The sequence below is a fragment of the Osmerus eperlanus genome, chromosome 12 (assembly GCF_963692335.1).
Source record: "Osmerus eperlanus chromosome 12, fOsmEpe2.1, whole genome shotgun sequence".
Classification (NCBI taxonomy): Eukaryota; Metazoa; Chordata; class Actinopteri; order Osmeriformes; family Osmeridae; genus Osmerus; species Osmerus eperlanus.
The window spans coordinates 183,277-318,738 of record NC_085029.1 but is presented as its reverse complement, the minus strand read 5'-3'; the positions used below and the strand labels follow the sequence as shown (position 1 = coordinate 318,738).

The window sequence follows — 135,462 nt, the reverse complement described above, 5'->3', positions numbered from 1 at the left end:
TTAACCCACCTCCTCCCTCCACCCTGACAGCAGACGACTTCTACTCCTTCTTTGAGAAAAAAGTCGCCGACATTAGCAGTCGGTTCCCTAAACCCACCTTTCCTACCCTCTCACCCTCCATGACTGACCCAACTAAATGTCTAAACTCTTTTTCTCCCCTGTCTGAGGCAGAGATCTCTGACCTCATTCTCTCTCATCGCCCCACCTCCTGTCCCCTTGATCCTATCCCCTCCCCTCTCTTTCAAACCATCTCCCCCTCCATCATAACTTTTCTTCTCCATGTCCTAAACTCCTCTCTTACCTCTGGCACCTTCCCCTCTGCCTTGAAACAGGCTAGAGTTACCCCTCTACTCAAAAAACCCTCCCTTAACCCCGCCGTCCTCCAGAACTACAGACCGGTATCACTGTTACCCTTCCTTTCAAAAACAATTGAACGTGCTGTATCTAACCAACTGTCTAACTTTCTCTCTCAGAACAACCTGCTTGACCCCAACCAATCGGGCTTCAAGACTGGCCACTCCACAGAGACTGCCCTCCTTTCAGTCACCACTGCCCTCCAGTCTGCCAGAGCGGCTTCCAGGTCATCTGTCATCATTCTGCTGGACCTTTCTGCAGCGTTTGATACGGTTAACCACCAGATCCTGCTCGCCAGACTTTCTGAGATGGGCATCACTGGCACTGCACTCCAGTGGATCTCATCCTACCTGTCGGGAAGATCCTACCAGGTTTCCTGGGGAGGCAAACTGTCAGGCCCTCGCCAGCTCTCCACTGGTGTCCCACAGGGCTCCGTCCTTGGACCCCTCCTCTTCTCTCTGTACACCACCTCACTTGGACCAATCATCACCTCCCATGGCTTCTCCTACCACTGCTACGCTGACGACACGCAGCTGTACCCGTCGTTCCCCCCCGACCGATCCGGGGATCTCAGCTAGGATTGAGGCCTGCCTCACAGACATCTCCGCCTGGATGACCGAGCACCACCTCCAGCTGAACCTCGCCAAAACAGAACTTCTCATCATCCCGGCTAAACCCTCCATCTCCCACGATCTCTCAATCACCCTGGGATCTGCGACGGTGACCCCTTCATCCTCTGCCAGGAACCTTGGGGTTACCATGGACGAGGAGCTCTCCCTCACGGCCCACATTGCTGCAGTCTCCCGGTCGTGTAGATTCACCCTCTACAACATCCGGAAGATCAGGAGATACCTGTCTGAGCACTCCACCCAGCTGCTAGTCCAAGCACTTGTCCTCTCCAAGTTGGACTATTGCAACTCGCTGCTCTCCCAGCATGTGCAACCGGCCCGCCTGGTCTACAATCTACCCAGACGCTCCCATGTTACCCCGCTCCTCATCTCTCTCCACTGGCTACCTATCATGGCCCGTATCAGATTCAAGACCCTGGTATTGACCTTCCGAGCAGTGAACGGGACTGCACCCGTCTACATCAAGTCTCTCCTGCAGCCTTACACCCCCACCCGTCACCTACGGTCTTCTTCAGACAACCGCCTGGTGGTCCCACCACTCAAGACCGCCCGGTCCCAACACAAGCTCTTCTCCTGTCTGGCTCCCCAGTGGTGGAATCAACTCCCCACCTCCATCAGAGACACTGACTGTCTCTCCACCTTCAAGAAAAGGCTCAAGACGCACTTGTTCCGGGAGTACAACGGTACTTAGGAATGGTTCGCTTGACCCGATGTTAGTTTCCTCAAGGATCACAATGACTCTTGCTCAGAGACTTGTTGCTCTTGTGGTTAGTGGTAACTGATTTAAAATTGTTTGTACTCGCTGTGATATATTGTTTTTATTATTGTTGCTTGTTTTGTTTTGTTTTTCCACAGGTACACTTGCACTTATAGCAGTTCATGTTGTTTAATTGTAACTTGTTTAACTACATGCTCTTATGGTTCTTCCCTTTGGCACTTACTTTGGTTGTTCACAATGTGTGCTTCATGTTTTGGCTACTCGCAATGTTTTGTGGCTATCTCGTTGTTATGATCAGTGACCTATGCTCTTTGTAAAGTTCTCTCTTGGAAGTCGCTTTGGATAAAAGCGTCTGCTAAATGAATAAATGTAAATGTAGCAGATGTAGCCTACCATTGAGTGCGTTTACTCGGCTTTCTTAGTAGGATTCAATGTGTTGATGGAATGAAACATACAGCAGTAGGGCCGATACAGGAAGACACGGCGACACTTTGTTGCAGAAGGATGATGGTGCAAGTTTTGTCCGTGGAGCATACAACGATTAATAAAAAAGAATCATGTAGACGCGTTTATTGAGTAATCGCATAACTAATTACACATGTAAACGGAGTAATCGTATTATTGGCATAAACCGACAATTGCTAGTAATCGGGTTTCTCACGCCTGGGACACACTGGCTGCGAAGCGCCCGGACGCGCCGCACAGCGCCACGATCGGCTACGACTGAGCAAAAGCTGTTCACACCAGACGCGCATTTATCCGCGCCGGTCACCAAGCCTTTCAGCTACTCTGAGCTTTCCTTTACGCTGACATGGTACATAAACATGGCATTGGCTATATCCCAGCATTGATCCTTGCTGACATACAACAACTCCCTGTGCTTTTCAACTTCGAGAATTCATTTGATGCTGATTTTAGAAATCGACTTGGGGGTTCTCTCTCGGTAGGCTATGTCTGCGTGTGTGTTGTGTGCAACGCGTGACAACTCGTTTCTCTCAAACAAACAAAACAACTACGGGCATGCTAGCTCAACGGATCAATCCGTTTATTTTCATTTGTTTTCATCAGGGTAAACACATGTAAAGGACGTTCGTTACCAACATTGTGTAATTATAAAGTCTACAACTTTACAAATGTTCACCGTAGTCTACAATTAATGGAGTAAAATCTTAATAATAACATGTTTTTTTATTCAAATATATCAACTAATATGGTGTATTTCATCATCCTGCAGCCGATTTCGCAAGCGTCTCGCGAAAAAATTCGACCAGCTGCCGAAGCGATCGCGGCGCTTCGCAGCCAGTGTGGTCGGTCCCATTTGATAACATGGGCACCGAAAGAAAAAAGGAGGCGCTTCCAGGCACGTCGCAGCAGATCACAGCCGATCGCAGGCAGTGTGTCCCAGGCGTCATGGTCAAGTAAACGCACCAATCACCTGTGTGAGAGACTGAGTGGTGCGTGTCTGTCATTGCCAGGGTGATGGTGTAGCTATGATTGCTAACGCGCTGAGGGCAGAGAATACCAGAAATGTAGCTAGAATCCACTAGTGATGGGCATTCCGGCTCTTTTTCGTGAGCCGCCTCGTATGGCTCAGCTCACTAAAAAGAGCCGGCTCTTTTGGCTCCCGAACGGCTCTTTAACCCTTGTGTTATCTTCGGGTCGTTCTGACCCATCAGTCATTGTGACCCACCGTCGTATTGCGACAACTTTACCGCATACAAAAACAAAGTGAAGCATTTTCTTTTAACCGTTGGGCTGTCTCAGACCCCCCACATTGCGAAGGTTAAAAGAAAATTATTTTTATTTGTTTTTGTATTGGGTAAAATTGGGTAAACACAACGATGGTTCGTTATGAACCTTTGGGTCATGTGACCCGAAGGCAGCACGAGGGTTAAAAAATACATGTTTTAACTATGAATTTGACTATGTTAGGTGTGAAAACAATTTGAACTAGAGAGGGTACAATTTCTTGGGAAATTGTAGGGTGTGCTTGCTTGCGTCGGTTGCACAGGGGTCCGTTTTTTAATGACATTTTTACAACTGATATTTCTGTATATTTTATCTAAAAATGCATAGGGCCTACTTATTATTTATAAAGATTACATAGATTTAAAAGCATCTTTTTTTTGCTGCTCATTTACAACTCAAAATACGAGTTAAGTGTAGAATGAAATATGATGTCTTCTCATTTCCCCTGCAAGAGGCAGCCTCATAGCTGAATCAACGAATACATTTGGCAGACCGGTGTAAAAATTGACCTAATCTCTATGACTTAACCCTCGTGCTGCCTTCGGGTCACATGACCCAAAGGTTCATAACGAACCATCGTTGTGTTTACCCAATTTTACCCAATACAAAAACAAATTAAAATAATTTTCTTTTAACCTTTGCAACGTGGGGGGTCTGAGACAGCCTAGCTGTTAAAAGAAAATGCTTCACTTTGTCTTTGTATGCGGTAAATCTGTCGCAATACGACGGTGGGTCACAATGACTGATGGGTCAGAATGACCCGAAGATAACACAAGGGTTAAACGTCCTTTTAAGTTTTCCCTTCTCATGATATTTTCAGGCATTTAGCCTACTCATATTGCATTCATTCATGAATAAAGAACCCCCTTTGAAGATTATTCTACGACGTTACCGGCAGTAGAAGATGGAATCGCGATTCAAACATTACCATCTGCTAACTGAAAAAATGCCCTCAAAAACGTAAATAAGCTTGACATTTATTTAGTGGAAAATCGCTCATTCATAAAAAGCTCACTGGTAGCGATCATTGTCAGTAACAACGCAAAATGCGATATAGCCCTGTGTGGAGAAGCTGCCCCGGTAAATTCTACTACGGTACAGTACTAGACTACTGTGTTCGTCTTGGTAGCGATTGCGTTGGTTGAATTCGATTTAACGTTCCGTTGTAAGGTTTAGGCTGAAATTAATTATTTTCATGAACAGATTGACAAAGTTTAGGCTGTGGCAATGAAGTTCAGGTTAGTGGTCAGAGACTTTTGATTTAAGTAAGGGGAGTGCAGAACATGTTCTGTCGCCGTTTGATTTCCTAAACAGCTGTGTACTGTAGATGTTTTTGTAGTGTGTCTCGCGTAGGCTACAGCGTTGCAGTGAGCAACACTGGTTTGAAACCACAGGTAATGGTAATTTCACCAACAAATCGTTTACTAATGTCAGAATAAATCCTACAACGAAAATATATATGTGAGGAATGTTTATTTTAACGATTGAAAACAGATAACGCTACATCATAGACTACTGTAGTATGTGTTGCCCGGGCAACACAGGCTAATGTCATGATGCTAATACGTCAGTGAAATAGTAGACTACTGTTTCCGAAAGTAGATGTACTTCCTTAATAATATCAGCTTATACTGTACATTACACATCACAATTGTGTGTCATATCACAAAGTAATAAATAGTTATCACCCTGGCCTCTTTGCTTGTGGCGTTTCTGCAGCTGCCTTCCAGTAAAGCTAGTTAGCCTAGCTATCTCCCAAGTTAACAGATGCGAAACGAATGTTCTGCCAAAGGTAGTCACGCGTGTTTTCGTGACGTAGTGACGTTAGTAACGTCAGTGACTGTGGCTAGCAAATTAGCCACCGTTAGCTTCACTTTTCGCCACAAAAACTTAATTTCCACTTAAACCATACAACGGAACGTAAATTCCAATAGAAGCAACTCAATCGCTACCAAGACGAAACTTTTGACACCTACGTTGTCTATGTAGGCCAAATATTGACTGAGTTTTAGGGGGGCAAAAAGAAATAAAAATAATAATAATAATAATATATATGTGAGAGAACAAAGGTTGTGCTCTCGCCGAAGGCTTGAGCACACCCAATTAAATTATTAAATGAAATCATACTTGACCGTAACCACATATCTTTAAAAATGCATTGATTTGTCATGGCTCTCCTCCGAGTTTTGACTACTCTCTGACTGTGTGTGAGTTGGCTCGGCCCTCCCTCATGCAGGATTGACAGGAACAGAATGTGAGGATGATCGTGTGCGCCTTTAAGCCTACAAGTATTTTTTGTTGTTCTTCGAATTAGTCAATTATTTTAAATACAATTAAAATTCATTATTTCATAATCATTTAGTTTTTATAGGCTGTATTAATCTATTAAAAATAGAGTCGGCTCTTCAGATATGCGAGCCAGCTCCCGACGTTCACCTTCAAGAGCCGGCTCTTAGAGCCGGATCGTTCGCGAACGACCCATCACTAGAATCCACAACTCAAACAAGTTAACCTAGAAGCAAAACTGTACGTCCAATCCAAAAAATAAGGATATTTTCCGAGACCCAAGACTCTGCCGAAACCAGAGATATTCTTTATATGTCTGTGCAGTCAGAAATACGACTCTACCTGCAGTTTCAAAAACGTGTTCCTTCTGCTTTCCTGGTGCGTGTTTGTTTGGTTGCCAGGGCGATGGAGCAGCTGTGATCGCTAACGAGCTGGGCAGAGAGAATAACTAATGTAGCTAGAATACACACCTCAAACAAGTTAACCTAGACGCAAAACTATAAGTCCAATCCCAAAAATACGGATATTTTCCGAGACCCAAGACTCTGCCGAAACCAGAGATGTCCTTTATATGTCTGTGCGGTCAGAAATACGACTCTACCGGCAGTTTCGAAATCGTCTTCCTTCTTGCTTTCTGTGACGGATTTTACCCACCTCTCCATTGAAGTTAGTGAGAGAAATTGAAAGGCTGCTCTCGCTTCAAGGCTCATAGCTGAAAATCTGTAAATGTGAGCTCTTTAGTAGTTACATTGGCTGAAAGAGGACAACTTTTCCTACATTTTAATGTATAACTTGTTTCTGTAAGTTAAACTATATGAAAGTTAGAGGAATTTGTTTGACAATTTAGTTGAATATAAGAAAAAGAGCAGGCAGCAGAGTGTGCCACTCTGCTTGCTGCTCATTCATAAAAATCAAGAAGGAGGCTGAATCATTTGGGAATAGCTGAATGTCTTGTGAACATTTTAAAGGTTGAATGGTGTCTCTAGCTGAAAGTATGCTGAAGTAGTTACATTTGAAAGAGGAGGAAGCTTTTTAATGATTTGAAAGGATTTACCATTACTTTTAATGGGAGAATAATTTGCACAAAAACCTTATTATTTTAAAAAGTATAAAAGTGAGAAATACCAAAAGTCATAGCCAACATCTCCTGAAGGAGCTGAACGTTTTGAGACAAAAATTGTAGGAATTAGTGAAAGTATGCAGGACTAGTTAACCCTTTCACACGTAGGTTCTAAATTCCTTGACTGGTCCCCCAGAGTGAGTTTTTTATGCGCGTGAGTTTGGATCAATCTCAACGTTCCAGAAATTGATTATGACGCATTAAAATCGAATTGCTATACAATTTAAGTATTTATCGGTTCGCATTTTCCATTGACCTAGTTTGCACCCCGTATTAGTGACGAATACTCCATTCATTGGTTGTTTTGTTTATCCACCTTCTCATTACGTATTTCTTCCGCTTCAGGGGACTGGCGGAAACCTTCAAAGTAGATATTTTGGCTATTATTCTGGTGACTGAAGTATTTGTATAACTCAAATTATACCACCCATATAGTTTGCACGATACTGAGATGAAAGCATGAACTGTTGTATTTCACGAGGTGATGTTTTTGCCAAACTAGCTAGCTCGTAGTGTAGTAAAGAGTCAATCAACAAGTTAGCAGTTGCTAATTTACTAGGCTATGTTACGTTGTTTGTGTGGTCGGATTATAACGAATACAAAATAATTTGGATACATCCAGTCAGTCTAATTTGATTTCTATTCATCGTTTTGTTTTCTCTAGCTGGCTTCCATCTCGTAAACCTTCTGAGTTGGCAACGCAGCCAGTGTTCACAAAATAAGTTACTGGATGGAAGCCAGCTAAACGAAAACAAAACGATACATTACAATCCTAGTAATACGCTAGACTGACTAGATGCACTTGCATTACTTTGTTATAATCCTACTACACAAACTACGTAACATAGCCAAGTAAATTAGCAGCAACTGTTGATCGTCAACCAAATTGAGCTATACTGTAGGCGAGACTGGAACATGACTCCCAGACACCTCGGCGAAAGGCGATCAAGCAAGCTCATGCTGCTTGGATACCTTCAAACCTATTTGGTTGGCTTCAATTTATCTGGGAAACTTTTCTGGTGAGTAGATTATTTATACCCACAAAATATACACATACCTGTGGCATGATATTGAGACGAAAGCATGACCTGTGGTTGTTTTCCACTATCTGATGTTTTTGCTAGCTAGCTCGTAGTAAAGGGTATTATTCAGGTAACTAGCGATTACTAACTTGCCATGTTTAGTCCAATTAAAGCAAACACAATAATTCAGACATCCATTCTATATTGATGGCTATGTTTTGTGATCTCTTGCTACCATCTACTGTCATTAATTTCCGTGTTGATAGAAAATGTATTCCTCATTTATTGTCAGGCCACAGTTCAAGCAAAAATGAGAGGCAAGTGTAATTTGTTTGGAAAATCTGGGCTAGGGCTAGTTGATGGACGACATGTAGAATAAACCAGACTTTATGCTTATTCAATCTAACAACCTATTGAAATGACAAGACGGCAATGTATGACTGTAATGTTTCATACTGTAATGAAACGCACCACTTGTCATACCACTTGATTGCCTGCTGTTGACCGTTTTCTATATCTTGAACATCTCCCTATAATTTTACAGGTGAATGTTGGCCCGCACAGGCCCCGTTCCAAGAAACAGAACATGACAGCACTGCTGTACAAATTGTCCACGTATAGTACATGGCCTTCTCTCAGGTGTCGAGCAAGTACGGTCAGCACAAAGTGACCATTCCTTGCTGAACATCAACGAGACCGTCAAACACCTAATTCCTTGATGTACCAGCAGCATGTTTATTTTTTTGCAAAGGCTGAAAGCCCATCTCCCATCCCACACCCTCACCACATTGCATAGAGGGACTGTAGAGAGCATCCCAAGGAGCTGCATCACGGCCTGCAGAGGACAGTGAGGACAGCTGAGAAGATAGTCAGGATCTCTCTGCCCTCCCTCACAAACATCTATACCAAATGCTGCATCCCCAAACCCACACGCATTGTGGACAAACCCATGCACCCCACACGCTCCTGTACATCATCAAACTCAATATTTTTGCATATTGCTGCTACCTCAATAACTGATGTCCATGTATTATGGTATTAGTATGTTATGTTTACATTCAGTTTCCCTTGCACTAGCTTACTTGTTTACATTCACAGTATCCCCACTTCTTGGTGTTTTGAGGCATTTGTCACAAATTTCATCTTGTCTTATTGGACCAATTTTATTGACCTAATTCCACACAGTTGTTGTAGTTGTCTAGGTTATGTCTAGGTCCTGGAAGAACGTTGTTTTGTTTCATTGTGTACTGTAAGTATATGATGACAATAAATACCAGTTGACTTGTCATGACAACAGATCCAGAAATCCCAAGCCCTTCATGATCCTGGATGTCCATAGTGGATCCTGTGTAAAGGATCATGTCCTAAACATAGCCAGTACATCACACAACTCAAACATGCTGTACCTTTTTGCCGATATGTTGACGGAAGCTTTGCCTACCCGTACACAGTGTCAAGGTTTTAAATCATTTTGATGTGATATTTTTTATAGCTGTGTGCTAATGATATTCATTGATATGTAACGTGACAATGACGAGATTGTACCCTTTCCTGGACATGTAATTAGCTACCTGAAATGAGTAAAAGGATACGTGTTAAAAATTAAGAAACATGTTGGTGTGGGATTTTTAACTTATTAAAATATTTATTAAAATAACTTAGTACTGTCATTACTGTTCCGATTTTTAAATATTCACACAGGTGAATCCACAGTGAATTGATATGATATATTATCGTAGTGTAGCTTTCGAGAAGCTAACTTGGCTAATGACGATAATGTAGGCTGCCATGTTTTTTGTTTTGATCAGTACTCTGCATTGTGGGTGTCAAATGGTCAACGAGATGACCTACTCTTCTCACGAGAAAATACTGAGGTGTACGGGGTCAAGGGGTACATCATCAAGGGTCATATTTGTTGCCGGAAGACAAAAAAATCAAAGATGGCCTCTAGTAGCTCAAAACGAGACGAAAGACAGACGAATGTCAGATGTTTTAGATGCATATTTGTGAACGTATATCTATTATTTCGATCTCTGGTTGGTTGTACAATAGTAAAATCTGTTGAAAGCGATAGCCAAGTCAAGGAAAACGGATAATATTATGGTTTACTAGGTGGCGTGAGTAAAGCGTGAGTTATTTTTGGTTAGCTGTTAGCTAACATTAGCTAAACTAAATTGTTTGAACGTTTTCTTATGGATAATAAAGGTAAACTTTCTCAAAATATACAGTAAATTGAGATTCATGTTTATAACATACGCGTAGGCTAATGCTGAAGAGTGTATTGTTACGTAATAAGCCAAACTGGACATTCTAAAGGACGCGTTCCAACACACCGGTGTGTTGGTACGCTCCAGGGACCAGCCAGGACTCAACACACCGGTGTGTTCGTACGCGTCAAAGGGTTAAAGGCCAAAAAACCTACGGAAGAACTAAGAAGTTGGAACTAGAAAATGCATTTCCTGCAGAAAATGCGTTGGAATCCTGAAATCTGAAATTATTTTTTTTTAATTGCAGAAAATACAGAAATTAGAAAATACCCGCAAGCTGATATGAATTTAAAAAATGTGTGAGTCACACAAAAGAGGCAGCGTGGAAACTGAACTGCATCATCTAACAATGCTAAGAGCTGAAATACAATGCGGGAGAAGCTGAAAGCTGAACTGTTAAACAGAAGAAGAAGTAGGCCTAGGCTAGCTAGTCATAAAAAGAATATTATAGTCTTAACAGCTGAAATTTTAGTTGGGATAGTAATAGCAGTAGCAGATGTAGCCTATCATTGAGTGTGTTTACTCTGCTTTTTTAGTAGGATTCAATGTGTTGATTGAATGAAACATACAGCAGTAGGGCCGATACAGGAAGACACGGCGACACTTTGTTGCAGAAGGATGTTGGTGCAAGTTTTGTCCGTGGAGCATACAACGATTAATAAAAAGAATCATGTAGACGCGTTTATTGAGTAATCGCATAACTAATTACACATGTAAACGGAGTAATCGTATTATTGGCATAAATCGTCAATTGCTAGTAATCGGGTTTCTCATGGTCAAGTAAACGCACTTAGTGGCGTAGTAGAATAAAACAGTTCCATTAGCAATAGTAGTAAAAGAGATATTAGCAGCACTTTGCAGAGTCACCTGTTGTAAATTGTATCAGGTTGAAATACTATCAAACTCTGTCTTGTGACTCCACTAATCAGCTAATACCAATCACCTGTGTGAGAGACTGAGTGGTGCGTGTCTGTCGTTGCCACGGTGATGGCGCAGCTATGATTGCTAACGCGCTGAGGGCAGAGAATAACAGAAATGTAGCTTGAATCCACACCTCAAACAAGTTAACCTAGACGCAAAACTATACGTCTAATCCAAAAAATAAGGATATTTTCCGAGACCCAAGACTCTGCCGAAACCAGAGATGTCCTTTATATTTCTGTGCGGTCAGAAATACGACTCTACCGGCAGTTTCTAAATCATGTTCTTTTTGCTTTCTCTGACGATTTTGTCACCAGATTTGCATTGGTCTCTATCATCTGTTGGATTCAACAGACAACTGTCTACGACCAGCACAAAATTAGCTATCTATTGATCCAAAAACGAAGCATGAAGAGCGAAAATTGTGGCAAAGCAGGCAAACTAGAAGTATTTTTTTCAACAACATCCGAAGCTCCCCTCCACTCTAAGCGTTTCAGTCTGCACTCTAGGCTTTCACATACACACCCATGTAAATCTCAGAAACGGTTTGAAAAACTCATGAAACATAATCAGTGATTATGAATAAGTGATTATGAATAAGTTGATTAGATATCAAAAAGCTGATTTTTTTTTTTTTATAGTTTAGGGTTTTGTCAACATTTTAAAGTTTAAATGGTGGCTGTAGCTGAAGGATTGAGGAAGAAGAAGGATTTGAAAGTTGAAGAAGTTTAAGACGATTGAGAGGATTTGAAAAAAAACTCAATTGGAAAACCATGTAAAAAATATTCTGAATTCTGATTTATATTAATTACATGTAGTCATTTAGCAGTCAGAGCATTCAAGCATAAGAGGTACAAAGCTGAAAAGATATAGCAGTCATAGCCTGAAACTGCTGAATTTTTTGATAGCTGAACAGTTTTAATAGCTGAAGATTTGAAGGCGCTGAAAGGTGTCGCGGAAGAAATAGAATAATAATAAGATGTTGAATAAAGATTCAAAGAACAATACTTGCTGAAGCAGCATTCCAACAATAAAGAGAAACAGGAAAACAATAGTGAGAATGCTTAACAGCATTCTCACAATAAGTATGCAGAATAACAATAGTGTTTTTGCTTGCAGCAAACACACTATACATTCATTGGTCTTTTATGTACTCAAAAAGTCAACATTTAAATGTATTTACATTTACTTAACATTATTTTACATCATAATCTTCGAACATTCCAGTTCCAGTATGATGTGAAGAGGGTCAATATTGGTCTAAATACAAAATCCCAGGGTGATCCTAGCCTCAGCTGAAAAAAACGAATTGAATTTTAGGAAATTACCTTTTCTAGGTGGCGCTGTTGATCCCCTGTAGGGGCTAGGGTTATGAAATGAAAGACACTGTTTATCTAACCCCAGTTATTAACTGTACCAAGCCAGGACTATGTGCCATGAAAGGAACCCTAACCCTAAATACCCTAATTAGGGTTACTAAATAGGGCTTTAAAGGTGACCCTGACAAGGGTTCAAAGGTCAATATATCAGATAAGGGTTGACAGGAATGTGTCAAACTTACATAAATTAACCTACACGTTAAGACCTTTCCAAAAATGGGTTTTATTTCATTGTACGACAAAGTCTTTTTAAAATCCAAATCTGCCATTGCAGATGAGGTTTCTTTCCAAGTAGGCTATAGATTCCAAGACCATTCATCATTTAAATAGACTACATCAGTGGTCAAAGTCAAATTATGTTTTGGTGGCACATAGTCCTGGTTTAGCACAAACAATATCAGGGTACAGACCCACTTGTGCATTTGTTTATCCCCAAACTTAAATTATGATAATTTGCTCTGCATAAGACATGGTCTAAACAGACCCCGCTATCAAATTAGGGTTAGGGGTTTGTTGTCCATGGTGGTAGCCTACATGTTCATGGTTCATAATAGATTATAATATAATGGAGGTGTTGAAGAGGTGATCAATATTAGCATTAAAATCCCTTGTTGGCAATGGAGTAGTATTCTAAAGTAGATGGGACGCATCGAGGGATTAGCCTACCCATGAGACTAGGTGTATTCGACTTCATGCAGCGCCAGCGGCACCGACAGCCGGCTGCAGCTGGCTGACTTGAAGCAGTGAATGCCATTGGCGCCGGCGCTGCATGAAGTCGAAACTTTTGTTTAGGCCTACTTAGATCATGGTTAAGGTGATCAGACGTCCGGATTTCGGTCGGACAGCGGTTTTCCAACCCTTTGTCCAGACCGCTGTTGCGTGTCCTCCTTTTCGCCCTATTGTCCTCCTTTTGACTCTTCCTGCCCACCGTCGCAATTTACCCCTCGTGACGGCTTTCAGATGCCAAAAAGAATAGAAAGACCTAATTCAAACCTACGTGGAGTTCAGTTTGAGTGGAGTTCACTTTGCCACTAAGAGCAGCAAAGATCGATATCATGCCTTCTGTAAGCTCTGTCGCATTGATATAGACGGGAGGAGTAGGGGGAAAGGGGCTTTAGAGCGGCATGCCTGCGCTATATCCTACGCAACGGCACAAGGATAATGGTTCTGCCGGGCAATCTTCCTTAACATAATTCTTTGTTTCGAACACTCCTTTTTGGACCCAAGTGTCCTCCTTGGGTCATGCTTCTGGTCACCCTAATCATGGTGGAGCCTATGGCAAGATTAGTTGGTTATAGCTGTTTTAAAGAATGACAGTTAGCTATCATTAGCTTTCAGCTAGATCAGGGACCCGTTGGGAGGATCCCTATTTGCGTGCAGTTTATAGGCAAATAATAATTGCTGTTTGTTATTTGAAGGTGTTTGAGGTGAAAAAAAAGTAGGCCTATAAAAAAGTATTTGGAAGCTTCTTGATCGGGAATTTCCGTAAAATCCGAGTCCGGATGATGACGTGTAATCGATATAAAGCGTTGATGACGTTCTGCGTGTTATTTAGAGGCATTTTCTGTTGATAGAAAGAATGGGAGGAATTCGCGTATAAACTGCACGAAAAACTGTGTCTCAATTTTCACATATTTCGCGTGCCATATATGTAAGCTTGTATAATTTCAGAAGGAATCATTTATATAGCTGAAATATTATTTGATCCCCTGCTAATTGTGTACGTTTGCCTACTGACAAAGAAATGACCAGTCTGTAATTTTAACTGTAAGTTTATTTGAACAGAGATAGTTCTGCTAAGGGGACAGTCCATCCACATTGTCTGCTACCACCGCCCCTCATCTTTTAACAGCTTACATCTGAGGAGAACAGAGAGTAGGACAGAGATAGAGGGAGAAAGAGAGAGCGTTTGAGTGATTGTGGTTTATTAAGTTATTTTTCTGAAGCTAAATCATGCAGGACAGTGGATCCCCGCATTAAATAATACCTTCTTCAGCCTCGTCCTCCTCACTCTCTTCATCGCTGCCCATCCTGTCACATTCCTCTTCCTCTCCCACATCGCCAAGGAGAAAGGCCTGTTGACCTACAGCTGCCTTGTAGTACTGGAGAACCAGCTGCAATTTTCCCTCCGCTTCTGACAGTCTTAGTTGCAGTAGACAACGTAGTCCATTATTTTCCTCCCCTAACAATTTAAGGGGAGTCAGGTGGCTGAGCGGTTAGAGAATCGGGCCAATAATCAGAAGGTCACTGGTTCGATTCCCAGCCGTGCAAAATGACGTTGTGTCCTTGGGCAAGGCACTTCACCCTACTTGCCTCGGGGGGAATGTCCCTGTACTTACTGTAAGTCGCTCTGGATAAGAGCGTCTGCTAAATGACTAAATGTCAATTTAAAATGTAGCAAGACAATATGCAGAACCTCATTAAAGTGTCTCAATGTATGTCAAATCTGCAGATTTTTTCCCCTAAACTTATATTGCTCAGTATTACCCTCTTCTGCAATCTTTGTACTGAGGACAGTGGACAGGTTTTTCATCCAGGTGCAGTGTTGGGCCATCTCACAGATCAGGATGGTCCTCTCCTCTTGCAGGCGTGTGGTCAGCATATGTTGATCATGCATCCTCTTTTTCAAAGCAAATAAGTACTGTACATCTGTTGTTTTGTAATTTTTGTAGACTGTAGAGATACAAATAAAAAGTTGATACCTTTAGGGACACTTCTAAAAAGACACATACCATTGCAAAGCACCCCCCATGGCCATAGCAGTGACTCTGCACTCGATCCAGCCAGCGACCCCTCTAACACAGCCACATTGATGTTGACATCTTCAGGTACCATGCCATTGTATTTTGAGACCTGCTCAAAAAGCCGCCTTTTATCCTCTGCCAACCTAGAGCGTAGGCGATGACGAAGCTTGTTGCTGTCTGTAAAAAATCAGAAGAGTTCCAACTGGTGTTATGAAATGATCTGTAATGTAATTTGATTATGTTCTTCATAATTCATAGATTTGTATATCTTAATCTAAGTCTTTTTAAAGAAAAGAATGCCCCCATACCATTCTGACGGTAGAGGCTTTGTTTTCGTGCATGCACACTCATATGAAGCCCCTCAATGGACTGCTGCAGAGCCCGAAGATCAGGGTTTGTGGTACTGGTTTTCTCTACAAAAAAATAAGTATGTAATGAAAAAGCATTCGGTGTATGTTGTCTATTATCAAATCAAATTTATTTGTATAGCCCTTTTTACACGCAAGCATGTCACAGAGGGCTTCACATACGCCCATAGAACTGCCCCTAAACCAACCTAAACCCTCAAGGAAGACAAGGAAAAACTCCCAGAAAAAATTGAAGAAACCTTGGGAGGAGCAATTCAGAGAGGGATCCCCTCCTCCAGAGACGGTTGGTGAGAGAGAGGAGCAGAACACAGGCTAAACATAGTCATACAGTGTCGATGGGTTTTGAAACACCAAAATCCATTGTTCAACTTTATAGAAGTAGGACAAGACCGGAAGACTCGCGACCAGGTCCAGCGTTGGCCGACCGACGACCAGGCAGGTGCTGACAACTCAAACCCCCCACACCACAAGGGATGTGTGTGGGGGGGGGGGACAGAGAGAGGAGAGCAGGGATTAGAGAATGCCAGGAGCAGCTAACAGTTACAGTCATAATAGAATGAGATCCCCACCGGTCAAGTGTGGACTGGTGCAGCAATTTAACAGAGCAAAAAAGGGGTATTTGATGCAGCCCCACACACCAAGACAGCGACAGCCCCCCTCGGCTGGAACATGAAATCTGTTCCAGGGGAAGAGAACTCTAAAATAAGTTATACTTATAGAATAAGGATGGAAACAACCCGTCCCCCGTTGCCTCCAACTAGTAACATACTTACCTTTAACAGTCGTAGAATTGACTAAACAATAACGTTTTTAACCTAATTTTAAATGTCGAAACAGTATCAGACTCCTTAATTGAGACAGGTAATTTGTTCCAGAGAAGAGGTGCTCTATATGAGAACGCCCTACCTCCAGCTGTTTTTTTCTTAATTTTGGAAACCACCAGATAGCCTGCATCTTGAGATCTAAGTGTCTTTGCGGGGCAATAGGGTGCAAGGAGACCGGAGAGGTACAGTGGTGCCAATCCATGCAGAGATTTGTAGGTTAGTAGTAGAACTTTGAAGTCAGCTCTGGCTTGGATAGTGAGCCAGTGTAGAGAGACAAGAGTAGATGTTATGTGATCAAACTTTCTTGTTCTGGTCAATAGTCTATCAGCAGCATTTTGCACCCGCTGTAAATTTTTTAGGTGGGTAATTGGGAGGCCAGAGAACAATACATTGCAATAGTCCAATCGGGACGTAACAAATGCATGTATTAGTTTTTCAGCATCATCCTTTGAGAGAAATGTTCGTATTTTGGCAATATTACGTAGAATATTACGTATCACAGTAGTAATTTTGAATGTTGTGTACTTTAATGTATAGTTAAGCTTGAACAGTCAGTAACAAAGTGTAGTGCTGCTGCCTACAACACAGATTATGTCACGGCCACAGCCGTGCCCCCGTTTTTGGTTTTGCCCTGTCCTAGTGTTTCCCTGTCATTGTTTTCACCTGTGTCTCGTTCTCGTCATTGTGTCTACCTGTGTGTCGTTTGGTTCTGTGTATTTAGGTTTCTGTTTTGTGTCCAGTCTTTGTCTTGTCCTTACTACCTGTCCGTTTGAGTACCCTAGCTGTTTTCCCGTTTTTGACAATAAACCCTCTGTTCATCGCAATGCCTCGCAACTCCCTTGCATTTGGGTCCTACCCCACCTCACACCCTGACAGATTATGCCTAAAAAAGGGCTCACGGGAGGGGTGCCATCCTTACCGCTAACTGTCCAATCCTGAACAGCAACCCACTTCAGTGCCAACTGGTCGGAGCAATGTAGCTCCGCCTTGAGCTCTGACATTTTTGCTGCCTCAACCACAGCCCTTTGACAAGTCTGTTTTATAATAATAATTATTAAATATTACTATTCAACTGTGGGATTTCTTTGGAACCACCATATAGATTTCCCTACAGAAGTGGACGCACACACAAAATACAATAAGACAGCTAACATGACTACCTTCACATATCTTGTGGAGAGGGCCTGGTGAAGTTTCACCCTTGTACCTGTTCCACACTATAGCATGGACTGTCAGCATGTCCACACGTGCTTTTGTAAGTAAAAGGATGTGGTTATGTGGCAAATTTAAGAGCAATCTAAGAAGAGAACAGATACTTAATTAGTTGTAAAAGTAGCCAACCTGATTTGGACATGTACTTGGTTGTCAGGGCACAACGGGAGAGGAAACTGTTGACTTGCCCAACTTCTTCACCGGCGGTTGTGCCTGCTCCGCTCTGGTTCCTTCCACTCCATTTGATCTGATAGGGGTAACAATGACAATGTTGGGGAACTAAATACTATGAACATTTATATTTTGGTTGAATGTTCTCAATCTACTTCCTTTATAATGTAACATAGCAAAATGTTAACAGATACATACCTCACATTTTGTGGCATGGGCTCTAGCATGCATGATGCTGAGGAAGGGCTTCATATCAAGGAGCCCCTGGAGAGATGACACAACACCAGCCACCTTCTCTAGGTAGGGCCAGTATTTGCAGGCAACGTCCATTGCAAAGAACCTGATGTTTTCGGTGGCATGTAGCTCTTTCTGTAGATACAGTGGGTATGCAAATATCTCCCCCCTGTACATGCTGAGGCCTTTCAGCAAATATCCGTGGCGACACACAGCCACCTCAACCCCTTCCTCATCCAGCTTGTTGGGCCTCCTGGAAGTCTCCCTTGCGGCTGTCCACTGTGAGGCACCACACGTGCCCCTCACTTGTGTCTGTGAAGACAATTCATAAACAAATACATTCAATAACAATGAAATCTAAAACTTTGTATTAGCTTAACACTTGTGTGTGGTAAAAACATTTTACAGCACTGTGGATGAGGTCAACAAAACTTGCCACCTCGCTGTCCTTCGCAAGGAACAGCCCATCAAAAAGTGCAGCTTCATCAGAGCTAGAGAAAAAACAATAATGTAAATTGCGTAAACCATTTGAGTTGTAATTGAAATGTATTTTAATTAGATACCAAACTCACCTTCCTGATTGCCGAAAGTGGTAAAGCTTGTGGTTACCATCCACTGACACAGCAACTGTTTGTGGTGTGCAGGCTGGACAGGTGAATGGGGTCACACAGCAGAGCTGCTCTTTCTGAAAGGAACAGTAATCAAACTCCAGAAAGCTCTGCTGCAGTGCATCCCCGTTGATTTGACCGATACTGAAATATAATAAATAAATAAAATTACAGCAATTCATAACAAGAGAATACAAAAAACATACATAAAATGGCTGATATGCTTTTCTCTTTTACACTTACTCTTCCAGCACGCTGTGTGCGATGTTCAAGCTATTTTGTGAAGGCCTGCCTGGACAAGCCTGGAGAGATCCCCTTCAGCTCCTGGAATGAACTTAGGAGGTCAAGAGAGTATAGGGTCTGTGAAAGTGTTGTAGCTGGCCAATAACCACTTTTGATCAGGTCCCTGACTTCTGGGGTCCACTTTTGCATGCAGATATTAGTATCAGTAGTATTAGTAGAAAAATTAGTATATAATGTCAACAATCTATACTTTGTGTACATACACTAACTAAATAATGTTAAATTAGGGGAATTTCTTGCTTTACCATTCATGGTAATGAGGATTACTGCTTTTCCATCCAACACAGTGATGTTGGCGACCTCACAGGAACATAATTTAGGAGCACACACTGTGGGTAAAATGCAAGCTGCAAAAAAATATGTTATAAACACGTATATTCAACTAATTATGCAGACGGAACACAGAAACATACTGTACCAGGACAAGTGAAGTTCACATTTGCTCTTCAACTGATAATCAAAAATAACCAATTCAAAATCTTAGTATTATAACAGGGTAAAAGAAGCGTACCTTGCTCTTGGGTGGTGTACTGCCCAGCTTCACCAATAGCTAGATAGGTGGATGGAGGAATGGCTCTGAAGAATCCATCTACCACACTGTCTCTGTTGTGGCTATGTAGCCTATTTCACCTACCTCTTAAAAAAGAACACAGCAAGTTATTCTATTAACATGTTTTTATCGCTTAAAAATTTGAACAAAACCTTAAAGGTGACATGACATAAAAACTTCACTTTAGGAGGTTATTTAACATTAATATGAGTTCCCCTAGCCTGCCTTTGGTCCCCCAGTGGCTAGAATTTTCGATCGGTGTAAACCAAGCCCTGGGTGTTCTTCTCCGCCTTTCAGGAAATGAAAGCTCAATTGCTTTGTTTGAAAATCTCCTCTTTGTGACGTAACAAAGAGGACGGTTACCTCCCCTCTCTGCTTTGCCCGCCCAGAGAATCTGGCCTGCACATAAGAAACTGAGCTACGACCGTGCAAGTGTTTTTATCCTCGAGAGACATGGCTTGCAAACGAACGAAGCATTACATTTGCTCAGTTTGGATGTACAAAGGAAAACAAAAATCTTTTTACAGTTCCTTCATCTGAGCCTCTGAAGACCCAGTATCTTAATTTTATTTTCTCTGGAAATGCGCCTACACAACTTCTGTTGTAGGCGCATTTGTTTTGTATGTCTGCGCCAAACACTTCAGCCACGACTGTTTCCTCAACTTGAGCTAATACAAAACTGGCCTTGCTGAAATTAAATTCTGGATCAGTACTAACTCTCCTTCGTCCAGCTACTAACCTCGGACAAGTAAGTTAACTAACACTATATCATTTTGTAGCTTTACTGTATATGGTTACCTAGCTTGCTACCCTTAGAATGTGGATGTAACATTAGCTCTGCTGCTAACAGCTGAGTTACTGTCACTAATGGAAAGGTAGATAGCATCAAGTATGTGTGTGAATACACATGCTGTAACGTGAGTGTTGTACACTTCTTTGTTATTTGGATAACCGTTCTGCTGTTGGTGTTATGGCGTGCGCGATATCCGCCTTTCCCCTCATTTAAATGACTGAGTGTGTACCTCTGCAAACCAGGGTTATCAGATGAGAATGGGCAAATTCGAGGCATCTTACAGCAACAGGGCTACAGCCATTGCGATACATCCATTGTAAACATTAGCGCATGGTGCCGCCCCTCCGCTCCTCATTAGCATTTAAAGCTACAGACACCAAAACAGCGCGTTCTGAGGAAAGCTCCTTGTGGGACTGCTAGTAGTTGTTATGTATTATGTTCCTCGCTGACATCCGTAGTACAACACCCGCATTGCATCAGGGGAAATGTATGTATACTGTGTTGTATGCGAGTGAAGTGAAGAGACAATGAATCCAACTCTGACTCTACCTGGTCTTATTACGATTACCACAACAGAACAACTGGCGACGAGAATGGCGGATGCATGCGTGTTTGTGGGGCTAGGAAGACGTGTTTAGCGCTTGGAAAACTGGAATCGACCGGGATACTAACTTTTCGTGGATACCGTTGCTGGCAAGCTACCGAACCGAGTCTACAAGAGGAGCGGTAAAGGAAGGAATTGTGAGTGCAGCGACTGCGGGGATACGTGACTGTAAAAGAGACCAGTGCATTCTGCTTAAACCTGTATTGGAGAAAGTGAAAGTTTGAAGACATGGCGGGGATAATCGGGAGCATTGGTGCTTTTGATGAACTGGTTGAACCATGGGCCGCGTACACTGAACGTTTTGGATACTTTGTAGCTGCAAATAGCATTGGCGAGGAGAAGACAGTACCCACGTTTCATCTGTTGCGCTCTTTGATACAGCCGGATAAACCCGGTGTCAAGACGTATGATGTGATTGTGCAAACATTGGCAAGGCACTTCTCGCCACAACCATTGACCATAGCGGAACGTTTCCGTTTCCATAAGAGGAATCAGGAGGAGGGGGAGTCCGTGAATATGTTTGTTGCTACCATGAAAAGGCTAGCTGAGCATTGTGAATTTAAAGAGTCACTAAGCAAAGTAATAAGAGACAGACTGGTGTGTGGTCTCAGGAGTGAAGCCATACAGAAGAGATTGCTTACGGAAAAGGCATTGACACTAGACAGAGCCGTGGAAATAAGCGTGTCCATGGAGATGGCAGCTAAAGAGGCCCATCAGCTGAGTTCAAGTACCACACTGCATAAGATTGCAAGTGACACTTATGAAAAGCACATCAAATGCTACAGGTGTGATAAGATGGGACATGTAGCATCTGAATGCTGGAGCAAGGACCTAGATTGTAGGAAGTGCGGGAAGAAGGGTCACATCGAACGTGCTTGCCAGAGTAGAAGGGTCACCAACAGTAAAAGAGAGCCTCAGCCACCAAAACGTGTTTGGAAGAAGAAAGGGGTGTATAATGTGGGTTACCAGAATGACTGGAGATAGTAGCAGCTCAGATGATCGGAGAGTTCACATACTGACCATTAAGGGAGGGTCACAGGGGTACTCTGTTACTCCATTATTGGAATGGCAACCCACTCCCATGGAGATTGACACTGGGGCAGCAGTGACATTAAGTACCGGAAGTCTGAACTGCACTCAAATGCTGATGGTCTCTCCAGACTGCCATTGCCTGACACTCATGTCATGTCTGAGCAAGCAGACATCTTCTACTTCCAGCAGGTAGACGGGACACCAATCACCTGTACACAGGTGAGACGTCAGAGCAGAAATGACCCTGTGCTCTCTAAGATGATTGATGTCGTGGTGAGTGGAAGGAAAGTGGAGAGTTTAACTGAAACCGTATCTCTCAAGGATGACGGAACTCTCGGTCCAAGCAGGATGTCTGTTATGGGGGCAGAGGGTAATCATTCCACCAAAGCTGAGGGAAGCGCTGCTACAACAGTTACATTCAGGGCACTGTGGAATGGTTCGCATGAAAGAACTCGCGAGGAGCTACTTCTGGTGGCCAGGACTCGATGGTCATATTGAAGACAGGGTGAAGTCTTGTGGATCATGTCAGAGCATCCGCAACACACCACCGTTGGCCCCTCTGCACCCATGGGACTGGCCTGAGGAAGCATGGCAACGGATACATATCGATTTTGCTGGGCCATTTGAAGAGAGGATGTTGCTGGTAGCTATTGATGCACATAGTAAGTGGCCAGAAGTTGCAATTATGAGATCAACCACAGCCCAGAAAACGATTGAGAAGCTGGCGGAAATGTTCAGTCGTTTTGGTTTTCGTGCCAGAGTTTGGTCCGCATTGCCGGTAGTAAGTAGAACTTATTCCCAGTGAGGGTTGGACTCCGCCAGGGCTGCCCTTTGTCACCGATTCTGTTCATAACTTATATGGACAGAATTTCTAGGCACAGCCAGGGCGTTGAGGGGGTCCGGTTTGGCCAGTTGAGGTGGCTCGGGCATCTGATAAGGATGCCTCCTGGACGCCTCCCTGGTGAGGTGTTCTGGGCATGTCCCACTGGGAAGAGGCCCCGGGGAAGACCCAGGACACGCTGGAGGGACTATGTCTCTCGGCTGGCCTGGGAACGCCTCGGGGTCCCCCAGGAAGAGCTGGTGGAAGTGGCCGGGGAGAGGGAAGTCTGGGCCTCCCTGCTTAGGTTGCTGCCCCTGCGACCCGACCCCCGGATAAGTGGAAGATGATGGATGGATGGATCATTTTTTCATTTCATTCAATCATTTTTGTTATTTACAGTACCAACTGTTTACATTTGCATTTTGCACCGTATTTCTAACTGTAATATGCAATCACTTTCCACTGCACTTTTACACTTTTTTCGGATAGCTTCTGTCCATACTTTATTGCACTACACTGTATATCCTGCACTTGCTGCTATTGCACTTCTGGTTAGACCTAAACTGCATTTCGTTGCCTTGTACCTGTACTTGTGTAATGACAATAAAGTTGAATCATCATCATCATCATTTTTCCTGATTTTTGCTAAGTTTGAAACCAACCAGAAATGGCTAAACTAGCACCCCATTTATTTGCTTACGTCAAGAAAAGTTGCCTGGAAACGTGCTCGCGGATACGAGCTGGGGACGAGCACAAAAGGGAACATCAGCAAATCGCTGATTTACCTGAGCTGAATGAGAACAAGGAGAAAGGACTTGATAATCTACAGTTGCCTGCCTGTGTTTCTACGTATTCTTATTATTGGGTGTGCTTTGCCTTCGGCAAGGGCACAACCTTTGTTCTCTATCATATATATTTATTTATTGTTTATTTTCCCACCCCTATTCGACATTCGTCTCACATTCAGAAGACGCTACTTTGCAGCGTCGAGTTAGGGACCGGGTGAAAATTACCCATACAATTTTGAAAAATGATGACTTTTATAATGATTTTATGACTATAAAACCTCAAACAGCAGAGTATTCCAACAATGTCTGGTATACTTTCACCACCTTTACTTTTTCAATAATGTTTTTAAAAGAATGATAGAAAATCGCTAATCTCTGAAAATAGCATGAAATCTTCACTAAACTCAATATCTTTTTCAAACTTGTGTCAATAAATCTCAAATATACACCAGATTATTCTAATAATGTCTGGACTACTTCCACACCCTTTACTTTTTCAATAATGTTTTTTTTTAATTATAGAAAATCGCAATTAATTGCTAATCTCTGAAAATAGCATGAAATCCTCGCTAATCTCAATATCTTTTTCAAATTTATTTCAAAAAATCTCAAATACACATCATATTATTCTAATAATGTCTGGCCTACTTCCACACCCTTTACTTTTTCAATAAGATATGTTTATATATATCTATGGTTCTCTCTATATTAGATATTCTCTGGAAGCAGTAATACATCACTAAAATCTGATTACAAACAGAAATTAAGACAAGCTCAATTGAAAAGTATTCATCCTGTAGGGAGCGGTAACGCACCTCATTTACGTTGGTTGCATTCCAGAAGAAGACTCGCGGAAGTCTGACCAAGTAACCCACGTTTTCAACAACAAACTGATAGGCCTACATTAAATCCTACAATGAATGAATGCTCTCCCTAAATTGAGTGTTCTTTTTCAACTTGCAATCTGCTCAACCAGAAATAACGAGTTTTATTATCGACTAAGTGTGCTTCTTATCAGCCATGACAAGAGAAGGGCGGCGAACAAGTGAGGTAAACGTTTTATAACTCTCTTCCATGTTATTTGGCCATTGCTGACGTGACGTTGAACGATTGTATCGTGACCAAATAGCCTAACATACCTACGTGTCGTTTGTCTGTTTCTTTTCTTTCCAGTCTACGGTGGCTTGATTTGCCACTTTGACATTGCAATCACGTTGCTGTCCCATTGCCAGTTCGATGGCACTTAGCTTTTCAGTTGAGATACATAAACTGCTATACTGGTCCCGTTTACAATGTCAGAAGCTTTAGACCACCAAAAGCGCTTTCAGACCGCTGTCGACGTTATTCATAATTTGCCGAAACATGGTAAGTAGGGGAGTCGGGTTGTTTGTAAACACTTTGTAAGCTGAGCTACATCCACCCTTTACTTCAATGTAAATTGTATTTTAATGATTAACTATTGTGACTCAGTTTCAGTTGTTGTTTATGAAAAGTAAACTAGTCAAATCAGAGAAGATAGCTTCTATGAGCAATTTTAAACTAGCAAAACATTCTATGCACATCACATATGATGTGCATAGAACACAGTCTTAGTTATGGTAAGTTTATCCTTAGCCTGGTTATGGCCATATCTCAAGTCTTTGGTCTTAGGCGAGTCTCAAGTTAATTTTGACAAACCTTTTCTGTCTGCTGTGGGAACCCTTTATAAACCCTGTATTAAGACAATTCCTATAATTTAACTAGCCTAAGTGTATTGTTCATTATTCCAATGGCACATTTTAAGTAACTTTAACCAAATTATATATATTTTCCAATTTATATAAACAACTAACTTGAATAACTCAATTTTATATAAAGAATAATACTTAAACCACAGACTGACTGACTTCTCTGTAATCCCTGTGACGACTGATTTGCGGTAGATGTAGTGCAGGAGCCAATGAACGCACAAATTGAAAATCTATTTTTTCATTATCATCTGACAGAATGCACAATGAAAACAGTAAACAACGTAGACTGATAGGCTAGGCTACTCACTGTCAGAGAAAAATATTCTTTCAGTACAAAATGTAATTGTTCACAAAAGTAGTGATAGAGCATCAAGAGGTTGCAGGTTCAAATCTCACCCTGTATTCCAGGGGTCTCCAATCCTGGTCCTCGAGGGCCGCTGTCCTGTATGTTTTATATGTTTCTCTGCTCCAGCACACCTGATTCAAATGAATGGTCATTACCCGGCTTCCACAGAGCTTGATAACAACCCATTAATTTGAAACAGGTGTGCTGGAGCAGGGAAACATCTAAAACATGCAGGACAGCAGCCCTCGCGGACCAGGATTAGAGAACCCTGCTGTATTGTATGTCGCTTTGGATAAAAGCATTTGCTAAATGGGTACATTACAACTATTACATTGTAAAGTATAAATGGGCTCAGTTAGTCAGTGAGTGTTATTAAAACTGGGTTACTAACTCTCACAGGTTCCTATCGGCCCTCCTATAAGGTGATGCTTAATTTCTACAGCCTCTACAAGCAGGCCATGTGTGGCCCCTGTAACATACCCCGGCCAGGCTTCTGGGACCCAGTGGGGCGCTACAAATGGTGCGTTTGCATATGTGTTTTTTGAAAGGCACTGTGATGAAGAAAAAAGTTATTCACTAGAATGCAGTGCGTCACACTGCATTTCATTTGAGTTCTGGATTTATAAAGTATTATTTATCTGCAGATTGGAAGAGATAACCAGACGTCTGACAAAAAATGACAACACAGCAGACTTAGGTTTCAATCTTGTCTCCCTCTGCTCTCAAGGCCAGAGAACGGTGTAGTAAATAGGGAGAAATAAAGATAACATACAGCCAAAAGCTGTTTGTTATTATAGGCATGCGGATGCTACATCATAGAACATCAGAACACATGAATGATAAGACATAACATATGAACAGATGATAAGGTAATAGTTTATCTACTAATTGTGGTTAACATAAGCACAAAGGATATCCCATTTCTTCCACAACTGCCACAGTGAGTTAGGGTTTGAATGTGTATTTGGTGCATGGACCACTGCATATTTGTTGATGAAAACATGTTGGCTGACACTGCATCCACAGGGATGTTTGGAACCGGTTAGGAGAGATGAAGAGTGAAAAGGCCATGGCTGAGTATGTGGAAGAGATGAAGAAAGTAGCTCAACAGGTAAAGTATGCCTTGGTCATCGTTACTAATGAAGTATGTATGCGTACGACCTGTGTATCAACTGCAGGCACACAGTCCTATATCTCCCCTCCTTAGGTTATTGATACCATCCCTATGAATGAAAAGACGGCATCACTGTTTCACCATTTTGAGCCTCTATACGTTGTTATCCATGACATGCCCAGACCACCAGTGTCACTGCTGAGTATGATTGAAGGTCAGTGAGCTGTGATGTGTCTGTATTTTTGCCTATAAGTAAATGTAATTGTTTAGACATCAAGGACACTTATCAGTCAGCTATTCAAACAGAAGCTGGGGATGGCAAGAGCTCTAAAGAGAACCCCAGCTTCCAGGGTCCAGATGTGGACCAGGAGACCTGTCAGACACCAGAGGTCACCTCCACCAGTCAGCCCCAGGGTGCGTCACACTGCACCTATCTGTCAATCTGGCATCTACAGTATAATACAACAAATGGATAAAGCACGTCCATGTGAACTCCTTAAGCTAATTTCCAATCAATAGATAGAAACAAAATTGTGATATTCCTTTTCGGTTTGTTGTTTTGTACTTCTAGATATATTGCAGTATGAGGGGGTGGTGTTGACCAGTGACTCGGAGAGTGAGATCTTCTGTGACTCTGTGGAGCTGCTTGACAATGTAAAGGTGAATTGTGCTAATATCTCTACTAGTACAGTCGTGGCCATAAGTTTTGGCAATGACAAATGTTGTATTTTGCAAAGTTTGCAGGTTCAGTATTTGAGGAAAATGTTTTCACATGTTTCTATATAATACTGGAATACAATAAGGCACATTTCATATTTTTTAAAGCTTTTTTGGGGTGACATTTTTTTATATACCGTATTTCTTCGAATAAACGCTGCCTTAGAATAAACACCGCCCTCGAATGAACACCGCCCTCGAATAAACACCGCACCAAAAATGAACGTTGTGTAATAAACGCCGCCCTCGAATAAACGCAGCACCAAAACATTCTGAAAACGGTTATTTAATTGGTTAAATTCAACCCGAGTATTTATTACACATGTACATAACTCTGCACAGCTTTCTGTTTGAAAGCTAACATGTATGAACGTTTAGGCATGCTGCTTCAGATTTCTACGCAATGTAGAACACTTTTATTTGAGACCGTTGTATTACCAACGCACACCTAATTGATAGTCAATGAGAAAGGGAGTTGCCGCACTCATAGACAAACAAAGAATAGACAAGGGGGTCAGCGGTAGTAGCCTAAATGTAACCTGCGTTTTTAGCTGCAGGATTCATTTGTCACAATGCCAGCAACGAAGTTGTCTATGGCTGCACTGCATCTACAATTCACGAAATCTCTCTTGCTAATTAAACGCCGCCCTCGAATAAACGCCGCACCAAAAATGAACGTTATTTAATTAACGCTGCAGCGTTTATTCAAAGAAATACGGTATGCAAATAGTCCCCTCTTTTACAGCAGTCAATCTGCTCTTAAAATCCAATCAGAATGATAGTGATTTCACCTGGCTAGAACTAGTTCACACTTTCCTCTGTGCTGATGATATGACATACTGAAATTATGTTAGCAGTCATTTTATGCCAAGGCCAAGCAAGCTTTGCAAACACAAAATGTATGTCGCTCCCAATACTTTTGGTCACAGCTGTACACTACCGTCACTCCTCATAATTCACAACTATCTTCATTTCAAATTTTTAACGATTCAACAACCATATCGCTTTCTTGAGCAAAACATTTACACCGGTAACAGGGTTAACGTTAGGGTACCATAACAGGTACATACTTTGTTTGAGGTCTTGTGTTTATTGTGTTTGCATTTTTATAAACAGGTTGACATCCCCAAATCAAATGGTCTTTACAGTGGCCATCCCTCTTCAGGGCCGTCCTCAGTCGGAGAACATCAGGAGTCGGCTGTTCCCCAGGCTACTCAGATGGGGGCGGGGAAAGGTGGAGAAGGAGCGGAGGATAGAAAGGCTCCGCCCATCAGGAGAAGTCGAGCTGCTGGAAGGAATGGAATGCAACATGGATGGAGAGAACGTAAGTTGAAAAGACACGGTTATATAATACTGTTTTTATTTTGTTAGCAAGTATGTATTTTTTAGGTGCACTTGAGGACCTACATCTAACATCTCTACGACTTGTAAGAGACCATCATTATTTGCATTATTTACAGGTTTGTGTACAGGTACAATGTGCATGGATGCTATATGTGGACTCGCATACCTGCCCTGTCTTTCTAGGTGGTGTTACCCCAGGCGGCCCAAGGCAGGTAGGCGCAGGGGGGGCAGAGTTTGGGGGCGGAGCTGGCAGAGGGGGAGGAGACGGGTCAGAGGGAGGAGCTGAGAGGCTGCAGGACGTTCTACTGCAGCAGCAGATTGTGCTAGCCCTGCAGAGGCTCAGGGAGGATATGAGGAGCGTCATGGACAGACTGGAGGTGGTGGAGAGACTGGCTGCAGCACATGTATGTTCATTACCCCCCCCCCCCCCCCCCCCCCAAGGTCTATAAAGTAGCCCACAACATTGCTACAGGACAGCTATGGTTAACATTGCAGATCATTTACATGTTTCTTAACCATTTGGTTATGTTTCTCTTTGTATCAATGTAATGTTCTCTGAAACAGTTTGAGAATACTGATTGGAGACCATGCATACAGCACAATGCAGCCCCCATCTCAGAGTCAGAGGTAAGACTATTAAGGGCGCTAACTAAACCATGTATCTGTAAAGAATGAAAAAAAATCATAGATGGTCCTCTTTTTTTTGCCAAACAAATAATTTAGTTTTTCCTCAGGGTGAGAATTGGTGGCCATTTGACGTGTCAGTTCGAACGCTAATCCTATTGTTGCTGTGGCCTGTCGTGGCTCAGGGCTTGGTGTTTCTCCTGAGGAGAGGGCAAAGAAAACACCACATCCCGATGTGACAGAAGCTTCAGAGTTCTGTCTTAATGCATGCACTGTTTGGTTGGACATCATTACACAGCGACCACCTTTCATTTTGAGCACGCAGAGATTTGTTCATATTTCATGTTATGTTGACATTATCAACTCATCAGATGCACAAATCTAATGCGGGGTACACACTAAAATATTTTCACTCTTAACAATCCTCACACCATGGAAAAATCTGATAAGATAAATTTGTAGATAATCGGGACCTTACCTAGGATTGTCGGAAGGGGGAAATCGGCCCAAAATCAGCCCGATTATCTTGTGGTGTGTACTCGGCATTACACAATGTGGTAAATCAATGGACTAAACTATGTGGCCTTAATTAAGACCTTAAGTGTGGAAATTCTGATTGAGCTGTATGTGAATGCGTAGACTTACAATTTGTAAGGGCAACACCTTATATGTTGAAAAATAACTTTTCAAAGCTATTGTTGTATGAACAACTTCTGTGAAATACTTCTGCTTGATCTCAATAAAAACCATGGTGGTCACAAAAGCCAGAATGGCCAATTGGTCATCATCAACAAAAAGCAAGCAACAGGTAAACAATTTGGACGTACTTTAGTGATTCAAATGTTTTAGGAGACATTCCTGACAATATATAAAAGAATTATATGAAGAACAAGTTAATTTCAAAAGAAATAATTTAATATATTATGTAGAATATACAGTATACACAGGTTAACTTGACAAGGCTTTGTACAACTGTTACAAAGTTGGTAGACACACAGTCACCCACATACATGTAGTCCATGCACAAGAGCACAGACAAACTATTAAAGAGACAATGGAATAGGCTTGTAGGACAGATGTTGGCAGTAATACAGGCTGATTCACCACCATCTTGGTTTCAGACAAACATAATTTCCTGTACTGATACATAGAAACTAACAAAGCAGAAAGAATAACCGGTAAAACTTTAAGGTTTTGGATATGAGGAAGTTAGGCTAATTTCAAGCCACCCTTTTTTAACTGTTCCCATGAAAATACTATGCCTGTAAAACTAATATCAACCAGAATCACTCTTAGCAAGTGTTAACTCATACACAAAACACTGTATGCTTGGTTCCCTTTATCTTGTCTGTCTTTCCACTTGTAATGTAATGATGATTGGACATGCTACAATGGCCACAACTGTAAAAAGTAAATATTGGCATGACTTTATTGAGCTGCCACAGATACTTTGTTCCTGTCATGGGGGGCCAGAGAGTGGTATTCCCAATATCTGGGTTGACCAAACACATTACACAGACAGGTACAATAGGCTTTGTTCAATGCTTCTTTGAATAATGTGTTTGATATGTACACCATAGGTAGCATGCAATTAATTCAAGGAAACTTTGGCATTATGAACACTGAGGAGTGAAAGAATGCATGTTTTAAACACCTAACAGATCACTATTCCTGTTTCACAGCTTTGAAAGAGTTTAGTAAAGAGATATGGTAAATGGAAGAGCTAGTCTATGGAAATTACCTTAGTTTTAGCTAAGAAGTGAACCTGTGCAGGAATAGTTTGTTTCCTTACATGTTCTAAAATGATGTATCCCTTTAAGTAAACACTTTTATCTGCTTGTCTTTTCTGTCAGGCCTACCGTCAATAATTTTACCAAAGGCTAGTATAGAGAATGTCAACCAGATTTTTGCTCTTATACGTATAAGCTCCAAAGCAGTTCAGGATGTGTCTGACAATGACACTAATTCAGTTTGCCTTTGGTTTGGGAAAAAGTGAATGCTGTACTTACACTTTCCAGTGCATGTGGGTAAGGGCTAGTGCTTTTGACTTTTAAACTACCACTGTGTGACGGCGCCATGCCTTCCTCTTATGAGCCTCTAAGGTTGTTTTCCGTAGTACTATGGTGGAAGGATAGAGGGGATCCTGATCTGTCCGTCCAGCTGAAGAGTGGGAGAGAGAGGGAGGCCCTATCGTCAAGAGAGGGCCAGGAGCCAAGGCTGACAGTGTGCTGTCGGGAACTGTAACTGGGTGGACTGTGGCCCGCTGAGAAGCCTCCACTGGGCTGCCGTGCTGACACTGCTCTTTCACTGGTGATCTTAGTAACTCAACCCTTTCTCCTCTTCTACTTTTTAATCCATCCTCATCCTTGCCAAGTTCCATCTCTAAATTCATGGACACAGCCCTCACTCTTATTCCTCTTTTTTTCCTATAACGCACTGGCAGTGTCTGGTCCCACTGGGTCTGCGGTGCTCTTTGAAGACTTGAAGCTTGGCTGAGGCTAGGCAGTCTGAGATGGGAGAGCCAGGAGGGGAAAACTGAGCATGCTTTGGCCAGGCTTGGGACATTTAAGAGGGGCAGGGCAGTGAGCTCCTCTTGGGGCCTCATTTGTGTGGTGCTGGTGATGATGTTGGGGGACTGACAGTGTGAGTATAGGAAGCTATTAGGACAAGGCTGGGGTATTTTAGTGGATAACCCCCCTTCATCCCGACGCACAATATTTCTTGCAGGTCTTTCTTTCTCTCTTTCCACTGTCACCCCACTTCCCCTAAACAGGGATTGTTTCTCCTCTATCCTCTTTTTACCCTTATTCACTTCTGTTTCCCCATTATTTTCTATTCTAGGACGGTTCAGTCCTTCAGACACATGCTCTTGCTCTTGGTCCTTTCCCTTCTTTTCTTCCTCTCCCCCATAGTTGCTTGCTTTGATTGGCTCGTGCTCAGAGTCCTCACCAGAGCTGCTTCCCAATTGATGGGTACTGGGACATTTCTTGCGTTTCCGGGTGGCTGTAAAGATGAGTGATGGAAGGAAGTCTCTGGCACTCAGGTCCTTCTTGATGTCCAATGAGACCTTAAACACAGATCCCAGATCAGACATGGTTGATTGCAGGATAGTCTGTGAGCTGAAGATCAGTCAATGATCATCATCCAGACAAAATAGTTCCATCAATCACCAATCTAACACCATCAACTCCAAATAAAGATCTGGGTAGTAATAGTGCTTACCTTTGATTTAACTGAATCGCTGGTGGTGGAAACTGCATTAGAGTCAAAAAAGAGAAGTTTACAAGGACATGGTGATCATTAGCAAATGAAATGGAGGTAGCATTTTATTTGGGAGGTCAAAGAGGCCACAAGTTATGTACTTGCTGATATCCAACCACTCAACAGTACTATAAGATACTGTTTGAGGATAATACTTGAGGATGTTAGAAGCCAGAAAAGGAATAGAATAATAGAGAAGTGAGAACACAGACAGGAAAACACACACATGTAACTTGAGGTAGTCATGCTCCTACCGAAGAAATTGATCCACAGGTTCAGCTACAGTAGGATAGGTGTGCAAGAAGGTCCAGAAAAAGAGTAATTGGGAAACAATAAGTTTACACAGGCAGAAATGAAACGGTGGGAGTGGAAAAAGTACAGATGTGCAGTACTTTAGCATGTGCAGTAGTCCTTAATGTTATCATTATCATGTGCAGTAGTCCTTAATGTTATCATTATCATGTGCAGTAGTCCTTAATGTTATCATTAGCATGTGCAGTAGTCCTTAATGTTATCATTATCATGTGCAGTATCCCCTGGGTTCTCTGGGTCCACACTCACCTGAGGTTTCCCCAAGCACACCTGTCCTACCGATGTTGGAAAGTAAGTGGTCAATATTTGGAACAGGCAGCATGTCTCTCTTATCCACTGGGGCCTACACACACATACATGCAAGTGCAAACACAGACAAAATAGAGAGAATGAGATTAAATATTTGTGAATATCAAGACCCAGTGTCATGTACAGTCTCACTTTTGTAGTCCAGAAACTACTGCTGGTTCATTATTGTTGTATAGTTGCCTTGTGCGATTCTACTGGGGTTAAGGCAGGGTTGTTGACATAAAGCCCTACTGGGGTTAAGGCAGGGTTGTTGCTAGACATAAAGCTCTACTGGGGTTTAGGCAGGGTTGTTGACATAAAGCCCTACTGGGGTTAAGGCAGGGTTGTTGCTAGACATAAAGCTCTACTGGGGTTTAGGCAGGGTTGTTGCTAGACATAAAGCTCTACTTGGGTTAAGGCAGGGTTGTTGCTAGACATAAAGCTCTACTGGGGTTTAGGCAGGGTTGTTGCTAGACATAAAGCTCTACTTGGGTTAAGGCAGGGTTGTTGCTAGAATAACGCTCTACTGGGGTTAAGGCAGGGTTGTTGACATAAAGCTCGACTGGGGCACAGGCCCCTCATTACTCATATCACCTTTTTTTTCTTCCAAGCTTGCTGCATACAAGAAGTGTGCAACACAATGCACAATACAAACTTTCCTTGCTTAACCCACTATGTGTACAGTTCAGGGATATAAGTTTGATAGCCTTTTTAGGGACATCAAAAGTTAATGTGAGACCATTTATTTCGCAATACTTTGAGCACAAATAAAAATGTTGGAGCTTCATGTAATATGTTTTGGTTTGATGTTATTATGTTTGAGTCAAAATAAGATGATCGGTAGGCCCATTATTTAGAAACTTTCTTTAGTTTCGTAATCTTTTTTTTTTTTAGCCTGCCTCAATTCTGACGTGCTTGCCGACACCTGTACTTCTTTGTGCCACTGCAGTTATTATAGCAACCACAGAAAAGTGCACGGACATGGAATGCTGCTGGCACGCATCAGTTTGTGTTTTCAGTTAAACTGCATTGATTTTACAAGCGTTGATGGGGATACTGCTTTCCTTTTTCCAGGATTATCAATGTTATATGAATGCATTGACAAATAAAGTAAATTGTAAAACTCAAACTTGAGATTTTACTGGGGCACGGCAGATATATACTGGGCATTGTGCCCGAGTAAAAAGGGTCTAGCGACGCCGCTGGGTTAGGATCAGTGTCAGGGTCAGGTTTACTGTCTACCTTCTCATCTCTATCCAGTGCTCCAGCATTGAAGAACCAGTCATGCTAGACAAAAAAAGAGAAATAGTTACAAAATTTGATTATTTCAAGTCCAAAGCGTCTGAAGTAAGTTAGGAGCTTGAGTTCTTACATGTAAGATGAGTGTCTCAATGATCTTGTACCGGTCTGGCATGTGGGTGACCATGTCAGTCATGTTATCTTCTGATGTTCTAACCAGAGTGGGACCAAACACTAGAGCCAGATTTCTAGGCTCCATCTAGGATAGACCGAGACAAAATGAGGAATTGGGTGGTGTGGAAATGGAGAAGAATGAAATAGTGTGCATAAGATGAGCTTTGCACAGGGTTATTTTACAATTATGACATTGCAGTCAGGAATGACAGGGAAGTGGCATACCTTATTTTTGTCAGAATAATCAGCTACTGTTTTCAGATGGCCAACCAAAAACCTGAGGGTGTGGTGATAGTGCCTTGGTAGATCATGGATCTGACAGAAAGATGGATTGGAGAAGAAGATAGACGAGGAAGATGTAGAATTACATGGGGAATCATGGCACTTAGTACATGTGCACATGGTAATAATGAAGTTAAATGGGGGTAAAATAGATATAGAATACAATAATTATACATTTAATGTATAATTAAATGTATTTATAAAATATCAAATGAATTAAAAAAATTATATATATATTTTATAACTTGTTTTACCTACCAGTTTCCTCATGGTCTTAAGTCTGTCCTCTGCATCTTCTAGCCGATTGGCATCGATGAAGTTACTGTATTTGGCTGATTTCAAAAACATGCACAAACATGATATGCAGACAAACAAACATATTCAATTAAAACATGAATACAGATACACATAAAACACAGTTTTTGAAGGGTGAAGGGATTCTCAGTGGAGGGGGGTTTCATTCTTGTTATGAGCTTACCATCTGTGAACAAGGGTTCTGGAAGTTTCCTGAAGAAGGACTTCAGCAGGCTACTTATGACATTTAAGTCCTGCCATCTCTGTGGATGAAAGAAATTAGATGTTGTTGTCTCAGAGTGTCTAAGCCTAAAACATATCAACCCAATGGTTTATTATTGATTTTGTGAAGAAAGCTGGTATGAATTTGTAAAAGGCTATTTATAGATGTATGTTTTACTTTATCTGGCACACATTCACACTTGTCTAAACATAACCAGACCTCTTCGGTGGTGATGATCTCCATCCCCTTATTGAGTTGCTCCTGAAGGCTGGACACCATGGCATTGTTGCCTGGTACCCTGTAGATGCCAGTGTACTCTAAACCCATGGTTTCCACCATACCACAGCACATCTCCACTATCAAAGGGACAAACTAAAGACAAACAGCAAGCCAAGTGTTGTCAGTTCATTGTTGTTTGTTGGTCTCCCTTCATGTGAGTGTTCTCTCATGTTCCTGATTTTGCTAAAATAATTACTATAGTTTTGATCCTGCCTGTCTGCTTTTCCTTGTGTTTGAGTCCATATGCTTACCTCATCGTGGCAATGGGAAACATTTAAGTCTTAACTAACAATGAGTAAAAGCTTTAAACATTAGTAAACATGAATTGCATTGTCAGTAAGTGTTAATAAAACAATAGTCACACATACATTAAGCATTAATGCAGGGGTGGAAGTAACGAATTACAACTACTCACATTACTGTAATTAAGTAGTTTTTTCGGGGGGTACTTGTACTTTTATGAGTAGATTATTAAGTCTGTAATTGTATATTTGTACTTAAGTATAAATTAATCCAAGTAATCTACTTTTCTACTTTTAAAATCACAATTCTTTACTGAGTAGCCTATAGCCTACAATTTGAATTAATATTCAAACATTTGACCGGCATCTCAGTAGCCAATAAAGATAACTGATCGCAAATGAACCAATTAAAACCCTGATATTTGGACAGAAAAAAAGGTCCCTGCTGCAGCAAGTTTTAGAGAGAGTTTATCATAATAATCGCACAGTTAATTTATGGACAGAACTGAAGGTTTGGAGAAGCAAACCAACCACATGATGGAGATTAATGACAGCCACCATGAAAATGACAAAGAAATACCGGCTGACGAGTGCCCATGGCCGCACCTGGTGGAGTTGTTCACGTAGGCTACAGAGGGAGGAAAGGTGACGGCATGCTAATGCAATGCAAACTTTGTTTGCCATTTGCGGGGATTTCGGTTTACAAGAATTCAACCTCTAATCTCAAAAAACCTTGAATCACCATTAATTAGGGTTTCTCCGGTAGGAGGGAATCTATTGTTTTTGTTAGTATTCTTATTATTTTTCCTCTTCTCCGCTAAATGGCTCAATAGCTCAAAAGGTCCTTGACCCGATTTTTTCAAATTTGGCCCAATGATACACCAGGTCACTCACTACTCCCAGACCGCTAATGGCCCATGTACGCCCATAGGTGGCGCTATAAGCCACGCCCAAAGTCTACGTGATTTCCCCAGCGCCCCATTATTCCAAAATGCCTGAAAATTGGCATGCCTTATTTCTCATGGGGAACAAAAAAGCCTCAAGAACCCATTGGGTCCGCCATGATAGATTTAGCTGTACTGTCCAAATTTGGTACAACCTTCAAAACCCTTCTCCTCATGAACCATAGATCCAATCGACTTGAAAATTGTTGCAGATTTGTAGAATACATGTCTTTCTATAGGGTGAAATTGAATAAGGAATGCAATACAAAATGGCTGAAAGAAGTGTATTTATGTAAATGTTCACATTGCCACAATATCTTTTTGTTAATAAATCAAAGACCGGAAGAGTCGGAAGTGGAAAGATGGCGCGGTCCAGTTTCGTACTCTCGCTTGCCTCACTGCGCCACTGAGCACTTTTCATAGAAATGAATGGGGACGCCATCTTGGAAGACAAAAGTTGCTTCCTCTAGTTATATTAACTCTATGCTTGTCCCGCACGTCCCATATTGAAAATGCTGTGCGATACAGCGCAAAGCGGGACAGGTGGTCACCCTACTTGACACACGCGCGAGCTTGGCGAGACGCACACACATCCTTTCTGGAAATTGTGTGCTGACCAAGCCCCCACGCTCTGTTTTTAGCTCCTGTTTCATTTCGCTTCCAATCGCAGCTCGCCGTTACGAATATTAAAAAAAATTTCGGCGGCCATGTTGTTTTCAACTGGAATCGCCTGATAGTGTTGGAGGCAGCCACGTTCGGTAAGTCCTGTTTTTACACATTTTAAGCTAGAATCAATGATTGGTTTCGTGAAAGTGTAACAGACGTGGTCTTGCAAGCTCCGTCAGAGGTATCGGGCAAATCGTCCCGCACTGGGTTCGAACTTACCACCTCTGGCTTCCCAAGCGCCACCACTACCAACTACGCCAACGAAAAGCTAGCTATTCGTTGATGCGGGTGGCCGGTTACATACCTGAGGAGTGAGTTTCACCGATACACATCGGCTACATTCACCCCTCAAACTCACTCCGGCCGGTTAGCTGATGCTAACCTAGCGATCCGGGTCACGGCACCAGTGTAACAGACGTGGTCTTGCAAGCTCCGTCAGAGGTATCGGGCAAATCGTCCCGCACTGGGTTCGAACTTACCACCTCTGGCTTCCCAAGCGCCACCACTACCAACTACGCCAACGAAAAGCTAGCTATTCGTTGATGCGGGTGGCCTGTTACATACCTGAGGAGTGAGTTTCACCGATACACATCGGCTACAAAAGTACACTACTCTTGAATTATGGTGAAGGTTTTAGCACTTTTAGACCTTTAGATCGTGAGTCTGAAGTGACGGAAAACCGAACTCGAAAAGTAGCTACTGTAGCTCTAGCTTTTTTCCTCTGTGTTTTTAATTAGTGAGTCATTTTGCATCTTGGCGAATTGTTCATCAAAAAGGTCCAGGAGGGCAGCCTTTAGGAGAAAAAGCAATTCCCCACAGACCTTTCGGCTCAGAATTTTGATTTGGGGCGTGAACGTTTTTGTAATAAGCCCATGCGCCAGGGAGACCGCATAGGCTTAGGCGGCAGCCATGTTTTGGTGGCGTCATGTTCATAAGTTCACCATTTTACAGTTAGGTCTACATGAAAAAGGTCGAGGAGGGCAGCCTTTAGGAGATGTGGGAATTGTGCTTTTAGCCAGATGCTCCGATTATTTTTGTGATTTGTGGACTTGCAATTGGAGTGATACTGCGTCCTGGGAGTACATTGTTTTGACGTTAGCCTCAGAGTCAGGCTCGGCTCGCCCACTGGCAGTGTGTAAACAATTTTGTATTTCACTCAATTCTACTCCAAAAACGTCAGGGAGGACGGCTTTTTGTAGACAAGGGCCTGCTAAATATAGCCAGTATATCTGATTTTTCAAGGCGAGCCTGTTTCATTCGTCATATGCCCTGAGAAAGCGACCTACGTTAGCCAGGCTAGTTTCGCCAATTTACATTTATGCATTTAGCAGACGCTTTTATCCAAAGCGACTTCCAAGAGAGAGCTTTACAAAATAGCATAGGTCACTGATCATAACAACGAGATAGCCCCAAACATTGCGAGCAGCCAAAACATGAAGCATACATTGTGGAAAACCAAATAAGTGCCAAAGGGAAGAACCATAAGAGCATGCAGTTAAACAAGTTACAATTGAACAACATGAAACTCCCCACAAGAGTGTACCTGTAGAAAAAACAATCAACAGTATTTCACAGCGAGTACAAGAATTTGAAACCGTTACAACTAACCAACAAGAGCAACAAGTCTCTCAATACGAGTCATTGTGATCCTGGAGGTAAGTCAGGCTATTTAAAGGTCTCTGAGTCTGACAGTCAGAATCACTGTTTACAGGCAAAGGTCGAGCTGGGGCCCGTTCTCCGTACGTCGCTAACTCAGTTAGCTGGATTTGATTGTTGACGATTTGTCATTATCTTGGATTGTTCGGTTCTCGAAGCTCATCCTGGACTTGCTGTCATAGCAACAGGTCCGTAAATTTAAACCTGCTCGGTAGCAGGTTTATTTTATGTAAACACGATTAGATTGAGGCTTTACAAGCAGAGGTGATACAGGAAGTCTGTCACAGACATGTCTTGTCCGTTTTTAGTACAGGAACCTGTTGCAGAAGGTGCAAGAATAATTGCCAGAATTTAACATGAAACCGAATTAATTGCTCATTGCGTGAGGCTCCTTAAGCACAGCGCGATATGCTAGCCTATACTTTTTGAGAGGATAGCCTATCGTTTTTTTGTGAGGGTATCATTTACATAATACATTTGTTGAAACCACATCATATGACATTAAAGATGATAAATGAAAATATGAAAGTATGAAAAAAAAAAAACTTTTAGACCAACGTATAACTCAATCCAGCTATACTAATCATAAACAACAAGTGTGTTCGAAGAACCGAATTAGCCAGATCATGATAAGCAAGATGATGTCATCTTGGATGTGTCATTTGATCTCGGATGTAATAAGCGACGTACGGAGAACGGGCCCCAGGTCTTTGTCAGATGTGTATATATTGACCAGTTTAGAGCTAAATACTCTTGCCAGAGCCTGGAATAGAACCCGTGTTTTGAGTGACTTTGCATGGGTCTCCATCAGGTCAACACATTTGGATTCAAGTTCAAGTAATGCCACTGCATTTCACTGTCAAAACTGTAGTTTATGTCAAGTGTAGATGGATGTAATTGAACTGACATGGATCCTTTCTTCACTTTACAGGTCTGGAGGGTCATGCAGAGGCCTGCTCAACAGAGTTCAATAGAGGATGCTGAGAGCAACAACAGATAATGCTGAGAGGATCACAGACCCCTTGCTGGACTATCCCTCTCTAGCTGGACAGCTTCATTCAGCTTGCCTGCCTGCCTGCCTGCCTGCCTGCCTGCCCTGCCCTGCCCTGCCCTGCCTGCCTGCCTCCCTGCCTCCCTTGATGAAAAAGGACAAACCAGCATTTTTTACTTTGATGAAAGTCTAAATGTTTAATCCTTTCCATGTCCCAGTATGCCAAGCTGCTGACTTTGAGTGTCTTAAGTGATGAAACCAGTTCAAGTGATAGACTTTTGACCTGAATCCAATGATTATTCATTTGAATAAAAACCACTCAAGAGAAGTACTGCTTCTTGGATGATTTGTGCTCCACATCAGTACATCTCACACATTTGCCTTTGTTTCCATGGGATTCATGGAATTGTTAGTTTCTGCTCCACCATTTCCACCATAGTGTAATAATAAATATAATTTAGGACAGCAATTACATTTTTGTGTTATCCTTTCGCATTACACACATTTAGTCAATGTTCTTAAACTCAACCGATTATTGTCATTTTACCATACTGTTCATATTGAACAGACATCAGTGTTTACTTGGAAAGATTACTGTATATTTCCACTTTTGATTTGTATTTCCATCGTAAATTTGGTCTTCAATTTCATTTGGAAGTGGTATTAAAAGGTCTTACATTTAACTTGTTTATACCTGTAGACACCCTGTGAAGCCCCCACCCCCCACTCCAGAGACAGTTGGTGACAGAGAGGTGCAGACATTAAGTTAAACATGCCTTAAGAGTCGAGTAACAAATAGAGACTAAATGTGTAAATGGATGTTGAAACTCAGTTCTCTGAGTTGGTGCATGTCAGTTTAGGCAAAGGTAGCCTTTTAAACCTCTAGGTTTAAAACAAATTCAGATTTGATTGGAATTCTCTCTTTTATACATTTATAGTTGGATTTGACATTTAACAGACATTTAATTCATTTAGCAAGTTGTTTAACTCAAACAACCATAACACAGTACATATGGTATACAAAGCTGCAGTCATATTTGGCGAAATTGTTAGCTTGGATGTTATCTTTACATATAGATGGGGTCTTGATGATGATGCGCACGCAGCTTCAAGGCAGAAAGACGCGTTCCATTTCACTTTTACTGTACCTACACCTTTAATGTTCCCGCCATCCCCCCCTTTCTGAATAAAGTTCGACTGATCTGATTTGTTGATTTCTGTTGCTACGAAAACCAGTTTAGCCGAGCTAACTAACAATGTTTTTAGCTAGCTTGCATTACCATTCAATTGCTAACAAAACATTAGTAAAAGTAGCTTGCTAATAGGGCAGAATCTTATTAATGCAGGAGACTCAGAGACCTTAGCGCGTCACTAGCATATCGTCATATCACGCAGTCGGAGCACAGCTAGATAATCAGCTGTCAGCACTCTTGACAAGGCCGGATTAACCATTAGGGCAACTGGGCACTTGCCCAGGGGCACATGACATCTAAGGGGCCCTGGACAATGTCAACTAAAATGTTAACGTCACTGTGTCCAATCCCGACCGCTGTAAACTACTATTGTCCAAACCCGAACGGGGTTTGGACAATAGCACTCAGTTTCCGGTCTTTTTGCCAGCATTTTCTTTTGCTATCGCCAGCAAAGTGTAATTAGTATTATTTTAGGCATACCAAACAATCTACGTGTAAAATTTCATGAACATATATGGACGTTTTAAAGAATATATTGTGCTTATTAAAGTTATGCATTGTGCTTATTAAAGTTATGAACTTAGAAGTGTGCTCAGGCTCAAACATTGGGTCTCACACTGGGTGTGGGAAGCAGGCTGTTCTTTGTGTCTCTATCTCTTCATTTTCAGAAACAACCTTGAAACCGGGTGGAGACGGCACCCGAGCAGGTGGGACGCGTAGGCAAGAACAACTCCCTGATGCACGAGAGAACAAGCTCAACCCTTTTTTGATACTTGTTTTTCAATTGCACTGTATAAATATATGCTGGGGAGGGACAGATAGCGAGTTGGACTTCGTGAACCAGCCCAAAACTCTGTTGCGGGTAGGGAAACGTAGACAACCCCAGAGCTCTGTACTTGTTGATTTCCAACTGCTGCATTAAAGCTGATATTATCGGACCTCTGCGACTCCAGACCACTCTTTCTAGAACACAGATTTGTGTCATTGAATTACCATCATTACATATTGGAATAGACACATAGAAAAATAATCCTTCAACTGGTGACCCCGACGCTGAAAAGAGGGAGTCCAGAGGGTTCCGGCCCGACCGACGGATCGGGGGAGAGACCCATACACCGGTGCGAGGAGACAGACGTAATCGTCAGAGGCCTCAACATAAAAAAAGGTAAGCAGACACCTGTTAATTCAAAGTACTGCTATTCGAAACTGAGAACCAAATTTAGACGATTACTATGTTTCATCGTACCTAGTCAAACCAACAGTGGTGGGAAATCAACCGTTTTGGTGTTTTGTCCTTGTCCAAGGGGAGGTTCGAGTCCTTTCCAGGGGTTAGAGTCCCTAAACTCGTTGTCCTTGTCTAAGGGGAGGTTCGAGTCCTTTCCAGGGGTTAGAGTCCCTAAACTCGTTGTCCTTGTCTAAGGGGAGGTTCGAGTCCTTTCCAGGGGTTAGAGTCCCTAAACTCGTTGTCCTTGTCTAAGGGGAGGTTTGAGTCCTTTCCAGGGGTTAGAGTCCCTAAACTCGTTGTCCTTGTCCAAGGGGAGGTTCGAGTCCTTTCCAGGGGTTAGAGTCCCTAAACTCGTTGTCCTTGTCCAAGGGGAGGTTAGAGTCCTTTCCAGGGGTTAGAGTCCCTAAACTCGTTGTCCTTGTCCAAGGGGAGGTTAGAGTCCTTTCCAGGGGTTAGAGTCCCTAAACTCGTTGTCCTTGTCCAAGGGGAGGTTCGAGTCCTTTCCAGGGGTTAGAGTCCCTAAACTCGTTGTCTTTGTCTTTTTCACTGTCTATTTGTGTGGAGTCAGATTGAGTTTAATAAAAATAGAGAGGAGTGTGGTGTGTCTTTTCTTTGTCCTCTCCGGTACAAGAGGGTTACAGAATTGAATTGATGTGAAAAAGTAATATTTGTGTGGAGTCGGGTTGAGTTGAACGGTATTTTAAACAGATCTGTCGTTCTTTAGAAAAAAATAAAAAAATAAAAAAATATCCACTAGGTGTCCTCCAAGGACCATAATTGCCTTCAGTGTAAAATCTAAGAAATTGTCAAATTGTGAGATCACTCACTTTTATCAATCTCGTGCTTTTTTCTTTGACCAAGAAGTTACAGAAATCCTGAGGAGAGTTGGAGAAAGGTGGGGGCTAAAAGAGTCCTGTTACTTGAGATCTTACAAAGGTGATCCCAGAGGGTATAGTTCTGCATAATTATGTGAGTATTAATGCTGATAGATGTGTTCGTTTAGATGAATCCCAAGTTTGGTGGTTAACAAATGCGTGATCAACATTTGTTATAATTCCTAGCCAAACAGGGAGGGTTTTTTTTTTTTGAAGCCTTTCCGACCAGAACTTGGATTTATGGGCGGAAAATCTGTGATGTGTGAGGGTATTCAGTAAAAATGCAGAAATTGAACCCCTGGTTTATAAATTGGTTCTAATACAATTGGAAGAGTTATACTAGAGCAAACCAGCTGTGTTGGTCAAAGAATGGTTTGAGGAAATGTATGTGAAAAATTATGAGGAAGCAATTGGAAAGGTATATGGGATAACATTTTAAGTCAAAATAGTAAAATCTAGGGTTTTTAAGAGTTTTGATAAAGGTATTAGATATAATTTGGTTAAAAATGAGAAAGAGAACATAACTAAATGTACTTTTATTAGGAGTTTAATTGTAATTTGGTTTTAAGTTTTATTTGAGAGTTTTATCAGAGCCTGGCATACTGTTTGGGATAAACAGTTAGGCTGTGATAATGTTGTATTGATAAATGGTATTAGTGCATGAAGAGGATTATTATAACATTCAGTTCTGAAATAATTTGGGAAGACTCATCAAGTCTGATAAATTGTGGTTATGATGGTTTGAGCTAATTGGCTCGTTTTGAACTGCAGCAAAACGAGTTATGAAGTTCTACCTATCTGACCTTTATAGAAAATATATTTGGGAAAAATGTTTGGTTAATAGCTACATTAAGAACATTATTTGGTCTATATTTCATTTAAGACGCATACAGATTCTGGTTTGGCATAATGAAAATTGCTTTTATCATATCTTTGATAAAAAGAGGTGTGATTTGGTAAAATAGATAATCTAAAACAATATTGGTCTTAAACTTAACTGTTTTAAAAGACAGAAAAGGTTTTTTGGAGTGAAATAAATTAGACTAACAGTTGATTTTCTAAAGAAGGGAACAAAGAAACAGATTGTCATTTCTAGGCATGACTAATAGGAGTTGAATATGGGGGCTCGTTTTTTAGATGCTGTTACATGTGTTTGCTCAACAATAAGAAAACTGAAGGGAAAATACTGCCTGGTAATTATAGATACAGTATGTTTACTATGTGAACTGAAGTCTTTCCCAGTCCTATACCAGGTGCATAACACCATTTGAATTGATTTATTGGAGATCATATGTAATACCACAACTTAAACCTTTCACATAGCATGATGAAGAGGCGAATCAAATGGTTAACCAATTTTATAAAAAAATGCTAACTAGAAAAGAGATGTCTTCTGCTAAATTCTGTTCCAGGTGAAGCAGTAAACCAAAGAGTGGAGGAGTCAAACGAGGAGATTGGGTATTGATTAAAGTTATCAATGAAAGGAGGGATCTTATGAGAACTTTAAAATATCCTGTCTAATTTCTGGTTTTTCTATTTGTTTCGAATTTAGTTTATTTTATTGCAATTCTAAAAGCTTGGCTAAAGTTGTATGTATGTGGTGAAGGGGGCCTGTGAGCATGTCCAGGTCTGCCGTGGATACATGGATGTCGAATGTCCACTCTGGAGTGACGGTGGGTTTTCCCCTATAACATCATTAGGGTTTTCCCACTGTGTCCAGTGTGTCCACACCACTTGGCCATAACGCTGCATAGTCTCATCATTATTGTTGATTTGTATGTCAACATTGTGTAATCGGTAATGGGATATTTTTTTAATTTGGGTTTGTTGTCACACCTTACTGTTTGCATCTCATTTGACTCAGTTACTGCTTGATCATGGGAGATAAGGTGATGCTGGGACTGTAACTCTTTTCTGCTTCAGGAAGAGTCAGACCGGCGGGTCTGACTACCTAACCCCTGTTCTAAGGCCCCATTCCCCTGGAGACCCTGTCCCCCCCCTTCTCACTGGATGATCTACCCCTTCCCCTTGGAGACCCTGCCCCATCTGCCCCTATGCCCCATCAGACCTAGGAGTGGTCTGCCCCCCCCCTTCCCCTTGAAGACCCTGTCCCACCTGCCCCAATACATCATCAGGTGTTCGGGGAAGCCTGTTGTACATTTATGGACAGGACCATTCAAGGTCATCGAGAGAACCTTGCACGCCCTAAGGGTGCTGGGGAAATGAAGTACGTGGTACCACTGCAGCATGTGTTGTGCTGCTCCAGAATCCAGTCGTACGTTGCAGGAGTTGGTGGAGAAGGGCCAGTGAACCGTTTGCTATTGCTACGAATGTGAGAGTCCAGAAAAGAGGGTTACGACAAGGCCAAGAGTGATACTGCTTGACCACACTAGAATTGTACTGGACTAAGAAGGTTTCCGCTATTTTACTTAAGAGTGTGCTATATCAACATGATTGTTGCTGTATCCCATGTATCAGGTCCCTGTGTAACAGGATCATTGTCTCGGCTGAGGAGAACCCGACGAAGGGGTTCCAAATGCCGTTGCTGGGGCTGGCTGACCAGGACGAGGAGGCGGTGGTTGGTCCGGGCTATGTTGATTGATCTCTGGTGTTTTCAGAGATCAAAAGAGGGATTAAAGAATATATTGTGCTTATTAAAGTTATGCATTGTGCTTATTAAAGTTATGAACTTAGAAGTGTGCTCAGGCTCAAACATTGGGTCTCACACTGGGTGTGGGAAGCAGGCTGTTCTTTGTGTCTCTATCTCTTCATTTTCAGAAACAACCTTGAAACCGGGTGGAGACGGCACCCGAGCAGGTGGGACGCGTAGGCAAGAACAACTCCCTGATGCACGAGAGAACAAGCTCAACCCTTTTTTGATACTTGTTTTTCAATTGCACTGTATACATATATGCTGGGGATGGACAGATAGCGAGTTGGACTTCGTGAACCAGCCCAAAACTCTGTTGCGGGTAGGGAAACGTAGACAACCCCAGAGCTCTGTACTTGTTGATTTCCAACTGCTGCATTAAAGCTGATATTATCGGACCTCTGCGACTCCAGACCACTCTTTCTAGAACACAGATTTGTGTCATTGAATTACCATCATTACATATTGGAATAGACACATAGAAAAAGAATCCTTCAGTTTACATGTCTAAATAATATAGGACAGTTACTTTGGCCGAAAGACCACTCGGCGACACTCGGGCGACGCTTGGGCGACGATCTTTACTCTGACAAGTGTGTCTTTGTTGTCATCGTACTGCTACTATGGGTTAGCATATGAGTGTATTTCAATGCTAGCTTAACACTACTTTGTCTTGCCAATGAAAATACACGATCATGTGTGACGTGATCTGTAGTCGAGGGGAGGAAGGGATGGGGGCTAGCAAACTTTGAGAAGAGTTCAACAAAACATCCAGCAGGTGGTGGTATACAGTCAAATTGAGATATTATCGCAGTTTGGAGATGTTGAAGCGTGATATCTTATTGTGGAGGACATAACTACGTCCCTGGATATGTTGACAGCATTGATGGTCAGTTTGGTGACCCTGGATCAAGTTAATATCCCCAGAAAAACAGCAGCGGCCAGTGTTTAGAAGTGCGGTCGGGTTTGGACAAGGGTAGCGCACGGCTAATTTACCGGCGCCAGCGTCTTTTGACCGACTCTAGTAAAGGCTAAGCTAACTCTAAATTTTTAAACAATATTTAGCTCGAAAGGTAAGAAGTTAAAGCTTAACGTGAAATCAGTAAATCAGCTGAAAACGTGATACGATTATTTTTATCAATATTTGAAGTGGCATTTTCTCAGAATGTTAGCTAAAAACCGGTCGGGATTGGACACAGTGACGCTATATCACGTTATGAACGCAGTCCTAACTTTCCTTAATGTGAGTACTTTATTGCAACTCGTTCGATCAAAATATTATGTTAAATCACGTCAAAACAGTGTTTGTGTAGTCTTGTAGCCAGTGCCGCCGCTCCCATAACGCGTACTACGCTCTGTGCGTAGGGCACCAACTCCTGAGGGGGCACCAGAAATTAGCCAACTGAAAAATCATCATAGTTATAATACTTATAATGCCGATATTATTTTAGTATATAAATATTAGGCACGTATATTACAAAACAGGCAGAACAAGAGATATAGCCTATTTAAATGCTCAAAAAAAGTTACGATGGTGCCCCCCCCAAAAAACTTCCCAAGCTCGCTGTGGGTGCCCTTCCCTATCTCAGTGGCCTGACGAACTTTGACAGTAGGCTAGGTCAACTTTTCTAAAATGGGCTTAAAAAGATAACAGGAGTCAGGGGAAGAAAAAAAGAAAGAAAGAGACTGCGAGATGGTGCCCGTGCATCACTTTCAGGTAAGCCCATGTTTAATCATTGTTAAATACGGGAAATGTGCTGCTAATTTTATGGTTAGCCTATGCATAAACCTCAAACTAGCTGACGTTATTGCTAATGTTAGCACACTCAAATATGTTTTAACTTAGGTGCAAGCTAAATTGAGATGTTACTGTTAAACATTATCTATGCATTTTACAAGTAACTGACGCCAGCTTTTTTAAAGCCAGTTTTTAAATGAGTAATAAAGGTGGAGAGCTCCTTGGCTAAACCAGGCTAAGAAACGCAAGGTACGTAGGGCGGAAAAATTAAGAGACAAAAATACATCACCTTCTCTAGACAAGATTTTACCAATTGAAGAACGGCTTGTAAAATGTTTATTTTACATAAAGCTCAAAAAACTATTTTGCGCTCAAATAAATGCCCCAAAAATTCGCTCGCACGCATTGCGCGCTCGCATTAATTTTTGAAATCGTAACTAGCATCACATCAAACACAGGGGGGGGCCTTGAGCCTTGTTGCCCAGGGCACAGAAAATTGTTAATCCGGCCCTGACTCTTGAGTACCCAGCATGCAGTGCGGCATGTCAAAAAACGCAAAGACTTGTGGAAAATAGTTCGGTTACAACGGCCATGCGAGGGATTTCAGTTGTTGTCTTCGTTCAGTTAGATGTTTGTAATGTTATTGTTTGTTAGTTAATATAATCTTGTTGGTCACCCTGAGTGTGCATGTCGTGTAGTTTAATGGGAACAGAGAGTCGGCCGTTATATCATCAGAGGCTACACTCGGAAGGAGCTGGACATGGGCTGTGCCCCAGTCAATTGCCTATGAGGCTATTCTGGAGACCTTCACAAGAAGAAAGTGAATATCTGTGGTTTTCAAGCCATCTTTGAGAAAGTTTGAAAACTCTGTTGTGGTTGATGTGTATTGATTGTGGGAGGTAATTTTTGGACTATATCAAAACCTCATGCGGCTGCTGCAGCATTTCTGCTTTGGCATGACCTGCGCTTGGAGAGAGGGAAACAGCATGGATGGGGATAGCGTACGGGCAGATGTGTCTTTATATAGGGTGAAATGGAATGAGAAATGCAATACAAAATGTCTGAAAGGGGTGTATTTATGTACGTGTCCACATTGCCTCAATATCTTTGTGTCAATAAATCAAATATAATTTTGACTGATGGTTTTTCAAACCTTATTGGCTTCAAGGTGACATCATTCTGATGTACCATGCGCAATTTTATGCAATTTTACCTTTAAATGTCAACCGTTTCTTAACCTTTGTCTCAAAGCTGACCAAAGCTCATACTCTGCTCTTTCTACTCATACAATCTCAACAGTTGGTGTGTAGCAGAGAGGATAGAGAGACTTGTGACCAGATGCTCATGAGTTCAAATCCCCATTCAGCCTATTGTTGTTGGCCAAACATGAAGTAGTTTTGCTCTCTTGTTGTCCAACTCTCCATCTTCAACAGTGTACATGTTTATAATATTTTGCCATTTTGCGGAGGAACCCGCATCGCTGCTTGCAGCTATATTTAATAAGGATGTTTTTGCTGTTGTTGAAAGTAACTATTTTCTCTATGGATCTCTGTTTGTATTAAAAAAAAAAAATTAAACTTATTTTATTATATTATATTCTTTAAATATCACCAGCTAAAAAGTAACTAGTACTCTTTTCAGAAGAGTAGTTTGTACTTATACATACTTTAACACCTGTACTTTTACTTGTAATTTATCTGAGCAATGTAACAATACTTAAGTAACCATTTTCAGTATTCTTTCCACCACTGCATTAATATATATGCATGTAAATATTTTGTTAATCATTTACTTATACTTAGTTATGGTATGTAAATACTCGACTTAAATGATCTTACATACCATTAACAACTTATTTACCACTGGTTTCAGTGGTTTGTAAATGATACATTTTGTATGACTTGGGTGACTCTGTTATTCCAACCAGTTGACTTTGCCCAAACGTTGAGTTTACTGTTTCTTTGTTTCACAGTGACACAATCTACAAAGAACCCCACCGTGTTGTTGTGAGCAGGTTGACAGTCCTCCAGTCGCACTCCAAACACCTTGGGATTCCCTGTCTTCTTTGCCTTCTTCATGATGTTAATCCCCCAATGTGTCTTAATTTCATCTGAGCATAGACAAACATACCAAGACAGGCACACAGACATGGCACACAGACTTGTTACAAATACTCTGTTACTCTTCTGTTTTCTGTACAGGTCTATACCATAAAAGAACCTTAATGAAGTCACTTACCAGTTTTGGAATAACGGTGCGAAGATGTGTTGTCTGTCTTGGTCAAGAGAAAAGGTGGCATCCTGCGATGGGTCTTGGGAGAGGCATCTGGCTTATTGCCTGTTGGACTGTGTAGAGATTATACTTTCTTGAATGATCAGATTGAGTAGATTATGTTTTTATGATCAGACAAATTGCATAGCAGATGCTGCCTTTCTTTCTCATAACACTGTAACATATTAGGACAAAGAAACAGTCTAGTTCCTTAGTAAAGATAAAGTAACCTTTGTTTCCTGTAATCATTGAGTTTCTTGCTGATGAGAGCTTGTCTGGAGAAACCCAGTTCCTAAAAAAGAAAATCAAAACTAAATCAAACATTTCCATTTCAAGAAAGTATTGCGAACTCACAGGTCAAGTAAATATACGTTATCAACATAGAAATGAAATGTCTTCCATTATCTCAATTTCAAATGTAGACAAAAGTGTCATATTAGGTCAAACTAACTTCATTGTCCGTCTTGCTGTTCTCCCGGATGACTCTGATCCAGCCCAGCATGTCATCTCGGTCCTCTGCTTGCAGCAGGTACTCACAGAAGTCCTGAGTGGTCAGCCTCAGCGTGTGCTTACGCTTAGTTTCACTATAAGCAATGTCAATCAAACAGCCCCGAATACTGATTGGTGGATGCTCATCTTCTGTGTGGCTGGGGCCTGCCCCTGCCCCATGAAGGACCGCCTCACGTTTGTCTTTGTAGAGGAACAGTGAATGGGAGCGTAGCACAGAAAAGACACGTTTCCATGGACGCATGCCTCCACCCACCTTCTGTGAAGGGTGAGGAGGGAACAATAGTAAATTCAGGGGAACAGCTTTAACATTAGATGGACAGCATATACAATAAGGTCTAACACCAACTGTTTCTTTGGGGAGGGATCATTCCTTAAAAAACGTTAAATATTGTAATCATGTCATTATTATTGATTCTTATTTTAAAAAATACACTGAGACTCATACATTTGACATCACTGTTAAATCTTACTGTAATTGCTATTCATATGAATATCCTTTTAACACACCATATGCCAATCTATTTTCAAAACTGTTGTGACAATTCATATTTATTCTAAAAGGTCCCATCCTGGCACACGTGAGAGGTATTTGTTTTCTCACAATAAACATCGGATATTAATTGTATTAGTTTGATCCTTCTAGTTCTTCAACTAGTGCTCTTGCATGTGTTCCATGTGGGCCTATGGGGAAGAACATCAGTTTAAATATATTTTGTATAAGATATCATGTATAAGGATCTTAGTGAAGCAATTCAATTACAGTAAAGTTAATATTTCAAACACAAGATAAACCAAACCATTGTCATCCAAAGTAAAAGCAGGCAGACCTACAGTGACCCAACCATCAGCATCAAGCTAACAGTATTATGGAGTTAAAACATCTACATTTCAAGCCCAGCTGAACTTGGAACATCTCAAGCAAAAGCACAGTCAAAAGAAAATTGACAAGTTGTGTGGAAGAGCAGAAGGACAACAATCATAAACTCATATTGAAGCTGTGCCTGACATATTTGAAGTACACGGAAAAGCAAGGAGTGCTAATTTACATGGCTTTCACTGACCAATCATCAAATAAACCCCACTGAACATATTTGGGAACATGTGAAAGGGGAAAAGGCACACTGACATTTTTTGACACATTGAGATGCTTGGAGATCAGAACAGTGACACTGTAGCGCTTAGATGCAGCTTGTCAGAACATGCTTGTTAAAAATACTGGAATTTCCTCTAGCCTCTAGCGTTCCGGTCTCCTACCCTGCCTGTATGGTTCCTCCACCCTGCCTGTATGGTTCCTCCACCCTGTCTGTATGGTTCCTCCACCGTACCTGTATGGTTCCTCCACCCTGCCTGTATGGTTCCTCCACCCTGCCTGTATGGCTCCTCCACCCTGCCTGTATGGCTCCTCCACCCTGCCTGTATGATTCCTCTACCCTGCCTGTATGGTTCCTCCACCCTGCCTGTATGGCTCCTCCACCCTGCCTGTATGGTTCCTCCACCCTGCCTGTATGGCTCCTCCACCCTGCCTGTATGATTCCTCCACCCTGCCTGTATGATTCCTCCACCGTGCCTGTATGGTTCCTCCACCCTGCCTGTATGGCTCCTCCACCCTGCCTGTATGGTTCCTCCACCCTGCCTGTATGATTCCAGATCCTGACTGAATTCTCAACCCAGCTCCTCAACCACAGTGCTCACTATCCTGAATTCTGCATCTCCCTTCTCGCAGGCATACCTGCTTGTCTCATATAACCTCTGCAGCTCTTCCAGAGAGCAGCTCTACCTGCCTGGTCTTAAGTCTGCTGATGCTCTCCCACGTCACTCCCCTGCTAAGGTTTCTGCCAGGATGAGGTAGAAAATACTGACCTATGTCTTCTCATGTTGTTGAGTAAGTCTTCTCATGAGTCTTGTAACACAGACTGTTCTTTGGCATAAACTACTGTAGTATCGTTAGAACTGTGCATCTTTATTTCTTGATTATTTGCTGCACTCACTTTATGCACTTTTGTACGTTGGATAAAAGATTCTGCTAACTAAGAAGTGTTTACCATGTACGGTATCTATGTCTATGTCTATCTAAAGGATGTGTGTATGTTTGGGTATGCCTCTGAATGAGTGTTACCTTTCCCTTTTCGGTAAGGATCTGTTTGTAGTGCAGCCAGCCCTCCTTGCGGACATTACTGAAAGTGATAGTGCCCAACTCAGAGGTGGAGTGGCGTTTGGACCGCACCTCCTCTGCAACTCGCAAACTCTCTAGAGACTAAAACACAGACAACTAATCAGATAACAAATCCACTTATCCCAGCCAGTCATTGATGGAGAAAGAAAGACAACAAATAAAACAGTTTCTTTGTACAACTCACCCCATCAGTGAAAAAGCTCTTGACCCTTTTTGGTAGTCGTCTGAGAAAAAAAGTGCACAAAAACTTGAACTGTAATAAAAAAATTGTCAATTTTGTGCCTATTTATGTTGGGTAGAAAGAACTTGGTTGGTAATTATTTCCAATAACTTTATATCTGTTTTTATGAATCTCAAGAGTGAAATCCTAAGGTAAACTCACGAGAAAACACGCCCTTCTTCCCAGAAGCTATTGAGACCCTCGTCACATGACTTGGATCGTTCAGTTGTGATGGCCAGCAAGTAGGAGGAACGGCGTCCCTTGATACTGCCTGATCAAAGATACAGATCACAAGATGGGGATTAGAGAGTCAATCAGAGAGGGAGATAAGGGGTCAGACAGATGTGAAATCAGAAATTCTACGTAAAAAACCTGGCTGGGTGATACTGAAACAAAATTGGGACAGTTTTTCAGTTTTACTATTGCCAGTATTTTACTAGCCATTTAGTTTGGCTATAAAATACATTATATAAACATATTTTAAAAACTATGGAGCAGATTTGAGCATTTATATTAAAATTAGTGCCTGACAAAATTATCTTGTGGCCTGAAGGGAAACAAATCCCACATCAATGTTTCAGCTTCTATTGGACAGTTCCCCATCAACAAGGAGATGTCTGTATAGTTAGCAGCTTTCTACATACTTTTGGCCATATAATGTCCATCTCAATATCTCAGTCCAGAACTTTGTTCTCCAACTTTTTGAAGTACTCCACAATTCTGGGTGCTGCATCCATTTATTTGGTTGTCTAATGACTCTACACTTGGGTGGCTGCAGAGGTCTGGCTGCAGAGGTCTGGCTGTCAAGTTGTTTGTCTTGTGTGGTAAATATACATGTTTCACATTTAATCTTCATCATCATCCCTGGAAGAGGAGATCCTTCACTGAATGACCCCTCATAATGCCAATCTCAGTGAAGGTTGGTGATTGGTGCTTATCTGTGGTCAATGGTAAAGCCCTTTGTGACATTGCTGTGCATTTTCTGTGAAAAACCTTATTATATAATTTTGTAAGTTATTTAAACTTCCTTTCTATCGAGGCTTAGTTGTTCTGTTTTGATACAATAGAATTTGAGTTGAGTGATAACGTTATTGAGGTTGAAGGGATAAACTTTTAGATGTGAAAGGAAGAGTAGGGTAGGGTTTTGGGAACAATGGGGTAAGGGAGGGTAACTCACTGCAGTCCCTGGTGCGGAGTCGGACAGGGGAGGAGTTGGAGAGGATAGGGGACACCATATTAGAAGTGAGGAGGGTGGGCACAGAAGCGAGAACAGAGGGGCACTGGGCACTGGAGGACACCAAACTGCAGGCAGGCACATGGCAGGCACTGTCAGCATTAGGGCTTGTGGCCTCATCTGTTTGGGGGGGTAGTTTAAGGTCAAATATGTGGGAAGGTGGAAAGTGAGATTGTACAAAGAACAGTCATGTTACAGATGAGTCACACATGAAAATATTCTCACAGCATCTAGAAAGTAAGATGTTAAGTTTAAAGTTCAATTAAATTAAGAGTATGCGCAAGGAATAATCTTGGGACCACTCATACACTGCAGGTGCTATTTATGACACCCACATTCAAACAAACAGAATGAATACTTGGAGTGAAACACCAACAAAAGAAGAAGGGAAAGTGACAAGAGAGAAGGAGGAGAAGGGGCACTCACCTATGAAAGGAATGGAAGCCAGGGAGTTGTCAGGAGGCAGGTTACCATTAGCCTTTCGTAAACTATCCCCTGGCCTTGAACCCCCAGAGACAGGAGAGGACAGTGCTGCGGGAGGCTCAGCAGAGTCCACGCTGACAGCATAATGAGGATGTTGTAGAGTGTGGATGGGGATCCGACAACCCGACGGTGGCTTCTGCCTGAAGATGATCTCTTGGTTGAATGCAAGTGGTGAGAGGGCCTCCCTGTCTTGTTCAAGTGTAAGCTTGTCATCCTCAGTCGAAAAGAGAGCAGGAGTGGATTGGGGACGAGGTACAACCACCAATCCTAATTCGCTGTCCGAGGGACTGGTTTGGTTACAAGGGCTCCAGTTGAAATGAGAGCCGTAGGTGGGCTCCCTAAAAGAATGGTCTTGTTGTAAAAAATGACCAGCTTTGGGAGGGCACAATGGGCTGTAGCTTTTGTAGTCTACTGATTCTTTCCCTTCCATTCTTCTGGTTTGTGGTTCAGCCATCTGTTGGTGCTGCCGCCCAACAGCAGAGACTGTGGCAGAAATAACCATTGATGATGTGACTGTAGTTTTTAAATTTTTCTGCTGGTTTCCTAAACCTTGCTGCTTTTTTACCTCAACAGCTCTTGTATCTGGTTGGCCAGTTTGTGAAAGCCAGGCGGAGGTTTGGTCACCATGGGGGGAGACCAGCGCAGCAGCCTGAGCTAGTGTGTCCACTGAGCGACCGTAGCTGTGCTCATATTCAGCATGCGCTGCTAACAGGCCCTCTGAGCAGGAACGACTTCCCGGTCCCACCATGCCCCAGCCTTCAAGCCAATAGGAGTTGTGGGAGGGGGCAGCTGCCTGCTGATGACATTGAATAGTTTCTTGGGAAACTCTCCAGCTTCTCTGATCAGCTGAGGAAGCAGAGCCAAGCGCCAGCCCCAGCTCAGCTAACCGATCCTGAGATATACTTCGATGGCGAGGGGACATGTCTGCTGCTTCTGCCTGGCTGTAGTACCAGTCCGACAGGGCCTGATGGCACCTGGCATCTGCTTGTGCACGTGAAGCTGGCAGGCTGCTTTTGCGTGGCAGCACATGAGGCAGCGTTGCTGAGGCAATGGCAGCATTGTGGTTGGCAAAATGAAAATCCAGAGCACTTAGCGTTGATAATGAACGACCACGATTATGACCGTAAGATGGATTTTGTGCAGAGACAAATTGGACGCCATTCTTCTGCTTGTGCTCTTCAGGACCCCCGGGCCAGCCAGAGGTCAATGTAGATGTGCTAGAGCAGTTGTCCAGGGGGAAGGCTTGGCTAACAGGGCGGCAGTGCCAGTTGTCCAGCGGGATGTGGGTGGGTAAGGCGATAGGAGGGGTGGGCTTGGATCGAGAGTAACAGAGAGGTGGCGGTTCTGGAAGGTTCTGTGGCCTGCCTGAATATGGCTTGATCCCTTGTAGGTTGGCATCCTGAGAGTACGCCTGCATAAGAGAAAATACAACAACATGTCATAAGAAAAAGAGGGAAATGCCAGATAGAATTATGGAATAGAATAAAAAATAAACAATACAGTTGTGAAGCAAGCAAGGATGGCAAGTTTGTTATTTCTCTGCATGGTTGTCGCTGAAATTAAAATGTTCTTCAACATTTAACATGCTCATTTGACTTTTTCACACAAATATGTTAATTGAATTTAAAGTAAGGAAAGAAGGAGAAATAGCATACTCACACTCACCAACTGCATCACATCCTCATCTTTTGGCATGATGGATAGTTCCAGAACATTTCCACTGATTTTCACAACAAGAACAGAGGAGAACTTCTTATGTTTTATGTAGTTTTAAATGTCTTGTTGTATGCAAGAATTACATTTCATTATGATAATCTGAGCATGTGTGCATGTGTTTCTCACCTGTTTTGGATTAGTGTTATCACCTGAGAGTAGGTCTTCCCCAGAACACTCTCTCCATTAACCTTCACCAGTCTGTCCCCTGGAACATACATACACACACACACACTTTTCAGAGTCTGCTAAATCCTCTTCTCTATTGTAAAATCTCCTTTTTACATTTTTCTTTGTAGTGTCATACCTGTACACAGGCCAGCCTGTTGGGCTGGGCCTCTGTCCCTCACACTCTTCACAAAGATGGTGTCCATGGGCTCCAGACCAGGTCTCAGGCTGGCTGAACACAAAGTTAAGAAATTGTTATGACATAAGCATCACATTCAAAATAAAACAAATTGCAGACATAAATCAAAAATCTAAAACATTATTTGAGAATTAGTGAAATAATGTGCACTAATAATAGTACGATATCACAGACCCTCCCTTACAAAAAAGTATACTTCAAGTTTATTTTGTAAGTATACTTAGTATAAAAAGTATACTATTATCATGTTACTTAAAGTATACTAGCAGTGTACTTATTTATATACTATTTTTGTACTTATTTATATACTATTTTTGTACTAAGTAAACTGAATTGGCCCACTTTTTAGGTCACTTAGTACACTTTAAAGTACACTTATAGTGTATTTCAAGGTTTACTTTTGAATACTGTAAAGTAGCCTGTGTAGTGCACTTTCAGTTCATCAAGTATACTTCCTAAAGTACTTCAAAGTATACTTTGGAATACTTTAAAGTAGCCTGTGTAGTGCACTTTCAGTTCATCAAGTATACTTGATAAAGTACTTCAAAGTATACTTTTGGAATACTCTAAAGTAGCCTGTGTAGTGCACTTTCAGTTCATCAATTATACTTCCTAAAGTACTTCAAAGTATACTTTGGAATACTCTAAAGTAGCCTGTGTAGTGCACTTTCAGTTCATAAAGTATACTTCCTAAAGTACTTAAAAGTATACCTTGGAATACTCTAAAGTAACCTGTGTAGTGCACTTTCAGTTCATAAAGTATACTTCCCAAAGTACTTAAAAGTATACCTTGGAATACTCTAAAGCAGGGGTTCCCAATCCTGGTCCTCGGGCCTCCTTGCCCTGCATGTTTTAGATGTTTCCCTGCTCCAACACACCTGATTCAAATGAATGGTCGTTATCAGGCTTGGATAACGACCATTCATTTGAATCAGGCCCGAGGACCAGGATTGGGAACCTCTGCTCTAAAGTAACCTGTGTAGTGCACTTTCAGTTCATGAAGTATACTTCCTAAAGAGCCTCAAAGTATACTTTTCAATACTTTTAAGTGCACTTTCAACTAATGTAAGTACTTCAAGAAGTAAACTTAATAAATTAAATGTTACTATTACTTACTAATATTATAATGTTTCGGAGCCCCTCAAACGCCTCAGATTATAAGTCACTTAGCGAGAACGGGGGCCCTTGCAAAGTTACACTGCAGTTTCTTAGCTGAAAGCAGCTATTCACTGCGCAGACGTTGACATTATGAGAATCCAGCTCTTCTTATGAAACGTAACAGTAATTTAACTCATGGTTACAATGGTAAACCACCACAACAATGACCACGCAACAAAACACTACATTCTAAGCAGACACATTTAAAAAACGAAATTCATGAAGTTACATTTGTATTTCGAACAAACGGCAAACTTATCAGCAAATTTTAACACTATTTACCGCCTTGCATCATGGGAATTGACCAGCCAATGAACCACGCTATCTTCATTTTTTCACGTCGTTATTTCGTTCTTTAGTCAGTTTGACAGTATAACCTTCAAATGCATAATGCAACCCTTCTGTCTGCTTCTTTCTCAAGTAGCTTTTTCTTTTTTTCCATTAATACTCCAATTGATAATTATTAGTATAAGATTATAGGGCTTCAGAATGTTTTGGCAGTAATTAAGGTTACAGCTTCAGTACCAAAAAAGATTCAATGTGCAATGCATAATAGATTTTCATAGACATGAATAATTAGAATGAGATGGATCTAAAAAATATAACCTGTAATGTACTTTAAAATTATTTTGACTGTTTTTGCTGTATAATAATAGAAAACGTACATCCTACTCCAGAAGAAATGTATACCATTTTCTGTTTCTAAGCATACTTCTTACAAAAGTGAACTATTTTCTTGATTATCAGAAGTAGGATCATGTCTGTGCCCACGTTTCTATATCATGCAGCGACGATCTAAGTATTACTTCGCAATATGTGGTGTCATTAAGGGTCTGTGATATCGTGGTTAATATGGCTATTGCCTTGAGACAACTCCAAATACGTGATGAGTAGCCTACATTCGGGTAGTGTCTACGGTAACTAGTTGATTCAGAAGAACCAACACAACATGTTGCCTGAAGGCCAACGTAGTTAACAAATTCGTGACTGAATTCCTGAAACACTCATGTGCTTCAGTACCTCGCGGTGTAATGTGACGGATTACAACAATGCGTATGTTTTTGCTCGTGGGATCGAATCCCACTCGAATCTTTTATTTTCTTAGCTTCCATTTATTATTGCGTGAATCGCTGTAATGTAGTGCTCACTACATTTTTTCAGAATATACAATTATGAAATGAATTGATTTCAAAAGATATAGCGAAGAAACACTCAGCCATAGGCTACACATATCGCATAGGAAACAAATATTTCCATGTTGTGTTACGCGTATTTTGATCGTATTGTCTGGATTAGCAGCAACGTTCTTAGTATGAATTTTTAATATCTGGTGTCAGAAGGATCTGTGATGTCGTGGAAAATACGGCTATTGCCTCGAAACGACCCCAAATACGTGCATAGTAGCCTACATTCGGGTAGTGTCTATGGGAACCAGTTGATTCAGAAGAAGCCAAATCAAAATGTTACCTGAAGGCCAACGTAGTTAACAAATACGTAACGATTTAGCAACATTTGGGAGCTGGTATAGCTCGCGTTGTAAATCAACGGACTTTGATGCTCACGTATTTTTGCTCTAGTGCGATCGAATCCCACTTCATGCGAGCCTGCAAATTTTTTATTTTGTCTCCATTTATTTTGTCGCGAATGGTAGCCTAATGTAGTGCGCACGTAGCCTATAGGCCTACTTTCATATTTGCCGCAGCAAATATGAGATCCGACGAGAAAATCGCCAGTAATGTTTGTGAATTTGTGACGAATCTGGTGATAAAGGCAGACTGATAGGAGCACGCACAGCTGGGGAACCAGTTAAATTGGGAACCAGTAGGGACGTAACACCGGCGCAAACGTTCCCTGGTGCTATTTTGCAGTTTCAGAAAACAATTCCGCCACAGACAGGAAAAACTAGTCTAAAGTCAGTGGGCCGTTATTCAGATGCTATTTTAAGGGCGCATGCTTGGCCCGTGCGCACTGTTGGCGAGGCCAGGGTCTTCTTCCTGCGAAGCTGCGTTACATTGTTTTGTTTTTTTGTATGGCTGTGTTACATTTCTTTCATGTCTGGAGTCCCGCCCACAAAGTTACTTGCGTTTCGTGTTTGATACTTGCGTTTCAGATCGTTAAAATAGGGCCCATACTGTTTGGTGAATACCATTAGATTTTCCAAACATGAATGTGGGAATAATTAAGATTGAAGCAGAATAAAGTCACCTTTTCCAGTTCCATTTCCATTTTCCTCATCCTGTAGAGAGAAAAACAGTAAGTTAGTGTGATGAGGGTATGTTGCTGTGATTACACCACAGGGAGGTGCTAAAGAAAGACATGAAAAAGAGATGATCCAATTTGTCCAAACACAGTGGCACACCTAAAGGGAATGAACACACATGGACATGCAAGCAGGTTATGAGACATATTTGGTCGGTTCTGAGTCAACGTCCACGGTGTGTAAAATTAGCGATGTAGGGGCTGAGAATGTTGCTTAAATACATTATGGTGTGTGATGGAAATGGTAATGTTAACTTCGGTATTCATCAGGGAATTAAAGCACATCGAATTGCGGTCTTATTATCTTATAATTTTGTTAGAGATCGGTCATCTGAACCAGGAAAGGACACCCCATGTCTGCCAACTGTATCAGGCTCAGAAAGTGGGAGGGGATAGGTAGAAATGCAGAGTTTGCTATGATAAACCTGCTAGCGAACAGGTTAGGTTTACAGAGTGAAACAGAAAACCCAGAGTTTGCCTCATTTCAGGGTTACCCAACTCAGGGTTTTCACTAAACCCGCTTTCTGGAATACCCCCCTGGGTAAGTTAACTGCTTAAACACAATGTTGCAGCAACTTACTGACATTGTTGCTGAAACAGTGTTTAAACACAGGACACATCCAGCAGCCCCTGGATGATGGGACGAGGGCTTTAACCTGGGATTTAAGGCCACAGAGCCCTTCCCTCTAAGCCTCTCTTTAGATTAGGGGCCCACATCAGTAAGGATATGATGCACCTCAAGTAAATAACCCAGTCTCACTAAAAACCTATATGGCTCTACCATTCATTTCAAGGCCAGGGACACCCATTTATGAAAACTCTACTATTGCTTCATGAACATTTTCAACTGGTCAAGCTACTGCTAATGATTTTTAAACAAATTCACTGGATAAGATGTTCATGTTGTACTGTTCTAGAAAAAAGTCAGAACAGTATTGAACAACAGTCTAGGAAAGCACTAAAATAAACCATTTGTGGAAAGCATAGTTACTTTGTGTGTCTGGAGAGACGGTGGGTAGAGAATGAAGTGGCGCAGTGTGAAGCCGAATCCCTGCTGACTCTTCTGGAGCACCACGGTCCGAGGGCCCTGCCTTGACACACCCTCAACCTCACCCAGCAACTGTGGATGGACATTCTCATTGGATGACACCATACCATCTCTCAGCCCTTTTGCCTGAAACAAAACAAAAAAAAGATTAGGATTAAAAATAATAGGATGAAACACAAACCATCCAAAGGAGTGGTTAGAATACATTGAAGATTGAGTTATGTCAACGTTCAATAGGCTGCTTTCATATAAATTATGACAGAGACCAACACTATGGTGATTGGGTGATTTTAACATTCATGTGGATGACCCAAAGGATCCTTTAAGTAAGGCCTTTACTGCTCTAATGTATTCCACAGGTCTCCCTCAGGTGGTTTCCAAACCTACCCATCTTCACTCGCATACATTGGATCTAGTTCTCGCGTGGGTAATCAAGATTAGTGACGTGATTGTCCACCCCCACAATCCTATATTATCAGACCACTGCCTGGTTACCTTCAAAATGGACCTCTGCCAGAGCCTTGGAGGCACTCAGAATATTTCTACTAGACGCTGCATAACCCCAAACACAGCTCTGGAACTGGCTAGTATTCTACCCGCTGCACTAGAATCACTTGACGTCCCAAATGAATCATTAAATGCTAAAATGAGGGATCTGAATTTGGTTCTTCAGCTATCCCTAGACTCTGCTGCCCCACTCAAACCAAGGAAAAGAAAAGACAAGAAATTGGCTGCATGGTATTCAGAGGAAACCCGCACTCTCAAGAGCTCCACTAGAAAACTAGAACATAAGTGGCGTACCACTAAATTGGATTGTTTTCCGCCTGGCCTGGAAGGACAGCCAAATGGAGTACGCAAGTCCTCATCAGGTCCAGATCAGAATATTTCTCTAAGTTGATTAGTAAGAACAAGCACAACACTAAGTTCTTATTTGATACTGTTGCAAAACTCACTAAGAAAAAAGTACACTCTGTGTTAGTTCAGATCTCTCTCCCAATGATTTCTTAGACTTCTTTGACCAAAAAATCTATGCAATAAGGGACAAACTACAGACTAGTCCTGGAGGAGTGGCCATCAACACTGAACTTTCCTCTATACCAAGCATGCTGCATGTTGAGGCTCTCACTCACTTTAACCCTATTTCTATGGAAGCGTTCATCGAGCTGATAGACTCCTCGAAACCCACTAGCTGCCTTCTCGATCCCCTCCCTGCCAAACTCCGTAGGGAACTTCTCCCTATTATTGGACCACCCATGCTTAGTATTATTAATGAATCTATTGTAACTGGCCAAGTCCCCAACGATTTCAAACAAGCTATTATTAAGCCCCTTCTTAAAAAAACAAACCTGGTTGTCTTAGCAATTACAGGCCAATTTCAAATTTGCCATTTCTCTCCAAAATTTTAGAAAAGGCTGTGGCACAACAGCTCACTGAGCACCTCTCCTCAAATCAGCTTTATGAACCTCTCCAGTCTGGATTTCGTCTCCACCACAGCACTGAAACTGCATTAGCCAAGGTAGTCAATGTCAAAGTCAAAAGTCTATTCACAGTCTATTATTAGCCTCTGACACAGGCTCTATCTCTGTCCTGGTTCTTCTAGACCTAAGTGCAGCTTTTGACACTGTGGATCATGAGATTCTCCTGGAACATATGGAGAACTATGTTGGGATTTCTGGTACGTCACTTAAGTGGTTTAGATGGTATCTATCTGATAGATCACAATATGTCCACTATGATGGCTGCTCATCCAGGAGCTCCACTGTAAAATACGGAGTACCGCAGGGTTCAGTTCTAGGCCCTCTGTTATTTTCACTCTATATGTTGCCTTTAGGAAACATAATTAGAAGCTCTGGGGTAAATTTTTGTTATGCAGATGATACTCAGCTATATATGTCTATAAAGTCTGGAGAATTTCCACATGCTATGGAAAAATGTGTTTCTGGGTTAAGAACTTGGATGACTGCAAATTTCCTTCTTCTTAATTCGGATAAAACCGAGGTTCAAATTTTCGGTCCTAAAAAATACATAAATTATTTATCCAATCTGACCTTAGACCCAGACGGCGTCAAAGTCTCTCAAAGCCAGCTGGTAAAAAATGTAGGAGTCACAATGGACCCAGACCTTTCGTTTCAGTACCATATTAAGCAAATTACCAGAACTGCATTTTTCCATCTACGTAATATTGCCAAAATACGAAAATTCCTCTCAAAGGATGATGCGTAAAAACTAATACATGCATTTGTTACGTCCCGATTGGACTACTGCAATGTGTTGTTCTCTGGCCTCCCAATTACCTACCAAAATGTTTTACAGTGGGTGCAAAATGCTGCTGCTAGACTATTGACTAGAACAAGAAAGTTTGATCACATAACATCTACCCTTGTCTCTTTACACTGGCTCCCCTATCCAAGCCAGAGCTGAGTTCTACTACTAACCTACAAATCTCTGCATAGATTGGCACCACTGTACCTCTCCGGTCTCCTTGTTGCTCCCTTGCGGGGCAATAGGGTGCAGATCTAACTCTTAGATCTCAAGATGCCGGCTATCTGGTGGTTCCCAAAATTAAGAAAAAAACAGCTGGAGGTAGGGCGTTCTCATATAGAGCACCTCTTCTCTGGCCCCATCTGGATGTTACATCTAGATGTTACAAATAAAGTAAATCTGTTACTGTATATTGTCACTGTTATAGTTTCCGTTGCTGTATATTGTTACTGTTATTGTTTCTGTTACTAGTTGGAGGCAACGGGGGACAGGTTGTTATCATACTTATTCTATAAGTATAACTTATTTTAGAGTTCTCTCCCCTGGAACAGATTTCATGTTCCAACCGAGGGGGGCTGTCGCTGTCTTGGTGTGTGGGGCTGCATCAAATACCCCTTTTTTGCTCTGTTAAATTGCTGCACCAGTCCACACTTGACCGGTGGGGATCTCATTCTATTATGACTGTAACTGTTAGCTGCTCCTGGCATTCTCTAATCCCTCCTCTCTCTGCCCCCCCCCCCCCCCCCCACACACACACACATCCCTTGTGGTGTGGGGGGTTTGAGCTGTCAGCACCTGCCTGGTCGTCGGTCGGCCAACGCTGGACCTGGTCGCGAGTCTCCCGGTCCTGTTCTACATCTATAAAGTTGAACAATGGATTTTGGTGTTTCAAAACCCATTGAAACTGTATGACTATGTTTAGCCTGTGTTCTGCTACTCTCTCTCACCAACCGTCTCTGGAGGAGGGGATCCCTCTCTGAATTGCTCCTCCCAAGGTTTCTTCCATTTTTTCTCCTGTTGGGAGTTTTTCTGGGAGTTTTTCCTTGTCTTCCTTGAGGGTTTAGGTTGGTTGAGGGGCAGTTCTATGGGCATATGTAAAGCCCTCTGTGACATGCTTGCGTGTAAAAAGGGCTATACAAATCAATTTGATTTGATTTGATTTATGAATACTAGAACGTTTTTGCACAACCAGCATGTAACTGCAAACAAAGTATGAATAATTTTGGAAAGAGTATACAGTATGTCTTACATTGGGAATATTTACTGGGTCATTGGTGAAACTATTTTTGTACGTGTGTAAGTACCTAACAGCATGTAAACCACCAAAGAATAACTTCAGAGAGGGAAGTTGAAGTGGGGGGCTCATTCACAAAGAAATTCAAACCCCACCCTGTGTCTGGAATTTGAAACTGACTTCCTCCTTCTCAGGAATATCTATTTGGGTGTGCTTGCCTTCGGCAAGAGCACAACCTTTGTTCTCTCACATATATTATTATTATTGGGTGTGCTTTGCCTTCAGCAAGGGCACAACCTTTGTTCTCTCACATATTTTATTATTATTTATTTTCCCACCCCTAAATCTTCGTCAATATTTGCACTAAATAGACAACCTAGGTGTCAAAAGTTTAGTCTTGGTAGCGATTGAGTTGCTTGTATTTTTATTTACGTTCCGTTGCATGGTTTAGGCTCAAGTTAAGTTTTTGTGCTGAAAAGTGAAGCTAACGGTGGCTAATTTGCTAGCCACAGTCACTGACGTTGCTAACGTCACGAAAACACGCGTGACTATCTGTAGCAGAAGATTCGTTTTGCATCTGTTAACTTTGGGGATAGCTAGGCTAACTATAGCTTTACTGCAAGGCAGCTGCAGAAACGCCACAAGCAAAGAGGCCAGGGTGTTAACTATTTACTCATTTTACTTTGAGATGTGAAACACAATTGTGAAATGTAATGTACAATATTAGCTGATATTGTTAAGGAAGTAGGCCCACATCTACTTTCGGAAACGGTAGTTTACTATTTCACTGAAGCATTAGCATGACATTAGCCTCTGTTGCCCGGGCAACACATACTACAGTGGTCTATGATGCATCTGTTTTCAATCGTTAAAATAAACATTCCTCACAAATACATTTTCGTTGTAGGATTTATTATGACATTACATAACAAGTAAACGATTTGTTGGTGAAATTATCATTACCCGTGGTTTCAAACCACAGCGTTGCAGTGTGGTTCACTGCAACGCTGTAGCCTACGCGAGACACTACAAAAACATCTACACAGCTGTTTAGGAAGTCAAACGGCGACAGAACATGTTCGGCACTCCCCTTACTTAAATCAAAAGTCTTTCAATAGGTGAAACTATCTGACTACTAATCTGAACTTCATTGCCACTGTGGCGAAATTTTTGGGCATTCATTTGAGCGCAAAATAGTTTTTTGAGCCTATGTAAAATAAACCGCCGCCGTTTTCCAATTGGTAAAAACCTTGTCTATGAAGGTGATGTCTTTATAATTTCTGGCTCCTAATTGTCGACAGGGGAAGCAGAAACATGCATGTAGTTTGGCTGAGTTCTCTAACCAAGTTTGAGAGCGATGCCTAGGACCTTGGCTGAAAATGCGCATGGGGTAAGTTTGTATGGAGGATTATAGGGGCCAAAACTGAATAAATAAATACTTGGATAAATAAATAATTATATAACACAAAGCATAAATAAATGACTAATTACATAATGAAATGCCTAATTGACATACAAAATATATAAATTACAAATTAAATGAGACACTAAATATATAAATGTTACATGTATTTGTGTGTGTATATATATATATATATATATATTTACGTTTTAATGTGTTCACATTTATTTATTTATCCTTACATTTATTTATTCATCCTTACATTTATTTATTTATCCTTACATTTATCCCCGGTGTAACTTGCTGCAGCAAAATAAATCCGTTGTCTACGTCACCAAGTCAGGGGGCGGGTTTAAGCCTCTGATTGGTGGTTCAACTTGAATCGACTGCTTTTGACTCATTCAAGATGGCAGCACCTAGTGCGGATTCAATGAATGAAATATTGCATGCTACAGTGGTCGAAATGTTGTCGGTAGCAGAAGAGATGGAGGCAACTGCCAATTCACTTTTCTTTTACATCATATTGAGAGCTTCGCTGAAATTATAGCAATGATATCGGCCCTGACTGACACAGACATCAATCAGAATCAGAATGGGATTTATTCGCCATGAAAGTTTGCACAGACAAGGAATTTGCTTTGGCAGGAAGGTGCATACAATAAACATATACCTAAAATTTAAATATGTGGACTATCTATACTAAGGGTACATAAACTAGCAGTACTAAGTGGGATTAGAATAGAATTAAATATACAATAAAATATAAATTGCCGTAAATTACAATATAAAAATACAAAAATACAAATATTACAAAAAATACAAATGTACAAGATACCATTTTGTAATGCAGTGCAAAGCAGTGTGTTTTAAGCAAGAAGTCATTAGAGTCAGTGTGGTCCCTTGGCCTTGTTGAAGAGGCCAACAGCGAAAGGGAAGAAACTGTTTTTGTGGCGTGAGGTATTGGTCCTGATGGACCGCAGCCTTCTGCCGGAGGGGAGTGACTGAAACAGGGAGTGTCCAGGGTGGGAGGAGTCGGCCACAATCTTCCTCGCTCGCCTCAGGGTCCTCGAGGTGTGCAGGTCCTCGAGGGTAGGCAGATTGCAGCCAATCACCTTCTCAGCAGTGCGGATGATACGCTGCAGTCTGCTCCTTGTCCTTGGCAGTGGCAGCAGCGTACCAGACGGTGATGGAGGAGGTGAGGATGGACTCAATGATGGCTGAGTAGAAGTGCACCATCATTGTCTTTGGCAGGTTGAACTTCTTCAGCTGCCGAAGGAAGTACATCCTCTGTTGTGCTTTCTTGATGAGGGAGCTGATGTTCAGTTCCCACTTGAGGTCCTGGGAGAGGATAGTGCCCAGGAAGCGGAAGGACTCCACAGTGTTGACTGGGGAGTCACACAGGGTGATGGGGGTGAGTGGGGCTGTGTTCCTCCTGAAGTCCACAACCATCTCCACTGTCTTAAGAGCATTGAGCTCTAAGTTGTTCTGTCTGCACCAGGTCACCAGGTTGGCCGCTTCCCACCTATAATCAGACTCGTCTCCACCAGAGATGAGCCCAATAAGGGTGGTGTCGTCCGCAAACTTCAGGAGTTTGACGGACGGGTGACTGGAGGTGCAACTGTTGGTGTACAGGGAGAAGAGCAGAGGAGAAAGGACGCAGCCCTGAGGTGATCCGGTGCTGATGGACCGGGAGTCAGAGACTTGTGTTCCCAGCTTAACGCACTGCTTCCTGTCAGACAGGAAGTCTGTGATCCACCTGCAGGTGGAATCAGGCACGTTCAGCTGGGAGAGCTTGTCCTGAAGCAGGGCGGGGATGATGGTATTGAAGGCAGAGCTGAAGTCCACAAACAGGATCCTGGCATAGGATGCTGGGGAGTCCAGGTGCTGTAGGGTGAAGTGGAGGGCCATGTTAACTGCATCGTCCACAGACCTGTTGGCTCTGTAGGCAAACTGCAGGGGGTCCAGTAGAGGGTCAGTGATGGATTTAAGGTGTGCCAGCACCAGGCGCTCGAAAGACTTCATCACTACAGAGGTCAGGGCGACGGGTCTGTAGTCATTATGTCCTGTTGGCCTTGGCTTTTTGGGCACAGGGATGATGGTGGAGGACTTGAGACAGGCTGGCACATGGCATGTCTCAAGGGAGGTGTTAAAGATGTAGGTAAACACCGGAGACAGCTGGTCAGCGCAGTGCTTGAGGGTGGCTGGAGAGACAGAGTCCGGCCCAGCTGCTTTGCGGGGATTCTGCCTCTTGAAAAGTCTGTTAACTTCACCCTCCTGAATGGAGAGAGTCGTCACTGTAGAGGGGGGGAGGTGGGAGGCCTCCTGGGTGGGAAGGGGTAGTTCAGGACTGTCCAATTGTCTTTCAAATCTGCAGTAGAACTCATTCAGGTCGTTGGCCAGGCGGGAGTCGTTAGTGGAGTGGGGGGCTCTGGGCTTGTAGTTGGTAATCTGCCTAAGCCCTCTCCAGACAGATGCAGAGTCGTTTGCAGAGAATTGGTGTTTTAGTCTCTCTGAGTACAGTCGTTTAGCCTCCCTCACCGCCTTGCTAAACCTGTTCTTCGACTCCTTGAAACTTTCTTTGTCCCCACTCCTAAACGCAGCCTCTTTCTCTGACCTCAACCTTCTGAGTTTAGCTGTAAACCAGGGTTTGTCGTTGTTGTAGCTTACCCTGGTGCGTGTTGGTATACAGCAGTCCTCACAGAAGCTGATGTATGATGTCACAGCCTCTGTGAGCTCATCCAGACTATTGGTAGCAGTCGTGAACATGTCCCAGTCAGTGCAGTCCAAGCACGCCCGCAGATCCTCCATAGCTTCACTGGTCCACTGTTTTGATGTCCTCACAGCAGGCTTACAGCGCTTTAGCTTCTGCCTGTATGCAGGAATCAGGTGGACCATGGCGTGGTCAGAGTGACCCAGTGCTGCTCGGGGGACCGCATGGTATGCTTTGCTGATTGTAGAGTAGCAGTGATCCAAGGTGTTTCCTTCTCTGGTAGGGCATTTGATGAATTGTCTATATTTTGGGAGTTCTTGAGTGAGATTGCCTTTGTTAAAGTCGCCTAGCACAATAACCAAGGAATCCGGATTTTCATGCTCCACACTCAGTATCTGGCTGGCGAGCACACGTTGAGCCTCAATGAAAATGTGTTCACGATTAGGGATGCGTATTGATAAGATTTTAACGATTCCGACTCCTTATCAATTCCTGCTTATCGATTCGATTCCTTATCGATTCTCTTATCGATGTTCCCCTCTACAGCCAACTAGGTCTGTGCGTCCTGCACCCCCCCACACACACACTCGTTCTAAACGAATTTCTCAAACTGTCTTTGACTGGCTCTGAAATGAGCTAATACCTACCACCTCTAGGCCTCTTCAGGCCTCTGTTTTCAAAACAAAATCTAGTCGGAGATAGAAACTTTCAGTTTCTTTGTGTTCAAGCTTCTATTACTCAACACCAGTAGGACTTACAGGGGTCCTAACAACAGGGGAAATAACTTCGGTGTCACGTTTCAAAAGAGAATATTTACATGCATGTACTCCAAATGGTTCAACAACAGCTTTCAATGTACTTTGGGTATGTTGTTTAGGCATTTTCAGGCACATTTAACAGGACTATTAAAAGGTTAAACAATTAAAATGCTAAGTTTAATAATGGATTAAAAATCGATATGCTCAGTTTAATAATGCGACACGCGAACGTTTGCTGATAACCCACGCCGCCCCGATAACGTGAAATGATCAATAAGATCAATACTAATGGGAGACGAATGCCGGAGATAAAATTTATGCTTCAAACGACAGGACAGAAGATAACTAGATCGACTACACATAATAAAGGCAAATTGCTTCACACAGTAACAAGTGGTTGTGATCACTTTTGAGCAGTTTAGCTTTACCTTAGATAGTTGAAGATGGAGAGATGAAGCGCGAACGTTAGCTGCGCTGCTGCATGCATTGAACACATGACGTTCCACTAACTTCTTTCCATGCTGTGTTCAAATGCTTCTTCATATTTGTAGTATTTCCTCCCTTTGACGAAATAGACTTTTTACACGCGTTACAAGTGGCGTTGTTGTCATTTTGTCGTGTGAAATACAACCAAACTTTACAACGCATTTCCTAGTTGCCATGTTTGCTGCAGTCTGTCTTCGCAAATGCGTGCGCGAAGTTTATTCAGACAGACGTTCGCGTGTCCCATTATTAAACTGAGCATATCGATTTTTAATCCATTATTAAACTTAGCATTTTAATTGTTAAACGGCACAGAGAATCGTCAACTGAATCGTTAAGGAATTTTGCTAACGATTCCAAGGAATTGATTCACTGGAAACCGGTTCTAAACAAGAACCGGTTCTCGATACCCATCCCTATTCATGATCCTCGGCGAGATGGGACAGCATAGGGGGTGGGAGAATCGATCTCAAGACTCATAGTATCGATACCAACGTTGGTATCAGTAGCCTATTGATTGATACTGGCGTGATAAGATCGATACTTAAGTTTCAATTTCTGTTCTCTACATTCAGTACACAATTCCCTTTACATCATAGTGGTTGTAACTTGTGCAAACGCCGTCTAACTTCGCCCAAGCTCACTTTGCCCCTCCCCTGCTAGGCTATGAGTTGTTGCCGCCGTGTACGTGCAGTAACACGACTCAGCGGCACACACTAACAGTGCGTTCACTCTGCAGCGGAGTGGGCGGCGCGGGGCGTCGGCTTCCAATTCATTTTCAATGAAACCAGGCATTGACGCTCGCGTAGGGCATTGTGGGAAGGCGAGCGGAGCGGAGCGTTGCAAGTTGGATTTTCTCAACTTTATGTAAATGAGGAGCGTGAAAACGCTAGCGTTGGCCAATCGGATTTTCGGTTTCTTGTTTCTTGTAACGTAGCAACCGTTGGTCATGATAAACATTTCTAGGTTTCACAATTTCAAGATGGAGGTGAAACTTTTCGTATGTGTCTGCACACCCAGTTCTGTTCAGAACAAAGTTACTAATGTGACGAGCCTGAATTTAAAGATTACATTAAACTAATAATGCATTGTGCATGGTTGCCGATGTCGTCAGTGTTCCTAGTGTGTTTTTATAGCCTACTTTTAAATTCAGTCTCTCACATTACGTGATTGTTCTGTGCCACTGCTAGCTCGCTAGCCCAGCCTACAAACGACTGGTTGAGTGACCGGTGGCGTAACATGTATTCTACTGTAATCTTGCACTAGTAAAAATTTGGTGTTTTTAAATAAATGTTGTGTAAAAGTGGTATTTTGATCGATATTGTGAGTACATGAACCCAAATCTGCACGCTTGGCCATGACTACAACAGTGACCTTAGAGAACTACAACTCTGTATTAACTTGTCTAACACGCCCCCGAGCGTGGGGCACTGTGGGAAGGCGAGCGGTGCAGAGCGTTAAAAAACGCTGCAGTGTGAACGTACAGTAACAGTGTTTTTGACAAAACTCTTTGTCCTGCGTTTTATTATGACCATAATCACGAACAAGTAATTAAAGAAAAAATCATTAAATGCTCATGAAAATGCAAATTTTAAATTTTAATTCAAATTTTCATATTGATGTTGCATTCACTTCATAAATTATGAGGCATTGCGCCCTCGACACGAAGGTAGATAAACTGCTTTTCTAAGTAAAAAGTAATATTGCAAATCAGCAATATTGGTATTGGCAGGGTTAGACGACGGATTTATTTTGCTGCAGCAAGTTACACCGTGGATAAATGTAAGGATAAATAAATAAATGTAAGGATAAATAAATAAATGTAAGTATAAATAAATAAATGTGAACACATTAAAACGTAAATATATATATATATAACTTTTCTTTCTGGTGTCAAAATAATACTCTGGCCTAATGTAGTACGATAATAATATTTGACCTTGACATTGTACCTACTATATGTCTCCCCTATATGCACCTCATCTCAGTATAAACAATTCTGTTCAGATGCACTGTCTGCAGTTATTACCATCTCTGTGAGGAGTGCATGAAGAGGAATTGTCATCCACAGCATATATTTGCAATGCGAATGGTAGTAACCTTTCGTGAAACATCTCATGTGTATTGGTTTTGACAGACAGTCTCAGCAAATAATATGGTGATTTAATCTCCTTTAGATATACACACAAATACAAGTAACATTTATATATTTAGTGTCTCATTTAATTTGTAATTTATATATTTTGTATGTCAATTAGGCATTTCATTATATAATTAGTCATTTATTTAAGCTTTGTGTTATCTAATTATTTATTTATCCAAGTATTTATTTATTTAGTTTTGGCCCTTATAATCCTCCATACGTTTGCAGAACAGGCTGCATTGGATTGCTGTCATTCAAACCATGCTCGCCTTCACAAACAGCAGCAGTAATGTTGGTACCGAGAGACAGGGAAGTGCTTCCACTAGGACCAGCACGCTCTGCCTGCTCTGGAGTATGAGTTTAATATCCCTTGTTGCAGGGGGCAGTAGATGGTTTGGGGATCAGAAATCGATGCATGATAAAAGGTTTTTCTTTGTAGTTACAAACACGCACGCAAAGAACAATCGATGGCTAACGAAGCTAAAAGACTATTAACGTCTTTAACCCGTGTATCTTCTATGAAAACAAATAAAGATTACAACTGAAACAGAAGTATGAAATTCCAGGGTCTAACATTAAACACCAATTCTACACCTACTATTCGTCAAAAGCCCTCCACAAAAGACCGATATACAATAACTTCGAGAACAAGTGAGTGAGTGGCAAGAGATTCGAGGTTGATTTCACTTTTATCGGAAAACGTGGATGCGGAGCTCTAACCTACGTTGTCCATTATCAACCAGACAATCACTGGGGAATCTTTTAAAAAGATTGGTTGAAAAAAAAGTATATTACTGAAAGCACTAACAGACTTTTTCATAGCTTCAACATGTAACCATTTTGGCTGAAGTCAGAAGGAGCTTGGGGGGGGGGGGGCGCGGCAGAAATCTGGGGGGGCGCAGCCCCCCCCCCCTGGATCCGGCCCTGTTACCACAGCCTAAACTTTGTCAATCTGTTCATGAAAATAATTAATTTCAGTCTAAACCGTACAACGGAATGTTAAATCGAATTCAACCAACGCAATCGCTACCAAGACGAACACAGCAGTAGTCTAGTAGGTGTACTGTAGTAGTAGAATTTACCTGGGCAGCTTCTCCACACAGGGCTATATCGCATTTTGCGTTGTTACTGACAATGATCGCTACCAGTGAGCTTTTTATGAATGAGCGATTTTCCACTAAATAAATGTCAAGCTTATTTACGTTTTTGGGGGCATATTTTCAGTTAGCAGATGGTACTGTTTGAATCGCGATTCCATCTTCTACTGCCGGTAACGTCGTAGAATCATCTTCAAAGGGGGTCCTTTATTAATGAATGAATGCAATATGAGTAGGCTAAATGCCTGAAAATATCACGAGAAGGGAAAACTTAAAAGGACGTTTAAGTCATAGAGATTAGGTCAATTTTTACACCGGGCTGCCAAATTTATTCGTTTTGATTCAGCTATGAGGCTGCCTCTTGCAGGGGAAATGAGAAGACATCATATTTCATTCTACACTTCACTTGTATTTTGAGTTGTAAATGAGCAGCAAAAAAAGATGCTTTTAAATCTGTTATCTTTATAAATAATAAATATGCATTTTTATATAAAATATACAGAAATATCAGTTGTAAAAATGTCATTAAAAAACGGACCCCTGTACAACCGACGCAAGCAGAGTCAGGTGGCTGAGTGGTGAGGGAATCGGGCTAGTAATCCGAAGGTTGCCAGTTCGATTCCCGGTCATGCAAACTGACGCTGTGTCCTTGGGCAAGACACTTCACCCTACTTGCCTCGGGGGAATGTCCCTGTACTTACTGTAAGTCGCTCTGGATAAGAGCGTCTGCTAAATGACTAAATGTAAAATGTCTAAATGTAAGCAAGCACACCCTACAATTTCCCCAGAAATTGTTCCCTCTCTAGTTGAACATGTACTTAAACACCACACTATTTTAAACAACACACAATGCTGGGGTAAAAATACATACAGAGTGGGTATGACATACCAGGAATAACAAGAACAGATCCCCCCCACTTTGATGCACACACCTTCAAAATAAGAATCAGCCTCCAAAGTGAACACCCACATTTAAAAGCACAAATACAAAAAGTAAATTGCAACAATGAATCATGTCACTGTAGGACTGTAGTCAAGCATCCTGAAACATTTTTGCAGCCAAAAAACTCCATCCCTGCTGTTAGGGAACAATCCCCCACAACACTCCGTTACATAAGATCTACAGTACACACACACACACACACTTACTCATCAAGACAGCAGAGAGACACATACTCTCACAGAGCTGTAGAAATTAAAGCTAGTTGACACACACAACACTAAACATAGCACTCCGAAATACATTCCATTTCCTGAACAGACAGGAAAGGTGAAAGCAATCAAACTGAAGGCAGCATGGTTCACCTGTCTATGTGGCTCAGATCAGGAGACAGGCAGAAATTGGCAATCCTTGGCAGTATTTACCAATTGAAATCAAGCATTTTTCCACCAGTGTATGTTAACCCTCGTGCTGCCTTCGGGTCACATGACCCAAAGGTTCATAACGAACCATCATTGTGTTTACCCAATTTTACCCAATACAAAAACAAATAAAAATACTTTTCTTTTAACCTTCGCAATGTGGGGGGTCTGAGACAGCCCGACGGTTAAAAGAAAATGCTTCACTTTGTTTTTGTATGCGGTAAAGTTGTCGCAATACGACGGTGGGTCACAATGACTGATGGGTCAGAACGACCCGAGGAGAACACAAGGGTTAACATATAGTGTAAGGTAACAGTTAAAATATAATTAACCATTATGTGTGGATCCATAACTACATTCTGTGAAGAAAACCCCACTTTAAGCACCTGCAAGCATAAACAATCTGTTTGCGGTTTAATTGACTTTATTGGTAAAGAAAATGTAGGGCTGCTAATCGTGCTAAATTTGACTGCCTTACCCTGGCCAGGCCACTACTCGGTATGGTCCTCCTGGGCACGCTCTGATGATGGGAAACGAGGGAAGATGCAGGGGGGTAGGAGTGTGGTGTGTTGTCTTGTGAAACCCTTTGTAACACTGCCAACCAGATACAACGTGGCTCTGGGTCACTGCAGTCCACCCCCACCGAACACGGGAAACACCAGTTCCACCCTGGCGGGGCTGGGACATCTCCTCTCAACATCGCACACAGTAGCTAACAGACAATTAGGTTGCCCAAGACACCTCACCTAGACAAACGACCCACATTTTCTAAACATGGTGGTCAAAAGTCAATACATGTACTCCCCCATATGTTTTACATAATGTTTGAGGTAAGGTTCCTTATTCCTTTTTTTTCACTGCGCACTGAGAAGTTTCAGTGTCCGAGGAACAACAAGGTGAACGAGTAGGCTGGGGATGAATACAAATGTAGAGAGATCTGGATGGATGCAGTACTGGTTCTGGTTCATATAAACTAGTGTCTGCTGTTGCCCTTCTGTTCTCTGAGTCCAATTTCCTGTAGTCCTCTTCAACAAGATATAGTATTGGAGCGGAGTGTACCCAAACTAGTCCTGTTGGTCTATGTAACAGTTTTTTATCCATCATGAAAGGATCTGGTCCAGTAATCTGTACAGCAGGCAGAGCAGGTATCAGTCACCAAATGAATGACAGGAGTTAGTCTTCTATTTTGTATATGTGACAGATGGATCTCCCTCCATCCTCTCTGAGTATCCAGATCTGATTAGTCTTCTCCATGTTGGTTGAAGAGTCCTGCATTGGTTAAAGCTACAGTAGAAGTCCTTGCTCTCTGTGTAGTCACACTGCATTAGGGTGCTTCACTGGTTCAGAAGAACTATCAGTATTAATCCAGTGTCAGTGGCTGCACTGTTGTCTATGTATAGTTTTCTCCTTTCTGACCAAGCATAGATTGCCTCCACCCCTCTTTCCCCACCGCTCTTTCTATCTTTTCCGTCTCATACCCCGGGTGCTCCATGCAACACTGGTACACTGTCACCACACTCACTCTTGTTCTTTCTCTCTCACACACAGATTCCTCACATCTATACTCTGCCCAGGCTGGTTCAGCTGTGAGCAGCAGTCCTCACAGTGCTTCTCTCTCTCTCTTGCTTTCTTCCTCTCCCACTATTCTGTCCTAATATTTCTCCCGCTCACTCTGTCTGTGGCTCCCTGTCTCTTCTTGTTGGGCTCAGCAGACACTGGGAAAAGCAGCCAATGTGTGTATGTGTGAGAGTGAGTCAGTGAATCTGAACAAATGTTCCTATTCAGGTAAAACTAAACTTCATTAGTTCAACTAAGTTGTTCTCTTTTTTGCTTGGACACTTGTGTGACATGCATCTAATGGATGACAGATAAGAGACAAACAACGGCAGACCAACTCTTCCCATCTATCCCCTCCCACCTCTGTTCTAAATTGTAACCAGCAAAAATAGAATGTGTGACTCAGTGTGGAATAAAAGTGCTGCCCTTCCTGCCTCTCTGTATCTCTCCTCCCATGGCTAACCCTAACCCTGGATATGAATGTTTGTGTGAGTCTCAAGCCCTGTTGGTGAGGGCACACACTAACCATCCCCCACTAGAGGAGGCAGGATGAAGAAAGTGGTCATGTGTGTGTCACATGTCATTTGTACGGTGGCCGACATGTGCAAACGCGCTGCAAATTAAGAAAACATCTTCATGAATTTGACAACACATGCGCAGCATTCAGCAAACGCGCTGCAAATACACACAACACAACCAAATACATAAACGCGCTGCAAATACATAAACGCGTTGCAAAAACATTAATACATTTACATTAATTTCAATGCAAAATAGTAAAATTATTTCTTCTAAATCAATGCATTCTGTAAACAGGCAAGTCAACGATCCTCAATTGTGAACAGTTGTTCTAATCAGAGTACAAAGTGTGCATAATGTCTCCAGAATATCAGTAGAAGCTATTGTCTTCAATAGACACTGGGTCTTGTGTGGCACAGAAGAAAAAAAGTTTTAGGGTTAGGGGTTGTGTTAAAAGAGCAGCAGGAAGAAGCATACCATTTCAGTATGCACAAAGAAGTGAGAATTGAACACACAGTGCAATTCATACATTAATTCACACAGATGTGATAACAATCTTTGGTGATGCCCAGAGTTTTTGTTTTGAATATAGTTACATAGATACAAAAAACTAAGGACTTATGGCAATGCATTTTGGGGAAGCAGTAACATCAAAGGAAATTGGCAATATAAAGAGGGGAGACCTAGGAAGAAAGTTTGTGTGAGTTGTTAGCTGTGTATTTCTGTGCACCTGTTATGTTTTCTTAATCCATTGTTCTAGAAGATCTACTGTTGTACAATTGTTAAACAATACAAACAATACATTGAATAATAATTCTGATTTGAATAAGAATGACAACCTAAATTCATGGAATCCAGACATGGAAGCTAACCCACCAAAGTAATATGAAGGAGACACTCAACATACTGCACAGATTGTTGTTTCCGGGAATATATGCAAGGATTTAATGGCTGTCAGTGCATCTTAGTCTGGGATCTCAAGAACACCAGAGAATTGCAAAGCCAGGTTCGTTGACCTTACATGGAGTTTCGAGAGATAGAGGCAGGAACCTCTAGTACCATAGGTTTATACTGTACGCACAAAAAATGTCCTGAGGCGAGTACCATCCCATTGAACTGTGGTCTCCTCTGACACATCCGTGAGGGAAGACGACAATGTTCATGTTAGTTGTTTTATGTTAATAGATGTTTTTATTTAATTTGCCTACACGCTCTTCTGGTAATGACTTATATGGGCTTTCATTGCCAAGTAGGAAACAGCATTTCTGCCAAATGCAATGTCATGGTCGTTTGCCACTGGCACTTTAAGCTCTTCATCAAGTTGCCTACCGCTCTGCAGTGTCTACTTTGTAATATCCAAGTGACATCACGCATGTCAATATTGTGCAGAACACAACATTGCACAAAGGAGACACTGGATTTTTCATAATTTGATAGGGGTTTTCAGTGAGGCCTGGTAACTGTCTTTCCAAGGTCAATAAGTAATCTTGTGAACTTCACACAGTTCTATCTGATCTCATTGTCATATGTATTTGTATACAAGGCTAAGAAGTTGTACACTGTACTGTTCTATGTTAAAACTTCACCATTCCATGCTGTGTCCTAGAAGGAAAGCTCTACGGAAACTGCAGTATATTTGTACTTGTTTACTCCATTGTCACTCTGTAACCTATCCACTTCACTGATTAGAACCATGGTTCAATAGAATGGAATGGTTCAATGATGATTTCTAACCTTTCTATTGATAATCTTAGTTTTTCCTCAGACAGAAATAATTGGACATCTTCACAATAGTATTGTAGTGCCCCCCATCCAAATATCCAACGTTGACGTCATTGATTGAATGCGTGTTGTCCCAGAAATGTCGGAACTGTGTTCAGTGAGACATGTTAAGAGTGATGAGCTAGGTCTTGAATGGATACATTTTTACAGAATATTTGTTCACGTAGTGTTTCCTATACAAATAACTTTGTAATGAGATAATTTCTTATTAAAGTGCTTTAGGCCTACCTCTATACTCATACTCTACAGGAAATATAACCTTTGGAGGAAGGGAGTGGTTGTAGTGGACCAGTATAGTTAGCAACAACATACTGTATGTGTGATTGACAGTATTTGAAAAACGGTTGTGTGCTCTGTGAGTACCAGATCAAGGCCATAGTACCAGGCCAGTTGCAATTTAGCCTAGAACAAATTGTTATTTTGTTGGATGCTTAAGCTTACTGGTTGACATTACACTTTAAAAAGCTTTAATTGTTATTCATTCATAAGAACTGTTTGTTTTTATAAACTAGGCTAGCCCACAATGTACATGAAAATGAAAGGATTTCTTTTTGGAGATGATTTAATACAAAGTTATTTCAAAACATACTCAAGGGTAATAAACCTTGACATGTTAGTCTTCATGAGGTATGTGGGAAAAACAAACAAAAAGGCAACTTCACCAAAAATAGCGTTAAGCACATTCACAACTGCCATCATTTCATCTCTAAATATTCCTTGTCATTCAAGCCTAGTGTACACCAGATTCACGGCACAGCAAATACTGCATGAGTGGCAACAGGGGTGAGGAAGCAGCTGGTTGTCCAGATGGGGTGTGATCCCCAGAGAGCTCTCAGAACTGGGGTGGTGATGGGGACATGCATGTCCCTCCCTCATATGTGATCCCCGGAGAGCTCTCAGAACTTGGGTGGTGATGGGGACATGTGTGTCCCTCCCCCATATGCACTGTCTGGAAGCAGAAGTCTTTGTTGACTGCACCTGATACCTTGTGCCTATCGCTGCCTCCTTTTTACCTTTCCCTCTTTCATGTTTTTCTCTGTAGACATTAGTATCGCTTTCAATCTCATCCCCAATTACTGTCCTGTATTTTCGGTTGTATTTTCTCCTCATTTCATTATTTCAAATGTTTGTGTTCCTCGCTCTTTCTCTTTTTTTTTATTGCACTGTAAATCTACATCAGTCTTTTGTTGACACAATCCTGGCAGCCCACCTGTGGGACAGTATATGCTGTGTATCCTAACATTCACAAACACAGAAATGCAAGCAGACAATGGCACGTACACACACACTCGTTTCTCAATCACTGTGTGGGAGCCCATCTTCCACCACAGACTGGGTATATCCAATGAACCCATCATTCTAGAATACAGACAGCACTGTCTACCCTTGACCTTAAAACCCTGACCCACACAGCCTCCAGCTACCCACATCATTTCTACCCTATCTTCAAGCACCATCCCAGATCAACAGAGCCTTATTGTCAAGTTTGCATTTCAGTGTAGCTGAGTCTCATTCCTCAGTCCTGCCCCGCAAAAAAAACATGCTATACAACACTTGCTGTCCCTGTGGTCAATGCAATTTTCTTCCTTTCACCCATTTGCATTTATGCATTTAGCAGACGCTTTTATCCAAAACGACTTCCAAGAGAGTTTTACAAAAGTGCATAGGTCACTGATCATAACAACGAGATAGCCCCAAACATTGCGGGTAGCCAAACATGAAGCATACATTGTGAAAACCAAATAAGTCCCAAAGGGAAGAACAATAAGAGCATGTAGTTCGACAAGTTACAATTAAACAGCATGAACCTCAAAAGTGTAAGAGTGTACCTGTGGAAAAAAGCAAGCAACAATAATATATTTCATGGCGAGTACAATAATTTTAAGACAGTTACAACAAACCAACAAAAGCAACAAGTCTCTCAATAAGAGACATTGTGATCCTGGAGGAAACTAACATCAGGTCAAGCCAATCATTCCTAAGTGCCGTTGTACTCCCGTTACCATCACTTCCACTACACACTTTCTTTCACTTGGATGATGAAAAGACACATCTGCAATGTTCTATCAAAGGAAATGCCAGAAGGTTTGTAGCTTACTGATTTAAGTGGTTGTATGAGTAGTAGTATATGTCTGTTTCACCAACTTCTGTCACATTTTGAGGAATTTTCAATACATTTCATGTAACATGGTTGACTTTATGACTCTTCACTAGCATAGTCAGAAGACTAAGACTGTTGGCTATCATAAAAGATCAAATCAGTTATATCATGATAGCACAACTAAGTAGAATGCAAAGAAGCCTCCATAATACACCAAGTGCTAATATCTGATAATAATAAATTAAATCTTGTCCAAATAATAAAGAATTGAACACTCTTTGAGCAACTTAGCAAATGTATGCAGAGGCAGTTGGAAGGCTGCCAGTTGGTCTCAATGGAATTACTTCAAATACTCAAAACTGGAATACTAAATTCTTTATCAACCCAAGATGAGTAATTTATGTTGGATTATGGCTGTAGGAACTAATCAATTGTTGTTTTTTAAAACTGGATGAACCATTTTGGTGAACCATACTAGCTTCAAGGAAACACCCAAGATTTCCCTATGGAAATCCCTATCCAAAAACATGACTCTATAAGTTCATCCAGTTAGTCATACAGACACAGACGTTTGATGAACTGTTGAAACAGACAGAAAACATTGTATTAATTTTGTCTGTTTAATTCCATGAGCTGATTTATTCGTTTTATAGGGAGGTAGTTGTAAAAGGGAGTTGTAGAGACAAGTGAGAGAGGTTGGTATGAACAAAACAAAAATAACTACATACTAACCTTAACAGTCTTGTTTATCGTAGGCTCATAACAGTACATGCTGCATTCAGAGACATTGTATGGCCATGTTTGACAGTCAATTAGAGAAAATTACAGCAACAGCAAAATGCAGCTACTTTTCAAGATGGCGTTCATCATTCAGTGGTAACATTTACAGAAGTTATTGTCCTTCAAACGTACTTGAACATTTAAACTCCAAACTATTTGAATTTTACATGTATTAATTTTGCAGACACATTTAAAGAAACATACAAATAGTGCAGAGGCTATAGTCCAGCACCTATTCAAGGAACCGAGGTACACAGTTTAAACAGTATTTCGTGTCACGGTCTGTATTACCCCCAGACACAGTGCAACCCAATGTCCATCAAGATGCATGCTTGAATGTAGAATGGCAATAAGGAAAGTTGCATGCCAAGTACAAATCCTCCATGGCACAAAGTAAGATGTTTACTTTGGGAATTATATATAAGACAAGACTTTCTCAACGTAGGACACAGAAACTAATTAGATTCTATGTCACAAATCTCTCAAATATATTATTGATTTCATAGTGCAATACCTAAATGAAGCCGTTTTTGCACAAATACAATGAATGGGAATGTTACTGGGTATTGAGACCCCATATCTTAATTGATACAATTATACAAACAATTCCATAGCAATCAACAGTAAATAAACCTAACCTAAGCCTAAACCCTATGTGGACGCCTACTAATGACTAAACTTGGGACAGATAAGAATGAGTACCAGCTACAACATGCCTTCCATGCATGCTCCCCGTCTCTGGAACTCACTACCACCCCAACTCAGAAATAATGATTCATTCCCCCATTTGAAAACACAAATCAAAACACATCTCTTTACTACTGCCTATTCCACGTAATGTCATTTGCACTGCTTCCTTCTGTTGTTTTTAATGTTGTTGTATTTCAAATTTTTCTGCTGCTTTTAATGTTTTTTATATACCTCTGTACGGTGTCCTTGAGTGCCGAGAAAGGCGCCTTGGAAAATAAAATGTATTATTATTATTATTATCTGCAGGATAACATGGATGTTGAGGCATCCTAAACTTTATATTGGCTCTGACTTCCTCCCGCATGTTATGCAATGGAGTAACAACTGGATCAACTAATTCTATGAAAGTTGAGAATCGGTTGTCACAGAGTGCAAATCTGTGTTTTTGAACACTCTTGAAATTACAAGTAATAAAGTGTCACATAATTAAACACAATACAACTGATTTTTCATAATTGCCATGTATGTCCAAAAAGCAAGCCCTGTTCTTAAACTCATAACTTTCCTGCACGATAACATAAATATAGCTGGTCATGCTCGGTGCGTACTTACAAAACGTATTAACAATAAGATGTAACTTCCCAGTGAACACTGTCCATATAGACACACCCATCGCACAGTGCAGTAAGAGTTGATCTGTAAGGGCACCGACCTTGCCTCCCTCAGTCAACGTCAAAGACGAATAAAAAGTGAACAGTTTCAAACAAACAAAGCCTAACTCTATTCAATCAATCGTTCAGACTTAAACATTTCTTTAACAGGTGCACTTACGTCTGCTACAGTGTTGCGTGGAATTCCAACAAGGCAAAAAACTACTCCATTCATTGGGCAGCCCGTATAGTGTGACTCAAAAGTGTGCGACGCGAACTAACAAAAAATACTTTTATATTATTCTGTCAACATTATGTGGTGTCATTCGGCAATCCTTCATATATCCCTCATTCAACCAGTATAAACAATTCAATCCCGCCGTTTTCGATAGGATGCCCAATTAAACTATCCCATCATCGACTCTCCTTCCTGGGTCCAATAGAGGAGGGGAGCAAGAACGCAACCAAGACACGGACCCGCCCTTCTACTACAATATGAGGGTATTAGAGCCTACATGTTAAGTTTCCTGGAACGGACAGTAGTTGTATTTGTCCGTCGTAAGAAAAAACAACATAGCAGCCAGTCGTTACTTAAAATAAAGTGGGCTAAATGTTTGGTCCAACCAAGGGACTTGTGTAGCTACACGAACAGAGGCACTATAAATTCAAAGACATGAACTTTATTATTTCTCCAAGGACCAAGTGTCCAGGTAACTCCGTTTGCACTGCTACAGAATTTAAAACAGTTAGCCCAACACATAAGCAGCAATTGCTGCTTATGTATTGAATGAATATAAATAAATCCAGAAATGTCATATTCGGGGGGGAAAATGAAACTGCTTTGGAATAGAACGTAAAATACTGCATTTGTACCTATGTAACAAGTTGGATATGTAGGCCTATGCATCGCTGTTATGGCGAACATAACTTTCCATCGATTTTAAATGACGTTTTGTATAACTGTGAAAAACGTTATAATAGCATAACAGAACCAGAACAAGATGGTGCAGTAATGAGCTCGCTAGTGGGGAACAATCACTATAGGCTTTCAATCGGGTCAGTCGCTCAGGTCTTATCCCTCCCATAAAGGAGGAGTGGCCCTTATTTTTTAGGTAGCTACTCATTTGTGCTTCCCATTTTAATCAGAAACATACACATACCGACAGGAGCATAGACATACCAACCGCTAGAATGCGTCATTGTCCATCACACCATAAGGCAGGCCCTGTGTTACGCAGAGCTGTGTTACAACTACGCAAGCAGCACACGATACCGCGCTTTAGAAGGCAGCATTAGTGATAGCCTTGAAGTCTACTCATTCCTACATTTGGTAAGCAGGGACATGAAAACAATACAACTCTGGAAAAAAATAAGTGACCTGGCACGTTTTTCTTAAAAAAAAAGAGGAGGAAAGGAAGGCCACTGCAAATTTTACTCTTCTGTTCCTCACTCTAAATTGTCCTTCTCAACTTATCTAAAAAGGAAAGAAAAAGATGCAGTGGTCTCTTAATTTTTTTCCAGAGCTGTATTTGTATTCAAATCATATAGAAATAGCTCCAATAATAGCACATTTTACAGTATGCAGTCAGTGTACTGTAGCTTACGGCCAGCTTGATAGCATTCTACATAAAAATAAATGTATGTTATCTCCTTTTCAAGTCTAATACTCTCTACCCCTCTTGATACTGACTAGCACTTTTTGCTCATAGTGCCCACAACTATTTTCAGTAGATGACTTAGCCAGCGGGATCCATTTGCCAATATATTCTTCATGACGAAATGGGATTGTGCAATTTCACTTTAAATGTGTAATAAACAAACAAACAAAAATAATGAATGCATTTAATTCTGAACATAGGAATTTAAGGGAAACACCCATTGAGTCAGGAATTGTCTTTGTTGTACCATATTCTTGCTTTGTTTTGTGTCTTTACTCTTCATAGTATGTCTGTACTTGGAATTGCATCTAGAAAGAAGAAGAATCAAACTATATTCCAGAAACATTAATTAGTTTTTATGCTTTTCTATTCCATATTGTTCCTCAAACTTAAAATGCTGTACTAAAGAGTGGAGCCGGATCAATTATTATTTCGGTTTCAATTCTGAATGATGCAACTAAAACTAAACTGACATTAACCAAGGCATCTTATCTGTCTGAACATAGACACATGACCTGATTCCGGTTAATAAGGCCTTTAGAAGCTTTTATACACATGTATATGTATCCACTATATAGGTGAAGCAGGGTCTTTACGTCCATTAAGATATTATAAACTTCTGAGTGTCGGTATTTTGATGGAATACTCATATGAATGTCACAGAACACACGTCTGAATGTCTGTTTGCAGTTCACTGTTCTTGTTCTATATGAATCTGCAGGAGAATCCCCACGCCTACAGGGAGCGAGTGTGCAGCATGCTCTGCATGAGTCTGGCCCTGATGCTGATGTTAGCTGACATTCCCCTCAGGCTGTAGTTGGGAGCATGCGCATATATAAATGAACATTTGTACTCATTGTACATCATTATGTAACAGCTATTCATAAAAACACAAGGGAGGTAGGGGCGAAAGAACCACTCAAACTACATCTAAATTATCCACTGTTCATTGTGATATACTGTGTGCTGGTTTGAGACCCTCTCACATATACACACACATACATACTTCTTACTCTACTTATTTGTCTCATTCTACTCTTGTCTTGCTTCCTGACGAAGACTGTGATGAAATTACAGATTTCATTTCCGGAGATTTTGACCTGGGCATCACATTCTGTTTGACCTTGTACCAGCTCAGTCACAACGTGAAGAGAACATTTGTTCACTACACTACCATAATCATATTTAATGTTGTAGTGGCTACATGCCACTGAATGACAACCAACCCACCTTGTCTGTATGCATTCAACATTTCATGGCTAGACGGGGGAGGGAGAGGTAGCTTGTTTGTGCTTTTCTTTGAGTTCAATGGGGACTTAGAGGGCTATTGCTGGTTCCCAAGGTCCCTTGGGATTTCAAGGATGGTTCTGTACTGTGGCAAGATGCCAAGAGTGCTCGAATAGGAAGTATAAATTGAAAAATGTATTGTGTATTTAATAGCTATGCATTTAATCAATTTAACTTTCCTGCTTAAGTTGAACTTACTCACTTACTACCCCCATTTGTAACTTATTATGGGTTAAATCGGTAACTTTGCTTCATTATTCATTTTGTTTTCTCCCAATATAGAAACAAGACAGACCATGTTACTTTCTCTACCTCCAAAATATTTATTTAAATGAGAGATCATGGGCCACAATCTCGCCCCACCAAAAAAAAGATTAATAATCATAATAACACCACAGAAAATATTTGTATCATGATTGTGTAAAAGCCTTTAACACCCCTTTGGCCCATAAAGAGGGAAGCTAGAGAATCAGTCTAGACACTGTTGCAAAGTGTCAATGTAGAACAGAGGGTGATGGAACCCATGGTGGCTGTGTAGGGGGCTGCCCTCTGTGAGTGGGGGTTGTGTGTCACTAATCTCTCCTTGCCCTGACAGGGTTTCATCCTCTCTCCAGGGGGTTGAGCATTCTCTAGCCCCAACCCCCCCTCCCTTCTCTCATATGACCTGCTTAGCCCCCTCTCATTCTCATACCCTGTCCTTAATATTTAAATCCATCAACATAATTACACACACCTCTTTTTTATTAACCGAGTATGCAGCCATTTAACATAATTTTCTCAATAAAATGTGGGGGGTGGGGTCATATTAGCCATTTTACAAAAGTGTATAATGTATGTATAAGGAATAATGTATAAAGAAACCCTTGCCCCTGGCCAAAAGTATGTACTGTAGACACCTGCTCTGTATACGCACATTAAGGAATTGGTCCCCGATTTGACAGCAGATCAAGAGGTCTCAGGTTCAAATCCCCCCTCCCTGCATACACAGCTTTGATAAGGCAGCTGTTAAATGAAATGAATGGTTGTTGTTAATTTGCGCATATGGTGGAACAATGCTGCAGTATTTGTTTCCATTGACCTACAGTAGCATGCCCCCAGGAGCCCTGAACCATTAGTCCCTCACCTCTGTTGCCCCACTCAAACCTAGGAAATGAAAAGATAAGAAAATGGCTCCATGGTATTTAGCGGAAACCCGTACTCTCAAAAAGTCCACTCGAAAACTGGAACGTAATTGGCGGACCACAAAACTGGAGGTTTTCCACATGGCTTGGAAGGATAGCATTTTGGAGTACAAGCAAGCTCTCATCAGGAACAGATCAGAATACTTTTTAAAGTTGATTAGAGAGAATCGGGCAGAGCTGAGTCATGCAGGAGACTCAGAGACTTTAGCGCGTCACTAGCATCTTGTCATATCACGCAGTCGGGGCACACCTTCTTAGCAGGGCGGGCTATTTAAACAGGATATCGCTGCACTCTGCATTGCTAATGCGACACAGGATGCTCTCTGTTTAAATCTGATGCCTCCGCCTCCACGGCCTCCACCCTTGGTTCTGTGTTCTTTTTGTAGGGGGAATGCAATTACTGCTCTCTGCTCATCAATAAAGTATCAAGTAATCACTACTACTGAGTCCTCCTGCCTGAACCAGCACAACGCTAAATTCCTATTTGATACCGTTGCAAAACTCACAAAGATAAGTACATATGGTCTCAGGACAGATCTCTCACCCGATGACTTTCTATAATTCTTCAACCACAAAATCTATGCAATTGGACAAACTACAGACTAGCCCTGGACAAATGACCATGAATACCGAATCTTCCTCCGTACCAAGCACGCTGCATGTTGAGGCTCTCACCCACTTCCCCTTATAGATGCATTCCTAAAACGAATAGATTACAGTTTTTCTCAATTTCTAAAACACTAAAACCCATTGGCTGAACAAAGTTCTCAGTTGCCTGAACTCATGTAGCTAATTGTTCCTGTCTGTTGTCAATACCTTAAGCCACTTCACATGGTAAAACACAATTTGCAGATCTCACTTAGAATTTTCAGCAAAAATTGTAAACACATTCTCATTCTCAAAACACATTCTGCACTCTAATGCACATGTCATCCATACTGGTAAACACAAATGGCAACAATCAAATACAAATAGAGAAAACATGTCATTGACTAAACACAACCACTCAAAATTGATTTCACTTGTTTCAAATGATGTGACACAACCAATATAAGCCAGTTCAGAGAGCAAACAGGTTGTTGAAGGTGGGAAAATAGATTTAGATTTAGTCATTTAGCAGACGCTCTTATCCAGAGCGACTTACAGTAAGTACAGGGACATTCTCCCCGAGGCAAGTAGGGTGCCTTGCCCAAGGACGCAACGTCATTTTGCACTGCCGGGAATCGAACTGGCAACCTTCAGATTACTAGCCCGCTTCCCTAACCGCTCAGCCACCTGACTCCTCCTTCGAAATATTGCTTGTGATGTCGACAAAGTGCCTTGGCCTAACCCAGCCCAAAGACAAGAAGAAGCAAATTGATCACATGTTTACTTCTTTGATTTGTGTCCCTTTTAGTATTGTATACTGTAGTACAGTGCATTGTAGGCTGTATACTGTACAATGAACAAATTGTATAGCCCTGAACATTGTGCTTTCCATTTGTTACAGTAACAGTACTGACTGCTCAATAGATTTTGACTGGTTGCAGGTTCATATCAACAAAGAACAAAAGTGAGTTGTGAGTAGTGAGATGCAGGGTACAGTACTGTATAGGGGTACAAGGAGGAGAAAAAACAAAAATAATTGCAAAGAGCAAAGCAGAGTAGTAATTTCTGATCAATTTTGAGCTACTATGATAAAACATGTTTTTGTTCATCAAAAGACAATGACGGATAAATATGAGATTACGTAAAAATGCTTGATAGTGTATATATTTGTGGTTTTGTAAATAGTGCTTGAAGATGAGGTTTTGTGTTTACAGGTTGAGAAAGTGGGTGACTGTTTCAAGAAATGTGTTTTAGCAATTGTGAAAAACTGTAATCTAAACCCACCAGCTGCCTTTTAGACCCACTTCCTGCCAAACTTCGAAAGGAACTCCTCCCTATTATTGGACCACACATGGTAATTATTATTAACAAATCTATTGTAACTGGCCAAGTCCCTGTCGACTTAAAACAAGCAATCATTAAGCCCCTGCTTAAAAAAAACAAAAAACCTGGATCCTGGATCTTTCAGCAATTACAGGCCAATTTCAAATCTGCCATTTCTCTCAAAGATTCTTGAAAAAGTTGTAGTACAGCTCACTGAACAACTCTCCTCAAGTTGAAAAAATCAGTTGTATGAACCCCTCCAGTCCGGATTTCATCTTCACCACAGCACTGAAACAGCACTGGCCAAGGTAGTCAATTATCTACTATTGGCTTCTGACGCAGGCTCTATCTCTGTCCTGGTTCTCCTGGACCCAAGTGCAGCATTTGACACTGTGGATCATCAAATTATCCTGGAACGTATGGAGAATGATGTTGTGATCTCTGGTCCAGCACTCCATTGGTTTAGATTGTATCTATCTGACAGACTATGTGACAATTTGTCCACTATGACGGCCGCTCATCCAGGAGCTCCGTTGTAAAATACGGAATACAGCAGAGTTCTGTCCTAGGCCCTCCGCTATTTCCCTCTACATGCTGCCACTAGGAAACATAATTCGAAGCTCCTGAGTAAATTTCACTGCTATGCAGATGACACCCAGCTATCCATGTCCCTAAAGCCTGGAGAACAACCACACACTCTTGAAACGTGTTTCTGCGATAAGAACATGGATAGAAGCAAATTTTCTACTTCTCAACTTGAATAAAACGAAGGTGCACATTTTTTTACCTAAAAAAACCCAGGAGAGATCTGTCCAATCTCACCCTGGACGTCAACGGCATCAAAGTCTCCCAAAGCCAGCTTGTCAAAAATCTTGTCACAATGGACCTCTCATTTGACATTTACATTTATGCATTTAGCAGACACTTTTATCCAAAGCGACTTCCAAGAGAGAGCTTTACAAAAGAGCATAGGTCACTGATCATAACAACGAGATAGCCCCAAACATTGCGAGCACCCAAAACATGAAGCATACATTGTGGAAAACCAAATAAGTGCCAAAGGGCAGAACCATAAGAACCGTTTGAATACCATATTAAGAACATTACCAAAACTCAATTTTTCCATCTACGTAACATCACTAAAATAAGACATTTACTCTCAAAGGATGATGCTGAAAAATTAATACTCTCATTTTTTACATCTCGATTGGACTACTGCAATGTATTATTCTCTGGCATCCTAAGGACCGATATCAAAAATTGCAACTGGTGCAAAATGCCACTGCAAGACTACTCACTAGAAACAGAAAATACAAAACAATCTAATATTGCCTCTACACTGGCTTCCAATCCAAACCAGAGTTGATTTCAAAGTCCTACTCCTAACCTACACATCTCTCCATGGATAAGCGCCACTTTACCTCTCTGGTATCCTCACACCCTATCACTCAATGAGGAAACCACGATCGCAAGATATCGGCTATCTGGTGCTTCCCAAAGGCAACACAAAAACTGCTGGGGGCAGGGTGTTCTCATAAACTTCTCTGGAACAAACTCCCTGTTTCAAAGAAGGAGGCTGACACCGTTTCAACAATCAAAGCTAGATTGAAAACCTTTCTGTTTAGTCAGTTTTATGGTTGCTAAAGTTTGTGTGTATGCATGTACGTTTCATTTCAAACTTACAAATAAAGCAAAGCTGAAGTGTTTGTGTGTGTCTGTATATATGTATCATATAACTTTGAATTACAAATAAAGCATCTTTATGTCTGTATATGTAAAATAAAGCAAACCTAATTGTCTGAGAAATTTAGAATGTAAGGTTATATTCTGAAAATACTGGTGCTAGCATTCCTTTGTCAGTAGAGAGCCCTCTCTCCACATGACCTATAGATGACACTAGGCTTACGTAAACAAACTGACTTAGGTTGACCATTATCATGCTAGAGGTGCAATAAACCTTATCTGTGTTGAGTGAATCATATGGTCAAGCCTAGGGTCAGAGAACTCTGTAAGTTTCCACGTGCACACTCACTCTGTCTCTGGGATCGATCATATTGACAGCTGATATGCAGGGGAGGAGACTTCTTACCAATAAATGGTCTTACCTGAAGACTTTTGAACCAGACAAACTTTGTAGCACAATGGCGTGTGATGTTTTTGTCTCCTTGTGGGCCGGCCGCAAGCAATAAAGCTTTCTTAAACTTGTTCACCAACTGACTGTGCAATGCTTGATAGATTAATATTACTGACACTAATAAACCTTGTTTATTACTTCTGTTGCTAGTTGGAGACGACGGGGGACAGGGCTTTTTTATTTAGAGTTTCTCTTTGTAACAGATTTCATGTTCCAATCTAGGGGGATGGCACTGTCTTGGTGTCTAGGGCTGCATCAAATACCCTTTTTGTCTGCTAAACTGCTGCACTAGTTCACACTTGACCGGTTGGGACCTCATCCTTACAGTTATTGTAACTGTTAGTTGCTCTTTTGCATTCTCTAATCCAGCTCTATTCTCTCTGTCCCCATCTACACTTCCCCTGTGGTGTGGGGGGTCACACAACCAGGCAGATCTGCTAACGTTGGACCTAGTCGCCAAGTGGACATCGGTCTCCTTTGATGGACAACAGGGAGTTCCTGTCCATCCATCTACCCGGCTGTCCTGGGATGCTGCAGAAATCACATGCCCCAAGGCCTATGGCTACCACTGCTTAACCCTTGTGTTATCTTCGGGTCATTCTGACCCATCAGTCATTGTGACCCACCGTCGTATTGCGACAAATTTACCTCATACAAAAACAAAGTGAAGCATTTTCTTTTAACTGTCGGGCTGTCTCAGACCCCCCACATTGGAATGGTTAAAAGAAAATTATTTGTATTTGTTTTTGTATTGGGTAAAATTGGGTAAACACAACGATGGTTCGTTATGAACCTTTGGGTCATGTGACCCGAAGGCAGCACGAGGGTTAAACTAACATTCACCTGTTATGTATGAGCCACACCAGTCGTGGCTCTAGCTGTTGCAGTTAGCACAGCAGTTTTACGACAGGCTGCCAAAAACGGATTTGTTCCTGTGAGAGGGCTGTTTAAGTCATGTGCAGACACAATAAAGTTCGCTGTGTGAACTGACAGCGGTCATTAGATATAACTTTGGCAATGACGATGGAGTTTTCATTCCTACCTCTTTCTCCCTTCCTTGCTCTGCCTGGCGAGCCGCCGATTCCATGGACTCGCTGGCATGAATCCTTTCAAACATTCATAGCAGCCATCAGATTAACAGATGCTAGTGACGACCGGCAGAGATCCATGCGAATCTACAACCTGGGCAGCAAGGGCAGTGGATTTTTCAGACTCTCGGACACACTGCTACATATGTTGAATGTGTCACACGGCTGCCTGGACATTTCGCTCCGGCGGATCAATTGCCACCAGCGTCGTTAACAGGCGGGTGAGTCAACCCACCATTATGTAGCCAATCTGAGGGGCTTGGCCAGCCTCTGTAAATTTGGGGCACTGAAGGATGAACTGATAAAGGACCAGCTAGCTGAACACACTAACAACACGAAACTCAGGGAGAAACTTCTGATGTCCCCTGATGATTTAACCATGATAAAGGCTGGGGAAATAGCATTCCAGCTTGAATCTGCGACTGGTTTAACATCACAGCTAGCACCCTCCAACCCCTCCCTCTCTCCATCCATGCTACTGACACAGATGGTGGGCCTGCCCACAGGGTCTCCTCAGGACATCCCTGAGGTTAACTTTGCCGGATGCCAGCGCGCCAGACCTGTGGTAATTGCGGCACCCCAACCCTGCCCTGCCTTCCCAAGGGGCAGAGGTGTCAATGTTGCGACAAACCATTTTGCCAGGGTCTGTCGCTCTGCCCCCGCTGCAGCCAGTTCAACGTCACATCCTGGTCTGCCAGCACCAACTACCATTCATTCAGTGAGCTCCACCTCCCGGTCATTCAAGTGGTGCATATTGGAACTAGAGAGGGTACAATTTTGGGGGAAATTGTAGGGTGTGCTCGCTTGCGTCGGTTTCAGGTGGGTCCGTCCCCTTAAGTTTTTCCCATCTAGTTATATTTTCAAGCATTTAGCCTACTCAAGAACCCCTTTTGAAACAAGCTACTGTAACAACGTTGTCACCGGCAGTATTTCATATGGAATCGCGATTCAAACAGTACCGTCTGCTAACTGAAAATATGCCCCCAAAAACATAAACAAGTTTGACATTAATTTAGGGGGAAATGGCTCATTCAAAAGAAGTTTGCTACGAGCAAGCTATGCTGTCACTGAGGGGATTGTTTGAAAGCACCAGAAATGAGAATGTTTCTTTTGACATAAAGTTTAGGCTGTGGCATTGAAGACAGCGACGCACCACACAAGCTTGAGTTTAAATACATTATTTAATGTGACACTACTTACTGTACATGCAAGTCTTGATTTGCTTAAATGTATATGTGCTGCTAGTACACCACAGCACGATACTCGCTGTGCAACGTTGCACATCAATCTATGCGTTGTTGCTAACGTGTGCTGACGTGGTGACATAGCTAGCACTGAGTACCCTTGGTTGACTAAAGGCACTTTTTGCCACAAAAACGTTGTAACCTCCTAAACCGTGCAACGGAATGTAAATAAAAATACAAGCAACGCAATCGAGACCAAGACGAACATTTTGACACAGGCGTTGTCTATGTAGTCCAAATATTGACTGATCCTTAGGGGGGCGAAAATAAACAAAAATAAATAATAAATATATATGTGAGAGAACAAAGGTTGTGCTCGCCGAAGGCGTGAGCACAACCTTTGAGCGTTGAGCGTCTCTTTTCGCTCTGGACACCCTCTTCTGGCGCTGAGGACCCGTATGGCTATACACACTCTAGAATGGGCATGGTAGGCACAATCACCTTCTCTGTGCACTACGGGACTGTCAGACAAGTTAAAGATGTAACTCTTTATCCTTAATAAGAATGATACTGTGTTTAGCTTTGTGTGCAAAGAGAGGCTACCCCTGAATTAACTCGGCTGAGAGGATGTTTGGGGGGTTGAGCTTTTACGACACCAGAACCAGAGATTCAACTAGGGTTGCAAACACGCACGCACACGCGCGCACCAGGTCTATGCAAGGGAGCCAATGAAGGAAGAGCCATGGGACATTTGCATGCCTTTGTTTTAGCCAATAACTGTCAAGAGCGGTTCTGTTTAAAACGTTGCTAGCAACATGCTAGCGGACAAACTTTGTAGCACAATGGTGTGTGATGTTTTGTCTCCTTGCGGCCGCAAGCAATAAAGCTTTCTAAACTTGTTAACCGACTGACTGTGCAATGCTTGATAGATTCATATTTCTGACAGGGACCAAGGCTCTCCTTTCATTTACCTTCCAAGTGTCTCGCCATGGGGCCAACCTCATTAGCATGGACTTGTTTTCTGACCTGGGTTTCCCTTTCCTGGACAACACCGGTTCAGTCATCTTGACTGTTTGCCTTGAGTGCAGCGCTGGCCTTCACTGTTCAATGGTCTGGGTTGCATCAACACTTTTTACCACCAGCCGCTGTTCAACCCTGAGGTGCGTTCTGTCATTCAGTCCCTGCGCCGCCTGCCCCTTGCCCTGTGTGACAATGTCACTGCTCAACTCCATAAGCTGTTGGAGGCAGGTATAATCAAGCGTGTGGATTCCTTGGTATCCTTGGATTTCAAACTTAGTGGTAGCGAGGAAAAAGTCAGCTGGCCTGTGCCCATGCTTTGACCTCAGGTCAGTGAACAAGGCTGTGATCTCAGTATCCACTGCCAACAGGATACAACTCCACGTTCTCCAAACTTTACCTTCACCAGGGATACCTGCTGGTGCCACTGCATCCTAGCAGCCTTGCAGCTTTTGTGTCCCACGTTGAGGTTGGCGCTGTGCCTGCCATCGAGTTTGTGGGGTTTCGCCTGACCGCTGACGGCCTCAGCCCACCTCACTCTAATGTGAGGTGCAGTGTCTCCCTGAACTGTCTAGCCCAGCCCAGATGGCATCGTTCCTGGGGATGACAGCCTACTACCTACACTTCCTTCCCCAACATTCCACGACAACTGCCTAAAAAGGACGCCATTTGGACGTGGACCATTTGTTTTCATAATATAAAACCCACAAAAAGAACAATCCCTCGTTGAGTCCATTGATACCGCAAGTCCAGTGAAATCGGATAGGCATTCAAAAATTATCTCACCAAAGTTTCTCCTGAGATTCAACAAGATTAGTGATTGCAACACTTCCTGAACCCTTCTGTACAAGTACCTAAACGCAATTCTTATTGCAATGTGACTGAAATAACCAAACTCAAGTCTCACAGCAGATTAAAAGGAATAATTTGATGAAAGGACTTTTTGATGAAATTACACAGATTTGTTTACAGCCAAGACTTGGCTGTAAACGTGACTACCCTTTTAACCTGACTTCTTTTTTGACCCATAACTTCAACACACTGGCAAAAGTAAATACGACTAGCTATTTCTTACTTGTGACATTGGCGTGAAGTAATGTATATTGTGTGTGTTTGATTAGACTACACGGAAAACTAATTCCCGTTAGTTAACACTAGACCATTCCCGTTATTAGACAAAGCCTTCTCCTCTCCCGCTTTTTTCATCTGATCCATTGTTTGTTGTTTTGTTTCATTTGTTAGCTTATCAAACTCTTACAAATACCAATAACAAATATATCCAGTACTGTTCATTATATTTCCATTTACTTCAATGAATCATTGCTTATAATTTTTTTCCGCGTAATCTATTCCCTCATGTTATCTGATCTGCTCTATGCTTTGAACCAATTAATTCCTTCATGTTACGGACAAAATGCATAATAACTAGGTTTCATGGTCCCTAAAACCAAATTCCAAGGTGGTGCCCCGACTAATAAATACTTGATTAGAAATGAAGTAATTCTATTCTACAACGACCACACCCCGCTACAGGATGCCGTGTAAAATGTAAATAAAAACACAATGCAATGATTAGAAAATCTCATTTACCCATATGCTATTCACAATAGAACATATAAAACATATGAAATGTTTAAACTGAGGAAATGTACCATTTTAAGAAATAAATAAGGTAATTTTGATGATGGCCGCAACACGTCTTGAATAAATTGGGACAGGGGCAATAAAAGGCTGGAAAAAGTAATTGTTACTTAAAAGAAACAGCTGGAGGAATATTTTAAAACTAACTAGGTTAATTGCAAACAGGTCAGTAACATGACTGAGTCTAGAAAGAGTATCTTAGAGAAGCAGAGTCTCTCAGAAATAAAGATGGGCAGCAGTTCACCAATCTGTGAATCTATATATTGTGGAACAATTTCAGAATAATGATCCTCAATGTGCAAAGACTGAATATTGCATCATCTACAGTAAATAATACAATCAAAAGATTCAGAGAATCTGGAGAAATGTGCAAAAGACAAGGGTGGAAATAAATACTGCATGCATGTGATATTCAGGCCCTCAGAAGGTACTGAATACAAAACAGGCATGATTCTGTCATGGAAATCATTGCATGGGCTCCGAAACAACTTCAGAACTTATTGTCTGTAAACACAGTTTTCCGTGCCATCCTCGGGTTAAAGTTCTATCATGCAAAGAAGCCATATGTGAACACTGCCATTTTCTCTGGGCTAAAGCAAATTTAAAATGGACTGAGGCAAAGTGAAAACTGTTCTGCTGTTGTCAGCTCTCAGTTCAAAATCCTGCATCTCTGATGGGGGTGCATTCGTGCCTATAGTGGGCAGCTTGCACATCTGGAAAGGCACTATCAATGCTGAAAGATATATACATGTTTTAGAACAACATTTACTTCCATCCAGACAACATCTTTGTCAGGGAATGCCTTGCATATTTCAGCACGACAATGCTAAACCACATTGCATATGTTACAACAGCATGGCTTCATAGTAGAAGAGTCCGGATGCTTAACTGGCCTGCCTTCAGTCCAGACCTACCAGTTAAAAAATTAAAAATAGGACAAAGAAGACCCAGGACCGTTGACCAGCAAGAATCCTGTATCAGACAGGAAAGGGACAACACTCCTCTCCCACAACTCCAGCAACTGGCCTCCTCAGTTCCCAGACAGATATAGATTGAAAAGAAGAGGGGATGCTACACAGTGGTACACATCGCCTGTTGCATTTTGCTGCCATCAAATTCTAAATTACCATATAATTTCCTTAAAATAGTACAGTTCATCAGTTTACATGTTTGATATGTTTTCTATGTTCCATTATGAATAACATATAGGTTTATGAGATTTGTAAATCATTGCATTCAGTTTTTCTTTTTACATTTTACAAAGCATCCCAACCTTTGGGGAATTGGTTGTAGTTTTAAACTAGATAGGGAGCAAATAAAAGTAGGTGAACAAGAATAGTAAGTATACCGAATAACCGAAGAGTCCTTCCTTCTGCAATCCAACCAATAAATTACAGGTATTTGATGAAGTTTTAAAGCTAGAAATGGCATTTAAGTTGTTGGTATAAAATATCTGCCATTGTCCTTCCCTGTGTTTGTACATTTTTCAGATAGCACCAAGCTGAGTTTCCCAAATATCTAATCCATCTAATCGTTTCCATGTGGTTTTGGAGGTCTGTACCAACACAAGCTGTCCACTGGAGGGTGCCTGAAGTGCATTCCAGTTTTGATTAGTGAAAATATTCTTGAACCCATGCATTTAAGTGCACATACACTTAGTGAGGAAACACTCACATTCCTCTACACACAACAAAAAAGGTTCAACATACCTAACTGCATAAAGCAATAATGCCCACACTATTTTACTTTTCTAACCATAGTGACATTTCTCCAACCTCCAAAATTGTTAGGAACGTTATGAAGACTCTAGACTGATTTAAAGTGAATGTCCTATAAAGTAATAGTTCCTTTAGAAGCAATGGTGGCCTAATCGAATCAGGGATTCAGCTATGATTGTACCGGGGCACCACATCCCTGGAGGGATGAAGAGCTAGGATTGGACTGTCTGGTTGAGTGATTATGTGTCTGCATAAAATGTGACCTCATGGATAGAGCTTGTAACATTGGTTCTGAAAAGTCAAGAATGTTAAAACTAGAAGGTTATGATAGAATTTTCACTGAACACATCTTTCATGTTTTTTACTTTAATTCCTAACTCCTCTCCTTCCCTTCACTCTGCTCTATTTCAATGTTATGTTAGGCAGACCATGAGTGGTCAGAGGAGCATGATGTCTATTTGTCACAGTTCCAGTTCATCCCTACGTACACAGTACACTTTATCCCTTCAAGGGACAGACACACACAGTTACCTAACAACCATAATCCCCTGGATTTAAGCCCACTGCTGTGAATATACAAGCACTAACACAGTGCTGCAAAGGAGGTGAGGAGAAGACCTTGTTAAGAGTTCCATTCATAATTGTCTTTTTGCTCTCACAGATACAGCTGTATGCTAGCGATTCAACAAAATGGAGCATGAAGCAAAGGAGACTGCCTCTAGGTCCTGAACATGCAGCAAGCAAGAAAACACACACATGGGTCTGCTCTGGACGACAGAGGGCTGGGACCCTAAGGGAGACACACAGAGGAAGCCCATTATCTGGTAGTCATACACTTTTGTTTCCTCTTCTCTCTCACCATCATCTTTATTCACTAACACACAGACACACAGGCAAGGCTTTGGACATTATTTACAGGCCTGATAAGGCAGTATGAACCAGACTAAAGTGAAGCCGCGAAGCAGAAAGTGGGCAATGAGATCAACCATAAGCAAGTACAGAAAAACATAGATTTACATCAATACATTTGTACACATGAACATTTATAAACTGACAAATACACAATCCTACACAAGCTATTATTTCACATTAACAAATGGTAACTGTGACAGCCTCCTCAGCCGTTAAGTGGCTACACCTGGGCCCGGCGGTCTCTTCTCCTTTAAGAGGACGTCAGGAGAGAGAGAAGACCCTTCAGTTTGTCCGCAGCACGTTTTTGTTTTGAGTTGTGGCCACCTTTTGACTTTTGTTTTTACACCCTTCAACACCGCTCACTATCATGAGACACTCACACACATGTACACCACTGAATTACATACCTCGATTTTTTGTTATGTTAGATTAATATTCTTTAATAAATTAACACAGCATTAGTCCTCACGCATGTGTTCCCCTTTGTTTTGTCTCAACCCCCGAGCCGGGTTCGTGACATGGGGGCTCGTCCTAAACTCCTTCGTTGATTACGGGTTCGGGTTTTTGTCAGGTTTGCTTTAGGGGGCATATGCGCTGAGATTCGGGTTTTTGGCTGTTTTTGTTGTTGTTTGTTTTGGTGCTGCTGCTTGGACGTCGCTCCGTTGGGCTGAGTGTTGGTTTGGCAGGGAGAGTCGGTGCTGGTTTTCCCCTGGTAGGCGTAGCGGCGTGGTACTTTCGGGACGCGCTGGTTTTTGTTAATTTTGTTAGTTATTTTTGGGGGTCATTGTGGTTGAAGCATTTGTCTCGGGGGCACTTCCGTGGTTTGGGGGAGTCGTCAGCTTGCTGGTTGCCTGTTTCCACTCCAGCGGGCTATAGTGCGTAATTACCCGCCACAACGTCCTTGAAGACTAGGGTTGAGCTAGCTGTAGTTGGGGATCCTCTCCTGTTGGGCCGGGCGACTGACCTGGAGTTCGTGGGTATAACAGCTACTATGGAGGACTTCATTAGGGCTCCGTCGGAAGAGCTGTTGGCAGGGTTTACTAAGGACCAGTTGTTGGGGCTCGCTGACCATTATAAGACAGGTGGGGGTGGCTCGTATCGAGACTGTCACTATTGACAGGAATCGGGGCATTGGAAGAATGAGTGCCCTGCCTTGAGGGCTAGACGTAAAGGTTCCGCTAATGTTAGACCTACTGCCTTGGCTGCGCCGGTCCCTTGTTATTCTAAGGGTGTCCAAGACCCTGATGGGTGAGTGGTTCCTACCCCTCTCTGTTAAGGGGGATTATTTGCCGTTTATCACGGATGGGTTTGTCTCCCTTGTGGGTAGTGAGTTGCAGGTTCCGGTCAGGGTATTGAGGGACACTGGTGCGTCTGAGACGTTCGTGTTGCAGTCTGTGTTTCCTTTTTCCACAGTGTCTGGTACTGGGTACTGTACACTTTTGCGGTTCCTTTGCACAGGTTGGTTCTCCAGTCGGATCTGGTGCGAGGTGAGGTGGTGGTTGGGGTTCGGCCTTCCTTGCCCATCTGTGATATTGGGTAATGACCTGGCGGGTGCGCGTCTGGGGGGATGCTCCTCCGTCCCTGGTGGTTTGCCCTGACCCTGTACCATCGGGGGCTCCCGATCACTGTGAACAATGTTTCCCCGAGGTGTTCTCTGCTTGTGCTGTGATGCGTTCCATGGGCTGCACCTGGCCGGGATAAGGATGTTTCCTCTGAGGTGCTTGCTTCTACCTTGCCCTCGATTCCACTGTTGGTGGACCTACCCCGTGCTCGAGGAGCAGTGGGAGCTTAAGGGGTTGTTTAGTCTGGTTGTTCCTTTTGACGAACTGGGAAGTGTTGGGCAGGGTTACTTCCTGCGTGACAGGTTGCTAATGCGTAAATGGGTGCCGTCTGGCGACTTTTGTGGGGGAGGCTATATACCAGACTGTAGTTCCAGGAAGGTTTAGGGAATTGGTTTTGGGGGCTTCTCATGGGGACGTGGCAGACCATTTGGGGGTGAGGAAGACCTACGATCATATCCTTAGAATTTTTTTTGGGCCTCGGTTAAAGTGAGATGTGTCTGCCTTTATTAGGACCTGCGGTACATGTCAGGTGGATGGGAAGCCGAATCAGTCAATCAAGCCTGCTCCGTTGTTTCCTATACCTGCAGTCTCTCCGCCTTTTGAGTATTTGATTATTGATTGTGTTGATCCGTTACCTCGTTCGAAGGCTGGGTTTAATTATTTGTTTACATTGATGTGTCAGACCACTCGTTATCCTGCTGCGTATCCACTTCGTACCATCGCCACAAAGTCGGTGTTTAAGGCGTTGACCCAGTTTAATGTCGGTGTTCGGGATTCCTAAAGTTATTCAGAGCGATCAGGGCTCTAACTTTACCGCAGCCTTTTTTCTCAGCTTTTGCAGCAGCTCCGTATTAGGCACCATCTAGCCAGTGCGTATCACGTTCAGAGCCAGGGTGCGTTGGAGCGGTTTCTTCAGACACTTAAATCGTTGCTGTGGGCATACTGGGCAGAGACTGGGGGCAGGGTCTGCCCTGCTTGATGTTGTCTGCTCGCAAGGTCTCACAGGAAAGTACTGGGTTCAGCCCCAACGACCTTGTGTTTGGACATGCCGTTCGCGGGCCTTTGGCCGTGTTGCAGAATGACTGGATGTCTTCTGAGCCGCCACAGAGCTTGTTGGCTTATGTAAATGATTTTCGGCAGCGGCTGTGTGTGGCCGGTGTGATGACTAAGATCCAAGATGGCGCCGATGAAGGCTGCCTCGGTCGTTAGGTGCGCTCTTTTTTGTCTCGTTTTGTCTGTTAATTCAGTGTTCTGCCAAGATTTCCGGGGTTCTCTAACAAGAGAAGTACTTCTAAACATCAGGACTACAACTCCTGCGGATTTATTTCCCACTTTTCTGCTTCCAGCGGCAGAATTAGTGGGAATTATAGTCAAAGCCACCCTCGGCTTTGTCCTAGCAGCGAAGCGTCGTAGGAGAGGCAAACGAGCCGGTGCACTGGTACGACTCCGTCGGCATGGGGCACGCACAGCGTTACCGGGGATATTTCTCTCCAACGTGCATTCACTGAGCAACAAACTGGATGAACTTCAGCTACTGGTGTGGAAAAACAGAGACTTTCATTCATCTTCCATTTTGTGCATTACGGAGACATGGCTGAGTGAACTGATCCCAGACTCTGCGCTACAGCTAGCAGGTTTCAAACTGCTGAAAGCAGATTGTGACCCTGTGCTCTCTGGCAAAACGAAAGGCGGTGGTATTTGTTTTTACATTAACAGTGGCTGGTGTAAAGATGTGACAGTGATTCTGCAGCACTGTTCTCCTGATCTGGAATCATTTTTTATTAACTGTAGATCTTTTTGCTCAACGTGTGCTCGCCAGCCAGATACTGAGTGTGGAGCATGAAAATCCGGATTCCTTGGTTATTGTGCTAGGTGACTTTAACAAAGGCAATCTCACTCAAGAACTCCCCAAATACAGACAATTCATCAAATGCCCTACCAGAGAAGGAAACACCTTGGATCACTGCTACTTTACAATCAGCAAAGCATATCATGCGGTCCCCCGAGCAGCACTGGGTCACTCTGACCACGCCATTGGCCACCTGATTCCTGCATACAGGCAGAAGCTAAAGCGCTGTAAGCCTGCTGTGAGGACATCGAAACAGTGGACCAGTGAAGCTATGGAGGATCTGCGGGCGTGCTTGGACTGCACTGACTGGGACATGTTCACGACTGCTACCAATAGTCTAGATGAGCTCACAGAGGCTGTGACATCAGCTTCTGTGAGGACTGCTGTATACCAACAGGCACCAGGGTGAGCTACAATAACGACAAACCCTGGTTTACAGCTAAACTCAGAAGGTTGAGGTCAGCGAAAGAGGCCGCGTTTAGAAGTGGGGACAGAGACAGTTTCAAGGAGTCGAAGAACAGGTTTAGCAAGGCGGTGAGGGAGGCTAAACGACTGTACTCGGAGAGACTAAAACACCAATTCTCTGCAAACGACTCTGCTTCTGTCTGGAGAGGGCTCAGGCAGATTACCAACTTCAAGCCCAGAGCCCCCAACTCCACTAACGACGCCCGCCTGGCCAACGACCTGAATGAGTTCTACTGCAGATTTGAAAGACAATTGGACAGTCCTAAACTACCCATTCCCACCCAGGAGGCCTCCCACCTCCCCCCCTCTACAGTGACGACTCTCCATTCAGGAGGGTGAAGTTAACAGAATTTTCAAGAGGCAAAGCAGCTGGGCCGGACTCTGTCTCTCCAGCCACCTTCAAGCACTGCACTGACCAGCTGTCTCCAGTGTTTACCTACATCTTTAACACCTCCCTTGAGACAAGCCATGTGCCAGCCTGTCTGAAGTCCTCCACCATCATCCCTGTGCCCAAAAAGCCAAGGCCAACAGGACATAATGACTACAGACCCGTCGCCCTGACCTCTGTAGTGATGAAGTCTTTCGAGCGCCTGGTGCTGGCACACCTTAAATCCATCCCAGACCCTCTACTGGACCCCCTGCAGTTTGCCTTCAGAGCCAACAGGTCTGTGGACGATGCAGTTAACATGGCCCTCCACTTTACCCTACAGCACCTGGACTCCCCAGCATCCTATGCCAGGATCCTGTTTGTGGACTTCAGCTCTGCCTTCAATACCATCATCCCCGCCCTGCTTCAGGACAAGCTCTCCCAGCTGAACGTGCCTGATTCCACCTGCAGGTGGATCACAGACTTCCTGTCTGACAGTGCGTTCCCAGTGCGTTAAGCTGGGAACACAAGTCTCTGACTCCCGGTCCATCAGCACCGGATCACCTCAGGGCTGCGTCCTTTCTCCTCTGCTCTTCTCCCTGTACACCAACAGTTGCACCTCCAGTCACCCGTCCGTCAAACTCCTGAAGTTTGCGGACGACACCACCCTTATTGGGCTCATCTCTGGTGGAGACGAGTCTGATTATAGGTGGGAAGCGGCCAACCTGGTGACCTGGTGCAGACAGAACAACTTAGAGCTCAATGCTCTTAAGACAGTGGAGATGGTTGTGGAATTCAGGAAGAACACAGCCCCACTCACCCCCATCACCCTGTGTGACTCCCCAGTCAACACTGTGGAGTCCTTCCGCTTCCTGGGCATTATCCTCTCCCAGGACCTCAAGTGGGAACCGAACATCGGCTCCCTCATCAAGAAAGCACAACAGAGGATGTACTTCCTTCGGCAGCTGAAGAAGTTCAACCTGCCAAAGACAATGATGGTGCACTTCTACTCAGCCATCATTGAGTCCATCCTCACCTCCTCCATCACCATCTGGTACGCTGCTGCCACTGCCAAGGACAAGAGCAGGCTGCAGCGTATCATCCGCACTGCTGAGAAGCTGATTGGCTGCAATCTGCCTACCCTCGAGGATCTGCACACCTCGAGGACCCTGAGGTGAGTGAGGAAGATTGTGGCCGACTCCTCCCACCCTGTTTCAGTCACTCCCCTCCGGCAGAAGGCTGCGGTCCATCAGGACCAATACCTCACGCCACAAAAACATTTTCTTCCCTTCCGCTGTTGGCCTCTTCAACAAGGCCAAGGGTCCACACTGACTCTAATGACTTCCTGCTTAAAACACACTGCTTTTTGCACTGCATTACAAAATTGTATCTTGTACATTTGTATTTTTATATTGTAAATTACGGCAATTTATATTTTATTGTATATTTCATTTAATTCTAATTCCACTTAGTACTGCTAGTTTATGTACCCTTAGTATAGATAGTCCACATTTTTTTATTTTAGGTTCCTATATGTTTATTGTATGCACCTTCCTGCTAAAGCAAATTCCTTGTCCGTGCAAACTTTCATGGCGAATAAATCCCATTCTGATTCTGATTCTGAAGAAGAATATGGCCGCCTCACAGGTAAAGATGAAGCGGCTGTTTGATCGTCAGGCGGAGCCCCGTCAGTTTACGTCGGGTGACCAGGTTCTGGCGTTGCTGCCTGTAGCGGGGTCTCCGTTTCAGGCAAAGTATAGTGGTCCTTATACCGTGGTGCGGCAGTGCTCGGACCTGGGGTCTCATTTATAAAGCTTGCGTACGCACAAAACGGGGCTGAAAATGTGCGTACGCCACTTTCCACGCAAAGGTTGTGATTTATAAAAAACAAACTCGACGGGAGAATGTGCGGTCCTCCACGCAAACTCTGACCCTCCCGTAGGCCTACGCACATTTTGGAAACAGTTGGAATTGGCGACGCAGATGACCGTACTGTAGTCAGACTGCAGAAAGTAAATGTGGGAAGAACGATTACTCGTAATATTTATATATTTCGTTTTCCTCACACACGTTTTTTTCACTTGATTTCATCTTTATCATGAAGATTCAATCCAGCAGTATTATTTGAGCTTGTACTGAGTGATAATTGTTCCATAAACACCTTGTACAATCAACTCAAATTTTAAATCTAAATTCAGCGCTGTCTCACCGTCATATTGTCCACTACCGGAGTGCAGGAGGGGGAAATGCCCGACTGCATGAAATGCAGATAACATCACATATCCTACCTTTAATTAACTGCAGAATACATTGTATAACTAAATATATGTCTTTAATACTGTACATATCGCATATATCGCAGCGGCCCGCCTGGTCTACAATCTACCCAGACGCTCCCATGTTACCCCGCTCCTCATCTCTCTCCACTGGCTACCTATCATGGCCCGTATCAGATTCAAGACCCTGGTACTTACCTTCCGAGCAGTGAACGGGACTGCATCCGTCTACATCAAGTCTCTCCTGCAGCCTTACACCCCCACCCGTCACCTACGGTCTTCTTCAGACAACCGCCTGGTGGTCCCACCGCTCAAGACCGCCCGATCCCAACACAAGCTCTTCTCCTGTCTGGCCCCCCAGTGGTGGAATCAACTCCCCACCTCCATCAGAGACACTGACTGTCTCTCCACCTTCAAGAAAAGGCTCAAGACGCACTTGTTCCGGGAGTACAACGGTACTGTCAAAGGATCCTCAAGGCTCCTTTGTTTGAATGCACCTTGGAGAAATAATGAATAGAAATGCTTACTAGATAATTGGTGTATTTGCATAGGATATGTTAGAACTTGCTTCCATATGTGTATTGAGACGGGATGGATTAGCAAAAGCTTGCAAATGTTTTAGAACTCTTTTCCATTTTGTTATGAATTAGCAACTGCTTGCTGATGTGCATCTAAGATAAGATGTGTTAAACCGTCTTGCGGAAAGTTTCAGATAGGAGGCCTCTGTATGACAGCTAGACACTGTTTGCGTATATTTCTTAGAAACTGCCTGCATAGGATGTGGTTAGAGAACTTTCATAGAGGAAGCCACACTTTACCTTTTAGAGAGTGCAGGTTACTTGGAAACGTGCACGATACCTGGATACGTGCGTCATAGCACAGTCAAAAGTTACATTTGTCATCAGTTCTGAAGCATATAAAATGATTTGTATGTCTATGTGTGACGGAGAACACGAGACTTCAGAGACAAGAGCAAGAGAAGAGAGCACCTCGAGTGCTGCCCCATCTGGGGCAGCGGGCTCACAGAAGAAGTCAATGCGATAGACAGGATATAGCTGTCGAAGTTACTCTGTTAACAGTTTTAGTCAATTATTTTCATATATCCTGAAAATAATAAAAAATAAAATACAAAATATGTAAAAGACAAGTTGTTCTCCGTCCTCCCTTGTGCGCCCCTCGCCGGACCCGGGAGATTCGCAAAGCGCCACACGCCTGGAACCGGGGTGAGTCCCCGGGAAGTGTTCAGCTGTTCAGGCTCACTCTCTCTCAAAAAACAATAGGTGCGGTGTTGTGTCCTAGAGACAACGAGTGGAATAAGAGCGAGAAGAGAGCTCTTGATCGTTTTGTCTGTAAGGAACTGTTAACTGGGAGAGAAATATAACAAAGGAATAAGTCGACAAAGAGTGATGTTTGCCAGGGAAGGCCAAAAACATTTGCTGTAATAAAGATCTCTTGATGTTGTATTCAAAGCCCAGCGCAACACCGTGGTAGGTTGGGTGCAGGGATTCTCGAAAGGGAGCCTCTGACCAACTCAGAACCAAACGTGCGTTCTCCGCGCACGCAGCCTATGTAAATTCGAGAGACCCCGAGCGCGTAGGGTCACGCGCGAGATAGGTGAGGGCGTCGGAAGGGCGCCGTGCATGCATGCTCGCAGTGAGCCCGGCCTCGTTCGTTTCGACAGTACTTAGGAATGGTTCGCTTGACCCGATGTTAGTTTCCTCAAGGATCACAATGACTCTTGCTTAGAGACTTGCTGCTCTTGTGGTTAGTGGTAACTGATTTAAATTTTTGTACTCGCTGTGATATATTGTTTTGATTGTTGCTTGCTTGCTTTTTCCACAGGTACACTTGCACTTATAGCGGTTCATGTTGTTTAATTGTAACTTGTTTAACTACATGCTCTTATGGTTCTTCCCTTTGGCACTTACTTTGGTTGTTCACAATGTGTGCTTCATGTTTTGGCTACTCGCAATGTTTTTGTGGCTATCTTGTTGTTATGATCAGTGACCTATGCACTTTGTAAAGCTCTCTCTTGGAAGTCGCTTCGGATAAAAGGGTCTGCTAAATGAATAAATGTAAATATCATCATATGTCAAAAACTGGAAATACAGTCGTTAAGCTCCCGCACAATCGCTACACTTCACGTCCTCGTTATCAGTCCAGACTTTAATAGATTACTGTTCATAACAAAACGCTTTTGTTTTCAAATTGTATCTCGACTCGCGGTATCACTTGCACAGTTGACGCCACTCGCACAGTTTTTTTAATTGGTGATATACCGGCCACCAACTTCTCACCAAAGTTTTTGGGCTCCACCAATAGGATAACAGTGTCTGAGAAGTTGTCATGCGCCATGATTCACCGTAAAGAACAATCGCATGCCAGGGTCATGATGAGATACTAGATTAGCATTCATGAGGTGCTTTGCATTGACTATTTATGGTTAAAAATGGGCGTGTTCAGGGCGGGGTACAATGCTGATTCACGTACGCACACTTGTGGGTAATCTATGATTTATAAAGGGGACATTGCGTACAGGTGTGCGCCATTTTAGGCTTTTGGACGTACGTACACTTTTAGTAAGAATCCTACGCACAGTTTTATAAATGAGACCCCAGAACTACGAGCTCGCTACTCCTGGCCGGAGGAAGAAACGTCAGCAGTGTCATATTAACCTGCTGAAGGCCTATTATACGCGTCGGCTTGGTTCTGGGCCAGAGGCTGATGTTGGGAAGGTTCGGCCAGTTCTGTTGGTAGAGTCTGTGCCTATGGTTGATGAGGAGGGGGTTCCTCACGTGGACGATTTTGTGCTTCGGGGTCGGTTGAGGAATTCGGAGTCTCTGGCTTCTTTGCCGGACTTGTTATACCATTTGCCCCCTGACCGCTGTGCCGCGGTGGTTGGATTAGTTCGGGTCTATCCGTCCTTGTTTGCGGATACCCCTTCCCGTACTCACTGGGCCGTGCACGACATTGATGTTGGTGATGCAGAGACGATTCGTCAGCGTTTCTATCGGGTTTCGTTTGAGAAGCGGGCCCACATGGATTTGGAGATGGCGTACATGCTGGAGAATGACATAGCTAGGCCCTCGTCGTTTAGTTGGGCATCGCCCTGTCTGTTGGTGAATAAGCCTGACAGTGCGTTTAGGTTTTGCACAGACTACCGTAAGGTTAATCGTGTGACCAGGCCGGATTCGTTCCCGCTTCCGCGGATGGAAGATTGTATTGACAGCGTTGGTCCTGCTAAGTTGGTGAGTAAGTTTGACTTACTGAAGGGCTATTGGCAGGTGCCGTTGACCCCGAGGGCCAGTGACATCTCCGCGTTTGTGACTCCGTCAGGTCTTTATTCTTACTCAGTAATGAGCTTTGGGTTACGGAACGCGCCGGCCACTTTTCAACGCTTGATGAACAAGGTTGTTTCGTGTCTGGAGGGCTGTGCGGTTTATTTGGTAGATGTAGTGGTGTATAGTGACACTTGGGGAGAACATCTGTCCAGCATTCAAGCTCTGTTTGACCGGCTGGCTGACGCTCGTCTAACCGTTAACCTGGCGAAGTGTGAGTTCGCCAAGGGGTTGGTTACGTACCTGGGTAAGGGCCACGTTCGTCCTGTGCGTGCCAGGGTTTTGGCTATCGATGATTTCCCAGCTCCGGCCACTAAGAAGGGACTTTTTGGGCATGGTCGGTTATTATCGGGGTTTCTGTAAGAACTTTTCTACCGTGGTTGCGCCGTTGACTGACCTGCTGAAGGCGCGCGCACCGTTTGTTTGGTATCCAGACTGTCAGAGAGCCTTCGAGGATGTAAAGATGCTTCTGACCTCGTCTCCAGTTCTCGCTGCTCCTCGGGTTGGGCTGCCTTTTTTGTTGCAGGTTGACGCCAGCCAGGTCGGAGCCGGAGCAGTCCTCATCCAGGCTGTTGGAGGTGTGGAGAGGCCTGTCAGTTTCTTTTTGAGGAAACTGAATGGTCACCAGCTGAACTACTCTGTGATCGAGAAGGAGGCTCTTGCACTTGTTTGGGCCCTTCAGCATTTTGAGGTCTATGTGGGTTCTGGGGTGACTAACGTTACTGTTTATACGGGCCATAACCCTTTGACCTTTCTGCACTCCATGCTTTGTCCTAATCAGCGGATAATGCGGTGGTGTATGTTTTTGCAGGGGTTTAATTTGGATGTGCGCCACATCAAGGGGAGGGACAATGTGGTGGCTGATGCTCTGTCGCGTGCCCATGTCCCTTAGGCTTGGTGTGTGCGATGTCTTCTTATGCTGCTCCTGCCTGTTCCCCCCCCCCTTTTTTTGTTCTGTTCCAGGTTCTGTGGGCTGCTGGTGCGGTTGGGACCCGGTTTGTGTTTCGGTGACACCCTGTGTCCCCGTCTTGTGGAGGGGCGTGTGACGGCCTCCTCAGTCGTTAAGTGGCTACACCTGGGCCCGGCAGTCTCTTCTCCTTTAAGAGGACGTCGGGAGAGAGAGAAGACCCTTCCGTTGGTCCGCAGCACGTTTTTGTTTGGCCACCTTTTGACTTTTGTTTTTACACCCTTCAACACCGCTCACTATCATGAGACACTCACACACATGTACACCACTGAATTACATACCTCACTTTTTTGTTATGTTGGATTAATATTCTTTAATAAAATACCACAACATTAGTCCTCGCGCATGTGTTCCCCTTTGTTTTGTCTCAACCCCCGAGCCAGGTTTGTGACATAACACACATTAAATGTTTTATCTTACATTTTTGTGTCAGGGCACAGATGGTACTTTAAAACAGAAACTGCCGGGGGATGCATACTGATGATGTAATAGTGATCTCAGTGAACAAAGCATCTTTTTTTAGGCCAGCACACATATGTAAAGGATGATGCCTGACGAGGTGTACATTATCACCTGATAATGGACGATGCGGAGGCGTGAACCGTCCCACGTGCAGCGGAGTCCATTATCAGTGATAAGGGTTAGGGTTAGAAAGAAAGAAACTTTTATTTTAAACTTCATGTACAGAGAGTAAATTCAATTGTTTTTAAGAAATCCTGCAATTTACCCCCAAATTGGAGTATGTGTAAACACATCCCTCAAAAAATACAGCCGGGAATCGAACCAGCAACCTTTGGATTATTAGCCCAATTCCCTAACCGCTCAGCCACCTGACTCCCTATATAAGAAAAATATTTACAAAATGTAAGTATGCTCAATCTTGAATCCAAACACAATGTACTACATTAATATGGTGTACTACTCTGCTTTTAATAATAAGGGAACATACATTTTTTCAATTTTTTTGTAGCAGTGTGTCAAAATATAAAAAGGACAACTCTACAATGGCTTAAATTCTTCTTATAATGCTTTTATTAGACTAATCACAAAATCTTAAGGAAAAAAGCTGTCTGCTAATAGCCACACACCGGAAGTTATGCCAATGTAGCGCTTTATCGTTTGGTAAGAGCCCTGCACATATTGTACCTTCCAGTTTTCTGACCCTAACCCTGAACAGTAGACCTATCTAGCCTACTGTGTAATGCAAAAAAGGAATTCCATTGAAGTTCAAAGTCAGACTTTAATGGCCCTGTTGGTTGTTGGGATTAACAAATGGACAGTTGAGTGCATACAGTTTAAATATGAAAAATCCCAGCAATACAGTAATAGCAGTGATATTTTGGAATACTTCTAGTCCTTGAATATCTGCTACATTTACTGTAAGAGTACTTTGCTTTTTATATAAAATTATTTGTAATTTAATTTCACTTCAACTCAATGTAAGTTTACTGGAAACATTATTTACAACAAATTTTAACGGTAAGAGTTTCAGCTTACTAGAGTTCTCTTTATATGGAAACCTTTTATTGTAGGATTTTCTCAAAGAAAATATTTAACAATAAGTGGAGCCTTGAGTTTACAAAGTTGGGGAACCACTTTTCGCAAACTTAGGTCACCTGAGACACCGAAGCTTTAGGGTGTGAGATAACCCCAAACTTTAACTGTTTGGATGCCATCAATGCTGCTTTTAGCTTCATTTTCATTATGTTTTTACAGACACAAGTACAATTAACAACAAAAAATATTGACAGTGACATATTCAATTTTGGTTTTGTCCACTTTGTGTCATTTTGAGAATAAAGGTTACATAAAAATAAGTTTGCAAACAGCACAATCCAAAACTGCTATGTATGAAAATACCCTTACAAGAAAAAACTTTGGTTCTTGTCTCTCTCTCCCTCCCTCTCTCTCTTTCTGTCTGTCTCTCTCACACACACACAGTTTATCAATGAGGCTGGATTTAAAGTGATGATTAACCTCAGTAAGGGTCTCGAGAGTCAGAGACCCACTGTTCCACACCCTTTTGTCACCAAAAAGTTGATAATGTTTCACATTTCATCCTTGCTTGACACACCTGACACTTTGACAACCTGCAGCATTTCCCATTAATCCTGACTGGACACTGATACATAGTACACACACTGTTTATTAATTTGAAAGTTGTATATTATGGTCAGGACCTATATTATACAATTATCAAATTTTACTGAAAATTAAGAAAATAAATGTACTACTAAGACAGGCATCCAACCATTGTTCAAACTTAAATAAATTAAAGCTTGTGTGAAGACTGTCCAATTTATAAATCATCATCTTCCAACTCTACTGGAAATGTACTCCAATTCTATTCCCATTCTTTGTGCAACAAATAAATCTTCAAAAAATGCATTCCAGTAAACATATCTGGCTGTCCAAAAAGTAGTCAAGAGCAGGATATCCTGACTCCAGTTATTGCCATCCACATACACACACCCTCAGTGTGACCCAAAACACAATAGTATTGGATTGTTCCATTATGTCACGAAGAGTAGCTTTAAACACACTTAATTGTGTCTATATGTAAACTCTCTGACAATACATACTCACTCTGTCTTTAATACTGTACTTACAAAAGTATATAGGAAAACCCAGTCTCGCTATACCAAACTGACCAACATCACAGCACTTTCACTAAGAGCAAAGTAACATTCTTGTTACCTGTTCCATCTCTTCAGCAGGACTCCAGGTGACTCCAAGTCTGTGACATGGTTCCGAATTGCTAGAATTCTCTTCAGATACACATTAAAGAGACAATCAAGCAAGGATATATCCCTCCTATCTTTTTCTGTAACCAGCATCTCCCATCATCACATCTCCAAACCCTCTTTCTTTCTTGACAACCCCACAGCCAATGTCTTCTGGCTGAGTGGCCTTTTCCTCTGTGTAAAACAAATACAGACCTTTTCCTGTAACTCCCTTTCTCTCTTTCCAGCTTGACTACAGTCCCACTGTTCTCTACCTTACTCTCGTATCTCGCAACAAGGTCGTCTTGCTGCTTGATGCCACTTCCCGGTCACCATTGCTTCCCCTTGTTCCCTTTCCTCCCCTCCCCCTCACTGTACACACACATGGCATTAGAAAGAGTGCAAAGAGAGAGAGGATCAGAGGGATAGTAAGTAGGAGACCATGTGACATGCAGCATAGTGTAGTAGGATTCAGTACCAGCTGTTGTGCTCATTCCTTCATATAGATTGAATGAGATAGGCTTCAACAGTCACTCCTTTCTGCCTGGAATGAGATAGGCTTCAACAGTCACTCCTTTCTGCCTGGTTGACATCACAAACTGTGGGTTCATGTCTTCCCCAAAGGATTCTAGGATTTATTGTATTAATGAACACTTACAGTTGAGCATATTTAAACCTTTTGTATTTTAGTTTTAGAGACCAATATTTTCAAAATACTTAGGAACTAGCTAACTTCAGAGAATGAGTGTGAAAATGGTTTTACACAAAGTTTCAACCACACAGAATTGTTATTACATATTGTTATTTCGGGTACATTATCCATACACATGCACAACCTAATCTATTTTTGTAATCAGGAAGGGGACATCCTTTGGTGTTTCCTTCTCAGTGTTTAACTGGAAACTCCCTCATCTAAACAACAAGAACTGGGCATGCAATGTAGCCTAACTAGAAACTGATCATATACTCTGTTGCATTTTGTATGTTGTAATCAAATAAACTTAGACAGAAAAAGATCACAGGTTGCTGAGAATTTCCAACAAGATACAAATAAATGTAATCGAGGAAAATGGTAACAAATGAAATGTTGGGGGTAACTACTACAGATGGCTAAAGAAGTGCTATGTGTACATATCAAAGACCTATTTGTTAACAGATGAGTCATGCACCTATTAAAGTCAAATTTAATGTATACTATTAAGATTTTTGTTTAGATTGTTTCACAGGTGCAAAGCGCCATCTAGTGTACAACTAAAAGCCCTAGAGCTACTTCTGACACAAATTTACCAGGCAAATTATGAAAGTTAATGTTCATCTCTCTAATAATGCCAGGAATCTGTTTGTAGAACTGGGTACTCTGTAAAATTAATATTTCACAGGTTTCCTTTTTATAATCCAACAGAATGGAATGCCCCGCTTGACGTTGTTTGGTCAGCATTTCGACATTTCCAAAAACAATCCACATCTTTCATGTGCCTCCACGGCATCTTGGGAACTCATCCCAGCCCCTTCACTCTGATTGGTCATCCCTTTCCCCCTCACTGTGACACTCCAGGACCCATATCTGAAGAACTAGGCACTCTGCAAAATTCATATTTTGCACCTGGATTGAACTAATGCGATTCACAAGGCATTCACAATGAAACGCACCAGAGTTCATAGTAAGGAAAATAGGGAAATTCTGTTTCAATATTTAGAAGCAAATTCGCTTTTCCAACCTGTAATCAGCTGCACAAGGCACAGTAGCGGCTGTACTTCTTAAGGAACCTAAAGAAGGCCCGCCTATCCACCAACATCTTGGGAGGTATTCCATCAAGTCACTGACGAAAGCCGCGCTTACACAAAAAAGCCTCGCTTAGGTAAACGGTAACTTAGACTTAAAGATCCTGTAAAGAAAATTCCATGATTTGCTTCTCAGTACATTATAAACGTGTGAAATGAGTTCCTGAAAGCATGTGCAAACTTTGTCGCACTGAAATGTGGAGTTAGACCGTAGAACAGTTTCTCTTCCGTTTTCAGATCAGGTTTTAATGGGCGGAGCCAAAACATGACCTATCTACGTCATTTTGACCCATCTACGTCAGATCACTGAATGGCTCCTCCTGCTGTACTGTTATTGTAGCCTACATTAGCTAGCTAGCTAGCTTCAGGATGTCTCCCTCCACTGCATCTTCCCTGGATGCAAGAACTTCAGCTGCAACTTTATTTAATTTCCCGATTGATGAGGAAAGGAAAAATAGCTGGATTGATTTTGTGAAGAGCCACGCTGATGGAAAACTTTGGATAAACTCCAACAGCCACTTCTGCAGTGACCATTTCACGGTGCATAGTTTTAACATGGTCCAGAGGTATCTTTGCTATGAGTAAGTGCAAACCGCTAACTTGATATTAGGCTACTCGGTGTAGAATGATTGTATTTTGGTGAAATGGATCCTTCTTCTTCCTCAATCTTTCAGCTAGAGCCACCATTTAAACTTTAAAATGTTGACAAAACCCTAAACTATTTTTAAATAATTCAGCTTTTTGATATCTATTCAACTTTTTTCAATATCACTGATTATGTTTCATTACTTTTTCAAGCCGTTTCTGAGATTTACATGGGTGTGTACGTGAAACCCTAGAGTGCAGACTGAAACGCTTAGAGTGGAGGGCAGCTTCGGATGTCATTGAAAAAATATTTCTAGTTTGCCAGCATAGTTTGCCAGCATTTGCCAGCAAGCGTGGAGTCAGTTGGCTGAGCGGTGAGGGAATCGGGCTAGTAATCCGAAGGTTGCCAGTTCGATTCCCGGTCAGGCCAACTGACGTTGTGTCCTTGGGCAAGGCACTTCACCCTACTTGCCTCGGGGGAATGTCCCTGTACTTACTGTAAGTCGCTCTGGATAAGAGCGTCTGCTAAATGACTAAATGTAAATTGCCACAATTTTCGCTCTTCATGCTTCGTTTTTGGATCAATAGATAGCTAATTTTGTGCTGGTCGTAGACAGTTGTCTGTTGAATCCAACAGACGTACACATTTGTTCAGAGCCCCACGAAAGCGAGACAAAGTCCAACTCTCGCCCCATAGAGACCAATGCAAATCTGGTTACAAAATCGTCAGAGAAAGCAAAAAGAACACGTTTTTGAAACTGCAGGTAGAGTCGTATTTCTGACTGCACAGACATATAAAGAATATCTCTGGTTTCGGCAGAGTCTTGGGTCTCGGAAACTATCCTTAGATTTTGGATTGGACGTACAGTTTTGCGTCTAGGTTATCTTGTTTGAGGTGTGGATTCTAGCTAAATTTCTCTTATTCTCTGCCCTCAGCGCGTTAGCAATCATAGCTGCACCATCACCGTAACGACAGACACGCACCACTCAGTCTCTCACACAGGTGATTGGTACGTTTACTTGACCATGAGAAACCCGATTACTAGCAATTGTCGGTTTATGCCAATAATACGATTACTCCGTGTACACCCACGTAGGAGGGGACGTTATTGGGACTTTACATAACGTTCCCTAAAAGTTATCTAAATGTGACGAACCTTTACAGAACATTGGGGACGTTTTTAAAACGTTCTCATTTGTTTCTGAACGTACTTTTTTTTTAAAGTTTCCTGTATGACTTTATGGAGACGTTCCATGTACGTTATTTTGGTTATTTTATGGTCACATACAACTTTCGCTATATTCACGTGCGTTGTACAATTTTAAACCAAAACGAGGCTATTACGAGATGGACGGAAGATCTTGGTTGCTTTTTTATGGTAAGATGTGAAAGCTTACGGTAAATAGGTATATACTAATAACATGTGTCATCGGAACACATACTAAAATCAAAATAAGCATCGGCAAATTATTTCTTCTAATCTCTGTGCTCTATTTCAAACGTCGCAGATACGTTGGCTCATCGTCGGCTCATCACTGTTTGAGCAAGAACGTTCCATAACGAGCAGCCAAAGACTCGCGAGTCAGAGGCGCTCACTTTTTAAACCATCATTTATCTTCACATTAGAAGGATCAGTATTATTCGTTGTTAGGTAGGGTTAGGGTTAGGGAAGTAGAAAAATATCGAAATGCTTTGCGGTAAGTATTGCTTGTAGCCTAGGCCTACAACAATGTGTAAATTTACTGTAATGAGCTAGGTTTGAGTGAACTCTAGGCTATAGCTAGAGCTAGCGCAAGGGACCCCAACCGGCTACAGTACAGTAGGCTAGCTCTCGACACACTGGTCAGAAATGTTAAAGGGATGTAGCTAGCTAATAGAGCAAAATAAACATATACATGTTATGTCAAAGCGTATTGTAATAAGTAACTAGGCATACATACACATAGGCTAACACATTCTGGTTTAACAGTGATGTCGGATTTTTTTTCTTCTAATTTCGGCAGTCGGAGGGCGGCGGAGACCAATGGAAGACGCGGAACTGTAGGCAAAACTTATGTTTCTCTGTTCCGTTGTTCTCTCTTTTCTGTGTTGGAGTTCTTTTAAGAGCTTGATGGCATCAACATCCAGTCTGATAATAAAAGATCATTAACTTGAATTGTATCATTTCATTTTAATACCCACACACGAAAATCCAGGTTGAATCAAGTAGCTACAGTATTGCTAATAGCCCATGGTGGTCTCCTTATATTTCTATCAAAGTTGATGTAGCCTATACGTGTTCAATAAAGATGAAGCAATATTGTTACAATAGTAATTCAGGTAACGGGATAAGGACCGAAAACACATAGGTTGGTCCCCTGAAGGTTTGGATATGTCACTAAAAGGTTCTGCAAAGGTTAGCATTGATACAGAGGAAAGGTCCTATAATGGTTCCCTAAACGTTCCCAAAACGTCCTGAAAGGCCCCGAAATAACGTCCTCCTACCCTTTAAAGAACTCCACATTGAGACCAATATGGGACGTTATGGGAACGTTATAAGGCGACGTCCTTTACACCAACGGGAACGTTCTGGGAACGTTCTTGGAACGTACAATTTCTAGCTGGGCATGTGTAATTAGTTATGCGATTACTTAATAAACGCGTCTACATGATTCTTTTTTATTAATCGTTGTATGCTCCACGGACAAAACTTGCACCATCATCCTTCTGCAACAAAGTGTCGCGTGTCCTCCTGTATCGGCCCTACTGCTGTATGTTTCATTCCATCAACACATTGAATCCTACTAAGAAAGCTGAGTAAACGCACTCAATGTACACATCTGCTACTGCTATTACTATCCCAACTATAATTTCAGCTGATAAGACATAATGATATAATATTCTTTTTATGACTAGCTAGCCTAGGCCTACTTCTTCTTCTGTTTAACAGTTCAGCTTTCAGCTTCTCCCGCATTGTATTTCAGCTCTTAGCGTTGTTAGATGATGCAGTTCAGTTTCCACACTGCCTCTTTTGTGTGACTCACACATGTCTTGACATTCATTTCAGCTTGCGGGTATTTTCTCATTTCTGTATTTTCTGCAATTTAAGAAAAATAATTTAATCTTTCAGCATTCCAACGCATTTTCAGCAGGAAATGCCTTTCTAGTTCAAGCATCTTCTTCTTCTTCTATTTCTTCCAAGACACCTTTCAGCGCCTTCAAATCTTCAGCTATTAAAACCGTTCAGCTATCAAAAAATTCAGCAGTTTCAGGCTATGACTGCTATATCTTTTCAGCTTTGTACCTCTTATGCTTGAATGCTCTGACTGCTAAATGACTAAATGTAATTAATATAAATCAGAATGACGGGGAGGGAGATGATCTAGTGGGGAGGATGGCGTTGCCCTTCCGCTGAGATCTCCGACAGCTTACGAAAGCTCACGTTACAGTTGATGGCAGAGCAAGAGTTAGAGGTGCCGAAAGGTACCCTGAAACCGGCTCTGGCTAAACTCCTGATAAGCTCGCTGGAGTTGGAGGAGTTGTGGGATGAGCGAGACAGGCAAGGCTGGTCCAGTACCGCCTCCGACGACCGTAACACCGATGAAACACGCCTACCTGGGCCGAAGTGGCAGGACAAGAGTTACCCGGTCGTGGAGGTCTCAAGGGACAGTTCCTCAATTGATGCTCAGGTTATCCACAGTACAGACAGAGATCCAGCTGCCTGCGGCGTGATCTCTCTGCGGGAGAGAGGGGAGAGCGACCTAGCTGCATAGGCTCACTGGCGTAGAAGGAGTAGATCTAGAAGCCAAAACAGTCGTCATTACTGCACCAGTCCTTCTCTTGTCTGCTAGAAGATTGTCAATAGCAATGGACATCCTGATATACTGTCCAAAATCCGTTTGATCGCCTCTGCATGCCAGCTCGGCCTGGAGCTCTCTATGAAGTCCCCTTGGATATATGTTAAGCAAGGCTGCATCGCTCCATCTTCTGCCAGCGGCTAGGGTCCGGAACGCCAGTGCATAATCCGCTGCGGATTGACGTCCTTGACGTATTTCACATAAAAGATCTCCAGGGCTGCGACTGTTACAATCTACCTCCCGTAGGAGGGGGACCCGACACCCCATAGCCCAAGAACCCATAAATGTGTGTGAGCAAGCACACAGAAACAATGGGATGATTGTTGATTGGAACCAGGTGAACAGAATCACGGAAGGGGAGGAGGCATTGATGAGTGCCAATTAGGAGCGAACCAGCACCACCTGTGGGAATAGACACACTGAACAGAACACACACTCACACAGAGGAACACAACACAGAGAACACTAACACAGACCAAGGCATAAAAGAAACAGACACTGATAATGGGGGACGTAACACACCCCTACCAAGAAAAACAAAACCTCAAGGATTTGTTTTCACCAGCAACATCAAACCAACGGCCCCACACCATGTTCTTAGAACCCTTAATATGGTGGATACTGAGGTTGTAGCTCTGTACAATCAAAGCCCACCGCATAAGGCAGCGGTTTTGATTGTACATGCGGTTTAAGAAAACCAGAGGATTATGGTCGGGCTGATAAAAGCAGTAAGAGGAGCCGACACGGTAGAAAAAATCCTATAAAACGTCCTTTAGTATCCCATCATGCCTAGGAAAAGACTAAGCTGTCGGCGGGTAGTGGGCACCAGGTAGGTCGTGATGGCCTCTATCTTTTTTTCTTATGGGGCGCACCTGACCCCGTTCTACCTCCTTTCGATAGGTTACCATAGCCTTCCCGAATTCACACTGGGCTAGGTTTAAAGTTAACGATGCAGCCTGCAACCGCTCAAACAACACCTCATGTGTTCTGTCCAGCTGGAGGAGTGAATGACCAAGTCGTCTAGGTAAGCTGTGCAGTTTTCTACACCAGCCAGCACCTTATTCACCAACCGCTGGAAGGTAGCGGGCACATTGCGCATACCAAAAGCCATCACTGTATACCAGGGGTGGCGAACCTGCGAGCCAGGGCTCGCAAGCTCTTTGCCCTGCTCCTGTGAGGCTCTTACTGAGCGGCTGGGGGAATAAAAGGAATACAAAAAATATATACTGTGGCATATATATATATGGACCCTTTCGCATTTTGTGTCGCGTATCACATCATTGTTTAAGACTTAAACAAACCGCACAGAGCTGTCGCAGGGGTGGCCCTGAGCGAACTTAACATGCGAGGCCCTGCTTATTGACATACACGTGATGCACGCGCAAGAATCACTTTCAACCCGCACGGGGACTGTCCATAATTCCGACAGCTATTATCCTGCGCGTGCGCGGAGCCACACCATTTCTGCAAGACGTGCTGACAAATTTATCCAGCGATCCTCAAATCGACTTGTGAAATTCTTGCTTCTTTTTAGTTTTATTCCTTTTCTCAGCGCCGACTCATGTTTGCAAAATCGGTCTTGCTCTCCTGTAGGTGACGTTTGTTTCTCCCGGCCGTCTCCTTCCTCCTCGCACTCTCACAGGGCGTGCACTAACGCCCTGTGGTGTAACGTAAATAATGAACGAAAAAATACATGAGATTTTTTGACAAATGGGTATTTCATTTTAGAGCACATCGAGTCAAGAAGAGGAATACAAAAATATTGAAAGTAAAAAAAAAATTGCAATTGCAAACCATGCAGGCGCGAGGCCCCCGGTGGCGTAAGGCCCTGTGCGGTCGTATAAAAACTGTTATGCTTTGTATTATGACTGTCATTAGATCTGTAAGCCGCTGTTGTAGTGCAGGCGTGCATGTGTGGCTCTTTGCTATGGTGCGTTTTTTTTTTTTGGGCTCTTTATGCTGGACTGGTTAGCCACCCCTGCTGTATATTGTAGAAACTGATCGGGTGTCATGAATGCCGAAATATTTGATGCACATTCCGTCAAAGGAACTTGCCAATATCCCTTTAGCATGTCCAGCTTGCGCACATACTTGGAAGACCCAATCATGTCAACACAGTCGTCTATGCGTGACGAATAGGGAATGAGTCGGGCACGGTGACCGTGTTGACCCGCCAGTAGTCTGTGCACAACCTAGCCGAACCATCAGGTTTAGGCACCAATATGCACAGGGAACTCCAGGGGCTATTACTGGGTTTCGCCATTTCATTCTCTAGTAAATACCTTGCGTCCCTTTTCATTAGCTCTCGCTTATGGGCGTTTACCTGATACAGATGTTATTGAACCGGTGCAGCGCCTCCAACATCCACGTCATGCTCCAGAACGGTGGTACAACTTGGAACATCCTGGAAGATACTAGGAAACTCACGAATCAACGTAACAAGGTTTTCTTGTTTACCAGAAGATAAATGTGGCATTATGGACGGCAACGACTCCAACAACTTCGAGTTACACAACCTTTCGCATTGCGCGTGCGTAACCCTCAACCCCAACCCATCCTCTTGGTTGTTTTCTAGGGCCGCGTCAGAGCGCTGCACCAGGGCGGCCACACTGGACACAACCGGGGTAAACTTGGATGTCTGAGCCAAGAGAAGACTCACGCACCTTGTAGCGCTTTAACATATTGACATGGCACAGCCGAGATGAGCGCCTCTGCTCTGGAGTCTTCACAACATAATTTGTGTCACTTTCTTTTCTACCAGATGGGGACCCGAATAGCGGGCAGACAGGGACAAGCCCTGTACCGGCAACAAAACCAACACCTGGTCACCTTTTTTGAACTCACGGCTTTTAGCAGTTGTCATACCAATGTTTCATTTTTGCCTGAGCTGATAAGAGAGACTTATGAGCTAATTCACACGCATCATGCAGCCGGTTACCAGGGGCGTGTCCAGGGAGTGGCCAGGGGTGGCGCTGGCCACCACTGAAAAGTGATTGGCCACCACTGATGCCACCCCTACCATGCGATCGGCTATTGGCTGACAGTCTTGTCCATATGCATGAATACTGGCCAATGAAAAAACATCTCAAATATGAGGGGCGGGAGTTCAGGCTGAGCGGCATGTTCAACAACCACACTGGAGAAGCATGAGAGAAGACTGATGATACTAACGTCGATTTTTCCATGTGTGCTGGGAGATATTCGTAAGGAAACATTCAGAAGCTAAACATGAGCTAGAAATTTGTATGATGTTATTTAACACCATGCAGCCCGCTTACTTTCGGTGTATGGAATACAGTTCGTATTCGAAAAATAGCCTGATGTAAAGTCTCTACAGTCTGTAGCTTGCTTTGCTAAATAGCATGCTAGCTAGCAAGCATTCACGATACGTGAGACATTTTATTTATAAGATGTTAAATACCCATGCCATTTGTCTGTGTTTCACATGATGATTGGTTTGTAGAGTAGTTAACCTGTTTACGCTCCTGTTTCGCCCGCGAGACAAAAATGCTGCCTCCCCCTTCCTTAGTTACGACGCACTAAATTCTAAAAAATATATTTTTTAGACGCTACACATGTTATACATCGTTGGAAAGCTACGATTCTTGTGCTTCCATTGAAATAAACCAATTCAAGATCAAGTCGCAATAGCAAGCAAAGTCAACGTCTTTTTCCGGTGAACATTCCTTCAACAATGCCAAAGAAAAAAGTTGTACTCACCCTAAGTTGTTCAAATAGGTCCAGGTGTGCAAATCATGCCATCAAAACTTGATCTGCTAAGTCCCAAGGGTTCAAAGTATCTAACCATGTAAAGTAATTCGTCCAAATACAATGTTTTACGTTCATGAATAGCCATTATCCTTTGTTTCATTATGCAAGTTAGCCGACGGAAGAAACAACTTGTTCACATAAAAGTGTTATTTTCTCCGATTTATCAACGGAGTATTTACAAAATGAAGGTCTCAAAATGTCCGTTGAACCCTCCCCTTTTGATTGACACCTTGTTCGACCCAATAGGAGCTTCCATGCCCCGTTGACAGCCCTCTAAAGCCAACTAGGTCTGTGCGTCCTGCCCCCCCCCGCCCCCCCCCCCCACACTCGTTCTAAACAAATTTCTCGAACTGGCTTCGACTGGCTCTGAAATTAGCTCGTTAGCCTTGTAGCTGACAGCTAGCTGAAAATGCCAATACCTCATTTGTATGCGTCTGTGGAGCCTTCAAAATAACAGTCGATTGCGCAATATGGTTGACAGAATCAGTGTTCTTTGTGCGCCAATCCTTGGAATCAGATAAAGCACTCCAATGTGTTCATGCTTCAGTTTTTGTGTTTCAGTATTACTAATTAGGGATTTAGCTATTATATATGATATTTCTAAGTACCAGAGATGGGCCAGAGATAACAATTATGAAAAATAATACCTTTTTATTTGACCTTGACCTTGGTTACAAAGGGTCATTTTGGAGTCTCCAAAAGACCCTTTTAGAAAATTCCTGGATGTACTCTTATAAAAACATGTGTCAAATATGAATATATTGTGGTATTATGTTTGACTTTTGATTTGAATTGGGTAAGGCTTCAACCTGTGGTCCAATTTAGTCTTCCAGATAATACCTACCACCTCTAGGCCTCTTCAGGCCTCTGTTTTCAAAACAAAATCTAGGCGGAAATAGAAATTTTCACTTTCCTTGTGTTCAAGCTTCTATTACTCAACACTAGAAGGACTGACAGGGGTCCTGACAACAGGGGACATAACTTCAGAGTGTCAGCTTTCAAAAGAGATCATTTACATGCATGTACTCCAAATGGTTCAAGAACAGCTTCCAATTTACTTTGGGTATGCTGTTTAGGCGTTTTCAGGCAAATTTAACAGGAACATGAAAAGGTTAACAAAAGTAACGCAATGCATTGTATTGTTATTCTGACAAGTTTACTATATTAAATGGAAATCATAATCCTGGATTACTTCAGTCAAAAGATGACCGAGGTGAAGTTAGTTTCATATTTCGACATTTGTCTCACATTCGGAAGACTTTACTTTGCAGCGTCGCGTTAGGGACCGGGTAAAAACTACTCATACATAACATATTTTGAAAAATGATGACTTATAATATTTTTATGAATATAAAACCTCAAACGGACACCAGAGTATTTTAACAATGTTTGGTGTACTTCCTCAGCCTTTACTTTTTCAATTAAGTTTCAAACAAAATGATAGAAAATCACTATCTGAAAATAGCTTAATCCTCACAAATCTTAATAACTTTTTCAAAATTGTGTCAAAAAATTTCAAATATATACCAGATTATTTTAATAATGTCTGGCCTACTTCCACATACAATACAAAAGAAAAAATCTTTGTAATTCTACATAGGGCTGACGTGAGGTGAACATATTATTGAATAATGTGAACTTTCTGAAGAACAAAGAAATGACTCTGACACAGGCAGCAATGAGCCCCCAACAGTGCCTGATGCAGTGTCTGCTCATCAAGGTATGTCCTCTGAACATCAGTAAGATTTAATAAGTACGTCATACAGTAAAGGTTATCAGTTATATTGTTTGTTATTACTCTAGGAATCTATAAATAATGGTAAAATGACTGAATAAATGGTTCTACATGTATGAGTAGGCCTACAAATAATACATCTGTCATTTCAAGTTTGCAGTTGGAATGTTTCTGACATGTATGACTGGTAGAACTTACGGAATCCATCGAAGAAACTGTAGACTAATTTCTAGACTGTTGAAAATTATTATGAATACATTAGAATAAATTATAATTTGCAATAGGGAAATCCCATATGCGGGATGCTCAATTTAGATTAAGGATGTGACCATTTACTAACAACTACACACAGCAGGAAAATGTTAATAGAAAATGCTTAGTTTATTGAGATATAACACGTAGTTATATATACCTACAACAAAAAGGGTAGATAAAAAAATGTGAACTTGAGTCTCGATATGTGGTTGATGGCCACCCTGCTCTGAGGCTGTGCCCTTGCCTGGCCACCCTGTTCCCGGTTACGCATCCGCTGCACAGTCACACACATTTCTTGGTATGGTTTTAGGTAACTCCAATGAAAGGATGTTCTCCTTTATTACCGCCAAAGGACCCCGCGGGGTGTGTCCGAAGACAAGTCAGCAGGACTGAAGCCTAGTGACTGCTGCGCTGTCTCTCTGATTGCAAACAAGACGTAGGGAACTCCCTCGTCCCAATCGGCTTGAGCCTCTAAGCAAAACTTGCGCAGCATTGACTATAGGGTCTGGTGCCAGTGTTCCAGCGCACCCTGACTTACCAGATGATAAGGGCTCGAGGTCTGGTGACGGATAGAGAGGTTTCTCATTACATGTGAAAACAGTTTCGACATGAAGTTGCTTCCTTGGTCCGTTTGTACCTCTTTAGGCAGCCCAAACGTAGTGAAGAACTTTATAAGGTCTTTTGTCACATTCTTAGCGGTTATGTTACGTAGCGGCACCGCCTCCAGATAGAAACACATGATAGTTAATAGGAACTGGTTACCCGCTCTTGTTCTCGGTAACGGACAGTGGTGTAGTGGTAAAATTAGAGGTGGGTAAACTATGAATTTTATTATTTATTATTACGTTTCATTAGGCCTATTTAGATGGTACCGGGAAGGTTGGCTTGTACCCGCATCATTGTATTTGAAAGCACGTTATTAATAGTAGGCTAGTGTTTGTCCCTGTCTTAATGCGATGTTGTGCGAACCGAAACGTTTACAAACGTGAATTTATCTTACTCTGTACTTCAGTCCTTTTGCGGGCATCTGTGGGAGTGGGAGCACTCGATGGTCTTTTAAAAAATCGCTTGATATCCATGGATAATTTATCCATTCCGAACAGGTAGGCAGGCTAATCCACAACGTGTATGTGTTTACATACTTCGTGGATCCTGATTGGTGTTGCTGCCGTAGCCGCAACTCATTGATTGGAAGGTCACAGACCATATACAGCGCAGATGAAATGATTCAGACTACAGAGTTTATATGTTCAACAATATGACATTTATGCTTTGGCGTTTTAAAATGACACAACATTTTTGGGGGATTCTTCCAACGGCAGAATACAAGGTGCAGGAAACTTAGAGGTGCGTAAGCGCGCATAAACGCTATTTAGAGGTGGATTTACGAATTTCGAGGTGGATAAACGCACTTTGTAGGTGGATAAACGCTATTTCCGAATTTTGGGAGGTGCATAAACGGCATTTACGTGCGTTTAGCCTCCACTACATCCCTGGTAACGGACCCACACAGTCAACGATTACCCTATCAAACTGCTCCCCCACCACCGGTATCGGACTGAGTGGAGTGCGGGGAATAGTCTTATTAGGTTTCCCAACTATTTGACACATATGACACGTGCTACAATAACAAAAACATCTACAGTACACAGCTGTTTAGGAAATCAAACGGCGACAGAACATGTTCTGCACTCCCCTTACTTAAATCAAAAGTCTCTGACCACTAACCTGAACTTCATTGCCACAGCCTAAACTTTGTCAATCTGTTCATGAAAATAATTAATTTCAGCCTAAACCTTACAACGGAACGTTAAATCGAATTCAACCAACGCAATCGCTACCAAGACGAACACAGTAGTCTAGTACTGTACCGTAGTAGAATTTACCGGGGCAGCTTCTCCACACAGGGCTATATCGCATTTTGCGTTGTTACTGACAATGATCGCTACCAGTGAGCTTTTTATGAATGAGCGATTTTCCACTAAATAAATGTCAAGCTTATTTACGTTTTTGAGGGCATTTTTTCAGTTAGCAGATGGTAATGTTTGAATCGCGATTCCATCTTCTACTGCCGGTAACGTCGTAGAATAATCTTCAAAGGGGGTTCTTTATTCATGAATGAATGCAATATGAGTAGGCTAAATGCCTGAAAATATCACGAGAAGGGAAAACTTAAAGGACGTTTAAGTCATAGAGATTAGGTCAATTTTTACACCGGTCTGCCAAATGTATTCGTTGATTCAGCTATGAGGCTGCCTCTTGCAGGGGAAATGAGAAGACATCATATTTCATTCTACACTTAACTCGTATTTTGAGTTGTAAATGAGCAGCAAAAAAAAGATGCTTTTAAATCTATGTAATCTTTATAAATAATAAGTAGGCCCTATGCATTTTTAGATAAAATATACAGAAATATCAGATGTAAAAATGTCATTAAAAAACGGACCCCTGTGCAACCGACGCAAGCAAGCACACCCTACAATTTCCCCAGAAATTGTACCCTCTCTAGTTCAAATTGTTTTCACACCTAACATAGTCAAATTCATAGTTAAAACATGTATTTTTTAAAGAGCCGTTCGGGAGCCAAAAGAGCCGGCTCTTTTTCGTGAGCTGAGCCATACGAGGCGGCTCACGAAAAAGAGCCGGAATGCCCATCACTAGTGGATTCTAGCTACATTTCTGGTATTCTCTGCCCTCAGCGCGTTAGCAATCATAGCTACACCATCACCCTGGCAATGACAGACACGCACCACTCAGTCTCTCACACAGGTGATTGGTGCGTTTACTTGACAATGACGCCTGGGACACACTGCCTGCGATCGGCTGTGATCTGCTGCGACGTGCCTGGAAGCGCCTCCTTTTTTCTTTCGGTGCCCATGTTATCAAATGGGACCGACCACACTGGCTGCGAAGTGCCGCGATCGCCTGCGATCGTTTCGGCAGCTGGTCGAATTTTTTCGCGAGACGCTTGCGAAATCGGCTGCAGGATGATGAAATACACCATATTAGTTGATATATTTGAATAAAAAAACATGTTATTATTAAGATTTTACTCCATTAATTGTAGACTACGGTGAACATTTGTAAAGTTGTAGACTTTATAATTACACAATGTTGGTAACGAACGTCCTTTACATGTGTTTACCCTGATGAAAACGAATGAAAATAAACGGATTGATCCGTTGAGCTAGCATGCCCGTAGTTGTTTTGTTTGTTTGAGAGAAACGAGTTGTCACGCGTTGCACACAACACACACGCAGACATAGCCTACCGAGAGAGAACCCCCAAGTCGATTTCTAAAATCAGCATCAAATGAATTCTCGAAGTTGAAAAGCACAGGGAGTTGTTGTATGTCAGCAAGGATCAATGCTGGGATATAGCCAGTGCCATGTTTATGTACCATGTCAGCGTAAAGGAAAGCTCAGAGTAGCTGAAAGGCTTGGTGACTGGCGCGGATAAATGCGCGTCTGGTGTGAACAGCTTTTGCTCAGTCGTAGCCGATCGTGGCGCTGCGCGGCGCGTCCGGGCGCTTCGCAGCCAGTGTGTCCCAGGCATGAGAAACCCGATTACTAGCAATTGTCGGTTTATGCCAATAATACGATTACTCCGTTTACATGTGTAATTAGTTATGCGATTACTCAATAAACGCGTCTACATGATTCTTTTTTATTAATCGTTGTATGCTCCACGGACAAAACTTGCACCATCATCCTTCTGCAACAAAGTGTCGCCGTGTCTTCCTGTATCGGCCCTACTGCTGTATGTTTCATTCCATCAACACATTGAATCCTACTAAGAAAGCCGAGTAAACGCACTCAATGGTAGGCTACATCTGCTACATTTACATTTACATTTATTCATTTAGCAGACGCTTTTATCCAAAGCGACTTCCAAGAGAGAACTTTACAAAGAGCATAGGTCACTGATCATAACAACGAGATAGCCACAAAACATTGCGAGTAGCCAAAACATGAAGCACACATTGTGAACAACCAAAGTAAGTGCCAAAGGGAAGAACCATAAGAGCATGTAGTTAAACAAGTTACAATTAAACAACATGAACTGCTATAAGTGCAAGTGTACCTGTGGAAAAACAAAACAAGCAACAATAATAAAAACAATATATCACAGCGAGTACAAACAATTTTAAATCAGTTACCACTAACCACAAGAGCAACAAGTCTCTGAGCAAGAGTCATTGTGATCCTTGAGGAAACTAACATCGGGTCAAGCGAACCATTCCTAAGTACCGTTGTACTCCCGGAACAAGTGCGTCTTGAGCCTTTTCTTGAAGGTGGAGAGACAGTCAGTGTCTCTGATGGAGGTGGGGAGTTGATTCCACCACTGGGGGGCCAGACAGGAGAAGAGCTTGTGTTGGGACCGGGCGGTCTTGAGTGGTGGGACCACCAGGCGGTTGTCTGAAGAAGACCGTAGGTGACGGGTGGGGGTGTAAGGCTGCAGGAGAGACTTGATGTAGACGGGTGCAGTCCCGTTCACTGCTCGGAAGGTCAATACCAGGGTCTTGAATCTGATACGGGCCATGATAGGTAGCCAGTGGAGAGAGATGAGGAGCGGGGTAACATGGGAGCATCTGGGTAGATTGTAGACCAGGCGGGCCGGTTGCACATGCTGGGAGACCAGCGAGCAGCGAGTTGCAATAGTCCAACTTGGAGAGGACAAGTGCTTGGACTAGCAGCTGGGTGGAGTGCTCAGACAGGTATCTCCTGATCTTCCGGATGTTGTAGAGGGTGAATCTACACGACCGGGAGACTGCAGCAATGTGGGCCGTGAGGGAGAGCTCCTCGTCCATGGTAACCCCAAGGTTCCTGGCAGAGGATGAAGGGGTCACCGTCGCAGATCCCAGGGTGATTGAGAGATCGTGGGAGATGGAGGGTTTAGCCGGGATGATGAGAAGTTCTGTTTTGGCGAGGTTCAGCTGGAGGTGGTGCTCGGTCATCCAGGCGGAGATGTCTGTGAGGCAGGCCTCAATCCTAGCTGAGATCCCCGGATCGGTCGGGGGGGAACGACGGGTACAGCTGCGTGTCGTCAGCGTAGCAATGGTAGGAGAAGCCATGGGAGGTGATGATTGGTCCAAGTGAGGTGGTGTACAGAGAGAAGAGGAGGGGTCCAAGGACGGAGCCCTGTGGGACACCAGTGGAGAGCTGGCGAGGGCCTGACAGTTTGCCTCCCCAGGAAACCTGTTAGGATCTTCCCGACAGGTAGGATGAGATCCACTGGAGTGCAGTGCCAGTGATGCCCATCTCAGAAAGTCTGGCGAGCAGGATCTGGTGGTTAACCGTATCAAACGCTGCAGAAAGGTCCAGCAGAATGATGACGGATGACCTGGAAGCCGCTCTGGCAGACTGGAGGGCAGTGGTGACTGAAAGGAGGGCAGTCTCTGTGGAGTGGCCAGTCTTGAAGCCCGATTGGTTGGGGTCAAGCAGGTTGTTCTGAGAGAGAAAGTTAGACAGTTGGTTAGATACAGCACGTTCAATTGTTTTTGAAAGGAAGGGTAACAGTGATACCGGTCTGTAGTTCTGGAGGACGGCGGGGTTAAGGGAGGGTTTTTTGAGTAGAGGGGTAACTCTAGCCTGTTTGAAGGCAGAGGGGAAGGTGCCAGAGGTAAGAGAGGAGTTTAGGACATGGAGAAGAAAAGTTATGATGGAGGGGGAGATGGTTTGAAAGAGAGGGGAGGGTATAGGATCAAGGGGACAGGAGGTGGGGCGATGAGAGAGAATGAGGTCAGAGATCTCTGCCTCAGACAGGGGAGAAAAAGAGTTTAGACATTTAGTTGGGTCAGTCATGGAGGGTGAGAGGGTAGGAAAGGTGGGTTTAGGGAACCGACTGCTAATGTCGGCGACTTTTTTCTCAAAGAAGGAGGAGAAGTCGTCTGCTGTCAGGGTGCAGGGAGGAGGTGGGTTAAGAAGGGTGGAGAAGGTAGAAAAAAGTTTGTGGGGGTTTGAAGCAGAGTTAATTATGTTCAGAAAGTAGAGGGTTTTAGCACCAGTTATGTGAGAAGAGAAGGATTTGAGGAGGGAGTGATACTTATCAAGGTCCAGACCGTCTTTGGACTTGCGCCATCTCCTCTCAGCTGCCCGAAGGGTGGACCGTTCTTCACGAATAACATCCGTAAGCCACGGGCAGGAGGGAGAAGATCGTGCAGGCCTGGTCGACAGGGGACAGAGAGAGTCAAGCGATGCAGTTAAAGTGGTTAACAAGGTGTCGGTGGCAGTGTTAGTGGGGTGGGACGAGAACTCGTCAATAGGGGGGAGGGAGGATGTTACAATAGAGGAAAAATGGGAGGGGGATAGGGAGCGGAGGTTGCGCCGGAAAGTTACAAGGGGAGGGGAGGTAGAAGGAGTTGGAGGGAGAGAGATTGGATAAAGTAGTGATCAGAAATATGCAGTGGGGTTACAGAGGTTAAGTCAGTGATACAGTTACGTGTCAGGATGAGGTCTAGCTGTTTGCATGCCTTGTGGGTCGCCGGTGTGCTCAGCAGCGTCAGGTCGAAGGAGGTCAGGAGAGACAAGAAGTCGACGGCCTGAGTTCCTTGGAGGTGGATGTTGAAGTCCCCAAGGACTATCAGGGGGGTTCCATCATCCGGGAGAACACTGAGGAGCATGTCCAGCTTCTCCACAAAGTCGGCTATCGGGCCTGGTGGGCTTTAAAGAACAATTAAGCATGCTTTGATAGGATCAGTTAGCATCGCACAATGGTGTTCAAATGATTTGGCAGTAACGGAGTGGTGTGGATGTGTATTTAATATGTGGGGAAAGAAGCAACCCTGTCCCACCACCCCTTCCGGTTGAGCGGGGTGAGTGAGTGAAGGAGTGGTTGACGGAGAGAGCAGCTGGAGTTGCAGTGTTCTCAGGGCGGATCCATGTCTCTGTCAGCGCAAGGGCATGAAGAGAAGCATGAGATGCAAACGCTGGGATGAAGTCTGCCTTGTTCACAGCAGACTGGCAGTTCCAGAGCCCTATAGAAAGAGAGAGGGCAGGTGGAGAAGATCTGGATAGGTAGTGAAGGTTAGAAGTTGACCGTATATACTTTGTGATATATCTACCCTGTCTTTGTTCGACCGATTCTTCGTGCACCGAGGCTGCCAGACGAGGCTGCCTCTGCAGTGCTAATCGCCTAAATATGCTAAAGGCGCAGCTGACAATGGCCCTAATTATGTAAACAAAGCCAGGGTCTCACTCAGCGGCAAGTACCCTGAAACTCGATCTCTAGCTAGCTACCTATTGACCAATTTAGCTGCTATACCCTTACCCTCTGTCCTTGAGGCAAAGTTTTAGCAAAAACACAAATGAATGAAACAAACTCTGGTTACTTACAGTCAGATGGCAGTCACGAAGTACACTCAGTAAGACACTATTAGCTCTGAATCTGATTACAGAAGTCAGGGCTGATTTAACCAAATTCTACAATGGCCCTAATTATGTAAACAAAGCCAGGGTCTCACTCGGCGCAAGTACCCTGAAACTCGATCTCTAGCTAGCTACCTATTGACCAATTTAGCTGCTATACCCTTACCCTCTGTCCTTGAGACAAAGTTTTAGCAAAAACACAAATGAATGAAACAAACTCTGGTTACTTACAGTCAGATGGCAGTCACGAAGTACACTCAGTAAGACACTATTAGCTCTGAATCTGATTACAGAAGTCAGGGCTGATTTAACCAAATTCTACAATGGCCCTAATTATGTAAACAAAGCCAGGGTCTCACTCGGCGGCAAGTACCCTGAAACTCGATCTCTAGCTAGCTACCTATTGACCAATTTAGCTGCTATACCCTTACCCTCTGTCCTAGAGGCAACGTTTTAGCAAAAACACAAATGAATGAAACAAACTCTGGTTACTTACAGTCAGATGGCAGTCACGAAGTACACTCAGTAAGACACTATTAGCTCTGAATCTGATTACAGAAGTCAGTACTGTACTGTAGTAGTAGAATTTACGGGGCAGCTTCTCCACACAGGGCTATACCGCATTTTTCGTTGTTACTGATAATGATCGCTACCAGTGAGCTTTTTATGAATGAGCGATTTTCCACTAAATAAATGTCAAGCTTATTTACGTTTTTGGGGGCATATTTTCAGTTAGCAGATGGTACTGTTTGAATCACGATTCCATCTTCTACTGCCGGTAACGTCGTAGAATAATCTTCAAAGGGGGTTCTTTATTCATGAATGAATGCAATATGAGTAGGCTAAATGCCTGAAAATATCACGAGAAGGGAAAAACTTAAAAGGACGTTTAAGTCATAGAGATTAGGTCCATTTTTTACACCGGTCTACCAAATGTATTCGTTTTGATTCAGCTATGAGGCTGCCTCTTGCAGGGGAAATGAGAAGACATCTATTTAATACTACACTTCACTCGTATTTTGAGTTGTAAATGAGCAGCAAAAAAACAACAGTCCAACAGATGGAAACATGTTTAACTGACAACCACAACGATAAAACATTTAAAGACACTTGTTAGACACATATAAGAAACTTATGTGTTTATACTCATAATATAATATACATAATATGCACATGTATAATATGGATACTATTATATGGGTGATAATATGTATAATAACCTAATATACATTGTTAGTATATACTATCCATATAAATTAACCTAAGTATGTATATTACGGACTATTCTAATTGCCCATTATTTTAATAACCAAATAAGTCACTTAGATTTGCTTTTGCTTGTGAAAGGCAACACATTACACTTTCTTTCATCGCAAGAAAGTTGGAATAGGAGCTTGTATTTGTGTGGTTGTAGGCAGTTATTCGCTAGCACACAGGTTTTCAGGGATACTTTATGGGAACACAGTGGAAGCTCCTGTGATTCTAGAGGTTACCCCTTACCTTGAATATGCGTGTCAAAATGAAAGCTGGTGGAAAGTTGGCGTCCGTCACAGGGTTCTCACAGGGACAAGTTATTCCTTAGGCTAGGCTACCTCTCAGCGAAATACAAGGTGTTGTGAAATGGACAAATTGTATGTGGACAAAGCCAACTTCAATCCATAATTGCATTCACTCTTTATTTCCATAGCTATTGTGGTCTCAAACTAGCATAACTACATATTCTACACATATATTAGGATCATTAGCTTCCCTGCATATGAACAGGTACTGACAGGAGGCGCGACGAGAACGCTGATCCATATGCCCCCCAAAAAAACTATTAACATTAAAGTTGATTTTAAAAGATTAAACTGATTAAAGATTAAACTGTTGAAATGCAGAACATATTTAACAAAAACATTAAACAGAACTGGGTAAAATAGCCAAAGATAGCAAACATATATACAAAGTGCTAGATCTCACTGAGGAAGCACTTGGGGCAGTACCAGTCCCCTGCTGGCACACTTACAATCCCCAATCAAGTGAGGTGGAACCAGAGCTCACAAAGTTCACACTGGATCCACTCGTACATGGCATCCTCCTCACCTGAGGGAGGGGATAGGCTACGGCAGACAGCGCAGTGTCTGCCAAGCTCCTCCACTACTGCCATCTGCCTCTCCTTCTCTGCCCTCTTCCTCTCCTTTTCCTCCCTCTTCCTCTGGGCCTCCTCCTTCTTCCTCTGCGCCATCTCCCTTTTCCTCAGCACTTCTGCCTGTCTCCCAAGCCGAGCTTCCTCCTTCTCCTTCTGTACTCGTCACTGGTGACGACCCGAGCACCAAGTGGTGGCCTCCTCCTCACCACTGGTAGCCGCTGGTCTTGATGGTTGGCCATCACTGGGGGCATTAAAATGTCTCCCCACTTGGCTGAGACCAGACCTGCTCGCACCAAAGGATTGGATTGGGCAGGTCCATGGCAGGTGCAGGTTCGGCAGCAAGGGGTTGCTGCAGGGGGGGCAGGGCCGGTGGAGGGGGCTGGGCCGGTGGTGGTCGCCGTGGAGGGGGCTGGGCCGGGGGCTGGGCCGGTGGTGGTCGCCGTGGTGGGGGCTGGGCCGGGGGCTGGGCCGGTGGTGGTCGCCGTGGTGGGGGCTGGGCCGGGGGCTGGGCCGGTGGTGGTCGCCGTGGAGGGTGCAGGTCTGACTTTGGTCAGCTGTGTCTTGTCATAGCCTCCCCTGTTGCAGGGGAAGAGGCCTGTCCTCCTGAAGGCTGCTCTGATGGTCTCAGGCTTGGCAGCCTTAGGCCAAGCTTCCTTAAGGAGGGGGGAAAAGTTGTTTTTCCCCAAAAAAACATCCCCCCTCACCAGGCCAAGACGGGCAGCATCCCGGTCAAAAATCCTCTTCAGAGGACCAAACACCCCCACATCCAGTGGCTGCATTACGTGGGTGGTGTGCAGGGTTCTAAATTAACTTTTTTGACAAGTTACCAGCCAAATTGGCTGGTATCAGAATTTCCACTAGCCAAATTCTTTCCGGTGAAAATAAGAACAATTATGAGTTTCACTGAATGCATTTGATCATTTTATTGGGTGTGCTCAAGCCTTCGGCGAGGGCACAACCTTTGTTTTCTCACATATATATTATTATTGGGTGTGCTCAAGCCTTCGGCGAGAGCACAACCTTTGTTCTCTCACATATATATTATTATTATTATTCTTTTTGCCCCCCTAAAACTCAGTCAATATTTGGCCTACATAGACAAAGTAGGTGTCAAAAGTTTCGTCTTGGTAGCGATTGAGTTGCTTCTATTGGAATTTATGTTCCGTTGCATGGTTTAGGCTGAAGTTACGTTTTTGTGGCGAAAAGTGAAGCTAACGGTGGCTAATTTGCTAGCCAGTCACTGACGTTACTAACGTCACGAAAACACGCGTGACTACCTTTGGCAGAACATTCGTTTCGCATCTGTTAACTTGGGGGATAGCTAGGCTAACTATAGCTTTACTGCAAGGCAGCTGCAGAAACGCCACAAGCAAAGAGGCCAGGGTGATAACTATTTACTCATTTTACTTTGTGATATGACACACAATTGTCATGTGTAATGTACAGTATAAGCTGATATTATTAAGGAAGTACATCTACTTTCGGAAACAGTAGTCTACTATTTCACTGAAGTATTAGCATCATGACATTAGCCTGTGTTGCCCGGGCAACACATACTACAGTGGTCTATGATGTAGCGTTATCTGTTTTCAATCGTTAAAATAAACATTCCTCACATATACATTTTCGTTGTAGGGTTTATTCTGACATTAGTAAACGATTTGTTGGTGAAATTACCATTACCTGTGGTTTCAAACCAGTGTAGCTCACTGCAACGCTGTAGCTTACGTGAGACACACTACAAAAACATCTACACTACACAGCTGTTTAGGAAGTCAAACGGCGACAGAACATGTTCGGCACTCCCCTTACTTAAATCAAAAGTCTATCTAACTACTAACCTGAACTTCAT

At 42.6% G+C, this 135,462-nt stretch overlaps 3 protein-coding genes across 13 annotated transcripts; 1 reads left to right on the top strand and 2 right to left on the bottom strand.

Annotated features, from left to right (window-relative positions):
- Positions 1–14,229: 14,229 nt before the first annotated feature.
- LOC134031008 (uncharacterized) lies at positions 14,230–18,287 on the bottom strand. Its single transcript, XM_062474470.1, has 8 exons — positions 17,963–18,287; positions 17,723–17,840; positions 17,542–17,631; positions 15,498–15,602; positions 15,178–15,366; positions 14,933–15,094; positions 14,433–14,627; positions 14,230–14,304 (listed from the first exon to the last, which is right to left on the bottom strand). Exons 1-8 carry the CDS (start codon positions 18,173–18,175, stop codon positions 14,291–14,293), a joined length of 1,086 nt encoding a protein of 361 aa, XP_062330454.1. The 5' UTR covers positions 18,176–18,287; the 3' UTR covers positions 14,230–14,290.
- A 6,052-nt stretch (positions 18,288–24,339) lies between these two features.
- On the top strand, positions 24,340–30,141 carry acbd4 (acyl-CoA binding domain containing 4). Of its 4 annotated transcripts, none has more exons than XM_062475145.1 (11): positions 24,340–24,546; positions 24,670–24,861; positions 25,972–26,092; positions 26,599–26,683; positions 26,780–26,900; positions 26,996–27,100; positions 27,258–27,346; positions 28,520–28,727; positions 28,931–29,151; positions 29,312–29,374; positions 29,482–30,141. In XM_062475145.1, the coding sequence occupies exons 2-11, from the start codon at positions 24,789–24,791 to the stop codon at positions 29,608–29,610; spliced, it is 1,215 nt and encodes a 404-aa protein (XP_062331129.1). In that variant the 5' UTR covers positions 24,340–24,546; positions 24,670–24,788; the 3' UTR covers positions 29,611–30,141. The 4 variants fall into 4 exon arrangements, with proteins under 4 accessions (XP_062331129.1, XP_062331130.1, XP_062331128.1 ...); XM_062475146.1 differs by having other exon boundaries at positions 26,993–27,100; positions 27,258–27,340; XM_062475144.1 differs by having other exon boundaries at positions 26,993–27,100.
- Positions 30,142–30,184: 43 nt separating this feature from the next.
- On the bottom strand, positions 30,185–112,499 carry LOC134031485 (rho GTPase-activating protein 23-like). Of its 8 annotated transcripts, none has more exons than XM_062475122.1 (25): positions 112,122–112,499; positions 61,283–61,465; positions 60,238–60,268; positions 56,815–56,907; positions 56,637–56,715; positions 56,454–56,514; positions 54,738–56,205; positions 54,255–54,431; positions 53,240–53,348; positions 53,042–53,081; positions 52,801–52,938; positions 50,626–50,940; positions 50,405–50,466; positions 50,142–50,248; positions 49,901–50,013; positions 35,664–35,816; positions 35,406–35,484; positions 35,186–35,259; positions 34,871–34,960; positions 34,605–34,730; positions 34,475–34,519; positions 33,194–33,287; positions 32,594–32,625; positions 30,262–32,438; positions 30,185–30,229 (listed from the first exon to the last, which is right to left on the bottom strand). In XM_062475122.1, the coding sequence occupies exons 1-24, from the start codon at positions 112,128–112,130 to the stop codon at positions 31,422–31,424; spliced, it is 4,695 nt and encodes a 1,564-aa protein (XP_062331106.1). In that variant the 5' UTR covers positions 112,131–112,499; the 3' UTR covers positions 30,185–30,229; positions 30,262–31,421. The 8 variants fall into 8 exon arrangements, with proteins under 8 accessions (XP_062331106.1, XP_062331104.1, XP_062331101.1 ...); XM_062475120.1 differs by lacking the exon at positions 112,122–112,499 and adding an exon at positions 83,047–83,296 and having other exon boundaries at positions 61,283–61,458; XM_062475117.1 differs by lacking the exon at positions 112,122–112,499 and adding an exon at positions 75,269–76,158.
- Between the last annotated feature and the right edge of the window lie 22,963 nt (positions 112,500–135,462).

What these genes read in the sequence shown, in the direction of transcription:
- LOC134031008 (XM_062474470.1), bottom strand. Translation starts at nt 18,175, where the DNA reads ATGTACAGGGGGGAGATATTTGCATACCCACTGTATCTACAGAAAGAG. An exon ending in AAGCCTCTACCGTCAGAATG is followed by an intron (nt 15,367 to 15,497) that starts GTATGGGGGCAT and finishes GATTTTTTACAG; the next exon opens with ACAGCAACAAGCTTCGTCAT. An exon ending in ATGGGGGGTGCTTTGCAATG is followed by an intron (nt 15,095 to 15,177) that starts GTATGTGTCTTT and finishes ACAAAACAACAG; the next exon opens with ATGTACAGTACTTATTTGCT.
- acbd4 (XM_062475144.1), top strand. Translation starts at nt 24,789, where the DNA reads ATGTCAGAAGCTTTAGACCACCAAAAGCGCTTTCAGACCGCTGTCGAC. An exon ending in TGAAGAAAGTAGCTCAACAG is followed by an intron (nt 26,684 to 26,779) that starts GTAAAGTATGCC and finishes TCCCCTCCTTAG; the next exon opens with GTTATTGATACCATCCCTAT. An exon ending in AGCTGCTTGACAATGTAAAG is followed by an intron (nt 27,347 to 28,519) that starts GTGAATTGTGCT and finishes TTTTATAAACAG; the next exon opens with GTTGACATCCCCAAATCAAA.
- LOC134031485 (XM_062475118.1), bottom strand. Translation starts at nt 75,490, where the DNA reads ATGTTGAGAGGAGATGTCCCAGCCCCGCCAGGGTGGAACTGGTGTTTC. An exon ending in ATGTGATGCAGTTGGTGAGT is followed by an intron (nt 56,206 to 56,453) that starts GTGAGTATGCTA and finishes TCTCTTATGCAG; the next exon opens with GCGTACTCTCAGGATGCCAA. An exon ending in AGATCATCACCACCGAAGAG is followed by an intron (nt 35,485 to 35,663) that starts GTCTGGTTATGT and finishes TTTCATCCACAG; the next exon opens with AGATGGCAGGACTTAAATGT.